This window comes from Pezoporus occidentalis, unplaced genomic scaffold, assembly GCF_034315485.1.
Source record: "Pezoporus occidentalis ecotype Australia unplaced genomic scaffold, CSIRO_AGI_Poc_V1 ctg112, whole genome shotgun sequence".
Lineage (NCBI taxonomy): Eukaryota > Metazoa > Chordata > Aves > Psittaciformes > Psittacidae > Pezoporus > Pezoporus occidentalis.
The window spans coordinates 1,709,206-1,819,506 of NW_026912907.1; the positions used below are offsets into that span (position 1 = coordinate 1,709,206).

Consider the following 110,301-nt stretch of genomic DNA (forward strand, 5'->3'; position numbering starts at 1 on the left):
TTGGTCAGAGTAAACATTACTGAGCAACAACTAAAAACATTGGGGTTATCAGGACTGTTCCCAGGCTACAGTCAAAAACACAGCATTGTACCAGCTACTAAGAAGAAAAATAACTCTACCCCAGCTGAAATCAGGACAGCCTAGACTTTTTCCTGAAAAAATGGGTACACCCAGAACACCTGTACATCTTATGTGTTCTGTCACCAGAGTGACCTGTGATTGAAGTGGTCATATGACAGCCAGAATGGTTCTCAGGTTCCTGGAAGCTGGGAGCCATAAAGGAGTACAAACTGCATATACTATGCTCATTTCATGTCCAGGACCTGCAGAGTCTAGACAGACCTTGGATACCCATGCATATCAGGATTACAGAAAGTAAAAGTGTGCTAGTTAACCTGTGTTCGATAACATACCAAACTCTGTAATGGGGCTAAACACTTCAGAGAACTGTCCTGATCAGTAGGCTGTTCTGCCACCTTTACTTCAATAACTGCTATGAATTACAACAATGTTACTGCTTTTTTGAAATCACTAGCTAAATTACAGCAGCACTAAAACATGTGTTTGTCCTTGGAAAACACTAGACTCCATCACCCTATCATTTCAGAGTACAAAATGCTGTCTGGGTAGAACCAAGTTTTCTCTCATCTGATCTAACTCAGTCACTGCTGCTAAGAAAAAGAGTTCTTATCTTTTCACTTGATTGAAAGGATCTGCTATAAATAGTATTTGAATTAGTTTCCTCTCTTGCCATAGAAGAGAAATGTATTTTGAGCAAATAAAAATGAAGCAAAATTGAACATCTTCCCTGCATTCCTCGATTCCAGAATAACACTTCTCACTGCATCTTGCTTTATTCAAAAATTACATATACAAACAGGTCTAATTTGCTCCTATGAACAGGGAATTCCAGAGCAACTCTGGAGAAACTTTAAAAAAGAAACAACTGAAATGTTCATGTCTGGCAATGTGAACAGTAACTTTGCTGCTTTCACTCTATTTCATCATCTTATTTATATTATGTTATTGTTCATTGACATGGTTCTATTTTAAAATATAAGAAACATTAAATACTTATATAATATCAAAGATATAGGCCTTGAACATCATCCAAGGTACCTGGAGTGAGGCAATACATGGGGTGTGACCATTTTTTAATTCCTCAAGGACAAAAACTAGAAAAAGCAAAGCCATTGTGCAGTATGCCAGCCTTTGACTCTAGTTTTACATGGCTCCCAGAACAATAAATATCAGGAAATTCAGCACATCACATGTAATATGTAAAGTTCTCTGTACATGCTTATGTAATCAGTGAATACTCCATCCCTGGCGGTGTTCAAGGCCAGGTTAAACAAAGCCTTGAGTGACATGGTTTAGCGCCCATGGCAGGGGGGTTGGAACTTGATGATCTTAGGCCCTTTCCAACCCTAACTATTCTATGATTCTATGATTCTATGATCTGATACAGAGTCTATGTACCTGCAGTAAGCCTGTCATATCACATTTGTTGTACCTTCAAGAAATTCTCAAGAAATTGAGATCTTGAAGAGGCTTTCCAAAATTATTTAATTTAAATGCACTTTTTTTTTTATTTATACCTTCACATCTTAGCTTTACAATTACAGCCATAGCACAAATAATAGCAGAATAGTCTCCTGATTCTCATTTGTTTAAGTAGGCCTGAATTTGCCATTCAAGATAGTAAATGTGTTCATCCATGTAGAATCATAGGATAGCTAAATCACAGAATAATTCTGGTTGGAAGGGATCTCAGGAAGTCTACAGTCCAAATTCTCACTCAAAGTAGATGCAGCTTTGCGATCAGACTAGGTTACTCAGAGCCTTAAATCAAGTTTTGGAAACCTCTAAGGATGGAGACTACCACAACCTCTGCAGGCAACCACTGCTTGAGTGTCCTCATGGTAAAATAAATAAATAAATTACCAGGTAGGAATGCCTCTTGTTTTCATTTATTCCCACTGTTTCTTATCCACCCACCATATACCACCATGAAGAGCCTCTTCTTGATACCTTGTAGGCACTGGGCATTTTGTCCAGGCTGAGCCAGCCTTGGTTCTTTAGTGTCTCCTCACATAGCAGGTACTCCAGCCCCAGCCAGCTTGGTGGCCTTCTGCTGAGTTTGCTCAATTGAGTGATGCTTTTCCTGTACTGGGAGACCTGAAACTGAATTAAATATCTAGATGTGGTCTCATGAGTAAAGGGGAATAATCAGTTCCATCAATCTACTGCCTGTGCTCCTGTTAGCACAATCCAGAATGCTGCTGGCCTTCCTTGCAGCTGGGGCACACTGCTGACTCATGCTCAGTCCTTAATTGTTTGATATTGCTACATATGTTTTCCTCTGTCAGCCTGATACATCTTCTCCTATATGCCAGAATGTGTATGCAAATATGAAAACAAGGATGCAAGTATAGGTTTAAAGACACAGGTTTCCACCTTTCTGGTACTTCCAATATTGCCTCTTTTATCTGCATTAATAGTGCCAGTGGAGGCCCATGAGATTACACAAAAGTAATAGGAAACACTTTCTGCTTGCATATCTTACTAGCTGATATAGTTGACAGAGTGGGGCAAATAAATATAATCAATTGTTCTTAGGCATGGAAAAGGAAGAGAACTATGTGCAACAGGAACAGGGCTTCATTATTCCATTGACTAGCAACAGATATCATCAGCCAAGCTACAAGCAATTAAAACAAACATGATTTAATCAAACCATCTTCCCCTGTGATTACAGTTTCAGTTGGAAGATGGTTTTATTAACCTTCAGTGTTGACCATTTAACAACCCAGTCCAGTGATAACCTATAACAGTATTTCTTCATCCCTCTGGATGCATTCTTTAGGCATGAGTGGTCATATTCTCTTTTAGCATAGTCCCAATGAACTCAGCTATTAATCGGGGTTGAGGAATTTATGTTTGCATGTTTCAGGGTTGTAGACACTACTGAATAATTCAAGATGCTGGGAAAAAATAAAAAAGCCAGTATTGGGAACTACAACTTTGCATGAAACTAGTGTTCATTTCTGTCTAGTCCATAAACAATGCTGTTGATGTTAACAGAAAAAATAAACAAGGAAGTGAAGATGAGAATAAGAGGAAGAGAACATTGGGTAAGAATGAGACAAGTATTGAACTACTGTGTTTATACATAGGCCATATGGTGCGGACATAAACAGTGTGAGCTTACTTTACCAGCATTATGCAGGCTGTAACCTCTCTTTCAGATAACTCCTGTCTGCCAAATGTTTTTCTTGTTTTTAATACTGCAGATTCTACAGACATGAAGGCTGCATGATTATAGAGACACCAGAGCTAGATTCAGTAGACAAGCTATCCTAAAGTACATCCAGTTTCTGATAAAACTATCAGTAATAGCTGGATTGACTTTAAGAAAGAAAAAATACAAACAAGCAAACAAATAACCAAACAACTCTTTCACCACTTAAAAAACAAAAAAAAACAACTTTTTTGAACTTTAATGTGTAATGTCTATTAAAGGCATAGATTTTTCAGGCCAAAAAAATGCAATTAGAATATAGTGATTGCCAGACCTGATGTTTGCCATGGAATACAACTGCAGGGACACATTAAGATTTTTATCTGGTATTATTATACCCATTGGTTTGAAAGTCCATGCAGAGCTATTTGGCAGCCTATCTTTGATCTCTAAACTTCTGCTGCTAATTTGCGTTAATGGCTTCTGAAGACCCAAGGACTGTAGGAGAATGCCTTCAGGAGCAAATTACATGCCATCTCAGTCACAATGCTGATAAATGTATAGATGATGATGAAATATCAAGTGTTCTTAATGTAGCAAGCACCTGGTTTTAATTCCATCACTTGATATATCATTTTGTCATTGGCCCATCTTTTACATCTCATTTTAGCAGTATGTATATTGATACTTTGTAAAATTAATGTAATAATCTTCAAAAGTTTGGGTTGTTTGCTTGTTTTTTCCATTGGCCTGCTTGCATTTTTGTCCCAAGAGTTTTAGCAGCAGTACAGACTGCTGCAAGATTTTCCAAGTGACACCTTCTGAATAAATAAGCCTATTTTCATTTCAGTTAATGAATGTTATGACAGTCTGCACTGTATAACACCCTGCTGCAAAAGTGCCCTTTCTGCACTGTCCAAGAGAGGTCTTATGTTCCATTTACTGTGCTTGTCCCTAGTAAGAATGAGAGGATAGTTCTAGTGGAGTGCCATGTTATTATCGTCTCTCTACAGACAGGTTGAATAGATGCCTTCATCTCAAGTCTGGTGGCTGTATAGTTGAAGATGTCATGACAACTGGATAACAAGTCAGCATTTTCCCTGATAGCAAGCAACTTTTAGGGATCTAGTGAGGTTTTGTGCAGCCTAAACCCCCATAAATCAAAGCCAGTATAGAACTGAAGTTCTGATAGACAGGCTCAGCACTTACACACACACAGATTGCTTCTATTCAGCTTCAGAGTACAGCTCTCAGTATTCAGAGAACAACCAACCAAGCTATCAGTGACTGCAATGAGAGTAAGAACAATCTGTGAATACTATTAGGATTTCCACAACAGTGTTTGTGACATTTTGTCCTGTTGCCTCACTTCCATTGCAGCTTCTGCCCCATTTGTTTCTAAATCAACAGCATATTGTTTGAAGGATTACTATATCATCTGTTTCCAGGAAACTCTGAATTTTTCATTACTCCTGCAATATGCCCAGTAGGGAACTGAAGCTGAGTAGCTCCTTCCTCCTCACAGGATATTGTCTTAACGACCAAACTGCCTGCAAGGGACTTTTGCCAGAAAGCATAGGTTCCTCAAAAATTGGAGGACCTTGTCCAGGTCATTCAGGTCTATTTCTATATTATTTATTTTATTCTGTTTTAAAGATAAAGTGTCATGCTTTAGTATAGAGACCTAAGCCTACGCTGCATTTCAAGGGCCAAGCTTCTACATCTGATACTGCTCTTTGTGCCCATTTTCAGGTTGTGAAATGTTTGTAAGTGGAAGCAGCTATATCATGCAAGCTAAGCACATCCAAACCAGGTTAGCTGAAAGTGCAGGTATGCTCCAAAGGTATGGTAACTCTTCACTTTAAATAAGCTCCAAGATACTTACCATATTCAGAGACAGTTCTGCATAGTTTATGTTCTGCGACCACTATCATAGACATCTTTCATCCCCTCTCCACTCAAAAATACAGAGCCAAATCCCATGAATCCCTACTGACATTACAGTAAAATGTAAACATTATTCTCATTTTCAGCATATAGAACTTCACTTGTTATTATTTCAGTCATTCCTTTTCCTTTTTGACCAAACTCATCAGTTGTTCATCAAAACACTAATTGTTATTTAAGTTTCTGTTGATCTACACAACAGCTTCTGGGACTGTACCTAGAAACAACCTCACAAAACACTCCGAGCTGACAATAACATAAATCTATTTACCTTAACAGATATTATATGCTTACAGCCTGTAACCATGCAACCAAATAAGTGTTTTCAGTTTCTAAGTGCAGGTCCTTGCTTATATTTTTAGCTTTTTTTAGAAGACAGGAAAGGTGTGGTCAAAACCGATCAAACAGCATTTCACAGAAAGGAGTTCACACATCTGCAAAATGAATTCTCAGTCAATGCATGTTTTCTCTATTCTCTCTAGCACCAGTGCTGAGGACTAAAGAAATCATTAAAGCTCTTGGATTCTTAGTACTTTGGGGTTTTTTTTTTTTGGTCATGAGCATATACTGTGGTCTTATTTTCATCGTGTTCCTCACACATATATACTCAGCTCCCTTTCCCTCCTCCAGTCTGCACTGGAGAGACCATAACCCACAGACTTTATATCTGATGGTAAAGATCACAGATCTCATTACAATCAAGAAATTCCAGTAGCTTAAATATGACTTACTGTATAGTGTTGTAGACAAAGCCATATTGAACATTAGGAGGCCACTCAAACCCACAATTCTGTATTAGATCAAGTCTCATTTCTATCTTCATTTTATAATGACAGGTAAATCATGGAAGAAAAGCAGAGTGCTCCCCCCGAGTATAGATCAATTAGAGTTTATGCCAGTCAAATGTAACTGCTATAAATACACTTTTCACAATCTCTTGACTCTAGTACCTCTTTCAGACCATCCTTTTCTCTCTAGTCAAAACAAAATTATATGATCTCTTCGGTAATGCACACAATAATCAAAATTCCGATTACCACCACAATACATGGCTTAGAATGCATTTCTGAGAGCAGGGAAATATGCAAACAAAAAACATAATACAGGAAAATGTGTCCTGGCTACAACTTTCAAATTATCATCTGATGTATTTTTTTTTACCTGATATGTTTTATTTTATTTGACAATATCAAGCAGGGTAACCCAGTTTTGTATTGTTGAAGCGTAGTGGTCAAGCTGGCTTTCTAAATGAATTTCTGTACCTTGCTGCTGTCAGGATGGCACAATTCACATGCACATACAGAAAAACGGTTTAATTCACTATTAAAGCTGACCAAAAAATGGTCAGTGTTTTTTTCCACTCAGCTGAAAAGAAACTAGAACTGCATCAATACTGAAACTCTCTTTTCAGGCTGATTCCTGCCCTGTCATTGCACAGATATGAATGCTGCTGTCTGACATTTCAGGAAAGCATGAGAAGAAGAAATGCTGAGCTGCTGAGTCTGCATGTTACATGCAGTCAGAGAGGATTAGCTCGCCACGAAATACTTAAGAAACAGATGCAAGATATCTCCCAGAAGTGTTGAACAAAAAGGGGGGGGGGGGGGAGAGAGAAGGAGGAAAAAAAAAGGCCTAATTAGTGAACCAGGCAAACAAACCATGCGCAAATAGCTCACAGATGAGCCAGATGTCAGCTCCATGCATGATACTCCAGCTCTCACCCTGCTTTCCCTCTCCTCCCATCAGACACACACCAATGAGTAGAAGGGATGGTGGTGGTCTTCAGGGCATTAACTGTATCAGTTATTTAGTCAAGTGGAGTGGAAAGACTGACTCAACAATCTATTCCGTCTTTGTTTGCATGCCCAGATTTCTGTGCACCTTGTGAAGGTTAATTCATTTATTGCCCATTTTTCCTGGCACAGAAGATACAGGCTTCACTCAGCCCATCTTCTTCCTTCCGCTTGCTTTCCCGGTATCTGCTGACTGACACTACTGATATTCAAATGTCAGGCTCCTGTTAACACCAGTTAACAGAATTTGGGCTGGTGATGGGTCCTCAGGCCCATTCTGGAGCTGGGGGAAGGAGGAATCATTGACAGCAGGGTGCCCCAGCACGCCCCCAGCATGGCAGCCAGCACAGCTTAGTCCCGTGCAGCGACAGGTACACCCATTTACCTCTGACCCGAGCCTGCCAGTGGCGTGCAGCTTCAGAAACCGTTTTACAACTCATTGCATCCTTGATTGTTATGTGTGCGCATAAAAGTTACAATGGAAAAACTTACTCATGGAAAATTATGAAATAATTGCCTCGCTCCATAGCCATTCATTATTATGACAAACAAAATTAGCTGGTGATAGCAACTCACCTTTACTCTTTGTTTAAGATACTAATACTCCATACGCCTTCTTTCTTTCTGAAACAGTATTTATGACTTGCTTGTGATTCACTGTGAACCTATGCCAGTTTACATCAGAAGAGTTCTACTGACTTCAGGGATGTTTTTCCAGTCTGTATCTATGTTTAGATTTATTTTCTTTAAATTATGTTGATTCCTTCCTATTCTTTGCAGCTAGATATAAGCAGATTATTGCATGGACTCTGCTTGCAAAACAAATATATTCACAGTGATAATCTAGGTAATAAATTTTAATCCAGCTAATTTCTGCATGAAGCCCACAACTCCTGATTGAACTACAGTACCTCTATGAAAATCAGTCTGTAAGGGTTGAATAGAGTCCACTGTCTGCTTTGACAAATTATTATAATAGTTCATAAGGTTTTCTTAATGTGCATCTGCAGCTCAGAGCTCTCTATCCTGGACACACTTGGTATTGCCCTCTTGAGTAAGTTTATTTTACATTTGTTTTGAGGGTCATCAACACCAGCATAAGGGGAAAGACAAGCAGATCCAGTCCAGCAGAGTGCAGAAAGTGGACAATGTCCTCAGCAAACCAAGGGCTGACCAAAAGGAGGATAGCAGGGAGGCTGTGGTTGTATAATCCAGATTCAGAGTTAACAAGCTTCCTTTTAGCAAGTGGATGATATCTGTTGGGATCTTTCATAGATAAGAGGTGGTTATATGTGATATGACAGTAAGGTAGCGTAGGTGTCTCTGGTGCTGTAGATGACACTACAGAGTAAGTCAAAGGTAATGTGTGCAAAGAATGGAAACAAGAAGAGCTCTGAGCAAATGGCTATGGCAAGATGCAAGATGGAGTTACCCAATGCCTATGCTCTAACATGCTTTTTGGTGTCACCTTACACTACCCTTGTAGTAGGTATTCATGGCACAACTCCATGCTCTCACCTGCTCTCCATGGCAGTCCCACTTAAATCTAGGCTGATGTACCTGCACGCAATCTTTATCACCATGCCACATCCACCACTTCTTGAACTGCTGACTTTGCAGATAACCTGAACTTTCCATTCCCATGAACTCGCAGGGTACTGATATGACTGACAAATGAAAAAGTGCTGATTCAGTTCTCTCCCTTGTGATTTTATTAGAAAAGACATGGGGAAGTAAGATGGACGCAGCCCTTCCCCTTTCCACTGTACCCTGAGTGAACTCTGTTTCCAGTCATGTTACCAGTGACTTTCTGATTGTGCAACCCCTGCACACCCATTCACAAGGCAGCAACAGCCAAAGCAGCCAATTTACCCTGTTGTAACGACCTCAAGGAAGAATCTGACCCTCATTTGGGAACCTAAACACACAAGCAAGGCCTTGCTTATCTCAAAATTTTACTCCTAAGCACCTTTAAATTGTTCTTTCTCAGCCTTCCTTCTGCCTCTCCCTAAAAACCTGAGTCACATGCAAAATAAAAGATAATTTATTAAATCAAACTAAAGGACTACACACACAAGCGATTTTCTTCATTTAAATCACCAGAATATATTTTACTAGAGAGCAAATACAAACAACTGGAACATGATGGCAGATTAAATCAATCTCAAAGGTTGATATCCTTAGTTTACTGTTCATACCCTAGTTTATCGACCAAACCTAGCACGATATTTATGCATATTATTTATTAGACTATGACTGACTAAATAGATGATAGCATTCTCTATGATGACTGGACTGAGGAACCTGCATCACAGAAACCACAGCCTTCAAGCATAGTTCACAATACCCGAGTGTAAACATATTGTTCAATGCACACTGATAAACTCTTATCATGCATCAATAAGCAAAGTTGTTATGAACTCCTGACTTCAACAGTAACTGCAAAACTCCCACCTTGTCTAAAACCTAGAGGAAGCAGCATGCAGTGTAAACAAAGATGATGTTTGAGTATCAATATTTAATGAAAATGTAAAACCTGCCAAGCCAAGTCTCAGATCAATGTATTTTTTTCCAGCGAAAAAGGAGTTGCTATTCAGGTGCCAAGTAGCCAGTCTCAGATCTCAATCTTGTTCATTTTGGCTTCATGAACAGATGGAAAAAAAACGTTTTGAAGTTCTCTTCCACTATCAGAATAGGGAACAGAAGGAGTAGAATTGGTACGGCCCAGTGACTTTAAACATAGACATGTTGAAAGCAGTGTTTAATATATATTTCATTCCAAAAGGAAAGAAAATAAGAGAAAGCCACTAAAAAGTTGGATAAGCAAAAAGATGGAGATTCTGGGGGGGAAGGGGATAAATAAAAAGTCTAATGGGACTGAAAAAATTCAAGTGATCTTTGTGACCCTACAATCAGCTTTGGCTTTTTTCTTCATTTTTATCCTTCTGCCTCTTTTAACTTTTACATTCTTTAATGATACTTCCTATGTTTGGAAGCCTCCCACTCATTGTCAGCTAAGCATCGTCCTTTGCTTTCAAGCCCTGTTTAAAATCTACTACTTCACCTTTACTAACCTACCCAGTTTTTCTTCATGCCTTCATCTTCCTGGTCATTTTTGATGTTCTGTGTTGTCCAAAGCTGACCTTTGAAAGATCGTCATGCTTGGAACCATATTTTTTTGCAAGCATGGAAGAACAAACGAGTTATTCAACCTTATAGGGTGCTTGAGCATATCTTGTGGAAGCTTTCTGCTACTCACAGCGTGTTTCTGAGTTATGCTGGTGTGTCAATAAGGGAGGAAAGGAAGCCAACTGTTGTGCGTTTTTGACAGGTCCAATATTCATTCATCCAGACCAGCTAGTGACATTTTTTCCCACTCTTTTTCCATTGTTTTCCAACAAGTCTATTTCGAGATGGGCAAAATGACAGCAGCTATCCTGTGGTCGTACCAAAACCTTTATATATGCTATAAAAAAGATGCTATTTGCTGCTTCCACATCCTTGTCTGTCTTCTACAACCATGTAAGGGAGAACAAGTTTTGCTTCTTTCTCCTCTTTGTTCCTCCTACCAATATTAAGTATTTTTACTACACAGCTGAGATAATACCTACAATATGTTGCCAGAAATTAAATACTGCTTTAGTATCCCACAAAGCATGCTCAATAGTTTTCTGTTTTCAATCATTCCACTAAATCTAGTCAGAATACAAAAATACATAGAATAAGTGAAACAATTACACCATAAATGGTGGTGGAAACTTAGCAACAAATTAAACTTGAAAAAAAAAAAAAAAGACAAATCTACAATAGTTTGAATTTGGCAGAGTAGCAATAAGAAAGGTCAGTGACAAATATTTTCTGTGTAGACTAAATCTCCATTTTTAGGAATGTTATCCTAAAACTTGAAGGAGAAATGACATTTGAAATGAACAGGGGTCTCCCCAAGAACCTCACTTAACATGAATTCCAATCAAGCCTTTAAAGTTCACACTTTAATAATTCTATGACAAAATATAGTCTGAAATACATACAAGTAACTGAAAGGAAAATAAAGCTTAAAATAGCATCAATAAATATGTGAACATTTAATATTAAATACTCAGTAAAGGCAAGACAAAACTAAGGCAAATATAGCAAACCAGACAGTCAAGATGTCACCAAAATAGACAAGGACCTTCATCAAGCTTTCTGTCCTTATCGACCTATGTTCAGTTATATTTTTATGTCATGAAAGGCACAGTAAAAGGCACTATGAAGTTTTCCAGTTGTGCTTTATATAAACCTTATTTTTTTGCAATCTCTGTCTCTCAAAAAGATGTTTCCTACTTTGCAGTACAATGTATACTGAAAAACATATGTGATTTACAGTGCAAAGCACCATATGTGAGCATTCACAAGATCAGAATCTGATCTATATCACAGAAGCTAAGAATCTGACCCACTGAACACAAAAAGTTTTAACAGAGTCATCTACAGTTTAATATTGTGGAAGTGCACTCTGATCCAACTGAAATCCAAAGGATTATATTGACATCGCCAGCACTACCTGTAGTAGCCATTTACTACCTGTTAACAGCTTTAATTATAATTGAATAATTCATACATAACCAATTTGTGTTCTGATATAACCGATACTGATATATGACAACTGATGGCAATTCTTATCGAACAGCAGCCTCCTTCCTGGACCAAGAGTATGAGCAGATTTTCTTCACGGCCCACCACGTGACACTCCTTGCATTTCTGCAGAACATCCTGTTCTTCTCACAATTACCCCAGCTCTTAGGAAGTAGCTAAAATGTGTTACTACACCTCGAGGCTGCAGAGACAGCTTGCAGAGTGCGGCAAGCCCAGCAGAAGCAGAGTGGACACTCCGCTTTGAGAGCAGACTTCAGTAAACAAAATGAATGACAAGCCTCTACAGCATGGCAACACCTAAAATCTTGACTGATTCACCTCCCCTACTATCAGTAAAGTTGGGAGCAACAGCATAAACAGAGCACAGACGGCCTCTAACATTTTAAGCACTGTTGATTATGCCTGCTCTAAATAGATAACAGTGTTGAAAATGCTGGCAGCTTTAAATGCTGCCAGCACCTGAGGAGCAAACCAACTGTTAGCAGCACCAGGACAGGTCTGCAGCATTTTCCTGTGCCTATGAGAGTTGGATTTCTAGAAACGTTCGACCCATCTCCCTCAAGCAATATCTGCTGCTGAGTTGGAGAAGGTTAAGAGCCTGCAGCCCTTTCCTTTAGATTAGACTGACTCTTCTCTCAGCTTTATTTTGGTTTTGAATGAAATGCTGACAACATATTTATATAAACAGCAAGAAAACAACCAACCTATCCCAAATAGTAGTTATATACTAGAATACTTTAAAGAAATATATTTAAAAATTCTCCTCCTCATTACAAGTACAGAAGAAAGGCAACTCCATTTCTGAAAAACACAGCACAAGGAAAGCCTCACATCCTTTGTGCGAAGAAGGGATGGGTTGAAGAACTGGAGTAGCCCAAGCAGAAGAAGCCCTCCTTTTCATCATGGAAGGAGGGTCACAATGGATTTTCAAGCACCCAACAGAGCTGTTGGCACCCTGGATGTGGCATCACCAAGAAGAGCACTGTGTTTCGACACAATGACTTTCTCTCTCATCTTTCACCAGGAAAGGCTGCAGGAGCCCAAGCCAGAATACCATATACTGGTTGATCTTCACACTTTCACTAGGAAGTGGCAGATTGAAATTTCCTACAGAAAGAAACCAGACTTGTCTGCCCCATCTAACAGGTGAGAGGTTTAACCATCAGATTAGCAGTTAAAGGGGGTTCTTCTAGCATCACATCTGGGGTTTAGAGTAGGTTTTCGTCTGGCATTCTCTGAATACATGCAGTGGATGAGATGAATATCCACACTTCAGAAGCCAGTTCAGTGCATTTTGGTGACTTTTTCAGCCCTATGAGCTTATCAGTGCCCCTGATCATGCTCACGTCAGCCGTATGCCCACGTGTGGAATTCTACTGGTAGAAACAGACCCATCTCAACAAAGTGTCAGCTGATGACAAGTTTGGAGTTCCATATTTTATAGTTACCTAAATTTGCAGCCTATAAACCACATTTCATCATGGATTCACTTCCCAAATTCCACAGGAAGACCGATAGCCTCTGGGGAGAACATTGGGACCTCCCAGCATGATGCTAGACTCTGCTAAGAGTAAAGCTTAGGTATCCCATGTAAATAGCTGCTAGGTCTTGGCTGAAGGTCAATATCAGGGTCAAACGAACTATCAGTGAAAACACATACAGGTACATGCTTTTCTGGATCTAGACACAGGTAATGCAAAGAAAGGGATCTAGTTAAAATAATTGCTACATGAGATGGTTATTACTACAAGCCCATTTCAAATCTGTCATACTGCATACTATTTAATATGCCTTAAAATGTTTCTTTATGTAACAGTTTCTGAAGTTGAAGGTTTTCAAGTTACAGTCTACATATTCTGCATAAACTGTTGCCAGTATCTTCAACAGGTAGTGAAGAATACAGCTTATTGACAGTCAGCTTAAATTGACTGTGCAAGACCTACACTGCAAGTGGAGCCAAGAGCGCAGACAAATAGAGGCTGAAAATATCTCACATGGGTGACTACTCTGGATCACAGGCAGGAGGGTATGTTCAATCTGACATTCCAAAATCCACTTATAAGGAGTTCTCACAGCAAATGCTGACGCTCAGGGTATTTTTTAAATCCATTGCACAGAGAAGGCTGCCTACTTGAAGCCAGTATTTTTAAGCATGATCACAAAACTTCTAAGCACAAAGAAATTGAGGACACTGAATCAAAGCAGAGGTGCCTTATTAGAACATGTTTACATAACAGAAACTGCATATTAAGACTAGCTTTAGAAGAAATTTGCTCTTCCAGAAAAGGCCACTAGTAGACAAAAGGCATTTTTGACAGTTAATATAGGTGTCTCCTAGCCCTATCCATTTGGTCAGCCAAAAAAAAAACTGTGCAGAATGGTCAACAAGGCTTCATGCTGTCCTTACCTAACCTAGAAATTCCATCTAAGGCAGGTTTCATTTTCTTTGCATCTTTATAGTGGCCCTATTCAGTGATCTCAGTTACTGTGTTCACTCTGCCTCAAAGTTGTAAATAAAGAGTATGTCCTCCCCCTCCAATCTGTTCTTCCAGACAAGCCTTCATTTGAGATTTCTGTCTCAACTTTCCTCTTCAGGGTCTTCAGATTTTAGGCTTTTTCTTTCCCACCAGTACATAAATATGCCACAGATGTTTGACTTAAAGTTGTACTGATCTAACTAAAAACAAGTCCCACTACACAGGTGGACAAAACATTGAAGTAAAATATATTGATCTTTAGAATTCTTTTTTAGCAATGTGACAAAGCTTTCATTATTTTATCATTGCATGTCCTATCTTACATATCAAAATATTTTTTTTTTTTTTTCAGAATTTCGTGTTAAGAAGAGTATTAGATTTGTTTTTCTATCATATGACTGGAGGAGGCTATGCAGCCTTGGTGTATTGACCCCGACCTCCTACAGACTTTGTTCACTTTAAAATGTTTACATATTTGAATTGTGATGGTTTCTTTAACTTTCTATAAGTAATTTCTTAAGGCACTTAAGCTGATGACCTACTTCATCTTGGGAGTGGTTCACAAACTGACATAGAGGAGTAGGTCCTTAGAAGAGAAGACACCTCAAGGCCAAAACCTGTATTGTTCACCACTGTAACACCCAGTTGCGGAGACTCTCATGTAACTGTGGAGATTCAGCTACTGACTCCTATTTCGAAACTTCTACCATCCTATCTGTCTGGAATCCAAATGCTACTTTTCAGTTTGAGAACATAGGCCAGCTATCTAACATTTCTCCTAAGAGCCAAATCCACAATCCAGGTATGTCTATGTAGGTTCCAGTTCCAGCTACCACCATAAGCTAGACATACCTTTTCTCAGGAAAAAAAACCCACGCTATAATTATGAGCAACTGAGCTTCTGCATGACCTTTTCAAGCACATAGTCTCATTTACTCAAAGGACAAAACAAAGATAGTCAGAGATTGCTTTATAAGTAGCAGGTCTAAAGACAGGACTTCTAAGCTTATACATCTTGAAAGCCCCAAGGGCCCGTCAGTCAGCAAGAAGACAGGAATATTTCCTCTTCCTGCTCTTGCAGACAATTTCTGCCTAAGTAGGCTGTCAAAAAAGAAAAAGCATGCATATTTACTTTAGCTTCTTCTGTTCTAAACCTTCCAGTCTGTCTATCAAGCAAGACCCACCAGATGACCACAAAACCCTGCTGGACAAATCTGTTGACCAAGTGGTCTGTATAATTCTACTTCATTTCGTAGAATCTAACACCTTCCTCTGTGGCTATGATGTTTTATTTCACTTAACAACCTATACAGATAATTCCACTGAAATTTGAGTTCACAAAAAAAGTGAAACACCATGGGAAAATAATGTATGACCATATAACCATTAAAGCAAAAAACAGAGTTGCACTCTGCAGCCAACTTGCATATACCTTACAACATCAATCAGTATCAATCAACTAGATATAGCTAAATACACAACTCATCACTGATATATTCTTAACCATTTGTACTTGAAAATCAAATGCAGAAAAAAAAAACAAACATGACTATTAGAGATACTAAGATAAAACTGAGATCCCAAAGAGAATTTCATAAGCCTGAAGACAGAAGCAACAATATGTATGTGTCCTGGGTTCAGCAGTAGCAGTCATGTTTCTCCTTCGTGGTATCTGGAGCAGTGCTGTGTTTTGACTTCCAGCCTGGGAACAGTGCTGGTGATACCGATGTTTTCAGTTGTTGCTAAGTGATGTTTACCCTGACCAAGGACTTTGTGAGGCTCATGCTCTGCCAGGGAGGAGGGGAAGCCGGGAGGAAGCAGAGACGGGGCGCCTGACCCGGGCTAGCCAGGGAGGTATTCCATACCACAGCACGTCATGGCCGGGGTGGGGGGTAACTGGGAGTTACCCGGAAGGACACGGGCTTCCGGGTGGGACTCGTTTCTTGGCCGGTGGTATCGTATTCTCTTCCCTTGTTATTTTCTCTTATCATTGTTGTAGTTGGTAGTAGCGGTGGTGATTTGTGTTGTACATTGGTTGCTGGACTGTTCTTGTCTCAACCCGTGGGAGTTGCACCCTTTCAATCCTCCTCCCCGTTCCTACGGGAGAGGGGAAGGGGAGAGCCCTGGGGGGGGGGGGGGCCTCGATTGCTCTCAGCCCGGCACCACTCACTGGGAGTGAGTGAACAAGCTGTCTGGCTAGGGTTTAAACCACAACAGTATGGTACAATGACAGTTCTCACATAGGAGGACTGCTTATCCAATTTAATTGCTCTATTGTACCTTCTAGAGGGACTGCCAGCCAACCCCTCTTTCTTTAAAAATTGCAGGAAAGATAGAAGGAAACACAGCTTTCTTGCAAGAGTGAAGAACATGCAGATCCAAGCTGCTTGCTCTTTTTCTACTGAATTGATCTTAGTATTACTGTGAAATAGCAGCAATGCAGCAGAATTTGGGAAGTGGTAAGCAACCGAGCACAAAATGTAGCCCACTTTCCTTTGTAATCCCTATATCTAGATGAATAAGAATACCCAATGTCAGAATAGGCTTAAAAAAGCAGCTTGGCAAGTGTGAAGTTATCCTATTCAAGAATTAAGGATGCAGAACTTGGAATGAGCCATATTATCCTCCAAATGAAAAATACAATGTTTTTGCCTGCCATGCTATCAATAAAAAAAAAGTCCAAGTTTATGAAGTTATTTATGAAGCTATTTTTAGCACATTGTGGTGAGAAATACTTTTCATTGTTACTGAACTATTGTTTCCATGGAAATTTTCTCACTAAACTCCTGTTTTATTTGCCCTTACACAGAAGAACAATTCTTTTAATGTCTAGTTACATAGTTACAATCAATTCAGAAATCTCACTGAATTCCTTAGTGGCTCTATGAACCAGGAAGGGCCGAAGGAAGAAAAAAAAAGAGAGTAAGGGAGAAAGGATGGGAGGGAAGGGAGAAAGGCAGGAGAAGAAGTAGAAGAAATGAAGAGAGGGAGGAAGCGAGAGAGGCCTGCTTCTGAATACAACTGATTATGCTCCAACACCTTACTCCAATCTCTTCAAAAAATAAACAAAAAAATAAAATAACTGCTATAACTAAGCAGTCTTCTCTGTCCTATACATGGAGAAATATATATATAAAACATATATATACATATATGTGTATACATATATATACACATATGTCCTATACATGTCTGCTATACATGGAGAATAACCCAGTTACAATAAAGCTGCAAGCAAGCAGGCAGTGGCTGGAAGAAAATATTGAACCAAGGAAGAAAAGAGATCCTGAGATTCAAGAAAACACAGAAGCAAAGCCTTAAAGATGGCAAGGTCACATAACTAATGTAAAGTATATCAAGTAGATCTTTACATAAAGGTTTGAACCCTTTCCTCCTTAATCTAGTTTTGTTTACTGAGACTATAAAATTTTGCAGATTGGCAACTTCTTAAGACTGTAGGTTTCAAGTGCCTGCTATGCCTTGAAGTGCTGTGGAGAGCACTCTGAGCAGCCTCATTCTCCTTTCCAAAAGCTGGGAGAGGAGAGCTCCTTATTATGGCCAGAACTATGTGGTAAGCATCCTAAATACAAGTGTGCACCAGCCTAAAAAAGGGGACAAGTTTGCCTCTTGTTAGCTGTGCAGCCAGGCATGAAAGCTTCATGCCTGTATGGTTGTGGTGGGTTAACCCTGCCTAGACACCAGGTGCCCATCAAACCACTGTATCACTGCCTCCTCAGCCAGACAGGGTGGGGAGAAAATACAATGAGGAAAAAATTGTGGTTCAAGATAAAGGCAGTTTAAGAAAGCAAAAGTAAAGGCCATTTGTGGAAGCAAAGGAAGACAGAAGATTTATACTCACCATCAGCAGCTGTCCAGCCACTTCCCAGGATGTAGGGCTTCAGCGTGCATAGTGTTACTCCATAACACAAACATCATAATAGCAAATGCCCTCACATCCCCCGCCTCAGCTCTTACTGCTGGGCAGATGTCCTGAGGTATGTAATATCCCTTGGGTCAGTTGGGTCAGCTGTCCTGACTGTGTCCCCTCCCAACATCTTGCCCTTCTCTCCAGCCTGCTGGTGAGGGGGAATGTTGGAGGAACAAGATTGATGCCATGTGAGCCCTGCCCAGCAGTAGTACTAACACCTTTCTAGCTACCAGTACAAAGCACAGCACTATGAGGGCTGCTAGCAGGAAAATTAACTTCAGCTCAGACAGACCAGTACAATGGTAAAGTCTGATACTTCATACAAACTGATCAGTCAGCCTGTGCCTATGCAACTGAAATGTTGGGCCAAGGGTAGAAACCTTTTCTGGGAACAATTTTAATGCCATACAGCACAGGAATGCTACACAGACAAAACAACCACATCAGGCCAGGGATACATAAGCTATTACAGGATGCATTTGTACATGATACATTTCACTAGCTGCAAGTTCTTAATATTTCCTGTTTGAAAATATTTTATTTGCTCATATGTGCTTCCCATATTTCTTTTTTTTAGCTGAGACCACCCATCACACATGACAATTTAAAAAGTGGTGTAAAAGGGTTTCCAGCAAGCCCTATTAGAACTTGGGCAATTCAGAAAACTGACTGAGAAAGTATGGATTTTTTTTTTTTCAAATTAACAAGGAAATTAAACAAGAAATTAAATAAACCAAAGACAATATATCACAAAACAAGTAACTTGAGAAGTGCTATTTAAGTCAGAAGTTATATTCCACAGGTAAATAGTAACTGGGCTAAATGACATATAATAAAAGTACTAAAGTCTCATGAGTGAGACTTCTTTCTTCTCTATTTTAAATATATGATGAAAAGTGACAGGGCCACTGTTTGTGGGGAAATTGTGAAGTGTGCTGATGAGTTAAGCATGTAATAATGAGGTTATGAATTCCCAACATGCTGACAGAAATTTATGTGCCTGAAAAAAACGTTGCAGAGATGTGTCTATGAGTTTTCCCTTCATCTTCTTTCATTTATTTTTTTCCTATGATAACTGAACATATGGAGATTAATTTAAGTGTGGGAGTGACAGTGTGGATGCCTAATTAATTGCCCTAGAAAAAAAATGTTTCTGCCTTACTCATAGAGGCCATTTGGCTGAAGAGAAGACTTACATTATCAAAATCTGGACGTAATATGCTGTATTTGATGTAAAACTGAACAAAAGGCAGAAGAACTTAGTTATGAGCCTGGTTTAGTCATTAGCCAGGATTTCAAACTGCAATAGGTAAGCTGCAATGTCACGTATGAGTGTTGGTTACTGCTTGTCAGCTACTGAAGAACTGCAAGTATGAACAGGTACAAGTAAAACAGTGACAAATTTATACATAAATTAAGTGTTATGGTCAAATAGACATACAGGTGAGTTTTCCTTCTCGCCTTTGGCAGAAGATGTTTTCAGAAGAGGTAAGGCTGAAGTAGAATGTGTTTTGTTCTCCTTATATGTCTCAGATGCATAGAAACTGAATTTACATTTCTAAGATTTTGGGCTCTGCCTTATTTTTTCCTTCCCAACAGTTTCCCCATAGTATAAACAATCAGGTGGGTAATTTTTGGTAAAGAATTTCCTGAGAGAACTTGGTGCCATGTCTCCTATACTACAGGTTTTTTTTTTCTGAAGAAGAGTTGATAGATGCTGTCATTACACTGTATGTGAGTCCCCTTTTCTAAGGGGAATATACACAAAGGATTTTCAAGTTGTTAGGTGGGAAAGGTGTTTCATAGATAAAGCAGTCCAACAGCAACAAACTAGGAGAGAGTGCCTCTGAAAAAACATATCCATAGTATGCAGCATTTTCTGTCAGATAGATTGCAATGAGGATGTAAAAATTCATTTGTGCCACAGCACCTCATACCATTATACAAGTGCCTAATTACGGATTTGATGAGTAGAAATTGTCCTACAGACAGGGCTCTTGAACCACTATTTAACTTACTAGTGATAGACTACATAACTTAGCAGTAAAAGACCACAAAACTTAAGTCGAGTGCGGTTAAAGGAAGACAACCATCCATCAAAAATAGAAGCTTGAATTCTTCTCCTTTAAAGTGTCTCAATGTTATCCTGCAGAGGCATAGCCCTCTTAGGTTTATACTGGCTATGAAAGACAATTTATATCCCATTCAAGTCTTCAGAGGCAACACTATTTTTTCTCATGTTTTTTTTTTTTCTGTTTCCAAAGGATACCACCTGACAAATCAAATGTTTTGAACCTTGCAAGCCTGACGTCAAACATCCAGAGTTCAGAAGAACATTTAAGCGTGCATTAAATAAGAGAATGAAAGACTGCAATGAAAAGGCAAATAGTTTCACTTAACAACTGGCAGCAATTCAGTGGACAAAAAGAAAAGGATATATCATGGAAACCTTTTGTATGGCTAAATCAAATTGTTTAATTGCAAGGTAGTACTATCATTAAATAGGGACTATCAATTCTATCAAACTGTATTCATAAAAATATATCCCTGTTATTATCTTGTAAAATGAAATTTAATTACTGAACAATATATGAAAACTAAAGTGTACCAGAGGATAACAAATCTCTCTTTGTAGACTAGATTTTATCTTTAAAAATAAGGATTGTAAACTTTATTAAGGAAACTAGGATTTTAAAATGTAGAGAACTAACTGATCTTATACATTGCTGATACATATTTTCTTTCACTATATCATCTGTTTCTTGAAGCAATATTAAACCCATTGTTAAGATAAATATTAACCATGGACAAAAGCAAATATCAGGGAAGACAAGAATAAAATGTGGATACCTTTCCCCCAGCTGTTCTTTAGACTGTTAGAAGCTTGACTCTGCCATGTTCATTCTGGGTGAATAATGTTTTATTTATTTGGCTACTAAACTGGTACTGGCATTTAGTGAACTAGTTTTTTCTAAAAGCTGTTGCATTTATAGTCCATTAGCCCTTTTTAACCCAATAAAAGTTAGCACAAAAACATACACAAACATTTTAGCTCATCTGAATCCTCATAAACCTTTGATAATGTCTTCCACAGTTCACACAAATATCACCTTCTACTCCTTCTTGCATTTGATTTTGGTAATGTGAATCTTCTTCATCAGGGAAACTGATTATATTTTAAGCTTTTTTGGTTTTGTAGTCAGATAAATCATAATTAATGCATAGAATACTATGATAGTATAGGAACACTGTAGAAGAATAAAACGAAGGCACCAAATCCTAAAAATTATTTCTTCAAATACATTTAATATATAGCAAAATATAACTATTCTATTATGGTTATAGTAATTAAATAGATCCTCCATTCATCAGCTAAATGTACATAATTTAGAGATAACAATGGAAAAGCAAGCCAAAAATAGAGAACAAATAAGCATTATCAGGAAGGAAGAAGTATTGTATAAGCAGCATAGAGAAACCTCATGAGTCACATTTAAAAACAAAATGAACCAAAAAATAACTGGTGTGACTAAGGCCAAGTGGAAACAGACCATGCCATTGATGTTTATATAGATAATGGTATAAAAATGCAATACCTTAAGCACTGAAAAACGTATCTTTAGAACATAATTTAGGTAGATTTGAATTTATTACACCTCTTATTTCACTGGTGGTTCAAAATATAGATTAAAGGAACTGGAATACAGGTGAATGTATTTTATATGATTAACTATTTGTATTTTTTCTGCTCAGTTCTTAATTCTTGTAGACTGACAGAGTACCTAGAAAGACAGCACGGAAAAATAGGAGATGGCTAAATTGCATCAGTCCATGAACGAACAGCTAAGATACAATGACTCTGAGGCTTGTCCTTGAGATCCATTATCCCTCTAATTTCTCCTTACTCTGAAGAATTAAGAAATGTCTTTCTACTATAATAGGCCAACATATACAAAGTGGTAGATGACTAGGGTTATGCAAAACCAGGGCTTTGTTGATTTATTTTCTTCCTCCCTCCCTCCTACCACCTCTTGAAAGAGTTGAACTCTCAGGAAAGTCATTCATCCTTTCCTCACAGTGGGCCACAGGTAAAAACTTGGAAAAGTTGAACAACAAAATAAATTGGACCTGCCCACTGATTTCTATTTTTAAAATACTTGCTGATACTTGCAACCCTACTGAAAATGACACATGCTAGGAGGCTTCAGATCGGATACTTCTCAATGTATTTCAGGAGTGCAATAAAGTTGAAATACATTAAGAAAAAAAAACATTCCTTTTTCTCATAACACTGAAAATAAGAGCACGTTTAAACTTTCAGAGGAACAGACCAGAGTTCTAGCAAGTGCTTTTTAATATTGCAAATGGAAAACAATTACTATTCTGAGAGAGATACAGAAGTTCTCTGATACAATGCAAGCAATATATTTTCCTGAGTTCCTTTAGGCAGTTTCTGTCCTAAACCTGCAAAGGCATGCACAAGTCTAACTTGATCTACATTCATGTTTCTGTTTGGAACTTGCAACAGTATAATAAAAGAGACCTCATCTAATCAGGTATGAGCTATACATTATATTCATTGCTTTCTCTCACATCATTTTATTTACTTTTTGTCAAACATAAAACCAAAAATAAAATATGAATACGTTCCAATGTGCACAACACATTAAACATGAAAACAAAAGTGTTGTAGTCTGTTATTAAAAACCTCTACCCCTCAACCTCAACCGCAACCCCAACCCAAAAAATTTTGAGGGAGGAAAAAATTATCTGTGTTCTTGCCTACCTCAGTATTATGTCAACAGTGAGAAACTCCACACACAAAAGTACTGCAGGATGAAGAGCAACGATATAGCTTCATGTCTGAATTCCCTGGCATTAGGGGTTTAAGAGAGGTACTTTATCTTAGGTTTACTTGTCTGCCAATTTAATGCTTCATGTAGTTTTGCATCTAACTTAGAAAAGAGAAAAAGATCAGGTTGAAAGAAGGAAGGAAGGAAAGGAAGGAAAGGAAGGAAAGGAAGGAAAGGAAGGAAAGGAAGGAAAGGAAGGAAAGGAAGGAAAGGAAGGAAAGGAAGAGGAGAGGAGAGGAGAAGAGAGGAGAGGAGAGGAGAGGAGAGGAGAGGAGAGGAGAGGAGAGGAGAGGAGAGGAGAGGAGAGGAGAGGAGAGGAGAGGAGAGGAGAGGAGAGGAGAGGAGAGGAGAGGAGAGGAGAGGAGAGGAGAGGAGAGGAGAGGAGAGGAAGGGAAAGGGAAGGGAAAGGGAAGGGAAGAGAAAGGGAAGGAAAAAAGAAAAAAGAATCAAGAAAAAAAAAGAAAAGAGAAAAAAAGAAAGAAAAGATAGAGAAGAAAAGAAGGGAGGAGAAAGAAAAAGAAAGAAAAAGAAAGAAACAAACACCTCACAAAGTTATCTGTACTATTATCTGTTATCTGTATCTATTTGCTGGCTTTAGAGGTCTTAATTAATTCTTGCTGGTTTCATTTCTCATGGTTAACACCCATACTTTACCATAAGAGTTCTGGTTCCTTTTTAAAAAAAGAATAAAATTTGCATATGGCTCCCATACAGAACCATCAGAACTAACTTTTTTCTGAAATGGATATTTTTACTTGTCTTCTCAGCAAAATTAAAATGGATGGGGATATGCATGAGGAAAAAATCAGTAACAAGGAAAGGAACAATTTTGTTTTATGTAACAAGCTGGATTTTCTACTACCAACAGAATTTATGGACATTTTACTGCTGGATTATAATTTTTAATTTTTTATTACTTTTGCTAAATGTAATACCAGTTTAGAGTTTTAGCTGGGCATATATTTAGATGACACTTCCCTCCTAAAGCTCCTAAAGTTCTCTTTATGTATATTTTTATATTTATTTATACACGCCAACACTATTTTTTTGAGGGGGATTCTCGACAATTTTCTGAGTGCTAACTTGTCCCTGCACTTCAGCAGAGGAACATGGACTTCTACAGAACCACATGAAGGTGGGAGGCAGACAAGCATAGTGATTAGACCGATCAAAGTTTAAGTCTCAGTGTCATTTTCAAAATAGGCTGTGATAGTGCTGGCACTTCCACCCTGCATCTCAAAACTTACTTGGCACTTCCACCCTTCATCTCAAGCCTTAAGAACACCCTGCATCTCAACTCTTAAGAAACTCCATGCACTACATCCAGTATGGGATCCACAGTCATTTTCTTCCCATAGCTGACTAGTCTAGCAACAAAGTATACGCTCTCAGGGGTGTTTAGCCTGAACTGAGTCAGTCTATCAGGACCATGATGCACCAGCCATGTCCTTCTAACCTTCCACATGCCAATTGCCCTTTCACAGAATCCCAAGGGTCGGAAGGGACCTCAAAAGATCATCTAGTCCAACCCCCCTGCAAGAGCAGGGTAACCTAGAGTACATCACACAGGAACTTGTCCAGGCGGGCCTTGAATATCTCCAACGTAGGAGACTCCACAACCCCCCTGGGCAACCCATTCCAGTCATCTGTCACTCTCACAGTAAAGAAATTTTTCCTGATGTTCACATGGAACCTCCTATGCTCCAGTTTACACCCATTGCCCCTTGTCCTATCACTGGACATCACTGAAAAAAAACTAGCTCCATCATCCTGACATTCACCCTTTACATATTTGTAAACATTGATAAGGTCACCCTTCAGTCTCCTCCAAGCTAAAGAGTCCCAGCTCCCTCAGCCTCTCCTCATAAGGGAGATGTTCCATTCCCTTAATCACCTTTGAAGCTCTGCGCTGGACTCTCTCCAGCAGCTCCCTGTCCTTCTTGAACTGTGGGGCCCAGAACTGGACACAATATTCCAGATGCGGCCTCACCAAGGCAGAGTAGAGGGGGAGGAGGACCTCTCTTGACCTACTAACCACATCCTTTCTAATGCATCCTAGGATACCATTGGCCTTCTTGGCCACAAGGGCACATCGCTGGCTCATGGTCATCCTCCTATCCAGCAGGACCCCCAGGTCCCTTTCCCCTTCACTACTGTCCAGCAGGTCAGCCCCCAACCTGTACTGGTACATGGGGTTGTTCTTCCCCAGATGCAAGACTCTACACTTGCTCTTGTTGAATTTCATCAAGTTTCTCCCCGCCCAACTCTCCAGCCTGTCCAGGTCTCGCGGATGGCAGCACAGCCCTCTGGTGTGTCAGCCACTCCTCCCAGTTTGGTATCATCAGCGAACTTGCTGAGGGTACATTCAGTTCCCTCATCCAGGTCGTTGATGAAAATATTAAACAGCACTGGTCCCAGCACCGACCCCTGAGGGACTCCACTAGTCACAGACCTCCAGCTAGATTCTGCCCCATTAACCACAACTCTCTGCCTTCTTCCTTTCAACCAGTTCTTGATCCACCTCACTACCTGATCATCAAGCCCACACTTCCTTAGCTTATCTATGAGGATGCTGTGGGAGACAGTATCAAATGCCTTACTGAAATCAAGAAAAAACACATCTACCGCTCTACCATCATCCAGCCACCTAGTTACTTCCTCATAGAAGGCTATAAGGTTGGTCAAACATGACTTCCCCTTGGTAAAACCATGTTGGCTGCTCTTAATGACCCCCTCATCCTTGATATGTCTAGAGATGGTGTCAAGAGATAGTTCTGCTGGACTCAGACATTCTTCATCTGTGTTGTTACTAAAGACCATGTCATTTAATTCATAAGGATTACCCAACTCATATCAAGTTTCTGTGTTTTAATTACAAAAAGTTGGTAGCAAAAGTTGCACTAATTTAAAAAGCTGCATTCATTAAAAATACCTAGCAAAATATTGTTTTAAAACCTGGTTCTCCTACTGTATTTTTCTCCTTTTGGCTTCTTGGCATACATTCTACAGATCAGTGGCCGCTTAAAAGTAATGGCTGGTAGATTAAGAGAGTCCAGAAAATAATGCAGTCTGAAAGACAAGTTCATATCACACACCCACTGCTAACCTTCTAAAAGTTTCACATTTGAATTTAAACTACTCACCCTTGTTTACCTCCAGAATTAAAGAAGAAATAGAGACAACTACAGAACTACCCTAAACATTAAACTTAGAATGACATACACATACTCCTGGAGGCTGTAGCTTCTCACAGTGCACTGACAATAAAAGAATCCTGGGCTTACTATTACAGGATTGGATGTACTTCTTTTAGATGTCCATGTGAGGACAAATCAACCCTATTTTACTGGCAAGGGGAGGAATACCACAGACCAACAACGCAAACCACCAAATCATCATCTGATGCATTATTGCCACAGGATGTTGGAGTTTGGTTTGGTTTAGTTGGGTTTGGTTTGGTTGGCAGGAAGTGTGGGAAAGGTGTTACTTAGGAAAAAAAAAGCTAAACTGAAGGAAAAGAGAAGCAGAGAGCACATAAAAGAAAAGGAAGCAAAAGCAGTTATGCAAAGGAACCAAGAGGGTGTTAAGAGTGTGGCTTAGCACTTCAGCACAGGGCTGGGCAAATCCGAAAGAAAGATGTTTGGAATATCACAAATGCATACATCAGCTGTTTCTGAAACTACACTATGATGGGACTGAATTCTCTGTTGGTTCACCTCTGCATTTTCCCTCTGCAGCAGAGAAGTATGAACATGTGGGTCATCCCCATTGTAAAATGAAAGTCTCCCTTCTACTATTCTTAGTCCAGAGCAGATGATGGAGAGAGGTGATTCTAGCTGAGCTTGATTGAAACATCCCACACTCTGATGCCATTATAAGTCCTTCTGCTGTGACCTGCAGAGCAAGTGTTCCTGTAAAAACTGATTCATTAACTGTAAAAAAATATATCTTTTAAATGTATATAGCCAAAAAATGCACAAATGCTCTAGTGCTTCTCAGATGCTTTAGACCAGTGGACTATCACTAGCCCTTGACATTTTTAAAGACCATTACAAATGTTGTCAAGGACATGTCATACATTTACTCCCAACTATAGTCCCGCAGACCAGCCGTGGGTCCTTTCTGATATCCTGGGGGAGTGTTCTCAGTGTGTAGCTTGCAGTTCAATAGCCATTGCTGGGGCTTGAGGGCTTGAATATGAAAGGCATGAAGAACTGGCTGAACAGTGAAATGGACCTGGCTGGTTTTAACATCAAGCTGAGTGAAACACAAAAGATAAAGAGATTTAAGATTTACTGTAGATCTAAAATGGAATAGATCTAAAAGCCTTTTATTGGAATTAAAAAAAAAATCTTTTAGTAATCTGAGGTATTTTTAGTAACATAGGTGTCAGTTTTAGTAATTATTAAGCATGTGCAGCTCTCACTGAATCCAGTCAGAACTGAAGATAACAGAACTGTCAATGTTTGGACTGCTGTCATGTACAAAACAGTTTTCTCTTTTAATCCGCTTCCATCCTAAACCAAATTGCCTTTACGGCTGCATAACATGTTGTAGCCTGAAAATAACCTACAGCAGTACTATTACTAGATGTGCCCATAACATGATATATTTAAACTCTAGTGGTTCAATACATGGCTGCCATGTTATCCAATTTACAAAAGGGAATTTATGCAGAGGAAGATCCTATTGATCTTTTCTACCAGTACATAATAGAGGTATAGTAGATGTCACAACAGCTCAGTTCATTTTCCTTGGTTTTATGAGCTAACAAGCTACATTCTAAATTATTTTAAAAGTTTGCTCCTGCTCACCTTAATATTTATAGTTATATAATAGCCTGTTAATAGAGACAACACTGTAGTCAAGACTCTGTTTTTATGACTGCCCATAATCTATGCTTAAGAACTCTAATCATACTTGATTTTCCATGCACACAAGTATAAACATTTTACATAATACTTTTACTACAATTTATACTACTGTGAAGAGCTATTTATTTAAGGCTTTGGCACTAGATATTGTATACCCATAGCTTTTCACAAACATCCAAATTTTGATCTTGATAATCTTCAGATCTCTTATTTGTAATCTGGAAACGATTATTCTTGAATAAGGCTTTCAAGGCTGAGCCCAAAGTTTGAAACCATGAATGTGAAATAGGTTGCTATTAATATTTTTAAATCAATATTAGATAGATGGGATTTTTTTTCTTAGAACCAGCCAAGATGATTTAGAGCTGTATCTGATCAACAAATAAAACAATTTATTCAAGTATGTTCAGCTCATTGTTTATCATTTAAGTGATTAATTCTTGACTAAGGTAGCAGGAATAAGGTAGTGCATTTTTTTTTTCTGATACTCCTCCTTGAAGGAAACGCAGAATGGGAGCTATTAGCTCTAATGACTCTTAAATGTTTCAAAGCCATCATTCAAAGCCCCATCTGCCAAGGGGCAGAAATGTTAATGTTTGCTGAAAGAACCCACGGCTTAACTGAATTATCTATTTTCTTATCCAAAGGACTTTGAAGTAGCATCACTGAGACAATGTGTTATTCTCTTCAAGACAATTATCCAGCACTGATGAGGGACAGGAGGGGCTACATTTACTCTTCCTAAAACTGATTCTTATGAGTCAGAAGCCATGACTCAGACTGGCCAGTTGGCATCAGAGAGAAGATAGCTTGGTTGCCCGTATTGCTTCGTATCTTGGGAAGGGGAGGAAAAATAAACAAACCCCTTCCTTGACACTTGATCACAGAGGAGAGGATCACAACATTACAATTCATGAAGCAGATATTCAGTCAGCATGAATTGGAACAGGTCCACAAAAAGAGTGAAAACAATGAATCTTCACAAACTAACATCAGATGACCACAGGCTCTCAAAGATAAAACCATAATTTTGTCAGACAAGTTCAGCAGAGAAGCCTTAAAAAGCAACACATCTAAAAGCACCCACAGTGCTATAAATCAAATGAACTAACACTTCTCATTTTAATACAGAATTGTACATACCATGTACCCCCAAAGCACTTTTGCACCTTGGGAAGTATAATGGATACTCCCACATTTTGAGTCTTGGGGTGATAGGTCAGCTGCCTGACTGATGCATACCCATACCAAGGACAGACACTGAGAGACGACCACTTAACACCAGCTCCAGGGAGACGGCAACAGCAGTGTTATTTATAACAAACCCTTCTAGTGAACTGGACAGATTTGCTTCCAGGACAGCCTTGCTTTAGTCTTTGGCCTTCCTGCAATTCTTTACGAATTCAGCAATGAAGTGGTAAGGCCATGGTGAGAAAGTATCAGCTCCAAACTGGGGAATTGCTACATAAGAAAAGCCACTGCAGTGGAGGTGATTGGGTGCTCACTGTGTGGATTCTTGAGCTCTACCAGTACATTATTTGCAGAGAAATAGTAGACATTCATCTGCCAGTCATTTCTCACTTTCTAAGAGGCAGCCATGGTCATATAGTCTTATCACATCCATATTTGTTTTTATTTTTTTGTATATTTTACCATTAAAAGCTTCCCAAATATGTTTCTTCCTGCTTTCTCTAGCAGTGTGAACTATGGTTCTCCAACTCTGCTCTTTTTTTTTTTTTCTCTGCCTGATCTAAGTCCTTTAATTAGCCAGATTCTCCATCAGTTCCAGGATTTTATGCTTTGTTATTTTTTTTCTTTGCATGTAGATGTTGCACCTTTGTTCATGAAACATCTTTCCACTCTTTCATCAGGTCTGGGGCTGTAATGCTGTTGTCCTGTGGTGGCACCTGAAAAGAACATGTAAAGAAGAAACAGTGAATATATGAAGTCCAGTGTATTCTTTCCAATGTATTTCAGACATAATATACATGAAAAAGTGGTTTGCGCAATAACTGCTGCTTCTCACAGCCTTTATTTATGTCACTTTCATCTTTCACCTTCCTTATCCTGTAGTGTCACATTGGAAGAACATAACACTGAAAGAAAAAAAAACAACAAAACAAACTAAAACTTTTTTGAGGTAAATGCAAGAGAGTTTAAAAAAAAAAAAAAAAACAAACAAATCTTTTAAATTACCATATGTATTCACAACAGGAAACACATTATGCACAAATCTTGAGCTCTTGAACAGTCAAGAGAAAGACTTCTGAGCTGATAAAAATGCAAATGTTTACAGATAGGCCTCTTTCCTAAGGGGTGGGGGGTTTCAGAGTGAATTGCACAATATCGTTTTGTACCACAAGGTCATTGCTAGGCGGCATGGGCGGATGATAGAACAATTTGATCATTGTGACACCTACAAGATGAGTGAGAGGTCAATGGCTTGCTTATCTAGATGGCTGTCTGGTCTTTCAGTCAATAGACTGATCTGTTAGGACACAGGATGCTGGAACCATCAAAAGATACAGCCTCCCTTGCCCAGCAGGAATGGAACAGAGTCCCAGCCAGGGGGAATCTTTTGTGATCTTCTCCAGGGTGGTCTGTGGAGTGGGGTCAAACAATAATACTACTGGGCTGAGAAAGCCGACTGGGAGAAGTGTAGCTGGTACAGAAAACTTTTGGCTCTGCAAGTGCCATGGAAGCTTTGGGCATTCATCTCTGAATGCTCACAAATAAACTTTCTCCCAACTTTTCATGCTTTCTCTATTCTCTCCAGTTTCATCAAATTTAATTAAGTGACTGAGTTTGAACACGATCAGCAGTAGCAGGGTAGTCAAGAAACGAGTTTCAAATAAAATAAAGTTTAGATCTATGCACAAACTACAAAGAGTCTGTTTTCTATTTTCTCGCGTCAAGCCTCTCATCTGATCTTGCCAAAAGGCCCCTCCTTCATTCAATGTGGGATGGGATGTGAGGTGGTCACTTAGACTTTGGTCGCCTCAAAAGCTGTAATAATCCAAATACTCTGATTCATACTCTTCATGTTAAAAGTCTCATAGTAAGTAGACCAGATTCAGGCAACCCACTTAAATTCTCTGTGACACATTTTCTGGGTCTGTTAAGACTATGATACTTGTGTTGTTAGTGCTGGTCACAGAAAGAGTTGAGCTATTGTCACTGATTTGTCAAGTCTGGCCTTTCCAAATTGTCTTTGAGCCATACGGAATTTTCCTGAAATGGTAATGCTTCCTCAAAAGTTAAATGAAAGATCTCCAGAAATATTCTTTTGTGCATCTTGATTTTGCTTGCTTTATATCACTGGTGACCTACATTACATGGAATGTTTTCTGTTAGTCAGTGACATGCCCTAACCTTTAGAAATAAGAGTGCCTATTTTCTCACAAAAATCATGAAGCTTCATAGCTTGAGGTTTACTTCTAGCTCTTCCTCCAGGAGAAGATTGTGTAGAGTCAGAAGGAATTTCTTCTCACTTTCAGTCCTTGTATTCCATGTTTTTATGCTGTCTTTTGATATCAGTGCAAAAGGAACATTAAAGAACAACTATTTTGTGCCTTGAAAAATGTATGCACTTAGAGAATTCCACCATAACAGTATCACAAAAAAATTAATGTTGATGTGTACCCCTCCCACCTTTGCTTCCTTCCTGCAAAATAAATATGATATTATTCCCATTTCACAGACAAAGAACTGAAGCACAATCTACCTACCTTCCCTAAGACAAAAGGAAGCAGGTACAGACATGTACTCAAACTGCAATACGTTGAACACATCATCTCCTTCTTAGCTGTACCAAAGCTAATTTTGTCTGCCTGAGAGCTGGGAGATACGACAGAACTGTGCAGAACACATCTGCCAGTCTTACAAAGCTGTATCCAGAAATGCAATTTCCAAGTGCCTGGGGAAGCCTTGCTGAGCTACAGCCATCAGTGCAGAGGAGGGTGCTCAGCTGCAAGCAGAAGGTAAGAGAATTTCTTTCATATGCATTCAGATAGTTTTATATTCTCCTTCTGGGAAGAAATGCAAGAAATCTCCTCAACAGAACAGTCTGCAGGGTTGCTGACCTCAGTATTTTGATTTTTCAATTGACCTCTAGATGTAGAGAGGTAAGGTAGTATTTTTAGCAACATCCAGAATGGGCAGGAGCCATTTACTGCTCACAGTCTCATTTGATTGCCTCCCTTGAACAAGCAGAAAAATGTAACAGGCATTCAGGTTAAGAACGAAAGAGACAATGAAGCTCAGGAAAGCCATGATAATAACGTAGTTAGGATGATTTATTTATTTGCCAGTCCTTGTAGGCTGTTTTATGCTGACTTCATCCTGTTGCTTTAACCCCCTAGGCTCTGCACCATCTCGGGTCTGCAACAGTAGGGATACACCAGCTTCTCCTCTTCGTTTCTTCCGCAGCACCGGCTCTGGCAGCGGCGGGATCTGAGCGGTAACAAAGGAGAGGCAGGGTATTTATGGTAGACTCGGGGAACCCGACAGCCTGTGGCACAGCTGGCCAGTCATTCCAGTGAGGTGCCCAGCGGAGGGGCGGGTAGGATGTGAAAACAAGGCTGGAAAAAACACACAAAGTGGTTACAGAATTACATATAGCTTATGGATAGGCATTTTTCACTGCGGGGTGCGTGTGATGTACTACACTGGAAGAACTGAAATCAGGGTCTTTAATTTCCAGTTTAATTCCAAGCCCTGTTACTTCCCCAAACACCTCACTTGGGCTCAGGCCTTCATAACCCCATTTATTTTTCTATCTCCAACCGAAGAGCCTTCAGCTGGAGACGGAGAGCTGCTGAACACCTGTGGCCCCTTTACCTTCCCCGTCCTCCTGCGGGAGCTACCAGGGTCCCCTGACAGGCAGGCAGGCCGGCCTGACGGGCGGGCTGGACTCGCTGCTCCGCGGTGCCCACCACAAGCAGCGACCGCCACGCTCGCTCCCTCCGCTCCGGACCTTCCCAAGGGGACCCCACCCTGAGCTCCTCAGGCAGCCCGGTTCATTCCCGCAACCGCGGCAGAGCCTCTCCCGGGCTCCGCCGTGTCCCCCGCGGCCGCTGCTCCCACAAGCACCGACCCGGCGCTCAGCACCAGCCGGCTGCCCTCCTCGGCACAGGAAGGCCGCAAGGCGCCGGCGCCGCGGGGACAGCGCAGCACAGCGACCCCGCGCCCCCGTGGGGCAGAGGCGAACCGCGCCCCGGCGGACGGTTCGGGCGGCCCCGCACGGTCACGCCCCCCTCAGGCGGTGTCGCCACCGCCCCCGGGACGGCCCCGGCTCCCGCCCACAGGGGCAACCGGCGCGTTCCGGCCCGCCCCTTGCGGGACCGCAGCCTCTCCCGCTGCCGCCGCCGGGGGGATCCCCGCCCCGCCGAGGCAGTCCCCGTCCCGTCTGGCGGCGGCCCCGCTACGCGCGGGAGGAGGGGGGACACACACACAGTCACGCGCCCCGCCCCGTTCGCAGCCCGCCCCGCGGGCGTCGCTCGTGGCAAAGTCACCGACCCCCGAAGCCCGCCGGGCTCCATCAAACGCCGCGGCACCGCCCACCGACGTCATGGAAACAAGCGCGTCAGCAGCCCGCCCGCCAGTGGCGGCCGCGGAGGGGCGGGGCGAGGTGTGGGGCCACGCCCCCGCAGGCGCCGTGCCTATCGGCGCCCCCCCCCGCCACCTCTCCCATTGAAGACGCCGCACGTCAGGACCCCCCCCTTCCCTGGGCTCGCAAGGGGCACCGTCACGTGACCCGCGCTCTACAGGCGGCGAGGGGGGCGGCGGGCACCGGCGGCTGCGGCAGGGGAGAGGAGAGGAGAGGGGGGAGCGGACAAGTGAGTGACCGCGGCGGGCGGAGGAGGGAGGCGGGCGGATCGCTGCGTCCCGCCCCGCCCTGCCCGGTGGCGCCCGGCTCCTGTAGCGGTTGTTCTGCGGCGCGGTCGGCGCTGCCCGGTGCGTGCGGGGGAAAGGAGGCGGGCGGGCCCCGGCGAACGGCGGCGGCAGCGCCCGCCAGGAGGGCGAATCGCTGGTTCCTGCCGGTGAGGCGACGGGGGCGGGGCGGTCTGTCCGCATCCCCCCACCCCCCTTCCTCCCCCGGCTGTCCCCGCACCGGTTCCCCCTCCCTCTTGCCTTCTCCCCCTCCCTCCCCAATTCGGTCGCCGCTTCCCCCCCGCCCCCTCTCCCGCCCTCCTCCCGTGGCCGCAGGGCGGGTCGGCGTGGCGGGGCCGGCCGGCCGTGGGCTGGGCGGAGAGCGTGGGGACCTTGTGCGCTCGGCGAGAGAGCGGGCGGGCGGCGGCAGGTTCACGGGCACCTTTTCCCGGCCCGCGGCGGGGTCGGCCCCGCGGCGCCGAGGTAAGGACGGCGGGGCGGCGTGGAGCAGATCTTCTCCCGGCTGGCTGCCCGCGGCGGGCAGCGGCGCGGCGGCAGGTGCAGCGTTGCTCCGTTCACGCCGTGGGGCTGCGGGCCGTGGCACGGCTCGGCCGGGGAGGCGGCGAGCGGCGCGGCTGCTTGCGGCGGGGCGGTGATGGCAGCGGGACCGCCGGTGGGGCTGGGTTCTGCGTCCAGGGCTGTCGCCGGTTTTCCCCCCAGGTAGCCGGAGCGCGCACCTAGACACCGCCGTGCAGCCGGGGCGCGACGTGACCTTGAGGGCAGCGGATGCGGGGCTAAGCCTCCGCGGGAGCGCAGCCGCCGGGAGCGGCGCCGCCACGGACCGCGCGACCGGGCATGGCCGGCAAGCCGCAGCCCCCGGGGCGGGCGCGCACGCACACGCCCCGGGTTAAGGTGGTGCTCAGCTCCCGCCGCTAGCCGGGTTAAGTAGCCGGGATTAGCCCGCTGCGGCTTTACGACACCCACATCCTGGGCGCTTCTCTGCCGCCCCGCGGGGGCCGGGAGCCCGGCACCCGCACCCGGCAGCCTCCTCCCTCCCTCGCCCGCCCGCCGCGCCCCCGGGGCGGTGTTTTTGGCCGCGGCAGGGTCGTACGCCGCTCTCTGTCGGAGCGGGCGGGCTGTTTTGATTTATCGATTCCTGGCCGGGCTGCTCATCAATCGGCGCGGGCGCCGAAGGGATGCGGCGGCGCTTCGGTAGCCGGGAGAGTGGAGCCGTCGCGGGCGTCATTCCGGGGGTGATCGCGGGGCAGCTCCGCTGAGGGACGCGCCTCACCGAGGCGGCGGTGCCATCCTTGCCCCGGCGGTGCGTGTAACCTTTGAATGCGGCACCACGTGAGTTCGGGAGCGGGCCGGAGCCTCCGCTGGGGTTGGGGGCGGCTGCCCAGTGCGGTAGGAGAGAGCGCTCGATGCTTACTTATGGTGGAGCCGAGTGGCGGGAGGGCGACTGTCCGCGCCGAAGCTTACCCGGGCCTCCCGCCGAGCCCTTCGGGCTGTCGGAAGAGGCTGAGGTCGGAAGGATTTAGGATTTCGGGAGGAAGGTCTTCTGAAAAGCGGTGCGAGCGGTGGTTGCCAGAGGGGTCGGGGTGTCAGCCTGAGCCCCGAGAAGCGTTCGGGGAGCTGCGGGTGAGTGCCGCAGGTTTTGCGACCTGAGGGGCAACCTATTTGCACAGCTGTAATAGGAGTCGATGCGCTGCTATGCATGTTTCACACTCCACATAAATCCTTACTAATATTTAAATGGGTATTTTTTTTTCCACGTTTTACTTTTTAAACTGTATGAGAAGGGAGAAACTAAAGAAAGATGCAGGGGAATAAAATTTCGGAGGCTCTTTTTCGTATCATTTTAAGATCCTTATTACAGAAATCCATCAATATCTATTATATACAGCATTCTTAAACTTTTAACTTAAGGTGCTGAGGCTTTCTTCCCAAGGCTTGTTCCAAAGGAACTGGTGATAATACCTCGTGCCTTGTCTTAAATCGTCATTCTTAGAAGGTGTTTGCGCTGGTGTCTGGCTCCACGACGTCTGAGAGGTGACTATCTAGGTGAATATTAAAATCACATCCCTTAACGTGTCCCTTCTTGGAAGCAGAGTCCCCAGGCAAACGTGCCTGTGAAACATGTCTCGCATCATTACTGGTTGACAGTTTTGGCTTGCTGGGGGAAAAAGTAGAGTGTGCCTTTGGAAAATCTGTCCAGAAGCTGCTGCGTCTTTAAAACACTTTTGGGTCCTAATGAATTTGAGTTGAAATAGTTTTTTTAGGTGCTTGAAAAGACCTTGACTGGGTAACTTGCCAACTCCTTGGTTTGTCATACGGTGTATTCAGAAGATGGTAGCTGTAGCCAGTGCCATTCTCTCTCTCTCTCCCCCCCCCCCCCCCCCCCCCGTTGGAGCTTTTCAAGGATTTGTTCCAAATGCCACAAATCATGAATTCCAACAGAAGTAAACTTGTGTATCTTTAAACTGTTGGCTCTTTTGGCAGGAATAGCTTCCAATGTACTAGAACTTTAATACTTATGGCATAATGAATGGAAAGTCTCTCGGTGTCAGTGGAAAAAGTGGTCACTGAATTCAGTGAGCTAAAAACCCCTTGTACACTTCAATGAGAAATTTTCGGTCTGGAACAGCATTGTTGGGTGGTTCAGTGTATTGCTGCTCTTCTGTACATTTCGGTAACCCACCCACGTTGGGTTATCTCAAGAAACAGGGATCCTGCGTTGTGAATGGACACCTGCAGGTTTTCCCAATCAATGTTGCTATCTCTGTGCCAAATTGCAATATTACTGCTTCATTCAAAGAAAAAAACTGCTTATCATGTTGGTAACTAAAATGATACAAGTTGAAACTAATTTTAAAGGGAATTGTGGCTGTAGTCTATGTATGCACACATACAGTGACTCACTGTTGCATATTAAGCAGATGTGTTTGGGAACTTAAAGCAGAAAACAGACTAGTGCACATTAGCATTGGGTAAAGTGTGTATTGATTTCTTAAAGTTGCATTGCATACAGATTTAGATATAATAAAAGCATCCCCATCCAATTAATATACAACTAGCTAATAATCTGTAAGTCATCCTACCAATTAAAATGCTCTGCAGTCTAATATTAGAATCTTCTTCAAGAAGTGACTCTTTCGTGGACCATGATATAGAGAACTTCTGTCAGCTGGTAAAATTGACAACCTCTAAACCATGGTGTGTGAGCTTAACAGGAAGCTGAGAGGTTTGTAAGTGTCCTGCAGCAATTACTTTTATTACTTTTTTTTAACAATTTGAGCTTAGTCAGAAATGGAGTATTGTAAACCAGAGACAGCCGTAAGGTGAAGATCCTAAGAAGGAAGAATCAGAGGTTGGTTCTGGTGAAGCCACCTCAAAAACAGATGCTTTGGAAGAATTAACTTTGCTAACATGTAAGATTTTAGAACTGGGAACTCGGTATTAATTGACAGTTCAAAATGGAGCTGGCAAAGCAATCAATAACATGCCATAGCAAGCAAGTCTCCCTTGACATAAGGGTGGACAAGATAACCTAAAGTGTCTTCTAACTCAAATTTCTTCCATTAAGGTAGACTAAATATTAATGGCAGTGAGCATTCTTTAATGCTGAAATGTGACCTCAGTGATGTTTTTTCAGCGTTTCAACTGTTTATTTTAATATATGTTCTCTTCTGGTTTGAAAGGGAAAATAGCGCTAGTGCAGCAAGGATCCGCAGTTTGCTCTGAGTTGAAGTTGGATTTCAGTTTGCAAAATTTAATCCAGTGCAGAATAATGAACAGCCATGATTAGCCCAGGGCATTTAAATGTAAATTTCTTCTGAGAAATAAGGAAAACTGCTTGCATCTGTAGCAGATTTTGTTAGAGAAATGCATGCTTACTTGCCTCTAAAAGGATCAATAAAGTAGCAGTAATATTCTTAAATTTGTACTCTTTAGTGTTAACTTGTCTTAAAATGAATAATAATAATAATAGGACTTGTTAAAAGCTGCTGTTCAGGAGATAGTGATCTTTCTCTCTAGAGTATTTTAATTAAAAATGAGATAAAATCTAGGGGTTGCAATATTGTGTCTAAGATTAGCTTTGCCTACTGGCTTGCTATAGTGTGTGCAACAGTCTCAAGTAGGTTTATTTTGTTTTTGTTTTTTTAATTTTTTATTTTTATTCAAACCTGTTGAAATTTTTCTTAAAGCCATTTTTTTCCTTACCAAGTTAACTGATTGAAGTGCAAGGAGGGCAGCAAACACACGATACTGTTGCCTGTTTGAAAAAGAAGAGTGAACCTATGATAATTTCATGTACAGGATGGGTATTTCTCACAAGCATTAAGAATTACTAATCTAACTCAAACTGGCTTGTCTTTAGATTTGGATTTCTTCACTTCTAACAATCACTAGTGTTAGTTTTCCCCTAGCTTTAGCTTCAGTTAGTTCAAGCAACCATGTTCACTAATTGCACAGCAGAATAATAAAAAATACAAAAGGATTTTTTTGTTCATGAAGCCTCCTATATGTTTCTAGCCACATGTGAAAACTAAAATGTGTTCAGAGTCTCTGAAATGGGGCAGTTGCATACAGAAGATGGAAGCAGTGGTCATAAGCAGTACAGAAGATAACCTACAGTGAAACCAGTGGGCAATATATTGGACTAAGCCATTTTGGAACAGTCACACCTTTTCACACTGAATGTAATTTCAACACAAGTACATGGTATTGTCCAGTTAGTATTTTATTTCTAAATTATGAGGCTTTCAGCTGCAGTTTAAAACTGAGTTTCTGGTTTTCATGACAGGTTTCACTTGATATGAGCAGTAAATTTGAGGGATCTGCCTGTTCAGGCTATTCATATTCCAGTAAACATCATGAAAGTGATTTCTGCTGCCACTTATAAATCTTATTCTAACTGACAGATGACAGCAGGAGGTGTTATTAGTTTAAGTTTGGTGAATTGCAAAGTAGGCATGAGACTTTCTCAGCTGGTATTTCAAAGATCTGGTGGGAGAAGAAATGTAAAGAAAATGTAGGAGGCATTTGAAATAAAATAAAAAAAAAAAAAGCCAGAAATAACTGTGAAAATAAATACAAATTCTTTGTGTCCAGTAAGAAATAAGATGTAGCATGCTGTTACAAGACAGAAAATAACATCTGGGGAATGGGTTGAGGAAGGGGGTGTACCCTCCCCTTGCTGCTGCTTCTAGCTGTACTGTGCAGTTAGGGAGTACGTGGGTGCTTTTTGAGGATGACAGAGTTGATAAGCTTTGGTGCTGGCCACTAAGTCTGGCTGGTTTTGTCTCTTAAAACATGACCAGTCTCAGCACTGGGGGTAGTGTTTGCTTAGTGCTGGCTATTTTCTGATAGTGCTTTGGAGGAGAGCTACCTAAGTTCCTTCATGGCCTCCTACTTATGTTGAACTTCATTGGTCTGCGTGTCCCAGTTTTTTTAATATTGCTTATGAGTTGGATGCTGTCTTAATTCCCAGTGAGCACAGGAAACACCATGTTCTTAAAACACACTTCTGTGGAGCCTATCACTTGTAATCTGCTACCCTTACTTGTGCCCTTATATTCACAGGAAGATAAGGTGGCAGCAGGGAATACAACACTGTTGGGTTCTGACCACTTGGTGTACAGTGTCTGGTCTACAAAGAGGAGGCCTGGGATGTACCGTACTCTGCATAGTCAATAGCAACAAACCCCATCTCCCGGCAGAAAAGGTGATTCAGCTGCTATCCAACTTCTTGGGACTCAACCCATGGTTCACAGTGCTGTGCTCTTTTCCTGCTTATGTCTTCATTGAAATCCAAATTTTGGTATTAATTTAAGGTGTTGAATCCAAGATGTTTCTTAATCACCTTTACAATGCATGCACCAGTGGAATTAAAAACAAGAGCTTCTTTGTTTTCCTGGTGTCTTACAATATGCCCTTACATAGAGATCACACAGCATTTTTTGCACTTGTTATTTGACAAGTGATGGCGGCTTGTCCACGTGGGCCTTTCAAGATTGCTTCTGTGTCTATGCAGATACAAGGATGTGTTGCTTGCAGTGTGTATTTTGGCTTCCTGAACTACCACATTTCTAATGAAATCAAGATGTCTTGGGTCTTATGTGATAACAGATTTCTTAAGAAAATAAAATTAAAAAAATTGCAATATGATAGAGTAAGTTCCATCTATGAATCAGATCAGAATATCTGTCTGGATTTAAAACAAGTCAAAGCCAACCGATAGCTCCATATATGGAGAAAGGAGGAAGAAGATACGCTAGCTGTGTTTTGATTTTTTTCCACTATAGAAAGAAATAGCCATAGTGCTATGGTCTATGTTGAAATAAGGAGCCTAGCCACCGCTAGTACAGAAGTCTTGTAGCTACTGCAAACTTTTGTTAAGAATACTTGTAGAATATTTAAGAAAGTTAAGAGGATGGCCACTGACTTCCCAGAAGTTTAGAAAACATTTGTGTGGTAGGTATTTCAAGAGATGGAAGTCTTTTAAGTCCTGATCAGAAGACTTGCTAGGCACTTCTGTTAATAGGAGATGTTTGATTGCTTTTTTAAATATTCCAAAGTTATGTCACACTTTTATAATGTCCTTCTGAAGCTTCTGTGTTGATCAGCATAATTCAAGGGACTGTGAGGACAGCGAGACAGCTTCATTTGTACTTGCCTGCTTGGCTTGTTCCTGTGAGTGGAAATTTTCACAGAGTGGCTGAGGCAGCTTTATAGCTACTTTCATTTTTGCCCAGTTATAGACTGCTCAGTAAATGCCCCTATCTTTGCTCCATGTTTGCCTCTTTGCATCTACCTACTTGCTGCACCAGTGGATGATTTGTGTTACACAAGCCTTGTGCACAGACTGGGATCTCGAGGCAAGAGGGGAGGCTCACACCAGGGGAGCAGTACAAGTGGATTGGTGGTGTGGGAATGTTCCTTCTTGCATGGTCATCATGTGAAACCATTCTCTAGAAAGCACTAACCTTTTCATGCAGAATTTGAAGTTCTGACCGTAGATTGGAGAGCAGATTGAGTGCCAGCATTCAGCTATTGGCTTTCCTGAAAATGTTATTTGGATTGATCCATACAGATCTTTGCACAAAGTAAAAACATTAGAAACTGTTACAACGCATCAGGTAATGCCTAGTGGTTTCTGATACCGCAGTGGAGGAAATGACAAGGTGTTTGTTGTAATGTGTTTCCAGACTTGCTTTCTAAAGTTTTTACTTAGATAAGTAGCAAGAAGTGGGTAGGAAAGATGACAGTTACGGTTAGCCCTTAAATGATCTGAGAAAGGGGTGATATTTTTGAACCTTACATGGCTATCTAAATATAGTAGAGACTAAAGCAAGATCTTAATATGCATATTGTGTAAGGGCTTTTTCACTTCCATCTAGGTGCTACTGTTATCGCTGTTGATATTTCACTTTAAATTACGTCTGCCAGTGGGTCTACCCATTTTTCTTCACTTGGGAATGAAGCTGGTGCCAAACTTCATGAAGCCTATGGAATACAGTGCAAATCAGTACTTAAATTAGAGCAGTGTCTAGCAGCCTCACTCCGGTGAGGTTGTATGAAACATGAAATGATTCAAACTGGCTGGCAGGATCTGTGCCAGATGGCTTTCAAATATACATAGTTGAGACTGACAGCTGGGGAGGGTAGGGAAGGTGCTCTACCACTGCTAGCATGACTGCTTTACTTCTGCTTTATTAGCAACTCAGATAATTTCAGCTTGCCTTCACTTGCTTCAGCTCTGAAATCCATGTAGTTAACAGTGACAGTGATTTTCACAATCTGTAATGAGCTTGCTTCGCATAGGGAACTGTCTTGACACCTTTACAAAGTCTTACTTCAGAGGTGTGTTTTGCTAGTGTGTGGATCTGGCTGTGCTGACTGCAGGTCTAAGGGTTTGTTTTTAAACTGGAGCTATATTTCTAAAGTGAGTTGAAAGAGTTGGTACTAAAGCACTGAATTATCTAGCATTTGAGAAAAGCATGGTCCCTGCTTGCCTTTGAAATTTTTGTGTGTGTATGTTAGTTGATTTCTCTTAAGTGGAGCTATGCTTCAGATGGAGACAGCCACTCAGGGTGCCTATCAGGTTAAAGGAACCTTCTGAAAGAGCTTTAGTGCAAACGTGCACTTCCAAAAATTAAATACCAGCATATAAAGCTGTGGAACATACTAAGGATGTTGTCTGCTTGTGAGTGAACAATTCACCTGTGGCTTTCGTTTTTTTTACTTGTTAATCCTGGTGTTGCTGGGGGGACAGGAGCACCTCAGGTTTGAAGTAATACGTTTGTATTACCAAAATCATTCATAAAAGTTTGTCTTGGTTATGCAAAACACCCTAAAGTTGAGGTGTGAGCTTAAGCTACCTCAGAGCAGAGGAAATCAGTTTAACAAATGGAAGAATACAAGGAGTGGATGCTTGAGGGAAGTATTTCATATTTTATGGGAAGATATTGTAGTAATGCTTTTGATAAGTGGACTACTCACTTCAAAACTGAAATACTGGGTTTGCATAGGCTCAAAGCTTTATGTTCTCATTCTATTGTCAAATCTAAAGCTAGAAAAATGAATATTCAGAATAAAGCTATAACCATGGGCAAAATGCTTTGAACTGCACAAAGTAAATACATGTTACTTTGAGGCAGTGATCATAAAACAGGCCTGTTTCAAGCTCCTTATAGGAGTTGCCAGAGGTCCTTCTTGAGCATTACTGAACTAACAAAGTGAAAACACTACTGAAGGGCTTTCTTCTTTGCCATGACAGTTGGGAGTAGCTGGAAATGGCGATGTGTGTCTGGTGCTGATTGTGGTGGTAGGGCTGCTGGGTAGCCTAGATCCTTGGGGGCAAGGTGAAGAGCAAAACTGGGGCTACCCTGGTGCCTGGTCCCCTGTGGGGGGGCTGGAGGAAGATTGGCCTCTAGGAAGGGTTTTGGCCACCCTGCTGGACCAGGTGGCACAGGGCTCCTGTGCTGGTGAGGACTAGCTCCTGCTGGGCTGCATTAGCAAGAGCATGGCCAGTGGCTATTGCCCTCCCTCTCCTCATGAAAGAAGGCTGGCAGGGTGTCTCCAAGCCTGTTAGGGGCCATCCTGTGGTGTCTGGGGAGAGGTTGAGTGAGGTGGCTTTGCCTGATCTGGAAGGGAGAAGGCTAAGGATGGCCCCTGGTGATGGTCCTAAGTGGGGCGTGGCAGCGAAGGTGCAGCCAGGCACTTTTATTTCCCCAAGAGGAGCACGGGGGGCGAGGAGATGATCGATTTGAGCTGGTGAGGCCTGTGCTGCACTGGGAAGGGGGCAGTCCCCACCGCTTGTGTGACCTTCAGGAGGAGCTGCTGGCATTGCTGCTCTCTTCCTTGCCACCCGTTCCAATCTAGGACTGTCCCCTGACCTTGAGGTCAGGTGAGTGTCAGTGCTGGTGCCTGACTGTACCCGCTGGCAATAGTATAGGCTCGGATATTCCTAAACTAACTGTGAAGCCACATCCTTCCTCTTGCATATGCCTGCTCTGACATGGTAGTGCAGCTGCTTGATATATGAGTTCAGCCCAGCCAGCTGCGCTTCACTTCTGCAAAGCAATCCTGCCCACTTACAGAAACATCTTAAACTGAAACTAGGCACTCTGGGCCTCTTCTGCTGTTGAACAGACACAAGTGCACCTAAGATGACACTCATCTGACTATTTCAGATCTTGTCCGAGGTGGCTAAATTTAATTTTCCATTGGAGAAGTTAAAATTTATCCGTTGCCTGTGTGAAAAACAAAAGCCTGATGTGCCTATTTGAGGTGTAGGTGTTACCATTTGGTTAAGTGAATCTCACATGCGATGATGGGAATGTAAACTTTTAACCTGTGGAATGCGAACAGGCTTCAGAACTTCAGATAGAGAAAAGGGGATGGAGAAGAGCAAACATCAACATTTGCTTCTAAAAACAGGCATTCTGCCTGTTGCTAATTATTGAAGCAGTAAATCTTAAGGAGTGATTAATACTGGAATAAGTAATTGTTCAGCTCTGTACTAAAGGCAAGGTCTTCAGCTGTTTAGGTTAGAAAATGAGATGATAAGCCTCCGCAGATCCTTAAAGGCAGATGTAGTAATCTTAAGGTGTAAAAACTCTGTGGAATTTGCTGTGCAGTAAGAGTGCTCCAGACATACTTGTTTCAAGGGGCTTTTCAGTGTTTCTCTCCACTCTACCTATTACATATAAACAGATCACATATTTTAACTAGCTGATTAGAAGCCTAATATCAGTCTCTCAAATGTGAAGGGTATTACAAACATAATCATTTGGGAGCTTAACAAGGCTCAGTTGCAGGAATAATTGGAGTTATAGTATTGTACTCAACCAATAAATAGCTGTGTGAATTTTTGCATTCATCTTGCTTATCCCAGCTGTTTATATGTGATAAATCCAGTCATCTCTTCTGAAAAAAAATGCATCTTTTCTGCAAGTATGGTTTCACACTTGCTGGTTCAGTGTGCCCTGTTTTGAGTTGGCGCTGGTATTGCCTTATCTGTGTGGTTAATCTGGTTAGATGAACTGTCTGACTGAAAAACAGCATTTTTCACTGTCGTCACAAGAGACAGCAATAACTTGTGGAAGGGCAGGATGATCAGAGTGGTTGGGATGCATCCTGATACTTGAGCATCGCCATGTTTGTGGTGGAAGAGGCGGGGTTTTTCTGGCTGTGGTTGCCCTACATAAAGTATACTGAACAGCCTGGCCAGAGTCCTGGGAACCAGCCAGGCCCAGCACGCCAAAAGGGAGCTCTGAATTTCAACAGCAAAACTGTGAGGTGGTCTTGACCCATGCTAGGGGGAACCTTTACTCAGCTGTACAGTATTCAACCATAAGCTCTGTAAGATGGGAGCCAGTTTTGGCCCACTTTGACTTACACATTTAGTGAATCCAGTACGCGAAAATGCAGGTGAGAAGTGAGCACCACTTCCCTGTAGGAAGTGGAGAGCAGCAGCAGCCATCTAACTTGCTGAAGGGTGGTTCTTCTATTTTCAAAACTTGAAACAAGTGAAGGCTAAATTCCATAGCTATGGGCACATTCTTCTTTGGTAGGTAGTAATCAAAATCTAATGATTCAAATGGTCAAAGCTTTTGAAAGTTCATGTGAAGTTTAAGATGATGGAAATTTATCTTATTTTGGGAGGAGAGTGTTTTGCTGCTCTTCTAGAGGAAACTTTGAGTCAAGGAGCTCATCACATTTGTGTGACTTTTTCATATGTGCACTTCTAAATAGTGACGCTTAGAAATAACCACCCAATGAAATAATTTGGTAAGTGCTTGAGATTGGCAAGAATTTTGCATTGGCTTTGCCTCTTGACAACAAGTTGGGAAATGCTGACTTAATTTAGAAAAAAAAAAAACAAAAAAAAAACAAAAACAAAACCTGTCAATTTTGCAGTCTAAAAAAGCAAGGAGTGTCTGTTTGTGGAATTTTGCCAGGAAGGTGTGTTGTCTTGTTTTGTGTTGGCCTAGAGCTTACTGTTCACCTCCATGAAATGGCAAAAAGCTATCAATCTGTCTGCTTAAAGCCTGTTCCTCACTCAGACTGTTCCCACAGCCGCCACTGTGTCAACACTGCTCAGTCGTAATTGCCAGCTCCAAAGTAGGCTGATCAATGGAAATGCTAAATAAAGCAGCAGAGCTCTTGCCTCTGAGGATGTGTAAAACCAGATCTGCCGGTAGGTGCGTGCCTCTGAACGCCAGCAGAAAGGTTAGCTGTTACCTTCCAGTCTGACACTGCCGTACCCTCCTGGCTCCTTTGCTAGTGGGTTGTATTGAACTCTTGAGTTTCTCAACTTTTCTAGGTGAAGCTGCTTTTTAAGAAATTAACATGTGAAGGTTTTAGTTTTTCTGAAACTGAGAAACAGCAGAATCTATAGAAATAAGAACTGTTGAACTAGCTTGAACTATACCTATATGATTTTAGTTTTTTTTTCCCCCTGACATGTGAAGCATCAGGCTTATGGTTCTTGTTCATACTGTTAATTCTGCCATTTTTGTCAGAAGACTTTGAGATGTGACTGCCAGTTGGGGATTAGAAACAAAACACCAGTTCTGCTGGCCATTGACATACAGGTCTGTGAAAGCCTGAGGAAGTTCTTGGCATGCTTTAAACTAACCGCATTAGGTTTGCAGGCACAGCTCTTTTAGTGCTTTCTTACAAGGTGAATATCTTTTCCATGGCTGATAAGTAAAATGATGTCTGTACTCCCTCTGCTGGCTCTGTAAAAATAGCTTTCGTTAGCCTAAATAGTCGAGTAGCAACTCTTACAAATATGCCTGTGTGAAATTCTGAGTTAAGAACAGTTTAATGAATGGAAGAGGGATTTTCCTGAAAAATGGGTCAACAAATGGTTACCGAAAGCTAATCAGGTGTCTCAGATGCTATCTCCTGCTCTAATGGTAAACACTGGTGTTGTATATACCTTTGTAATTGTAGGCTGCTCTGTTTTTGTGTATCAACGATTGGATGGGACTATCCAAATTAAGATACCAAATACTTCTAGTCATACATATGAGCCCTATTTTTATAGGTATTATGTGCTATATGTACATAAAAAGGTATAATACCTGGAAGCCCTCCACAGGGGAAGAGAACTTGTATCCTTCCATAAATTAACAGTGCTCTGCACATTTATCTGCTTATTGTGAGACTCCTGGTTTCTTGCTATGTGTAGGGATATTGGATATAAAAATTCTAAGCCAGGATGGAAGAAGTTCAGGCCTCAAAGAAAGTCTTGTTACAGTTATTATATCCATAATCAAACAATTGCTTTTCTAAGTTAACAGGCATCTTTACATGCAAATGCAGTTAATTCTGTTGTTGTCTGGTATTATTACTGTGTTATAGTACATTTCTAATTATTTTTGGAGTTTGAAATTTAGGGATGGTTTTAACAGTTTCAGAGGACTCAGAGAATAATATACCCTGTTCCAGCGGTCAGTAACTGGTCTGAAGCTGGGTAAATGGAATATGAAGCCAGACTGTCTTCTTGGCCTTTGCTAGTTCAGGATATACCTGAACAAGAATCCCTGAGCCTTGTGATATTGAGATCCTGGCTTCTGGTTGCCAAGTCCAGGGATGTTTTCTGGCTTTTCATGCTTGCAAGGTACATTTCCTGGAAAGCGCTGTCTTTTGTCCAGACATTTGTTTGTATAATTCATGACTGTCACATATTCTGGAAAGGGAAGACTGCTGTGCAACCCTGATTTAAGAATTCAGTGCAGCCAAAAGCTTTGTGGCTTCTCCTGTTAGGTTTCTCTTTAGGTAACCTATGGCTGTCTGCAGATGGCTTTGAGCATTACTGTACTGAGAGGGGACTGCTTGTCTGTATAAAAACAAGCAGTTGCCCAGGCATTCACACATAGGTTAGAACAAGTCTTCCTCTCACAGAGAGTGTGTTCCCCCTACCAAATATCCTGTTTTTCCAGTTTTTTCCTTTGGGCATGCTATTGTGGATTAAGGTCTTGAAGTTTAGCCTTATGACATGGATATCCCCCACTTGACATCAGAATTTAAAGGTTTACTATCATGCATAATAATTTTAGTATTAATGTCCAAAAATGTGTTCCAATAATGTTTATGTTAGTTGACAAGTAAGCCAGAACTTGTTTACCTACTTAATATAGACCATAAAATTTAGCTTAGCAATGCCTGCCTTGAACCCTAAGCTTGTCAAGTAAGAGCAGCTGAGGATTCTCAGTCCAGAGGGAAATGCTTCCATTTTCTAGGAAAGCCTAGCATATTTTAGAAACCTCCAAGTTAACGAGTCAGAGATTCCTAATCTTAAAATAGCCTAAAATAATAAAGTAGCTTAAAATAGCTTGGGTTAGGCTTTCTTTGAGCAATTTTGAACTGTGAGGCTGTTGTTTAAATACTTGCTAGGTGAAAACTACTTTTGACAGCTAATGGCTTATTTTAATAATTGCTCAACAACAAAGTAATGTTTTAGTAAGTACCTATTTTTTATTTTTTTTTCAGTTTTAAGGAAGAAGCTGTCTCAAAAGCTGTCTAGTCATAATTATGTGCGTAAAGCATTGTGCCTCAAACTAGATTGTTGTTTTGACAGACAACTGTGTAACTGTCTAATATTGTTTTTTCCTTCACACTTAGTTGGATTCTGGATTTTGACTGTATATCGTTTGATTACATTGCTGAGTTCTTCTAGTTAGGTGACTGCTTTAAACTGTGCTCAAATACCAATAAACTAAGAAACTGCTCCCCCTTCAATAAATCCAACTATCACTTTCATGCTGTTTTGGTTAGAGGGAAGGAGTTCTGTAGCAGGAGTATAGCACACCGAGAATCAACTTGCTGTTAATAGTCTAGAGAAAGCTACTGGCTTCTGGTATCGGATTTGCAAGTGCAAAATATAAAACTACACATAATTGTTCAGTGTGAATCCATGTTCTGGAGGTGAACTGGAAGCACTCTGCATTGCTATACTCATGAATGTTAAACATATGAAGGATACTCAGAATTCTGTTGGTATAAATTTGTGTCTTTCTTAAAGCACTCCTTTATTCCAGGAAAGGAGGGAACAGAAAAAAATCATGTCAAATGTCAAAACTGGAATCAAATTAAGAATTTAACTGAACGTAGGTTAGAGACCATAGTAGAAATTGATTGTCAACCTGCTTGACACAGTGTACAGACTGGAATATGCACATTAATAATAACTTAATTGAGTCAAATTCATAAGATTACTTAGAAGTGAGGTATATGGTTGTTTTTCAACATGTAGGACTTAGAGGTTTCACTTTTTTAGCAGTTTTTGGTACCTTGCCTAAAGAGAACTTAGAAAATCTGAAAGTGTGAAAAACAGGTCTGCTACTAGTTACTAGCAGACTTCATACTTGCAGCAGTTTTTTTCTAAGTCTTTCCTACCTTGGGTAGGTTTTTGGAAACGCTACTGAAGTAATCCTTAATTATAAAGGTTATCAGATGGCTTCTTCTTGTGCTTCCCTTGACAACTGAAATAGGTCATTCTTAATGGGACTGAAATAATAAGCAGCTCTTTGGAGAACAGTTCTAGCACAGCTGCTAGAAGAGAAAGTATGCTTTCTCTTCTCCATTAGAAATGGAGACAGACTGCTACTAGTCCTTCAAGCTAAAGAGTCTATTGAAGGTGCTGAGAAACCAGGTGATGCTATCCAGGGATACAGGAGACTGCTTAGGAAACTAGAGCACTAGGAGGCAGAGAGGGAAACTTCCATGCATCTTCCTAAGCTACCTCTAGAAAGTCTGAGTCCATTACTATTGGAGTTTTGGTAGTTCCTGCCGTCTTTTGTTTCACAATGCTGTTGCTCTTATTTCGTGATACTCTGATGTTCTTCACAGCCCTCCAATGGGATAGCAGTAATTTCCCCGAGTCTTGCTAGCCTCAGGCTAGAGGAAGCTTTTGTCTTTACTCCACTTTACCTGTTTGTTGCAGTAATGGACACTTGTGAGCTACAGGTGCTAGATAAAAAATGTAATTAGCTTTTGACTTATCAGGGTTGGTTTGTGAGCGCCTTACTTGGCTCAGCACACCTCATGCTGAACTGAAGTGTGCTACAGTCAGACATGTAATTGCAGTGGCCTTTTGAGAAAGTTCGTTGGAAACCTTAAGCTGGACATAAAAATCTTGTTTGTGCCTTCAGCAGTGACCAGTTGGAGTTAGTCTAACATGCATAAATTCAACAGTTCAGCAGGTTGTTTGAAGTTTATCACCTGAGTGGAGGAGCTGATACTTCCCTTCCCAGTTTCCTTTCTTCAAATACACTGTATGCTATTGCTAAAAACAACCTGATTGCAGAAGTTGCGGAGTGTTACTATGTGCCACTGTAAAATAAACACTTGTGGGAAGTAGCATTATGTAGAAGGAACAAAGTAGGTCTGATTTAGCTGAGTCAGAATAATGATCTGTAGACGGAATGGATTGGAGGGCTCTTGGCCCTGAGGGTGAGGTGCAGTTGGACTAATGACAGTAGGCTCCCAATTCGGGTGTAGTCTTTTGGAAGAAGGAATATTACCTGTATTGAACTAGCCACTAGGAAGTACTGCTGAGGATTCAAGCTGCCTTAGCAGGAGTCTGACACTGCACTATGTGCAGTCATGGTAGTTGTGCTCTAGGCATCTGAGTGCCTGGTGGCTTGCCACATTATTTCTGATAGCCTTGTGCTTTGGTGGGGCAGGGGTGTGAGGAAAGCAAATACCTGATCCTCGGCACTGAATAGGTCCGGCTGGTTGCTCTGAAGTCTTTCAAAGCATGGTCTTGCATACACAGAGGAATAAGCTTTGTGCCAGAACTAAATAGACACCTAGTTCACCTCCAGATTTGAAAGCTTACTGCTCAGAGTGGAAGCACAACCGTCCTCAAATTTATGGGAACGTAGGGGAGGGATTTCCTTTACAGGGTAGGAAAGGATTTTTAAATACTGTCATGGAGCACAGATTCATTTGCAATCTTTGCTGCAGTCACTTTTTTTCTAGGGAATTAATCGTGCAGCTGATGTCCTTGTGCTCTCAGAAACCTAAAGAGTACAGGCCTTGACACCTGAAGACTTTAGAAATGAAGCTGCAGTTGTTAATCATGTATAGCCGGATTGTAAAGCAATTATTAAATAACCTACCAAAGCTAAGAAATTAATTAAATTTACTAAATCTGCTTGAGCTGCAGTTTCATGGTGTGCTGAATTTGCTGTTCAGTTTAAACAGTGTCTGGCCTTACCAGTAAATTGATGTATCATGTGATTTGTTTAGTGGTATATCACTTCACTTGAAATAATAGAGGGAAGATGAACCTTTCCTTGAATGGAAATTAATGTTATGTTAAATAGTGCCAGCAGCCTAGTTCCGTGATGAAGATGCTCCTAGCATTAGCTGGATGTGCGCTCTTTCAGTTGACACATCCACATTGCCTCTATGACTTCAAATAGATCAGCTGTTCTGGCATCTTGTGGGGAAAACTTCTGGGAAATCTGTTGTAGTAATTTGTTCAACCAGTACAAACTCTGATAGGTCTAAATCTTCTAACTTTATCTTGTGGCTTTGGAAGGAGAAATGCTTTTTGGATTATTGCTTTCTGCACCAGGCTGCTGTGAGTAGGCGTGAAATGCAGTCACTACAATTGCAGCTAGTGGGAAGTGGAGACTTGGGAATATGCATGGTGCTTTCTATCTCCTTGGGTCTCTCTGGATGGGCAGATTACATTGTTGTCAGAAAAAACCTTATCTGTTCATAAAGATCTTGGAAGTGCAGGGAGAAGGCAAGAGTAGGGGCAAAAGGATTAGTTAAGGAAGGGGTGCTAAAACTGATTGGAGTGCTGTGTGTCCTAGGAGAGATGGACTTAGAGCACACCCCAGAACAAAGTGTTGTCTTTCAGTGGCTGATGTGATGTAAAAGAAGAGTAAAAAGGCACATAAGAGGTTACTGTTCTGAGCCCTGGGTTTTCTGTGTGACTGTTGCTACAGCAGGCTTTTGCATAGTCTACTACTTCATTAGCGCAGTTGCCAATTAATGTAGGTGGCTTTTCCCAGTGTAAAAGGTTATGGGTGACAGGTGTATGCAGTGTTGTTAGTATCAAATAATGAGAGCTGCTTCAGGACCTCTGTGGGTGTGAGTCTTAAGCATAGGCACTATAGCACAGCCATACCTTTGGTGGCCCGAAGATATGACAGACTTGCTGCTTCCTTTGTTAGATTTATGAAGTGCTATGGGGAGAATCTCAGCTTTGTGCATCCTGTCTACTGATAGTGCTTACACACTCCCTAACTATGCTAAAGAAACAAACTGGCACGTGAAGAATTTATTACTTCATATTGAATGGTGGACCAGCGATTGTCATGTAACTCATGCTGATGGCACAACATTTAATTCAACATCATTCTATGGACAGGTACCAATAGCTATATTGCAGAAATGCTTAAATGTATGAAAATCAAAATTATAAAAAAAATTATAAAAAAAAACCTCAAGAAAAAAAAGCAAGCAGCCAACCAATCCTGCGTAAATGAGAAAGTTCTTTAAAAGGAGTACCTAAAAGAGCAGGACAGGGAAGGCAGCATGATAATTTAGCCTTTAAGTGGGTGTCAGATTTCAGAAAGATCAAAAAGTATAATCACACAGAAGGGCCAGTTTTAAAACTGGAGATGTGCCTGAAGGATAAAACAGTATGTAGCCTCACTAAATGGTAAAACAGAGAAGACCATGAGGCTTAACTTACTGAAGATCCTTCTTACGCTGTACTAGAAATAGGAGGCCCCTAGAACAGGTTACTGAGCTAAGCTCTCAAAATTTATCAAAAAGAGCTAAAGGGATGTTCAGCATAATCATAGTGCAGAAAGTTGTAAGAGATCCCACACCTGTGTTTCTTGAAAAGCCATGAACTGGATTCTCAAATTCAAGTGTTGAGATTAAAAACCAACCAACAAAACCTATTGCCACCACCAGCAAGAGCAGCAAACTGGTGCAGTAGTTCTGAAAGAGCTGCTCCAATGTAGACTAGTTAGGATATTTGCATAAAAAAGAAACACAAACCAACCAACCAAAAAGCTTTGGCTCCTTAGGACCAGAGGATGGCAAATATAATTGCAGGTTTTGAAAGAGTTTTTTTCAGGAGTCCTTAGCTTTTAGTTTACTTGGTGTAGCCAACACTAACTATTCTATGATTCTATGTCTGGTAGACAGAGACAATTACGATGTGCAGGGGAAGCTACCATAGCTTTCAAATTACATATTTTTCAAGAAGTAAGGCTTTTTTAAAGGTTGAGGGTTAAGAATAAACTGTATTCTTGTGTTGCCAGAGGGCTTTTGAATAATCTAAAGATGAAGGCTCTTGAACTGGTGCATTACAACACCAGAGGGAAGCTTCTTAACTTTGGCCGCAAAAGGATGAAACAAATAGAGAATTTAGCAGCATGGTATGTACTTACTGAGATAGCTGACTAGAACTGGGGTTTTTGCTTTACTTCTTAACATTCCAAACCATTGCTTGGCAGGGATGGTGATTCTGAGGATCATAGAGGGTTTACCACGTAAATATTGCTATTTATATATTATGCATTTATAGTTCAATGAGCATATAGAATATTTCATAGTGCCATTTCTACATAGCAGTAAGCTAGTGCAAGGTAGCAAAAAGACCTCTTAGAACTTACTCTACTAAGTTAGTTTTACTGCCCTAATAGAAATGAGTCAGTCATTTGCAGAGTGGTTTTATGCAAATACTTAGGCTTAATCTAATTAGGCATAAATATTTCCTAATAGTTTTAAGAATTTTTCTTGAGGTTTTCTGAATACAAAAAGAATTGGATAGGGGTGGACTTCTGCCCTTTGCCTGAAAGCTTATAGCTCTAAAGAGCTTTTGGCACCTCTTTGATATCAGGAAGTATAGTTAACAGTCAAAAGCATACCACAGAATTACAGAATAATTGAGGTTGGAAGGGACCACCAGGGATTATCCAGTCTATCTTCTCAAGCAGGGTCACCTAGAGCCCATTGCTCAGGATTGTGTCCAGATGGCTCCAGGGAAGAAGACTCCAACCTCTATGGTCAGTCTGTTCCAATGCTCTTGTCACCCTCACAATAAAGAAGTTCTTCCTTATGTTCACGTGGAACTCGCTGTGTTTTACTTTATGCCCATTGGTTCTTGCCCTATTGCCTGGCACCACTGAATAGACTCTGACCCCATCTTGACATCCTCCCTAATACACCGTGATCAGACACGTGTGCACACACGCATACACCCGAGCCTTCTCTAGGCTGAGCAGACCTGGCTCCCTCAGCCTTTCCTTATATCAGAGATGCTCCAGACCCTTAATCATTCTAGTAGCCCTTTGCTGGACTTGCTTCAGGACCTATATGTCCCTCTTGTACTGGGGAGCCCAAAACCAGGCACAGTACTCCAGGTGAGGCCTCACCAGGGTGAGGGAGTAGTAGAAGGATTATGTTCCTCGACCTGCTGGCAGTGCTCTTCCTAATGCAGCCCATGGCTGGCTCAGGGACAGCTTGTTGTCCACCAGTACACCCAGGTCCTTCTCCAGAGAGCTATTTCCCAGCAGGTCAGCCCCCAGCCTGCAGTGGTACATGGGGTTATTCCTTCGCAGGTGCAGGACACTGCACTTGCCTTTTTTGAGTTTCAAAAGGTTCCTCTGTCCATCTCTCCAGCCTGCCTCGATCCTTCTGAATGACAGCACAGCACCGTGGGATGTCAGGCACTCCTCCTAGTTTTATTACTGATCTGCTTACATGGATATTAATATCGAAGAATACTTCCTGAAAGAGAAGGTTGGGGGTCTGTTCAACTCGGGATAATATGGTAAATGCTGGTAACTTGAACATGTTTTAATTTAAATGGGTGCAGCATGTTGTTAAACAAGGTTTCTGGTGTTAAGATCTCCTGAAGTTGACTTGGAGCTTCAGAACAAAAAAAAATAATCCACTAGTCTACTTAGTGTCTGATGACATGGGAAGGGAAGAAACTCATTGCTCAGACTGCTTAGAGCAATTGCAGTGGTGTGCTTGGTATTGTGGGAATTGGAAGTAAAAATAGAAATAACATGAAACGTGTGTTTAGCCCGAAAGGTGTCGGAAGCAGGGCTAAGGAGAGGAGAAGCAGGAAAAATTAGAGGCTTTGTGAAAAAAGGTAAAAGACTTCTCAAAACAAGTAACATACCTGTGGGAATAACTGTTATGAGGAAATCAGCTACTGTTTTGCTCTGAGTCAATAATTATCATCAGAACTGACCAGCTGGATGCATTGCTTAGAGGAATGAACTAAGCTTGAAAAGCTTCAAGTGAGTGAAATCCAGAAATCCATTTTCCATCTCTGTTGGATGGAATTTGGTGCCATCTCACTTTATTTGAAATTTAGCTTCATATAACGATGTCATTATGCCTCATTTAACACATGCCTTTTCAGGTTTTGTGACTAGAGTGCATCTTGTAATTTGGGAATGCAGGTAAATTCTGTTGTAATCCTATGATGTATAATTTTATTAATAAGTAGGATGCCATGCTACCATCTCTCCTATTAAAAAATAATTTCTCTTTTTGTATTATAATTTTGACAAGGTTTTGATGAATGTTGATGAGAAAAGTGTGGTAAGTTGTTCCTGAACTTGTTAATGTGAATATTTGTCAGTGGTTGACTTTACTGCACACACACACAGAAGTATCTACTTTTAAGATTATATGTTAAGTTATTAATAAGACAGACCTGTTAATATAACTTGCTTTACAGCACAATTATTCCAGATATTTTTAGTTTGAACTGTGCAGGATTAAGAGACTATAAATCCTCAGTCATCTTATTTAGGACTCAATGCACCTGAAGTAAAGGAAAATATTGATGGGTTTTGGGCAAATGATGTTCTGCTGGTGGTTTGTTGTTTGTTTGTGTTTGGTTTGGTTGTTTTTTTTTTTCCCCCCTTGCATTTGATGTCTCAGGCTTGCCTTCAGCCATCAGCTGCCTTAGTCCAAATTTTGGCACCTCTACTCAAGTTACCTGAGGCAGCTGACACACACAGTTGGATGCGTTTTAGGTACTTGAACACGCTAGATACAATGTTGAATGGGACAGAGTCATGTCTAGAGGTTAAATCTTTTTTTCTCTGGGATTATAGACTTAACCTGGAATTACCTGGTATTATAAGCAAGCCTGTCAAGTTTGGCTTTTTAGTTTTAGTTTACGATGTCATTGCAGAGCAAAAAGTAGATGAGCCTAGCAAAGGAAGTTGCTAAAAAGGAAGATTCAGGGCCTGCAGGTGGTGAAGGGAAAAGCTGTTTGGGTGTTGATCAGACCTGTGGACTGCATGAAGACCCTTCAAGACATTGCTCTGTTAATGGATACCTGAAATGAGTAACTGCTGCTTCTGGTAAAGTGTTTTTAGTAGTTAAAAACTCAGCTCTTCTGCATGGATTTGTGTCTTGAAGTGTCTGGCTTCTTGTGGACAACTCGGCATTGTAATATGAAATAGGAGAATGTGAAAGCCTAGTATTTTAAATACAGGGGATGCTTGACTCCTTCTGTAATGATGATTGCACTGGTTTTTTATTCTCAAGGGCTTTCTAGTATGTCTCAAAGTCTGATGTTCCTTTATACACAGATTTTTCTAAAGCCCTACTTGTTGGATCAGTCTCTAGTATCTAATTCTGTTATATTCAAGTTAAAATACCTTACATTCAGAAAGCTAATGGTTAGTTTAAGCTTTTGATTAAAATAGTTTTTCTACTCAGACTATTCTATACCGCACTTTTTGGATCTTGTTTCTTAATCCAGCTGTCAGTCAGAGTTGACTGGCTTGTGAGTGTGGAAGGGCCATGGCTTGGACAAAGCAGGGCAGTACAAGCCTGTGCGGTTGGTTGATGGTATAAGACAGTGTCTATTTGCTTGCCAGGCTTCTTGCAGAGGCTGTGAGCAAGCTGCTTCGTAAGAGAAGGTCATGTTCTTCCTGCCCTAATAACTCACCTTCAAGAGTGTTAAAATTTTCCTTTGCTGCTGCCAAGATAGGAGGCAAGTGATGAGGGAATCCTTTGCATGAATGTTGCTAATTTAAACCAACCAGTTGACTTCAGCCTATGGCAGTCCTAATTTGTTAGCCATCATTTCAAAAAGAAATAATTTGGAGTCTTGAAGCAAAGAAACTATCATTGGATGAAACTGCTACTACACAAGTGTCAATCACAGTAGGCAGCAACGATCCTTTAGATTAAGTGGGATAAATACCAGTGTTTGCAGGCACTGCAGAGTCTAGGAACAGCAGCCAGTTTTTATTTCAGTTAAGCAAGTACATCTGCCTCCCAGGAGATTAAGCTTCAGAATGAAGTCAGATTTCTCTTTGAAAACTCAGCAACCTGTCACCTTTGATGAATGTACTGTTTATAGCACAGGAGCTGTAACAAAGGTAACTTATCATTACAACGCTGTTGGGCACATTTAAGGCTGAAGGTGATGTATTAAAAACTTTATGTTGTGGAGTGTCTTCCATGATTGTGCCCCCTCCCTCTAAGCTGTTTGATCTACTTGTATTTGTCTTTTCATAAGCCAGTTTTTTGAGATGCTGCCACTAAGACAACAGCATGCCACTGAAATGATTTAGCTCCTGTTCAGTTAGGTGCATTTTAACATAGGGGATAGTGACCTGTAAATGCATATGGTTCTGTATGAACTTTTGGGTTTTTTTTTAGCATTCATTGATATTTACTGTGAAGCAGCTGGTGAGTTTCTGTAGTATTTCAAGTGGGTTTGAGGGTCTGTCTTTTAAAGTCAGAAAACTGACCCTCTGTAGCAGAAGACGTCAGACTTTTTCAGTGTGATTTCCAGGCCACTTTCCTCAGTTACAGGTACTTTCCATAGTAATATTACAGATAACTTCCTTCTCTTCACCACAAGGAAATGTGATTTGATGGCTTGAAGCAGTGGAACATCGAGTGCTGTGGGTTTCAAACTAAAGTATACAAAGGCATATTTTTCAGTGTCTTGAAAGCTGTTTTGAAACAGGTTAAAATAGCATGGCAGCTGAAACATATGGGGACAGTTTCTATCACTGCAACCTCTTGGTATGCAGATCTGTCTAGTCTTCATTGAACTAATGAGATTAAACGAAGGCTTTCCTGAGATAATCACTTTGCAAGCCTTTTCCTATATTGCAGCAACCAGCTTTAGTGTGTTGTTGAAGGTCAAATGCTAGTACAGCTAATGCTTAATATCTGAATGCATAGTATTCAAGCAGATGTATAAATTAAACTGAATGACACAGGATGCATGATAGCTGGAGCTTTGGCTCTTGATGTCTGAGTTTGGTCAAGTATTTTAAGATTTAATTTTCTTAGTATTAAACCACATTTCCCATAGGTTGGTGAAGCAAGTATTAAGTGCAAGTTTAATAACAGGAAAGGCTTGGATAGGGGTCTAAGATATGCTAGGTTTTGTGGATCTGGGCAGTAGTAATTATGCAACACTTGAGCTCTGCTGTTTGCATTTGATTGTCAGTGCATGGCCACTGCAAGCTGTCACTTCAAGGTTGTCTTAGTTTATAATGAATGTAGAATGCAGATTATCGCTTTCTTTCAAATTGAAGGAATTACTAAATATTAAATTACTAATTAATAAAGAATTTCAGCTGTGAAGGACTATTTCTGGAGTCCTTTTTGATGCATATTTAATGTTCAGGGCTTCTGTTTGGGTGGGGCAGGGGATTAACATGGGTTTATATGTTGAGTGTTGTTTTAAGAACACTTTAAGAAACGTGTTACGGCTGCTTCTGGCTTGATCAACATAGTATGTTCTGGTCGCATTAATAGAATTGTACTCTGTAGTCTCTTCATGCTTTAATAAACATCTCTATATGTAGACTTGTGTTCAGAGCTTGTCCTTTTTCCAGGCCAACTGCAGAGGTTCATGAGGCTGTCAGATTTATGACACTGGCAAAATTACCTAACCTTTATTTCATGGGTTATGGTTTTGAATTATTGTCTTTAGTAACAAAGCATGTTCACTTAGCAGTGAATATTAATATGATTTGAATAAGGAATTTAAGATGCAGTATTCTTCATGGGCAGCCACAATGACATGATGTGTTGGTGAAGTAATTACAGTCATAAAGCAGTGGGGTCTTTTCAGAGAGAATATGCAAGTATCTGAATCCTGTCTATGAGAGTATATGCTGCTACTGTAAGGTGCCTCTGCACTACAGGATTTATAGCCATTTGAGTATGACAGAAAATAGCTTTAAAGTTGTTCCTAGTCTCAATTATATGCAAACAAAGGATTATCCAAAAGTTCTTGTGCCTAATGTAAGACAGACTCTTCTTAATTGTTTTGTGTGCAGGTTTTTTTAATCTGGACACTAACATAACTTCAGCTGAATTAAACTTTAAACTGGAACTTCAGCAATAGTGTATAAGTGACTTGCAGTTTCATAACTGTTTCTTTAATTCAGAAGGTTGAGATATTAGCAGATTGGAAGTTTGAGGTGAGTCGCTTTTAGCTATAGTGCTTCAGAGCTCATGCTACTTGGATGATGTATCTCAAATGACTGCTGTAAGAATTGAGATCTGGAACACTAATCAAAACAAGTAAATATATTCCAATAGTTGAAGAGATAAATATTATTAGATGATCTTTGTAGCTTAAAATGTGCTTTCCCTGGAAGTGTTCAAAAACCATGTAGGTAAGGCCCTTAGTGATATGGTTTAGTGGTGGACTTGGTAGTCCTGGGGTAGAGGTTGGACTTCATCTTGCAGATCTTTTCCAGCCTAAACGATTCTATGATTATTTCATGACACTTTAATTTCACTGTTTATAGTTGCATTATGCATCACCACTTTGTTACAAAAGCAGGCTGTTGGAACTTGCTGTAACAGGAAATGAATGCATGTTGCAAGATTTGACATGTAACCTGCATTAAGGATATTTCTCAATGAAAATTGTAGCAAGGTTTCTCTTTAGGAATCAGGAAAGAAATGATGTTAAGTCCATTCTGTACCCATGTGCTAAGGGGCTTTTGTACTGTCTATTGCAATGCCTGGTAAAAAAATGAGCTACTGGAGCAGATTCTTTCTGGTCTGATTTGCTGTAATAATTGCTAATGTTTAACCAAGTTTTCATAATATGGAGCAAAACTGCTCTTGCTCATTATTCAGAATTTGAAGTGTCCTCACACTGTTTCTCTCTATTTTCCACAGCTATTTCTCGACTGTGATGAAAGACAAAATAGTCTGTAACACTAGTAGACCTGATCTGCAGAACCATGCTGTTTCTGTCGTGTTAATGTAAACTTACTGAACTTGTGTGTGAGCCCTGAAGGCATGAAGTACCACTGAGGTACTTCAGAACATCTGAGAACCCCTTTCAGGATAAACTGTTAATAATAGCTCATTACTGGAGTATTGTGTCTTAACAAAAATGGATCTAGATGGATAGATGATAGAACTCAATATAGAGATTATGGAGCACGAGCACAGCATGAGCTATGATTGAGCAATGTTACTGCTCTTAAAATTACTTGCACATGACAGCAAGGCTTGCCCTGGCTCAATATTCAGTTTCAGAGCTTTTCAGTGCCAGCTAAGCAGTGACTAGAGCTGTAGCTTTTCTTAACCTCACTTCTGTACTTGGTGTATTTGGGCCTCAAGTCCTCAAGTGCAGGGCTTAAGCAGAGCTTTTCTTAATTAAAAATGGATCAAGTTTGATGTAATTAGTTGTAGGGCTTTCTCCTTGGTCTATTTTACCTAATTAGCAGCTGCAGCATCTTCTCTACAGTTACACAAACTCATTTGCCTCATCTGCTTCTTGTTATACTGTCATAGCTATGATCAGATGCCAGCTGAGAAATTCTCCTGGCGTACTAGTTGGCCAAGAGCGTTCAGCCTTCAGGCATTAGATGAAGACATGGTTTGGCCTTAAAGAGAACTCATTTGCGTGAACTTCTTCACTTAGAGGACACTCTAGCAGAACATGTTAGATGAAGAATGTGTATAAATCCAAACTGCATCTTGGCATGCAGGTGAATACCATTGTCATGGATTCTTCAACTGTTGAATTATTTTTTTGCAAATAACAATAAACAATGAAGATTTAAGTTTCAAATTAGGTACGTTGATGATGATACAGGGTGTTGAAGTTTTGTGCATGTAAGGATTGACTGCTTTATTATGACTGCTTTTTGTTTCTTTCCAGAAAACAGCTGTAGACAGTTTTTCTCAGATCCTCCTAGTCATAGGAAGAGTGGTTGTAGTTCTGCTGGAGATGGAACTGTCACTTGTGGTCGGGTGACATCACTTCAGGGTCTTTCAGCATCAGTGGTTGTCTTCAGTGCAAATCCAGTACTGTGGCATGGTGCTTGAAATGGTAGATTTGCTATAGCTGAAGCTGGTTGTTTCCAGAGCGGAGAACGGAGACTTTCCTGGAGCACATACCTTAAATTTCTAGTAATTAGGTGCTTGTAGCTGTACCTCAATATAGACACAGTGGTCCAGCTGAACCAGTCCCCTAACCTGGCAGGGCGATAGCCAGAGATCTTTGCTATTTGACTCTTTACCTTCATAAAGCAGTGCTGCAGTCAGTGGTAACTGTTTGCCTTATCTAAACATGTAACACCCGAGGGTCTTGTTGACCTGGAAGTGTCCAAATTACTGTTCATCTGAGCCTGGCAGTTATAATGTTTCATGGGGGAATATATTGTTACTTGTGCTCACTGTACCCATTAAGTTGCTAAAGGTGACATACATGATCAAGCTTGTCTTTTGCGCACAACAGATGTTTATATAGGCATGAAGTGGTTGTGCATTCACTATTCTGTTGTGTAGATACATGGGTATGTGCAAGATGTGTCAGCCAAGTGGGAATTAAATAGAGAGTGCCTGTGTAGGCCAAGAATCCTGTGGGTAGTTGTTAATTTCTCAGCTACAGTGCTCTGATAATCAGACAGAAGAGCTGCTCTTAATCTTCTTATCCCTTCTGTAGGGAGGTGGTGGTGTGCAATTTTCCCCTCTGTTCAAAGAATTAAATGCAGATACTGTGGGAGGTTTGACTTGTGATGAAATAGGCTGGAGTGGGGCTAAAACTGTTTGGACGCAAAAATACAGTAAGACCTAGTTCTGCTCGAAGGGTATACTGCTACTTACACTACAAAAGTACTTAATGCATGGGCTAACTTAGTGTTGAAACTGTTTTCCTTGAGGTTTGTACAAATGAAATTTACGGAAACACAAAAAGGCTTGTTCATCCCAAACTCTGAGGTGAAAGCTTCGTTGAGAAGTCGTGATTTTTGAGTGTGTTCTTTACCCTATGTGACATCAGTGGTGGATGCTCCAAACTCCATTTCCATGGAAACATATTTAGTTCCAGGTGTTCTTAAAGGTTTCCTTTTGTTACAGATCTTTGGTTTATCATCAAGCAAAATACAAAACAGAAAGGCAACAGCTGTTCTAATAACTTCATGATTTCAGAAAGTGGGAAACATCCATTTTATGCCTTGTCACTCTTCATAGCTGAATGCTAACTAAAAATGTTATAGGAAATACGAAGAAATTGTCTTAGGCAGCAATTTGTTCCATAACTTCAATGTGAAGAGGAGGGTTGTGTTACGATGTATTTCAGAATAGCTGTTCTGTAACTAAATGTATATTTATTCTTTCCCTAGACTGTACATGCCATTTGGCTTGGGGAACAGAATGCGCCATGGGACAACCTCAAAGATATCTCTCCAGACGGGGTCTCTTACTTGGGTGATGTGTCTGCTCTCCTGACTTGTCTTCATACCCAAAGGATTTATTTTCCTTTTGGAAATATTTTAAGTTGAAATCTTGTTCCTTACTGGCAACTGTCTACGTCTACACTAAAGACTGTACGCATCATGGGTGATATGGCAAACAACTCGGTTGCATATAGTGGCGTAAAAAACGCTGTAAAAGAAGCTAATCATGGAGATTTTGGAGTTACTCTTGCAGAGCTCCGTTCTCTCATGGAACTTCGGGCTGCAGATGCACTGCATAAAATACAGGAATGCTATGGAGATGTACATGGCATCTGTACAAAATTGAAAACTTCACCAAATGAAGGTAAGTCAGTTTTAACACTTGCTGAGGAAACTCCATTTAGGAAAAACCTCAGTGAAGCAAACTACTTAATTCTTTAATATAGCAAAGTTTATGATACTGCTTCTTACTCAAGGCAGAGAGGTATTCAATGGTAATAAGCAAGCAGGAGTTTTTTCAGTTAGTCTGAACTGCAGGTGAGATGTTTGATTAGCGATGAAGTTCCACTTTAGAATAAAGTTTATTGATGTAGGCATCCGCATATGAAATATAAATGCAACACAGCAATGTTAAACTTGCTGCAAAAGTGTAAGTTTTATGAATAGCTCATATGACCTATAGTTCATAGTTCGCACCATGCTGTCATAGAACACAGATTTTAATAGTCTAGTTCAGGGCTTATTAATGCTTCTGTGTTGCTACCTAGTTTTTGTATTCCCTAATGCAACAATTTTTAAAACTGATGACATCTCTTTTCTATTTGTACTACACTGGATTCTTGATGACATTTTCTAGTTTTTAAATCTACATTATTCTTTTAGATTTCATTTGATCTGTGCAAAATATTGATGCAACTTTAGGCACTGAGAGGTACTGTCGCTATTACTAGAAAGTTTGCAAAGTGATCACATACTCCTTTTGTCTAGAAATAAGCATCTTTAAGGAAGTCTTTGTCGTGTTAGACTTGATAGCATTCTATGAAGTGTGGCTACCTGATGCTTTTGCTTCTATGCAGTTATTATTCCAAGGTATATGTAGAGAAGGAAATAAACCTATCAAGTCTCCTTCCTGAGAGCTTTACAGAAGTTTGCTTTAAGATGTGTCTCTCTCTCACTACTGTCTTCTAGTGTAAATGGAGGCTATGAGCTTATATTTGTGAAAGATGCAAGTCCTATTGCTTAAAATATCTAAACAGTAGTATCCTGTACAAATGTTTTTAATGTTTCTTAACCTAATAGTAGCTCAGTGTGAAATCCTGCTGTTGGTAGTGAGTGAGAAGTACCAGAATCAGGATTTGGGTAAATTAGGATATCTCAGCATTTAAGGTCTCACATAGCTTTTAACCAGTGTTGGTGGCAGTAAAGTACCTGCTATTGTAATCCTGGAGAGCTGTTGCTTTCTGTTCTTCAGAAATGCTAGGGAAAGCATTTGGAAGGGTTTGTCTCCTTGGATCAAGAACAACCTACTAATCGGTTATCTCTGGGTACCTTTGCATTTAGTATGTTTTGGTTTGAACTGCTTTTGAAGCCAGACTCCAGTAATTATTTCAGTACGTGAACTTGGTTCCTCTTACCAAAACAAAAGTTGCCAGCTCTCATGCCCGACTTGCCAGTGAATGGGAGTAGACCAGTTACAGGCTGAAGAAGTCTGTAAAATGTGAGGTGTGCAAATGTCTGTTCCTCAGTATCAACAGACTTGTGAAATTTAGGGTGTGGGTGTGAAAAAAGCTGTGCACAAGCAGTGTAACACTTCTTAGTTTGGGGCAGCAATCTCTCTTTACCCTGTTAACCTGTTGCATAGCTTTGAAAGACAGTTTCCTTTCAGTGAAGAGGGTCCACAGTTTCTATAGTTGGAAACAGAGAGTTGAATCCTATTTTACAGTCATCTGTAATGATGCACTAAGTACCAAATACCTGGCATATGGCAGGATTCACTTTATATGATGTAACAAGCAGGTTAAAACATGGGAAAATGAGCATCTGCTGACATCTACTAAAACTGGAAAGGGTTAGATGCCCTTTCCTGCAGATTGATTCTGCTGTACAGAGGACCGGGTGATCAAGGCCTTTCCCTTTCAAAAGGATTTGACATTTAGTTTTATTGTACTGCAATCAGTTAAACACAATCACTAACTTGATAAAAGGGTGCCATCATTTTTTTGAAGTTTAAGAGCAGCTCGTATGTGCAGCAGGACCTCAACAGTTGAATGTGATAATTAGCTCAGAAAAGGTTAAGTAAGATAAGTTAGATCAGTGTCCTCTATAAAGGTGTCATTTTGGCTGTAAATCACTACATGAAACTTTAAAGAGCCAGCCTTTCTGTAAAGCTAGCTGCTATAAATTTTTTGGAGGTAGTACAGGAGAGCTCTTGTGAAAGTAGAACTAGGTCTCTTCTTTTGTCAAGTTCAAGTTGTAAGGGTAGGGATGGAGACCTTCTAATGAAGAAGAACTAGGAAAGATTCATGCAGAAAACTGTTAAGAGTAGTTGTAGCTCTCTAAAATCTCATGGGTATACCTACCAAAACCCTATGACACTTCCTCCTATTTAGAAGGGGGATTTTTTGTTATATGAAAATTTGACCTTTGTAGTTATCAGTGATTCACAGTGAAAGTACAGGTAGTTCTAAAATGGTACAGTGAATGAGTTCAGCTTGCATAATTACTTGAAGTAATTGCTTTGAAGTTACTGAACAATGTAAGGCAATGTCTGTTTTCAGGCAAAATGTGGATCAGACCTGCCTGGTTTGAAATGAGGAATGAAATCTGTCCTTTACCTTTTAGTATTACTAAAAACAGACACTGTGAGCAGGCTTAGCTGCTTAGCATTTGATGTTTACTGTGTCCTTATATGTGTGCAAACGTGAATAAATGAATGTCTGACATCTGTAGTAGTAAAAGGCCTTGGGTTCTGGAGAGATGGGCCACAGGTCAACGTAAGTTTGGTTTTCTAGTAACTATTACTTCTAGATTTCTAATAAAATTTGCATATGAATCTTTACTTATTCACTTGACCAATATTTTTCAACTTAATACCAAATAACATAAATTAGCCTAATTCAGATACATAATGAACAATATAATGGCAGTAATGTCAGCCTCAGGAGTATACATGATGAACTACGAAAGTGCCAGCTGTGTGGCAAATGTATCAAGTTTGGTAATGGTGCATGGTGTATTATGGAGAATACTAAAAATACAAAAGCTTCTTGTCTTTGCTGGGCTTATTTGCTAATCTTCACTAAGTGGTTCTTGACAGTAGCTTGGCTTTTTATGTATACATAATAAATATATATATGTACATACATATACCATTGCTGTACACTTCTGGTATTTTGCATCCTTTCACAGGATGCACCCTGTGAAAGCAAGAAGAAAGTGGTGCTGCTGATGTTATGTAAATAATCTTCCAAACTTTGCCATTCTGAAAGGAAGAGAGAAACGATATCTATTGCAAAATAGCAATATGGTCCAGCATTTTGGATTGGCCAAGCTGTTCTGAGTTTCTCTAGATCCTCTTGTATAGCTTGATTTTTGAAAATGGTCTTGCAGCTTTGAATTGAGTGAAAGTAAGCACCTCAAAGCTTGAACTTCAAGAAGTACAGTCTTAGAGATAACAAGTAAAATTACTCCTTTGTGTTAAACCTCCAAAGCAATGAATTCAAGGTAAATCTAAGAGTGTTAGAATAATTTATTATCTACACTAAGTATGTTTAATTTCACTTCTGAAAAGATCTGCATGTAATATTTTGCCTTTCAGTTAAGTGATTCCGTAGCAATTGTTAGCATTTAAAACCGAGCTTTGCAGTTCAGTGTCTTGAAATAACATCTGACAGTTCTAGGAAATGCATGTTAAGAGGTGTTAAATACCCCGCTTATGAAAGGCAGTTGCAATGGTCACTGTTCTTATTGGTTACCTAGCATGTTTGCAGTGTCTTTATCACTAAGCAGATAGGTTAACTACTAAAAAACTGCTACTATAAAAACTGCTGTCTTCAAGGAGGTGCTTATCGTAACCTTGGAGGCATTAAGGTTGAAGCATCCAGACCTTCGCTCTGAACATGGCTGGATGTTTGGCCACTTTGCTTTGAAAAATCAGCTATTGGCTTAAATTCTGAGTGGTGGTTTAGGCAGCAGGAAAATGTTGAAGGAATAAAGAGGAGGTATACTTACAGAAGGTCTTGGGTGCATGACCTTGCACTGAATATACTTTGTATTTCTTTTTTTTTTAAGGACTTTGCTAATTCTTGAAGCTTGCTGTGCCTTTTAGTGAAGGCCACTTGCTCACTCGCTCACTCACTCTTGCCTGCTAATGTACCTTAAAGATGGTACAAGAGTTGAGACAGAAGAGAGGACTCAAATATGCCACATAAGAAATAAGATGGTTATAAAACTGAGGGGACAGACCCTGCACGGTGCTAAATGTGGGCTGACTCTGTGTGAGAGGAGATAGAAAGTGAAGCTTCAGAAAAGCGAACAATTCCTGTCCTGGCAGAAGCAGCATCCTTAAGTGGCTGCTTCTTTCCACATGATGCCTGGAGAGCTTCACCAACTCATAGTTGGTAGAATTTTCTGTAATAATTAAATAATACTTATTTATCATATTTATGGTATTTTTATTAGTTACATTAAATATTTCATTATAATGCTACATTAATTGTAGGATTCTAGGATGTTATCTCTGAATACAGAATCCCTGCAGTGGGAACCAGAGCTGACTTCACAGTTTGTGTTCTTGCTAAAGCTGCATGGTGGTGCTCAGTCTCAGTAGTAGTAACTCTACTAATGATCTTGTCTTGCAAATTTGTTTACTTGCTAGGAAGGTATGTCTGTTAACTATTACCTTGTTGCTATGTCGTAGCAAGTGCAAGTAGGTAGGCTATCAATTTACTTCATATTGGCAAAGTGTGAATTATAAAATATAGCTGGTTTTCTGTAGTGACTCTGATTTAAGGACAATACTGGCATGGCTTTTCAGCACTCTTGCTGAGTTACAGAGTGGGACTTCACCCCATAAATGGGAAACCTCAGTCGCTTCTAATGTGAGGGTGAAATGCAAGTAAACATCACTAACTTTGTCTTGTTATTGAATAGGTTTAAGTGGAAATCCAGCAGATATAGAAAGGAGAGAAGCAGTTTTTGGGAAGAACTTTATACCTCCTAAAAAGCCAAAAACATTTCTTCAGTTAGTATGGGAAGCACTACAGGACGTGACACTAATTATATTAGAAATTGCAGCTGTAGTATCCTTGGGCCTTTCTTTTTACCAGCCTCCAGGAGGAAATGAATCATGTAAGTAAACCTTTTAAAAAGTAGATGTGTACCTGTATTATACTACTCACTTTTCTCATCCAGCATGCCTATACTATAAATCTGGCGGGAGACCGTAAGTCAGGGAAAAAGCAACCTATTGTTCCTTATTGAGAGACTGCTTAGTCTAGCTTACTGTAGAAAGGCAACATGAGATTTCTCTGGTCATGATCTGGTATCATTCTGACCAAAATAATGCCAAGGTGAAGTTCAAGCAGTACAAACAAGGACTTGTCTTAAATCCAGCCATGTTTCTGTGCAAGTGTTTTTTTAGCTTTGCCTCAAATATTTAAGCAATTTGTAATTTGTGGTCATGTGCTTTCTTTGAGGAGTCAGCAAGTCTTAAATTTTCCTTGATTTGCAATATGACACTGGTAACTTTCTAATTTAGGAATTGAAGCTATATTTATACTTCTAAACGGAAAATGTAGGGATCTGGCCTTCATTGAACTGAATTTTTGCAGTGATATCTGGCTTGCTAAGATAAAGGTGAAGGGGGAAATGCAAAAGCAGAGGGTTGTTAACTAATTGACTAGCACAACATTCTCATGCCATCATTTAACAAGATAATAAAGACAAGTAACTTTCTGTATCAACTTCTCTTATATTCAGAGAAGCAGGAATGTAAATTCTAAGCAGTTTAACTTCCTTGAAGTGCTCTAGCTTTCAGGTTATTTAGCTTCTTTGTGTGTTATAAAGGTAAAATTGTGAAGAAGGCTAGCATGGAAAATGTTTAGCAACAAATAGTAGTTTCTTCTTCTAGACAAAACTTTATTGTTGTTGAAATAATTATCTGTGTGAACTTTATTAAATCTAAAACCTGTTTTCTACAGTATGTGGATCAGTAAATGTTGGTGAAGAAGAGGACGAATCTGAAACAGGTTGGATTGAAGGAGCAGCAATCCTCCTATCTGTAGTTTGTGTGGTATTAGTAACAGCTTTCAATGACTGGAGTAAAGAGAAACAATTTCGGGGATTGCAGAGCCGTATTGAACAAGAACAGAAATTCACAGTCATCAGAGGTGGCCAAGTCATCCAAATACCAGTAGCTGACATAATTGTTGGAGATATTGCACAAGTGAAATATGGTAAACATATTTTAAAAGTTGAACTTTCTTTTATTTTCAAAAAAGGAACTGCATTCAACATACCCAGTGATCTCTTGTAGGTGATCTCTTACCGGCTGATGGTGTACTCATTCAAGGAAACGACCTTAAAATTGATGAAAGCTCACTGACTGGAGAATCTGATCATGTTAAGAAATCCCTGGACAGAGATCCTATGCTGCTTTCAGGTGCGTGGCATTTGGCTGTTCTTCAAGAAAGTGATTTGTTTGTGGGGGTAAACTGGTTATTTAAAATGTTGAGGTATACAAAAATAGTGTTTTGTCAGAGTGAGTAGATTCTTAAGCAACTACACAAAATGTTTGTCAGTTTTATGGTTTCCTCTTACAGATAGTTTTGGCAATTAAAGCTCCAGGAGAGCATGGTGTTATATGCGCACATCTTACATTTGTCAACGCGAAGTTTGGGAGCTCATTTCCATTGTGCTTTGCTTCTCCCTGTGGAGAAGGACTTGGGGTGTTGGTCAATGAGAAAATGAACATGAGCCGGCAGTGTGTGCCCGCAGCCCAGAAAGCCAACTGTGTCCTGGGCCGCATCAAAAAGAGCGTGACCAGCAGATCGAAGGATGTGATCCTGCCCCTCTACTCTGCTCTCATGAGACCTCACCTGGAGTACTGTGTGCAGTTCTGGTGTCCTCAACATAAAAAGGACATGGAACTGTTAGAACAAGTCCAGAGGAGGGCCACAATGCTGATCGGGGGCTGGAGCACCTCCCGTATGGAGATAAGCTGAGAAAGTTGGGGCTGTTCAGCCTGGAGAAGAGAAGGCTGCATGGAGACCTCATAGCAGCCTTCCAGTATCTGAAGGGGGGATATAGGGATGCTGGGGAAGGACTCTTTATTAGGGTCTCTAGTGATAGGACAAGGGGTAACAGGTTAAAACTTAAACAGGGGAAGTTTAGATTGGATATAAGGAAAAAATTCTTTACTGTGAGGGTGGTGAGGCACTGGAATGGATTGCCCAGGGAGGTTGTGAACACCCTGGCGGTGTTCAAGGCCAGACTGGACAGAGCCTTGGGTGAGATGGTTTAGTGTGAGGTGTCCCTGCCCATGGCAGGGGGGCTGGAACTAGATGATCTTAAGGTTCTTTCCAACCCTAACTATTCTATGATTCTGTAACTGCTTAAGTCTCAATGGAAAATGTGATTCAATCTTTCAGGCACACACGTGATGGAAGGCTCTGGAAGAATGGTAGTAACTGCTGTAGGTGTGAACTCTCAGACTGGAATCATCTTTACCTTACTTGGGGCTGGAGGAGATGAAGAAGAGAAGGAGAAGGAAAAAGAGAAGAAGGACAAGAAAAGTAGGCATAATCATCTTGGATTCCTGGGGAGGGAGGGATGAACTCCTGAATGCTACTGGACGAAAGCATATTCTGATCATCTGGAGACAGAAATCTTTTTCTAAGCCTTATACTTTCAGTGAGTTTCACTGAAAGAAAACTCGGGTCCCGTGACCTGAGAGTACGCTACTACTAATAGCTTTTGTCGTGGATTTTTAATCAAACTCCAGATCTCATTGAGCAATTAAAGGTTAGAACTCTTGACCAGCCATACCATCTATAAATTGTTAAACTGCCATCTTCCGTAATTTAATGGTATACAATGTGAAGTGCATTCATGTCTAATAATAGCAAATACCTGTTTGTGGCAAACAGGTTATTACCAATAATACCACTGAAGTATCTCATTTTGCTTTTGGCAGATAGAAAATGTCCTTTATAGTGAGCTCTTCTATGATAATCATAGAATCACAAAGTGGTGAAGGGGAAAGTTTGTATCATTGTTATTGATGAGTTTATGGATATCTTAAGTATATATGACTGATTTTGATAAAGATGAGCTGCCTCTGCTGCTCCTTTTCTTCGAGTGCTGAAACTCTGAATGCAACTCAGAGCTCAGGCAAATCTCTAGTTGCACTTTTCTGTAAACTTAATTTTTGGTGGGATGAGGGCCTTCTGTAAAGTGTGAAATGGGCTATCTTCCTTCTTCTGAAGGACGTACTTAGTAGCTGGAATTGTAAGGTCACTTATCTAAACTATAGCCTTTATCCAGAAAATCAAAGGTCTAGAAATGTCAATCAGTCATGTTTTAATACTAGCTTTCATAAGGCATGTTTAGGACTAAGCTGCACCACAACAGAAATTTTCTTAGCTGTTGTGAAATCTACTGGATGGGACTGAACCTGAGGATTTTGGCAAAAAAAATAGACTTTTTCATCAGAAGAATATGAAACAGTAATAAAAAGCAGTACAGAAATGTGGTTAGGAATGTTGATAGCCTTCAAACTAAAAAGGCAATTGTTGAAATGTGTGCTCTGCGCAGAAATTAGGATTGAACTGTGCTTTTTGTTTTGTCCTAATCCACAAACAGTTTACAGTTCTGACCCTTCTTGAAAACTAAGGTAGTAAGCTTCATCAGAAGTAAGTTACAAGAGTTGTTACAAGAATTGGAAGTTCAAAGTTAGTTTGAAGCTCAGGCATGGTAGTGAAGATAAACACTTCCAGGGATTAGTGGGGAACTGTTTCCATCCTTTGCTCTTTCCCTTACAGAGGAAGAAGGAAGCAAGCAACACTACCAGCTGCTACAGGGGATATGCAGAAGATTATAGGTTTTATTATTATTCTGGCAGCATTTCTTATTTAGGAGCAGTATTTTTGACAAGTAGTGTTTTGGTGTAATTTAGGGCCTTAACGTTTAAGGGGCTCTTTTTTGCCTCCCAAGACACACAACTTCCTCCTTCCTTTAAGTTAGGTGCCTAATAAGATTCTCCTTGGTAGAACTCAGGTTAAACTCAATTAGCTTCTCTGCCAATGTTAAGGAGATTAAAGTGGCTATTTTCAGATGGCTGTGTATGTCTTGGTTCAGAATGAAAGCACAAGGAGTTAGAAGTAACTCAAGTGTAGAATTTTGCTCTTATAAGAGGGAGAGGGGAAATAGGAAAGAATAAATACTAAATTAGGATACAATGATGTGTTCTTGAGTCTGAAGTGGCTTCTTTTCTACTTTCTATAGAAAGTGAACGTGCTTTTTTTCCCCTCCTCAGCTGTTCTGAGGATGCTTGAGGGAAGATCTTATGTATAGCAATCAGACTATGTCTAAAGCAATAATACAGTGGAGGTATTAAATGCCATTCCAGACAGGCTGCTTGATATTTTGATTTTCTTCTACCTGAGTGCTCTTACACATTTCAGTCTATGTAACTTAAGGCTGAAGACTTACTGAATTGCCAGTGTTACCAAAAAATTCTGTTGTTTTTTTTTTCCCCAAGTTCCTCAATTCTGTGCTTTCATTTCAGGTTATTACAGATAGTTACTATAGCCCTTGCTTTCTCTATTTAAGAGAAATGTTTGTTGTCACTTGCCAAGGTAGTACCTAAACCTTTTTCCTTCAAAACCCAAATAAAAAAAGGTAGTGTCTGTTCTGTCTTTCCCCTTCTTCCCCCCATAAGATACACACAATGTGTCAGTCTTCTAGTTACTTTTAATGTTTCGTCCATTATTTTCTTCTATTATTTCACTGTCCTTCTTTCTGGTCTCTTGGACAACATGTCTGAAGAGAGTTAGGAGGGATATTATGAATGCGAACTGTTCTCTTAGTGGTGTAATGTTGGTATGTTGCCTATAGATTATGTTCATGCTTGCGTAAATAGGGTTACCATAGATCCAGTAATCCGGTGCTGTGCCTCCATTAAGCTTTGGTGTGGATTTATAAATATTTTATACTACAGTAGCTTCTACAGTGTTGAACAAAGCACTGCTTCTGGAAATGAGATTCTGCAGTTTGTTTACAGCAGTAGTCAGATGAAGTTGCCAAATGTTGGAGGAACAGAGAGCAAGACTGAGGCCACCAGAATCACCTTAGCGTCACCATTTTTTACCCGGGAAAAATGCTTAGGCAAGCCTTTTAAAAGCTTTTCTCACAAGTAATAAATGTCTGTTACAGTAATGTGTGCAAGCTTACCTATGGTAGCATAACTCTGCAGCAGTCTTTTATGGAAAAAGTAAAAAAAAAAGTCCTGATGCAAACTGTTTCTGTGAGTTGACATCTGCTTTTAAAGCTTCAGTTATATGATCCCTCTGTCTCACATAACTGCTTGTTTCAGCATATGGTAATGTATGCATTATATATAAATATAAATACTGAAATGAACTCTGCAGAGCCAGTTTAAGCCGCAGCTTGTTTCCCTCTCCAACAGGTAAAAAGCAAGATGGAGCTGTTGAAAACCGTAACAAAGGTAAATGCAGATTCTCTGATCCTTTCTTGCAAGTCCCTATTTTCTGAGTGTTTGTAATAACGAATACATACTTTCGTAAGCAAATGAATATTTAAATCCAAAGTGCTTATGCTAAAGATGGCACAAGTTAATCTGTCCAAAGCATATGCTTAAATGAACATGGTGGTCTCAACATAGCTAGATACTACAAAACTGAACTTTGCCATTGATTTTCAAGCTATCTTGTTGAGGTGAGTTACCCTTGGCTGGCTACCAGATACCCACCCAGCTGCTCTCTCACTCCTCCCTGCCTCAGCAGGACAAGGCAGAAAATAGGATGAAAATCCTGTGCGTTGATATGAGGACAGAGAGATACTTATTAATTATCTTCACAGGCAAAACATATTCAACTTGGGAGAGATTAATTTACTGCCAATTAAAAATAGAATAGGATGGTGAGAAACAAAAACATCTAAAACAGCTGCCCCTCTCTGCCTCCCCTTCCTTTCAGGCTCAACTTCACTCCTGATTACCCCTGAGGAGTGCAGGGGGATGGGGAATGGGGTTTTTTGGTCACTTCATAGTGCTTGTCTCTGCCCCTTTGTCCTCACACTCTTCCCCTTCTTGATCACAGGGTCCTTCAAAAAGGACTGTATCCTACTGGAACTTTCCCAGTTTGGGTTTTCACAGGCCACAGTTCCTGCCAGGAGCCTGCTCCATCATGGGCCTTTCACAGGCTGCAGCTTCTTTCAAGGCACATCCCCCTGCTCTGGCTTGGGGTCTTCTGTGGGCTGCAAGTGGAGATCTGCTCCACTGTGGTACTTGGTGGGCAGCAGGGGGACAGCCTGCTTCAACATGGTTTTATCTATGGGCTGCAGCTCCCCTGCTGCCAGCACCTGGGCACCTACAACCAATATACTTGTTTAAACATTCATGTGTAGTATGGTGTCTCTGGGTACAAGGTGCTACACAGTACTGGTGTTGGTAAGCTTGTTAAGTATCACTCATTTTGGGGGCTCCCCAAGTGGATAAACTTAATTTGATCTTCTAGCTAAAGCTCAGGATGGTGCAGCCATGGAAATGCAGCCACTGAAGAGTGAGGATGGTGGGGATGGAGACGAGAAAGACAAGAAGAGAGCAAATTTGCCAAAGAAAGAGAAGTCAGTTCTTCAAGGCAAACTTACAAAGCTTGCAGTTCAGATTGGCAAAGCAGGTATGATGTGTCATTAAGCTCCTTATGTTGATACCATGTGTTTGAATAAAACTGGAATGTGTGCAGTTTGTGAGGGGTTAACTGAAGTAGCTAGCCTTGACTGGTTTGATTATTTAAGTGCAAAATTCCAATACGTGCAAGTATGCCACTGAGCGAGGTGGTGGCTTCTCAGATTGTCATATGGATGGCTTTTATTTTTCCTTGATTTAAGTAGATTCAGGCCTTAGAGTGCCTGCTTCTGGAAGAGAAAATTCAAACTTCATAACATTGGACAACTGTTACCAAAGATCATTTTTAGATAAGGCATTTCTTGATGTACCTAGAGAACTATAAATTGAGCGAAGTCTGGAAAATGTAGTAGAGTCAACCAGGTTATCTCTAGTACTTCCAGAAGCTTAGATATTTCCACTTAATATATGCCTTACAGTATGTAACACTTTTGGACTTTCTACTATCCTTTAGTTTATGTTACTCCTCAATCAGCTAGTATTCAGCTGTCTTCATAAACAGTTGCTTCTTGAAAGTAGGCTAAAGCAACAGTGAAGTTCAGTGTAAATTTTAGGCTATGTTATCTAGCATGTAGAGGTTTAATTAAAATATTTCAGGGTTTACTTTGACCCATGTAGAATTGTTGGAAGATTTAGGTTAGGGACTTTAAGAAGTCTTGCAGCCCAGCCCACAGTTCAAAAAGGGCTGACTTCAGCATCTGTGTCATAAGACAGTTACAGTGTGAAAACAAAGCAATTAAGCTTTTAGCTTTAGCACTCTAGTTATGTATAGGAATGTTAATTTTTCAGGAAGACTTGTACTGACAAATGTGGGATAAAGCTTCCATGGTATGTTTAATGTGAAGTGTTGTTCTTATGACACTTTTTCCCCCCCCACTTTTCATAGGGCTTCTGTTTTCCTTTTTTTGCTTTTTCACCCATTGTAACTCTCCACATACCCTTAATGCTCATCTGCTTCATGCATGCCTTTTTCTGTCCTGCACACACTGAAGCACCTTTTTACAAAGAATCGACACTCTTCATACAGTGAATTCTGTTCCTTTATTCCAGCTAGATCCATTTTCCTTCACTGTTTTTATGTGGTGTCTTAAATGTGCTGCTTGGCTTGCTAGTAGCCGTTCTGGTTTGTCTTCCTAGTTATTCCCAGTTCACTGAACACTGCTTAGCTGCCATATTTAATCACAGCTTCAGCAGGAAGCAGGGTGCAGACTGTCAGCAGCTTTCTCTAGTGACTAATTCAGCAGTGCAGTCATTCAAGGTCTGCTGAATTATTTCAGTTCCTGTTCTGCTTAGGCAATTGACATTACATATTTGTCTGTCCTGATCATAATTAGATCTTTCACTTTTCAATTAAATACTAGAAGTTTCTAAGTGAGATGCATGAAGAAGTACTTGCATTGGAAGTTGGAACACCTTTGAGAACTACCTCAGTGTTTCCTGACTTGCCTGTTCAAAAATTACATAAAGTAATTACTTATTTAGCTCCTATAAAGGCAGAAGTATTTGCACTTGACTTATCCACAGTCTGTATTGCCAGATATTTGAGATACTTTCTGACAACTGTTTATTCTCTTTTTAACAAGGTTTATTGATGTCTGCAATTACAGTCATTATCCTTGTGTTATATTTTATAATTGATACCTTCTGGGTTCAGAAGAGACCTTGGCTTGCTGAATGTACACCAATTTATATTCAGTATTTTGTGAAGTTCTTCATTATTGGAGTTACAGTCTTGGTGGTGGCAGTACCAGAAGGTCTTCCACTTGCAGTCACTATATCTCTGGCTTACTCTGTTAAGGTAAGTGCATAGATGTGGAACAGATTTTAAGGGTAGGTGGGTGTATTCATCCGCTGTAAATCTCAGTTTAGGTGTGGTGCACCACATACGTAACAGACTGGGGGAAGCTTTTCATGTTTCCCTGAACTGCATAAGTATTTTACTTAATGTCTGAATACACACTAACATGAACAGTGAGAAGTGGCAGGCTGCTGTTACCATCTAAAGATGAATGGGTTTAACTCACAATGCTGTAGCATTTGCTTATAATATATAATGTGTTAGAATTTGTAAATAACAAACTCTTCTGTAAAGCTGAACTTCTACCTAACTGATGTGTTAAGCGACTGCTACAAAAGTTTTCGGATTGATTTTCCTTGAGGATTGAATATTGTAGAATATGCAGCTTTCTGTTTATTTTGCAACATATTTTTTAATTCATGCTCTTTGTTCTCATTCTTATTGCTTCCTCATGCTGGGACCAGTTATTAATCTGAAAATCTAATTGTAAAGACATGGCTGTTTAGCCTATGTTCTAAAACTTAACTTGCAATACTAACTAGTAGTGGCCTTAGCATTTTATCATTTGAATACTGCCTCTTCAAGGTTAAAATACTATCCAAATCTGTTAAGTAAAGAATTTAAAGAGAGATTTTTGCCTATGAAACTTATGTAGTCCTCACTATCTTAGCTGAAACATTGGGCTCCCAGTTTGTATTTGATTTCAAGTCTGATTTTAGCTTTTTGAAATATGTCACTTGATGTTCAGATAAGTCTGTGGCACAGCTTACTTGATCTTTCTCATAAGCAGAAAGATTATTTATTTATTCATTTTGTTGTGTCTGGTAAAGCTCAGTCTGTACCTCTCCTCTATTTATAAATATCATCATAAGCTATTTGCTCATAACACAGTCTGAAAGGTATCAGTAGTCAGTGAGACATGCAGGTGTAAGGGATTAAGACTATTTATGAACCTTGTTCAAAATGAAGTTTATTGTGACGTAATAGAGTTAAAGGAATCCTGACTGACTGTGGCAGCTACAAATTCTTCTTCTGTAACATGCTAGGTGACTTAAAGGCTCAGTGTCTTTTGAAGCTGCTGTATAAGACTGGACACCCTAAATGAGAATATCTGAAATGTGAAGTAATGGTTATACCTGTTGACTGCTTTTATTTCCTTAGAAAATGATGAAAGATAATAACTTGGTGAGACATCTGGATGCATGTGAAACAATGGGCAATGCAACAGCTATTTGCTCAGATAAAACAGGAACATTGACCATGAACAGAATGACAGTGGTCCAAGCCTACATCAATGAAAAACATTATAAAAAAATTCCAGAACCAGAAGCTATTCCAGAGAAAACCATGGCTTACCTTGTGACAGGAATTTCAGTTAATTGTGCTTATACTTCCAAAATACTGGTAAGTGGATGTCCATTCTAATCAAGGTAAAAAAACTTCCTCAAAATTTCCACATTGTCTGGTGGCCCACATGGTGGTAGTCAGCTAAGTGTGTGTGACAAAATGCAGCATATAGGGTATTTTATACGTGCTGTAGATTGCTCAGGCATTTGAGTGTAAACTGCAAAAATAGCTTATTTCAGTTAGAACTGATAGTTCAAACATACAATCTCAGGAAGACAACTTCAAGATCACAGTTGTATCTAAATTAGTTTTTATAAGTGGGGCTGTTAATTTACTTGAAGAACATCTTGCCTGGGTTTGAGTGCTACTCCAAAGTAAGCGTGTAAGAGGAGCATAACATCAGCTAGAATCAGGGAAAATGCAGGTACAGATAAGGATACTAATGGATTTTTATTCCAAGTACTGTTGTATGTGTTTGTAGGCTTTAGAATTGTAACATCTTTGCTCATACCTTGTTTGAGACTTGCAAAATATTTTGGAATGAAAAGAATAATGGACCATTACACATTTTAAATACTGGACTAGTTAGCACTTAATTGCATCATTTTCTGAAGCTACATAGCTTCCTTGCTGTAGTTATTCCAATGTGTTGCATAACTTGTATTCTTTTAGGCAGGAAAAATAACTAGTAATTAGCTTTAAGGAATAAATTAGCACTTCAAGGTTTAGTAGAAGTCTACACTCTTAGTGCTTTGTGTAAGAATAGCAGTAAAACCCTAGTCCAAAAGCCACTTTTCAGCCAGTCTGGACCTCTGCAAGAATTTCAGTAGCGGTACTTAAGGTGGCACATCAAGATTGCCAGCACTGATTCCTGTGAAAAAAAGACTGTAATACTGCTAATGGTTTATAGCATGTGAGGAGTTTCACAGTCTTAATTTTCTAAAGATTTTTATATAGAAATTAAAAAAATAAATAGCTGCATGTAAACTGACCAGGCCCCTTAATTTTAATCAAATGACACCCAAGGCAGTCATAGTTAGTCTGTTTCACAGAATCACAAACAGCTAAAAGAAATCTCCTGAGATCCTCTGGTCCAACCCCCCTGCACAAAGCAGGGTCAGCCAGAACACATTGCTGAGGGCTGTGTTCAGTCAGGTTTCAAGAATCTCAAAGGATGGAGACTCTGAAACCTCTGGGCAGCCTGGTCATGTGTTTGACCACCCTTAGAGTAAAAAGGTGTTTCCTTATTTTCAAATGGAATTTCAAGAGTTTCACTTTGCAGCTGCTGCCTGTTGTCCTTTCGCTGTGCATCAGTAAGAAACCTGGCTTTGGTAGTCTTTACCATTGCTCCACCTGCTTGCCCCATTCAGGCATTTAATATGTCCTGATAAGTTTCTCCCCCAGAGCCTTCTCCAGGCTGAACAATCCCAGCTGTCTGCCACTCCTCACATGTCAAGTGCTCCAGTCCTTATACGTCTTTGTGGCCCATGGCTGACTTGCTTCTGGATGTCCATGTCTCTTTTACTGGCAAGCTTAGAACTGGACATCTTAAACTGCACATTAAAGTGAACATTTTTAAAGTGTGAGCATTCAGTACAGCCAAATCCAAGATGTTGCAGCTCTGAAAAATGAAAATGGATCACTCACGATTAATACGGTTCAGCTCTAGCTGCTTGAGGCATGTGAGGCTGACTAAGTGTTTCTGCAGGTTTTTGCTACAAACTGCACTGCAATGTTACAGCTATATAGGTTCAGAAATAACTTGAGAGAAATTTTTGCGCATTACTTACAGCAGTAGTATGTGCATATTTCACACTGCTGAGGTAAGAAACTTGTTCTGGCAGTAAAGGGTTGGAAACTTGTTTCTGAACTCTTTCCAGTTAAGTAGGCCATAGCCTGGAGAACAGAACTTGTAGTGAGACTTAAGAAGCTTAAAGACTTAGGTTTTTCGGTGGAAGGCTAACAGGTGAGGTGACTGCAGTCTTAAGTCATTGAGGAAGCGTTATTACGGGACAGGACACTTAATTTAGCAGAAATAATGCTAATTTAAGTAAACTTATATACATTTTTTAAAATGTGAAGTAGTTATTTAGGGACTACACTCAATCAGAATTGGATCATTTCAACTAATAGAAAATACCTTTTAGAAATACCATGTTACAATTTGATACAAACTGAATGAGTGATTTTTAAGCCTTGAGAAAGGGACTGAAAGATCCTAAACAGGTACAGAAGTTACCTATAAAAGCCAGCAGTGTGACTTTGACTCGTGACTCATGAATTTATAGAGTAAGCACTGTGAAAGTGAAACTTCCCCATCCCAGAGTTAAGCTTGGCCTTGACTTCTTTTTTTCTAAATGCTGTACTTCAGTGGTTCATAAGTTAACCTCCTAATCAGTGAAGGTTCTTGTTGTTCTTGCAGCCTCCTGAAAAAGAAGGTGGCCTACCACGTCATGTTGGAAATAAAACTGAATGTGCCTTGCTGGGATTGCTCTTGGATTTAAAGCGTGATTATCAGGATGTAAGAAATGAGATACCAGAAGAGGATTTGTACAAAGTGTACACCTTCAACTCTGTTAGAAAGTCTATGAGTACTGTCTTAAAAAACTCTGATGGCAGTTTCCGGATATTCAGTAAAGGTGCCTCTGAGATAGTTCTTAAAAAGTAAGAACAACTATTGTAATTCAGCACATAAATTTGGCTAAATGTTCTGATAAGTGAGGAGACTGAAGTGCTAAACAACATTGTGCCATAGCCTGTGAAATACTTCTGTTGCCCTGCTTGCAAACAAGTGCAGCAGTCCTGTACCTTTCTGACTGCAGCTGGCTTCTCGGCTTGTCTCCTTCAATTGTTTGACTTTCTACAGCAAGAAAGGCAATTAGCATTTAAGTTACTTTAATTTTAACACCCCAGCCCTGCTCCCCCCAAAATGAGCTGGTTGTGGTTAATTTGTGAACTCTCTTAGAAGAAAGTATCTATGAAGTGATCAGTTCTGTAAGTAAACTATTCAAGTTTTAGGTGTGGTTGGTCAAAATGCTCACTCATCTTCCAGTAAAGTCCCAGCAGCTGCTATGCCTAGATTCCAGGAAGCACTTGTGCCTTTGATTGCTTTTAGCTTCAAAAGACTGTTCAGGTTGATGTCCAAGTTGGTCATTTTAAAAGGTGGCTTAACTTGGCCAATGGAAAAACTTGAGTTTTTTTTTAATGTGACAAAGCAAATTGCTTCTTTATCCATCTGCCCATCTATAGAGGATTTATTAGTATGAGATAAGACTGTTACTGAGAGATTAGTCACCACTGGGACAAACCTTTAGGTGTAAAGAATGCTGTGTTAAGTCCTAATTAGACAAGAAGGGAAGTCAAGCGTGTATGCATCATGTTCTCTAGGAACAGCAGTGGTAGCCAGTCTGGTTTTGGTTCTAAAATCAGATTGTTTCTAGTCCAAGTAGCACATACATGATATCTGTTCAGTTTACCTTTTTGCTTGCTACTAGACCCCCAAATAATTATCTAGGAAAGTACTAATACGCTAAAGGAAAAATCCAAAATCTTCCTTCTCCTCAATTTAGTATTGTCGGTCTGTAAAGGACTCTTGTTCCTTTTGATACAGAACTTAGAAGTAATTTTTTTCATAGCAAGGTTTTAAGTCTCATCAGTGAATAAGTAAGTATGCCTATATTTGCATCTATCTTCAGAAGTATTTTGTACCTTACTATGTTACTGAGCAATTGAAATATAGAAGTTGGTAGAACTCATTCAGCCTCATGTGGTCCGCTTGGCTTCATACCTGAGATAAGAAAATAAGGGCATTTGGCAAAGAACAAGAAAGCTGATTTGGATACTGTTGGAATAGTTGTAATTCCAAAACTATTTCAGAGTATGTACTGACTGGGAGAACTCTTAGCAGCCTAAACCACTTTCTTTACCCGCCACCTATGCAGTGCCAGAAATTAATCTCAAGAGTTTGTAACCTCATTTCTCAGTTGTACTGCTTATTCGTTATTATAACATATATGACTGTTCTTGAGCACTGAAAACTTAAACATGAATATTTATAAGATGCAAATGACTCACAAGTGTAGAAAAACATGCAGCAAACTTTTTCAAGCAGAGCAGCTCCATTAATTATGTTTTTTTCCTTAGTGCTCAAGTCAAATATTTGAAATACATTTCAATGTAATCTTTACATAGACTTTATTGGCTTCCATTTAATAATCTTGGAATGCTTTGAATTTATCATAAGCCCTGTGACTGCGGGTAACACAAGATATCCTTAGTTGGCTGCTGACATTTGAGCAGATAACCAAAATCAGGAAATTTAGGTAAGACTTCAAATTTCAGTTATGATGAATATTATGAAGCTTTAAGGAACTGCTTCATTTCCATTTCCATATCCTGGACAAGGTGGAAACTTCTTTATATGTATTGCACCTGGGAATTCCCTAACCCCTCGGGGCTAAACACTTAAACATAACAGTAGTCCTCTTGAGTGATATGCCAGGTCTGAACTTGATATTTAAAAAAAAAAGTAATAAATTCTTACATTTTTTTCAGTGCCACATTAGTACTAATTTGTAAAACAAGTGCTTATGGCATTGCTTTATGACAAAACTTGACTAAGGATGCAGATGAAAAAGACTAAATTTATTGTTCAAAATAGTTGGTAGAGTTATATTTGTATTAGTGAAGTGTATATATAAGCTGTCTGAAAACAGTGGTTTCTTTGGCATGAAGAAACTAAAGAAACAATTAAAAGCATGTGTTGAAATGCTAGAGTACATAGTGTTGAATCTAATCTCTTGTATAAACATTTAAATCAGATTTAAGTATTTGCTTTTAATTTGATATTTCACATTAAGAACTCTATGCCAGATGCTCTCCGAATTCTATTCACTTAGCTGGGGGGTCAAATCTTACTGCACCAAGATATGAGTACCAGAGTTTGCTTTTAGTGCTGTAAGTTTAGTGCTTACAGCTGTTTAAGCCCCACATGCATGTTCTAGAAGCATACTGCTCTTCTGAGGCTTGTATAACTGTTAACAAGGTGGGATTATTTTGTTGATCTTGAAACTGGATTGACTTGACTCAAACAGTACAGCCACTAGTCTGTTTACATACAGTGGAGAAATGGATACTTCTGGGAGGTAACTAAAGTTTGTGTCCTAAATTTGTTGGGCATTATTTTCATTCTAGGGTGATTGTCTCTGTTAACTTTCTACAGCTAGGATGTTTTGCAACTAGGACAAGATTAAGCACATGTGGAGAAAATTTATTTCTGAGATGTTGCTACTGGCCTTTTTTGTATGTGTTCAAGTCTAGTGAAAACAAAGCTTGTGGAAACTTACTGGAGTTGACTAATAAGCCATTGAATGAGCTGAACTTCTGGTTAAGATGTGCTAACTTTTCAAACATTCCTTTTCAGGTGCTTCAAAATACTGAGTGCTAATGGAGAACCAAAGGTATTTAGACCTAGGGACCGCGATGATATCGTGAAAACTGTAATTGAGCCAATGGCTTCTGAAGGGCTCAGAACCATCTGCTTGGCATTCCGAGACTTCCCAGCAGGGGAACCTGAGCCAGAATGGGACAATGAAAATGATATTGTTACTGGCCTGACATGCATTGCTGTTGTCGGGATTGAAGATCCTGTGAGACCTGAGGTAGGGTCATTGACTAAACTGCAGTGATTGTATTATGGATCTTGTTTCATGTAGTTTGTTATGCAGAGCGTGCATGAAACTGAATTGCTATTGTATGCCTTAAGCATGATTAATAAATGAAAATCCAACTTCTTGTGGGGGAAAGTTAATGGAGCTATAAAAGCAGATTAAAACTTCTTAATGTCATTTATGCTGTGTTACTGAAGCTCTGTACAAACTAAGGTGCTTAATGTGGAGGGTCTCAGTAGTAGATGGAAAAGCTTGTCATTTTTTTTTACCACTTGGAATATTAGGAGCATTGTTTAGGATAATATTAACCATTGTACTTGTTGCCAGCTTCTCATGGGGAATAGAGAGAAGAGTTTGTCACCTGAGAGCTGAGGTATGGAGTCTGGCTTGTGGCTGACATCTAAGGAAGGCAGTGTTTTTTAATAGTGAAAGCTTTTATGACACATGTAAGTGGAACTCCAGTCTGATCTGTATAACCATCACTTTACACGAAAAGTCATGGGTAAAACAGCGGAGAGTTGAGATGTAATTGATTTCACACAATCATAAATGAAAAGCCAGTACTTCGTACCTACAGCCTAATGAGGATTTTTATGTTATTTTTAAATAGTGTGTGTGTGTGTGTGTGTGTGTGTGTGTGTGTGTGTGTGTGTGTGTGTGTGTGTGTGTGTGTGTGTGTGTGTGTGTGTGTGTGTGTGTGTGTGTGTGTGTGTGTGTGTGTGTGTGTGTGTGTGTGTGTGTGTGTGTGTGTGTGTGTGTGTGTGTGTGTGTGTGTGTGTGTGTGTGTGTGTGTGTGTGTGTGTGTGTGTGTGTGTGTGTGTGTGTGTGTGTGTGTGTGTGTGTGTGTGTGTGTGTGTGGTGTGTGTGTGTGTGTGTGTGTGTGTGTGTGTGTGTGTGTGTGTGTGTGTGTGTGTGTGTGTGTGTGTGTGTGTGTGTGTGTGTGTGTGTGTGTGTGTGTGTGTGTGTGTGTGTGTGTGTGTGTGTGTGTGTGTGTGTGTGTGTGTGTGTGTGTGTGTGTGTGTGTGTGTGTGTGTGTGTGTGTGTGTGTGTGTGTGTGTGTGTGTGTGTGTGTGTGTGTGTGTGTGTGTGTGTGTGTGTGTGTGTGTGTGTGTGTGTGTGTGTGTGTGTGTGTGTGTGTGTGTGTGTGTGTGTGTGTGTGTGTGTGTGTGTGTGTGTGTGTGTGTGTGTGTGTGTGTGTGTGTGTGTGTGTGTGTGTGTGTGTGTGTGTGTGTGTGTGTGTGTGTGTGTGTGTGTGTGTGTGTGTGTGTGTGTGTGTGTGTGTGTGTGTGTGTGTGTGTGTGTGTGTGTGTGTGTGTGTGTGTGTGTGTGTGTGTGTGTGTGTGTGTGTGTGGTGTGTGTGTGTGTGTGTGTGTGTGTGTGTGTGTGTGTGTGTGTGTGTGTGTGTGTGTGTGTGTGTGTGTGTGTGTGTGTGTGTGTGTGTGTGTGTGTGTGTGTGTGTGTGTGTGTGTGTGTGTGTGTGTGTGTGTGTGTGTGTGTGTGTGTGTGTGTGTGTGTGTGTGTGTGTGTGTGTGTGTGTGTGTGTGTGTGTGTGTGTGTGTGTGTGTGTGTGTGTGTGTGTGTGTGTGTGTGTGTGTGTGTGTGTGTGTGTCAGTATTTGAAAACTAAGGGGGGGGGGGGGAGGAGGGGGAGGAGGGGAAAATGACAGCAACAAAGCCTCTTTGCCAGAATTGCCATTTCTGTGTTTTTCAGGAAAATAATTGTGGTAAGATACTTAATTTTTTAAATTTTCCATAACAACAGTCTTGATTTTAAAAAAAAGAGCTATCCTGGATTGAGCCAAAAACATTCTTTTCACTCACATGTCTAGATTTATTCAGATAATGTACAGTCTCTGCGCCTGTGTGTTTTCTTACAGGTACCTGATGCAATAAAGAAGTGTCAACGTGCAGGCATAACTGTACGCATGGTCACTGGTGATAACATTAACACTGCTCGTGCTATTGCATTAAAATGTGGTATTCTGAATCCTGGTGAAGATTTCCTGTGTTTAGAGGGCAAAGACTTTAACAGGAGAATACGCAATGAAAAAGGAGAGGTAAGCATACTGATTGTGAAGTAGATCAGCAGATACTCTAAATCACCTAACTGTATAATATAACCAGTGTTCTTTTGCAGATAGAGCAAGAGCGAATAGATAAAATTTGGCCAAAGCTCCGTGTTCTTGCAAGATCTTCTCCCACTGACAAACACACTCTCGTAAAAGGTAATTAAAAACTATCTGTGCTTCTAAGTAAAGCTCCTAGAAAAACATCTAGGACTGAGCAGCAGGAAATGCCTATGAGGGTGTCTTCATTTGCTGAATGATGCGTTTTTTTCCTTTATCCTCTTTGAGAAGTGGAGCCAGTTAGGTCTAGCTGTTCTTGTTCTGGCTTTTTTCTTTTTATTTTTTTATTTTTTTTTAAATTATAACTGAGGAAGACAAAACTGGGTTTCTCTTTCAGGTTTAATCTGTGCTGTGTTGTTAATTTCAAACTCTTAACACCAAGATGTCATTTCATTTTAGGTATAATTGATAGCACTGTCTTTGAACAGAGGCAGGTTGTAGCTGTAACTGGTGATGGTACCAATGATGGTCCAGCTCTGAAGAAGGCAGATGTCGGATTTGCTATGGTATGATATTTTATTTTTAATCTTCAGTATTTTGGAGACCTGTTTTGATACAGTAACTTACCAGACCACTTAAGATTAAACAACCTTGCTTGTATCATTGGTGTATTATACAACTAAGTTAATGTAGACAACATTTCTCAGACTTAATACTAAATACTTTTTCCTCCTTCATTCTAACTTATCCATGTTCCGTGTAGTAACAGAGTTAATGATACTGAAGACTTCTAAAACAAGATCTGTTCAACATAAGGCAAAATGACTTTAGGTGGTAGATAGCATACTGTGTTGACTTTGAGTAAAGCTTATACGCAATATGGAATGAGCTTATTCATCTGTTTTCCATGAAACAATGAACAGGAACAGGGAGACTATAATGTATGAGACTGCTTGTTGATATTTAAAGTGGTTTTGGAGTCTATACTAAGAGACATCTCTAGTATAGCTGAAGTATCAGAGTTTTATGACGGCCCAGGATTTGCATTTGTCTGGATGGTTTCTTAGATTATTTGGCTTTCTCAATCTAAATTCAAAACTGCCCTTTGAAATGGCAGCTAAACCAAGTCTTGGCTTTAAGTGCTAATACTGGGTAGACTCATGCATTAAGTATGAAAGCTTCAGTTTTCTTTTGTCTTTCAAAACAGTGTAAGGTTCCTAAAGCTTCTTTTGCCTCAAGATTTCTCCTCAGTCTTAAAAGCTAGAAAGACGGTTTGGTGCCAGTAAGTCACTTAAGTCTTTAAAACCTCATTATAGAATCATAGAATAGTTAGGGTTGGAAAGGATCTTAAGATCATCTACTTCCAACCCCCCTGCCATGGGCAGGGACACCTCACACTAAACCATGTCACCCAAGGCTCTGTTCAACCTGGACTTGAACACCGCCAGGGACGGAGCATTCACAGCTTCCCTGGGCAACCCATTCCAGTGCCTCACCACCCTCACAGTAAAGAACTTCTTCCTTGTATCCAACCTAAACTTCCCCTGTTTAAGGTTAACCTGTTACCCCTTGTCCTACCACTAGAGACCCTAATGAAGAGTCCTTCCCCAGCATCCCTATAGGCCCCCTTCAGATACTGGAAGGCTGCTATGAGGTCTCCACGCAGCCTTCTCTTCTCCAGGCTGAACAGCCACAACTTTCTCAGCCTGTCTTCATATAGGAGGTGCTCCAGTCCCCTGATCATCCTCGTGGCCTTCCTCTGCACACGCTCCAACAGTTCCATGTCCTTTTTATGGTGAGGACACCAGAACTGCACACAATACTCCAAGTGAGAGTAGAGTAGAGGGGCAGGATCCCCTCCTTCAACCTGCTGGTCATGCTCCTTTTGATTATTAAGCATTTGAAGGCGGGGGAGACAACCACATGCGGTTGCATTGATTTAGATGCTAATCTTGAAGGAAAAAATGGGAAGAGGAAGAGCTTTTGTTCATTCTTGAGGAGTATTTTTCAAAAGCGTAACTTAAAAATTTGACAGCTATGTATGAAATGTTCTAGACTGTAGCAGTCTTGGTTTCTTTTAATGAGTATATGTTTTCTGCTGTTGTATAGCTGCTGTAGTTGGCACTTTCAAGGGCAGATTTATTTTAATCTTCCAGAACTTAAATGTTTCCTGCAGTTGCTATGTTCATCTGTGTAAGAAACTAGTTCCTCTAACTGCTTGTCTAAACATCACTTAAAATATACCATCCTCCATATGATATTTAAAGACACTTCTTAAGGTGTGCATATAGCTGTGCAGGTGGTTCATTTCCTTGGCAAAACAATATATCCAGACTAAGGATCATTAAATTTGCTGTTGAGTTAATGTTTTTGAAAAGATGAAAGAAAAATAAATGCCCTTCAGGTAGTATTACACAGAACTTAGCTTAGCTGTTTACATACTGCAGGTGCTTAAAACTTAAGAATGTCATATGGAATGTCATTGCATATGCTGTTGTTTAATGCCAGTGCTCTTCTGCAACAGGTTTTTGGTAATGTGTATCATTCTGCTGTGTTACCAACACATGGGTTGCCCTACTTCTGAAGTCTGTATAGCAAACTAGTTAGGACATGGACTAAACTGTAGTACTGCACCATCTGGTGGCCTTTAACTTGTACAGGGTTCAGCAACATTTCTTTGGGACAACTTAGTGTCTTTATCATCAACATGAAGATTTTATGTCAAGATCTTTAAAGACAACATTAAGGTTTCTGTTTTGTTTACGTTTCCCCATGCTTGTGTGGAACTTGCAAGCAGAACTTGATTCAATAGAATATTAGATGCTTACATTAAAATAGTCCTTCAGGCTTGGTGCATTCAAAGTGAATTCTGACCAAGGATATAATAGCTTCTATTACGTAAGTTGGTGCATCCTGTTATATTTCATCATGTTTTTCTTTTTCTACTAGGGTATTGCAGGAACAGATGTAGCTAAAGAAGCTTCTGATATTATCCTTACAGACGACAACTTCACGAGTATTGTTAAAGCAGTTATGTGGGGACGAAATGTGTATGACAGCATCTCCAAATTTCTTCAGTTCCAGCTTACTGTCAATGTAGTAGCAGTAATTGTTGCTTTTACAGGAGCATGCATAACACAAGTACGTACTGGTGGTGGATTGTTTAGCTAAAAATGGTTGAAAATGTCATGGCTGATTAATTCTTGAATTCAAGCTTTCAGTTAAACATTAGTCCAAAGATCATAGTATTCCTCAGAACATGCCCCTGTTGTATAATAAATGCCTTTAATAGCTGCAATTTGTTCACTTTTAGTGGAGGGTTTATGTATCTATCTTTATAGGATTCTCCGCTTAAAGCTGTGCAGATGCTGTGGGTAAATCTCATAATGGACACATTAGCTTCTCTTGCCCTGGCAACAGAACCACCTACTGAAGCTCTGCTGTTGCGAAAGCCTTATGGTAGAAACAAACCTTTGATTTCTCGTACAATGATGAAGAACATCTTGGGTCATGCATTCTACCAACTCGTAGTGGTCTTCACACTCCTCTTTGCTGGTAAGAATACTGAGGCTTCACAAAGTTATGCTAAAAGTTATGCAGAGATGTGATCATTAAAATAATTTTTTTGTTGTAGTATGTATGTGTAAAAACACCAATTAAGCGGCTGATAAATGCTTTTTAAACACAGGTGAGAGAATTTTTGATATCGACAGTGGAAGAAATGCACCTCTACACGCTCCTCCTTCAGAGCATTATACTATTGTATTTAACACATTTGTGATGATGCAGCTTTTTAATGAAATTAATGCCCGGAAAATCCATGGTGAAAGAAATGTGTTTGAAGGAATCTTCAACAACGCTATCTTCTGTTCTATTGTTCTGGGGACATTCGTTGTGCAGGTAAGTAAATTCCTGGGGAGTGGGGGGACCAAATTTGTAGCAGTTTAAGCAATACAAGTGTATGCACCTCTGTTTCACATTGTTAGTTCACTTACTCTCCCATGTTTAGGCTTTTCTTAGATGACACTTCGTCAGAAGCTACTCTTATTTTCAGGGTTGCACTCTGCAAGACATGATAGTGATGGTTGGGCAACAAACCTAAATATGTAGAAATGACTCCTGACTGCAACTGTGTTCCCTTTATAAACTTGGTGGGCTGAGTGTCTTCCCAAATAAGTAACTCCTGAGTTGTTGTCTCCTCAGTATTTTATTCTGTGTTAATAAATGAAGATACTCTTGGGATTTTCAGCTGTCAGGTTGTCCTCCTTAATGGTCAATACTGTCTCCTTTTTATGCCTGTCATGCTACTTGAATTGTTGATTCTCCAAGGCACACTTTCATGCATATAATTCCTATGCGGAGGGATACCTTGCTCATTAGGGCCCATACAGCTTTTTCTAATAGTAGGTAAGTCAGTAGGAGCTCTTTATTTTAACTTCTGAGATCTCTCCCCCTTCTCCTAATATTTACTACATAGATGTCACACTGATTATTTAAAGTCTGACATTTACTACTGATGGGATACATAGTAATATTCTGTTGAATTATTTCTGAAGTGTTTTATGCCTTATGGATCTACAACTTGTGTTAATAGAAGCCGATTAATAAACTGGGTTCTTAAATGGGTGATGATCATATGATAAATAACCACTATAAATTTGTAGCATCAAATACATGCTGTAATTGTGAAACAGAACTGCAAACAAAATGAAGTAGTCAACAGGTTTTTATGATTGTGACACTTGAAGAAAAATAGGTAGCTGTCGAAACACTGAAAAGCTGAAGACGATAGGTTTGGAAAGTTGCTCAGACTGCTGAGACAGTGGATGCATAGGCTTAATAAAATGGGAAATCCTGTGCTGTAATGCAGAGTTGTCTCTAGTGATTTTGAAACATTAGGGAATTTTCTGGTAACAGGTCACTGATACGTTTTGTTCAATGGTGTTGCTCTTCACAGATAATTATTGTGCAGTTTGGTGGGAAGCCTTTCAGTTGCTCGGAACTCTCGATTGAACAGTGGCTGTGGTCTATTTTCCTGGGCATGGGAACACTACTTTGGGGCCAGGTAAACTAGCTTTTTCAAAATGCCAAATACCTACTGCATTAAAATACTTTACATGGAAGATGAAAAATACAGTGTCCTTAATATTCAGATCATTCAAGTGGACTGTATGAATATATGGTGATGAACAGTAAATACTGATTAAAATTGACTAGTTCAATAGCCAGAAAGTCTTTAAGTGAATATTCCTTACTCTGAGTTGGTCAATTAGTTATACTTCATAACTAGATGCTGTGGCTGGTTTATGCTTAATAACTTTTAACTAGAAGAATCTGTAGTTACTTTTAAAATATGAAATTATATTTTTAGTCAGATAAGTACTAGAAGTTCTGTAAGAATACAGATGCAGTGAACATGTTAATGTTGAAATATATTTAACTTTGCAATGAATGATTTTCTTGAAAAATCAGATCTGTTAAACTTGACAGTATTTTGTTGATTTAAAAACTTCTGGAGTAGCAAGAAATGCAGCAAAACTGAAAACCAACTTTCTCTGAAGCTTCATTTGCATAATTATGAAATAATTGGAAAGTTCTCTCCCCTATTAAGCTACTGCATTTTGATTTTTACTTCCTTGCTCGCTTAGGGTTTCATTACTATTGCATGCACAACAGTGCTGGTAAGCAGCAAGCTGATTTACATGAAACTTTAGAGCAACAGAGTTTTCCATTATTTAATGACATACTTGTCTAAACTTTTCATACCACATGAAGAGTTTTCCATTACAGTATCTTTCCTTCCATTATGAAAAGGACATTTCAGGTTTCGGTATAAAATTGGTAGGGTGCATTTTAGTTGTAAAATACGTACATACGTATATATATATATATATGCATATTCTGCAAGTGGGTATAAGCTTTTTAATAAGGCTTTCTGGAAAATTAATAATTAAAAAAATAAAATCAAATAGAGTCACTCTGAGGTTCAAAAGTGCCTAGAAAAAAATCAAGATGGTTCAAAATACCTTTGACCCAAAGCATCTTGGAAGGGCAAAGCTTCCCTGCTGCAGTTCATGCTGCTCTAGCATCTCATTAAAGCCAAAGAACTTTTGATTTTCTGGGAATAATAGAAATTGAAGTGTGATCTGGGAGCATTCATAATAGCAATTTCAGCATAAAGGGCTGTTTATCTTGCTTTTGGAGCAGTCTTTTTCCTCTGCAGCTGCTGAAATGGTCGTCTAGGTTTGTGATGGTCAAGGAAAGCAGTCTTGGAACTGGTCTGGATCTGCTAGATGGGACGTATCAAAAGATGACTCCCCTTAACTACATAGTTCACCAGAATATCCCTGAAGGTGGGGATGAAAAGGAAAGCTGGAACGGCCATATGTAGCTTTTGTTTAGTTTAAGATAGTGTATACCAAGTTTCAAAGTAACAGTATGGGACAGGGTTTTGGAAACATCACTTACCTTGCAAATGGATTGCTACCTTCCAGTTCACAAAAGAATGCATGTCTGTTCTATATTTCTGAACTAACTGTGGCTACTTTCATTAAATGATCATAGAATCATAGAATAGTTATGGTCAGAAAGGACCTTAGGATCATCTAGTTCCAAGCCCCCTGCCATGGGCAGGGACACCTCACACTAAACTGTGTCACCCAAGGTTCTGTCCAGCCTGGCCTTCAACAACCACCAGGTTGCTGGGCAACCCATTCCAGTGCCTCACCACCCTAACAGGAAAGAATTTCCTCCTTATGTCCAATCTAAAGTTCCCCTGTTCAAGCTTTAACCCATTACCCCTTGTCCTGTCACTATAGTCCCTAATGAATAGTACCTCCCCAGCATCCCTATAGGCCCCCCTCAGATACTGGAAGGCTGCTGTGAGGTCTCCACGCAGCCTTCTCTTCTCCAGGCTGAACAGCCCCAACTTCCTCAGCCTGTCTTCATAAGGGAGGTGCTCCAGTCCCCTCATCATCCTTGTGGCCCTCCTCTGGACTTGTTCCAATGATGTATTTCATTTGAGGTAGCACATTATGCTCATCAAATGGATGGAGCTCTGAAAGCTGTAGATACAAGCACAGTGCAGAATTAATGGCTTTTGTAGCTCCAGTACTGCTTCTTCTTCCTGGCATAGTCAAGTAATGTGAAAGTGGAATTCTGTGTCCCTAGCAAGGATGATTTGTAGTCCAGGTTTATATTTCACATATCAGTTGAAATGGTAAGGATATTCATAGCTTTGCAGCTATTCAGGGATCCCTCTACATTGATGCATTTATCCCATTTACAGAACTTGTGTTTTTTCAACTTCGCTAATTGTATGTAGGGTATTATGTTAAGCCTCAAGTCTGGTATTTCTTTTTCCTTTTTTTTTCTTTTTTTTTTTTTTTAAAGAATAATCCTGATTCATATTTTTCATTCACCGATAGTTGATTTCAACAATTCCAACCAGCCGCCTGAAATTCCTTAAAGAAGCTGGTCATGGAACACAAAAGGAAGAGATTCCTGAAGAAGAACTAGCAGAAGATGTAGAGGAGATTGATCACGCTGAGAGAGAATTACGTCGTGGTCAGATCTTGTGGTTTAGGGGCCTAAACAGGATACAAACTCAGGTATGGTCTTGAAAAAGGTAGGACAACAGGGGGTGTTATGAGGGAAATCTCTCCATCTCCGGTCCTTTGACTAAGGTGGCAGTTCTAACTCGTGTGACTGAGACTGTCAAAAGGGGGGATGGATGGATGTGTAATCCCTCAGTCCTCTGTTTTCTTCAGCTCTAAATGCAACTCTTGCCTGTGTATCTCCCTATTAAAAAAGTGCCTTTTCTCTTTACTTTTTGTGTGTTATAGATGGGATGGTCCTTTCTCTTGTTCTCTCTCTCTCTTGCTGAGCAAGCTGTCACAATCTCTGATTCCTTGCAGATGGATGTAGTGAATGCTTTCCAGAGTGGAAGTACCATTCAGGGGGCTCTAAGGCGGCAACCCTCCATCGCCAGCCAGCACCATGATGTAACAAATATTTCTACCCCTACACATGTAGTGTTTTCCTCTACTACTGCTTCTACTACTGTGGGGTGTGAGTGTGTGTTCCTAAAGTGCATGAAATTAACATTTCCTAATTCACGTACCTAACGTTTCTCATTTTCTCCTTAGTACTTAAAATCATCGTTCAGGCTTTTATAGAGCTCTTCCACAAAGTGGAGTCCTCAAGACTTTTTTTTCTTAGAGGGCTGAGAACAGGTGGAACAGTTTCAACAAAAGACTTTAATGTGAAAGCTGTGAGCCTGCACATTATGTGCCTTCATCCATTTGTGTACAGGGGGATATGTAAGATAAAATGGGAAAACTGTTGTAAATGTTCGAGTATATGCCTCCTAGTGTGACTTACATTAAGTGAATTAACTTGGACCCAGGTCAACAAAAATAGATGTCTTGCACTGCAGCACAAGTGATGCTTAAGGTAAACAAGCTGATGGGAAAGCAAATGGTATGTTAAAAATATGAATGTAGTTAGAATATGAAACACTAAATACATTTTCTTTGTAGCCTGTAAGGAGCTTCTGAATCCCTGCTTTTGTTGGACCTTTTTAACTGAATAACACAACTTTCTCGACATCAGGATTCAGGTGGTGAAACAAGGCTTCTAAAATGCATGCAAGTCAGAAGAACTTTCCAGTAGCTCATATAAAAGGAAAATAAGGTTTAAGCATTGAATGTTTAAATTGCCATTCAAATCTGAAGGGGTTTTTCTCTCTAGGTTCTTCTGGCAGCAGTTCATAAGCCATCAGTGAAAGTAAAGATTGCCTTAATTCTGCCCTTTTTATATTGTGCTCTAAGTGGCATTTTGGTTACAGGCTTCCTGTCTGTAGAGGCTAGAGATTTAATTACTCGTGTATATGAGTTTAAACTCTGGAGTCTGAAGACACATAACAGTTGTAGTTGAATACTGATAGCTAATATCTATTGCTGAAAGAGTTTTCCATCTTAATTATATATTCCATGTTAACTTCCTTCTTAAATTTCCTAGAGACTGGTTAAAAAATTGTTTCTTAAAACCGAGAGGGTTTTTCTTTCCCCCCTGCTTTTTAAACTTTCAGATTACCAGATGGATGAAGACCCTTAATTTCAGGAGCTGTCTTAAAAGAAATATTCTCTCTTGGTTTTGTTTGTTTGGGTGGGCTGGGATTTTTTTTTGGCTTTGGCCAGAATTCCTGTGTGAGCTTCACCAAGTGTTTACTTCTGTACTTGTTCTCCATTGCTGAGACAGGTATTTCCCTACCTTGCAGTAGTGTTAAGAAGCTCAGCTCACAAATTCACATGCCTCAAGAACATGAAATGTGAAAAGTAGATTTAACAGTAAGGATGCACAGGATTGCATCTCCTAGTTAAAATGCTAATTAGTAACCTGTATCCCTAACTACACTCAAGAACATTAATTAGACATTCAGAACTCTCTAGAGAGCAACTTCATGCCATGCTGCCATTTGATCAGAATCTAAAGGGCAGTGCAGCATCTCATTGCATCAAATGACCAATGCAGATACGGAGCCACAATAGCAGAAAACTAGTTTTTGATCCTTACTAAGTAGTACAGCCTTCTGCTACACCCTCCAGGAGAGCAGCTTTTGATAACTAATAAGTATTAATGGGAAGCAGATGTGTTATTTCGTTATGTCTCTTTTTCAGAGCTGTTTGTTGGAAAATTGTTCAGTTGTTCCTATGAAGTGAGGTTGCAACTCCTGAGCAGCCATCTGGCTAGAAGGATTTGGAGTGTTTACTGCATTCCTTTGCCATTCTGATACTAATATGAGGAAGGTCTGATGACAGTATAAATTACACATAACAGATTGTCTTGTTTGCTCCTCATTCATGCAATTTATTTATAGTTATCCCTCTCATCTAATTATCTTTAGTAGTTGAAAATAAAGCCTTCGAAACACTAGATTTAAGCATAACTTAAAACACTGATAATCTGATTTCTGCCTTCATGGCTGGATTCTTTGAGGATCTTGAGTTCATAGGAGTGTCTAGACCGCTTATTTAGTCTGCATTCTGCATGGGAATCAAAGACTATCGTGGGTATACTTATATATTCCTATGATAATTACATCTGTCCTGTTAAACCAAAAATTGTTTTCCATTCCTGCTTACGTTCTAACTTACCATCTGTAAGCAATGAAAAAGCAGTCCCACGAGGCAGTCATATTTCATTCTGCCACATAAATCAGTGGTGCAGTGGGATGCAACATGCCAAATAAAGGCATTGCAAACTTTTGGTCTGGCATTGTCACTGCTGATTTTTCTTGGTAAGTGCCAAGACAGTTTATGCAGCTTGCTTGACTTGTTTAAAGCCCATATAACACGCCAACTCCTTAACAGCGTGCTCTGTTTTTTCATGTGATGAACAGTTAAGTATTAGCTACTGCTGTAATCTTTTACTTCTCAAGGACATACATCCTGTTCCCTGCCCTCCCTGTATTCATAGTTATGTCCCCTCCTTGTGTGTGTGCCCCCCTGCTCCTGCCCCAGTTTTCATTGGTAATGGGGCTCAGCTCTGTACCTTAGGATAAAATGGGGCCGTGATGCTTTTGAGTAAAATTCTTTGTGTAAGTACTCTGAGAGGCTAGGGGTGGGGAACAGCACTGGATATCAAAGAACATGGTCAGAACCTAAGACTCTCATAATATGCAGTGATTCTGTGGTAACAAATCTGATAATGCATTGCTTTTAGGGAGCACTTCTCTGTTTCCAGTGAGGGTGGCTGGTGTATTTTAGATGCTTTTTGAAGTCTGCTTGACTGTCCACCTTCATTCCTTCACCTGGAAGTCACTTTATTTTTACTACCAAGGAACTCTATGGAAGCAGTAGTCACGACACATTTCTCAGCTTGAAACAAGTCATCTTGGAAGTACTTAAAAATATCTTTTTACTCAGGGTTGCTCTGCTGCTTACTATACAACAGAGGAGCTTTGGGATTGAAACTGCTTTGCTGGGTACACCCAGAGTAGAGATGTTGAGAACTGAACAGGGAGCTAACAGATGAGGGAAACTGTATCTTGATAAAAGGGTTGGACAGAGGGGTTACTGACTGCTGCCTAACCTTTGTTTTATCAGTGCAAGAATGAATTCTGAATTCCTGTAGTTGGTGAGGCAAATGTGTGGGGTGTGGGAGGGAAAAGGGTGGGCGGGCAGGAGGTTTCATCATTCACATCACAATTTGGAAAGCTTAAATTCAAGCCAATCCTGGACATGCACAGTTTGCAAAATAAAGGTGTACTTTATTCTACCTAATTTGAGTCTAAAATGTTATGCATTCTGTAAACCTAGCTTTTTGATTTGAGGAACATTAGTTAAGAAACGAAAGGACTTGAAATAATATTCTCCCTGGGAATTTTGTCCACAAATTCAGTGTAAATTGAAGACTTGAGCAAAGGCTGGTCACCTGGTTTTCTCATACTTGAATAGTCTCTTCAGAGTTACAGCCTGTCGTGGCTACATAGTTGTACAATACGCTATTCAATTTCCTAGTTTTGGTCTTAAGTTTCCAAAGCACTTTTCAGTAAGGAGCTTCCTCTAGTGTCATAAATGGGTATATACTCGAATATTTACAGCTGTTACAGTGGTATTCTTTTTTGCATGACTCTTTGTAAGTGTCCGGTCATTGTGACATTGGCTTACACTTGCTTGGCTTTTTCATAGTCAGTTGACATCCTAATTCCTAGCATGAGAATTAGTAACCCTTTTATCCTCTAACTTATTTCCAGCCTCTTCCCTCTTCCCCCACTCCCACCTCCCCCAAGTATTCAATAAAACACTCACTGAGATTTAATTTGTGAATAAGTAAATAATTGTCAGCCTCACTTCTGAAAAACACTTAGCCCATATTAAATAATTGAACCATTCTAGTGCCATGAATGAATCTTAGGCCCTTCAGCTTTTTGCAGTACTTGTACAATTTTTATTCCTACTGTGTAGATTGGCAGCGCTTACTGAAACGCTCTTCATTTTTTACAGTTTATTGCAAGTTCCACCGCATCATACACAAATTCGATTCACTCATGTCTAGCTGTTTGTGGATTCAAACTCATAAGAACCATGCCATTGCCAGTAGCCTGCAGCATTCTAACAACCTTTTTTCTTTGTTCACAGATCCGAGTGGTGAATGCATTTCGTAGCTCCTTGTATGAGGGGCTAGAGAAACCTGAGACACGAAGTTCAATTCACAATTTTATGACGCATCCTGAGTTTAGAATAGAAGACTCCGAGCCTCATATTCCCCTTATTGATGATACTGATGCTGAAGATGATGCTCCAACAAAACGCAACTCTACTCCCCCACCCTCTCCCAATAAAAATAACAATGCGGTTGACAGTGGAATTCACCTTACAACAGACATGAACAAGTCTGCTACCTCTTCATCCCCAGGGAGCCCGCTACATAGTTTGGAAACATCACTCTGATTGTAAGCTGAATGTTAACACACTAGCTGCATTGTAAAGAAGTTGAAACTGGGTCTCTTCACACATTATGATGGACAAGATGATATTCTTGTCTCGGACTTCAACAGAAGACACACTTGTACGAATGTAGATTTATTTTTTTAAAAAACAAAAGCTTTCTGCCAGACTGGAGGGTGCTTTTCTGGGGTGGGAGTAATAATGAACTCTGACAGATAAACAGTAACTCAGCATAAGTGACCTGTGGATCATCTGTTGTACTTAAGAATGGTCCTGAACAGTGTGTTAGCAGAGCTTTAGTTTATCATGATCCTTTTCTGAGGGAAAGGCTGGGAAGGGCAAGGAGGCCCTGGATCGTTGAATTGATACTTTAATTTCTGCTGTTGGCTGTTAATAATTTGGATTATTTATGTTTATAAATGATACAGATCTGTTTACAAGGTTTGTAGATACTTTTTTGTTCCTGTTCATAGATGGGAAGCTTCCTTATAAATGATGCGGAGAAAAAGTAAAAAAAAAAAAAAAAACCCAAAAAAAATCCAAAACAAAAAACTAGTCCTTCAAATACTGCTGTATTTTCAGGAAAAGGGTGTTTCTATTGAAACTGTACTAAATTTTGCCTGCAATTTACCTTGTTAAATATTGTAGATAAATTGCTACTACTAATAGCCAAATAGGTAACACTAATGCTTTGTAAAAACATGAGCAGTGGTGTTCTAATGAAGTTATGGCCTCTGTCCTAATTAGTTTCTTAAATACATTTACTACTTAATGGTTTTGAAACAATTGTTTAATTTTTAAAAATTTTGAGAAACATACTGAATAACTTTTGTTCAGAACTTAGTAGGATTGTTTAATGCAGGACATCAATCTGATGGAACTTGCTTGAAATATTTCTGTTATCTCGGGCAAAATGGATTAAATCAAAATACATCAGAATCTTAGTCCTTTGTTTTTGTCTAAACATGTTAGTTTAGTGCTGTCTTGGTGAACTGTGAGTGGAACTGTGATTTTTATTTTATTTTTTTTTCTAATCTATAGAATCCTTCATGCAGCATGAGGGCTGTTGGCATTTTGAAAGGTTGTTAGTGGGTAGCATACATGTTCTCCTTTTTGTTTTTGGAACTTGTTTGTAAACATGAATAAATCTGCCCTTTTGTTAAAATAAAATTGCAGCAATGGTTTCTTACAGATTATTTTTTCTTCTCAGCTCCTTCACTGGAAACACTGAAAAAGTACTCTTTTATATTGCTGGTTAACTTTACACTGCAATTTCAAGATGGTAACAGCCCCACTAACAATAGTATTTTGGGTAAATGGAGTCATGGTGGCTGCCTCCAGAATGAATGTAAGCCAAAGTACTCAAAAGTCTTCGCTGAGCCAAAAGGATACTCCTTGGGAATGAATAGGTCTGCCTGAAATTCTGAGACTTTCTGTGAGTACTGCGTGACAAATGTATCCCTGACCACGTAAGTGAGGGGAAACTGAGAACTGACATACAGCACGGGTGAAAATACATTTTTCAGTTGATTAACATCTTGTGCACCAAAACTGACCTGCCTAGCGATTGACTGAAGTTACAATCTGCCTCAAGGATGATGGAACAGTACTTGATCTAGTACCTCCTCATGTTTTCTAGGTCTGATACAGCTTAGAAGAGCAACCGAAGAGATGAATTATGAACTCTATTTCTTCCTTTCTTCTTCTAGTTCTGTGTTCTTTAAAATAGTGAGTGGTTTTGGTTTTTTTGCCAAATAATCCAGAATTTTGGAGAGTTTTAAAGGGGTCTCTTTAAAGGAGTGCAGGAACTAAGTTGATAGGGGAGAAGATAATACTAGAGCAAAGGGCAGAAATGAGCAGGTTAGGAAGCTCAAGAGTGTCTTTTCCTTGTGGTGGGATATATGCATGCTTGGGTTTGTCCTTTAGCGGATGATGCTCAACCTGTAGCACTGTGTCCCACTGTCAACCACTCCTGAATTCAGTCTTTTCTATTGTACTTAAGTAAATACACTGAATTCTAGGCAAGGGGGGTTTGCACTTGACACTTTGTATAGTGATTTCTCCCACATATTTCTAGCACATCATATTTCTTACCTAGAGTGCTTGGTAGGGAGATCAGTTTTTATTGAAGCTGTTTTCTCCCTACTAGAAGAGTCAGATAAGCATTGGCTTAAAATAACGAGAGTTTCTTTACCCATGAAGTACACTGCCATGTGTGAAAGTATCTTCATTTAAGTTCATTAACACATCATAATTTAACTTCATATGATGACAGACTAATTTTTCTCTCTCTTCTAGCTGTGAACATGACTGCATGTTAACTTTTTTGGAATAAAGTCTACACTTAAGCCTTTTGAGTGGGGGATGAGAGGGTGAATGTAGGCTTTGTGAATTGGTGTCCTTGATTCTGTTAACAGGAAACTTCTTTAGAGAAACAAGGAAAAGTTGTTGAAGAGTGGAGTATGCTTTCTTTGTGATCTCAAGAAATCATAACATGTTGCCTAGATTATGAAATGATTTTCACTGAGCTCATGAGGCCTTCATTGCCTTTCTGGTTGTAAGGTTTACTTGTCTTTCTTCCTGTAACTGAAATAAATAAAAGTGCTGTTCATCTCAGTCTGTATGGGGACTGAAATTCTTGAATGTCAGTACAGTACTGATTTCAACCTGAAATGCATGGCAACTCTGTAAAATAGCTCTTGCTACGACTTTAAGCTCATTCCCTTTTGAGAGGTCATGGTGTACGTGGCATCAAGCAATAGTAACTTAAAAATGCAGTTCTAGACCGAAGGCTGTTTGAAGTGGCTTAAAATGCAGTATTCTGGGTAGGATGTCTACTATACATGTGTACAAGACATGTTAGGACATATAATCTTGGCTTTGAGGGAGGGGATGAAAATTGTAGTGTAAGGGACTCATTTTTTCTGTATTGGTCTTTACAGGAAGATGAAAATGCTGCATCACCAAGTAGTCTGGAGAGAACAATGAAAACAAATGCCTTAATGGCATACCAATGGGTAAATGCAGCAAGTGTAAGCAGCCAAAAAAATATGTAATTCTCAGACTTTCTTAGAATAAAAGGAAGTTTTCCGATGTGTTTCGAAGTCAGAAAGCAAATGTAATTTTCATGGAAAGATTAACTCGTGTATGGCTGGCTGTATTGGGAAGTTATTCCAAAGGCCTTGATAAGTTCAGTTTCTCCTGGCAGTGGTGCCAGCCTCTGCAGACCCCAGGAGGAATCCAGATCAAATTAAGCCTTGCATAAATTAAAGTAGAATGCCTGAATGTACTAATGCAAATATTTGGTTCTAAAGAGCTCCTGCTTTTTTTCCACCTTTACCCTCTTCCCCAAGCAGTGCATATCCTCTGAAACTACAGATTTCAAGCCCTCACTGAAATACCTTAGCTTTGTTGGATGAGCCTGGCCAGCATGGAGGGTCCAGCTCCACCCTCTCTCGAGGCTGAACTGATCTGCTTATTCAGGGCCATGTCACAGGAAGTTCTGGGCCAGAATCAAGAGCCTCAGAGCTATTCCTGCTAAACTTCTCCCTTGGACTGTACACTTAACCACCTTCTTCAAGAGACTGCAGTATCCATCAAGGAGGTGCAGCTTACACAGTGTCTAAACCAAAAGCCTCCTAGAGGTACCACTTGTTCAAAGTAAAGTCTCCTTCACTTTAACCGGCTGTCACGCCAGAACAGGTTGCCCAAATAAGTGGTAAATGCTCCATCCCTGGCACTGTCCAAGGCCAGGTTGGACAGGGCTTTGAGCAACCTGGTGTAGTGGAAGGTGTCCCTGCCCATGGCAGGGGATTGGAACTGCATGGTCTTGAGCACCTTTCCAACCTAAGCCATTCTATGATTCTAGGATGAGGATTTGCTTAAAAAGCAGGATGGGCTTAAGCACCTAAAAGACAGCATTAAAAAGCTCACTAGACAGAACATTAGCAATGAAACCGTTCTAGTTGCAAAGCCTAAAGGTAGAGTTGGTGCTTACGCTGCAAATCGCACAAAGAGAGTATTCCTCCATAGGGGAAACAAACTGGATGTGGCTCTTATGCCTTCATAGTAACTCAGAAACATTAATAGGAGATTATGTATAAATGGAGGAGAGATTGACATAGCTTATGTCCAAAACATGAGCAACTACAAGGAAGCAAGCAAGTTTCTCCTGTCCTGTATGGAGCAGGCGGAGGACTTTGTTCCATGTTCGCATACAACTTTATGACCACTTCAGATCTTGTCAGTGTTCTGAGTATATTCCTTTAAAAGACAGATAAGGACACCCGGCATTGCAGAAAATGGGCAGTAACTTGCTTCAGTCATATTTGGTCGTTAAGATTTAATGAATTCCTCTGTAACTCTTTACTACTTCTATGTGAAATCTCATTTTCTAAAAATGTATAAAATTGTTAAGTTGAAAAGCATCCCTTGGCTTACTCTTACTGGAAGATGGTGGGAAAAATGGGGATTTCTGGGAATTAATGGCTTTTGGTTGATGGAAGTGAACGTTCTGGAATATTGGAACATCACCTGGCATCAAATTCTGGTGTAGTGACATGTATGAACCCAACTCTGAAGCAGCAGTTGCTTGCTGAAACAGAAGTATGCAGTCTGTGTAGCTTTGATTCATTGCAAAGCTAGCGGTATCTAATAGTACTCTAAACATCTTAATCTGCTTTCCTAGTCTGTCTCTCTTACAGGGAATGAAGCTGAAGTATGCTGGAAGACTGTAAGTACAATCATACAGAAAGCTATCTGTGGCTTCCTCCTTAGCAAGGACACAGTCTTGGCATTGCTCCATGACAATTGCTGAGGAACAAAGCGAACGCTAGCTTTTCCTGTTTAAAAGCTTTCAGAGTCTCCTGTAGAGAATCTGTACGGTTCAGATGCTTCTACACTTGGAGTGAATAGCCACCCAGAACTTCTGATTTAAGGTACTACAATAGAAACCCCAAACCACTCTACACATAAACCCTAGATGACGCATCTGTTGTCTTTGACAATTTGAGTTTTACAAATATGAGATTTAACTTGACACTTTCCCTCTTGTACAAGTTGGTTGCTCTGATGGCTGTAGGTACAAAGCATCTTCAGTGATGATGACCTAAGCTAGTCTCAAGATCTCCTGAAGGTAAGCCTCTATCTGGCTGGTGTTTGTGGGGGCACACAGAGCTCATTTTGAATACTGTGCTGGCAGCTACTGCGTAGTGGTTTGTGCTCTGTATTTTAGGAGAGAGCAAAATTACCAATTTAGAACATTCAGATTGTTGCCAGAGGACCTGTCAAAAGATACATGGGTCAGACATTACGTGAAATAGGGAGCTCTTGGAACTGCTGTTTTGGTAGGAAGCAATAGCATTTGCTTTCTGACAACACTACTTTTAAAGATTGGAAGGTATGTCTTTACTTGCCATTTATTGGTCATTAATATTCTGATCAGTGTATCAGCCTAATTCATTAAGGACCATCATCAAAAACAACTGTATTAGTGGTCTTAAATTAAAAAAAAAAAAAGAAAAAAATACTCTGGAAAAGGTACTTTGTTGTATTTTAATTTCCCAAAAGATGAGTAATTCGTAGCTTTTTTCCTTGCACAAAATCAATCATGCTCTGTTCTAATAAATCTGGTATTAATATGGACCTAACCAAAAATTTGGTATCTTCTCCCCTTCTCCTCCCTTCCAGCCTGCCAAGGACTACTGTTGGGGAATCAGTGAAGGATAGACAGAGTAAGAGGTGCAACTGTGGATTTGTCTCCTTTATCATCATTCACCTTACAATATTCTGCCTTCTACTTCAAATGTCACTCGCTATCAGTAAACACTGGAAAACTGCTGTGCAGTGTGGCTGTTGGTGTTCCAGTGAAGGGTGTTTAATGTGCTCCTTCCACTTTTTAATTGGTGTGAAGGCTTGAAGAATTAGGTTTTAGGCTAAGAATGAAAGTAAGAATGAGCAGTAGGGAATGAACATTTAAGAGCAAACATTTCTTCCATGTAGTTCATAAAAAAAAACCCTTGATGTTTGTTTGTACCTCTGTGCCTGCTAATATGAAAGCACCTCAGATTATAGACAAGGTTCCACCTCTACGCATAGAGGGACTTGGGACATGTTTGCAGATATGCAGGTGCTGAGAATTAGGATAACATTTTTGAATTTAAGCCTTGGGCAGGAAACTTCAAAAGCATTATGTCTTATAGCAGACATTTGTCAGGTATATTTTCAAGACCTGCCTCAGCAAAAAGTCCTAAGGGCAGGACTTTGAAAATGAGAATAAAAGGCCTATAAGGACTTAATAGGGAAAATACATGCAAAGGCAAGTAGATATATAAATAAACCATCTACTTACTTGAATGAGTGTAGTGATCCTCACCTGCAGACCCCTGTACATGGAGGAGTGATTGATCCACAACACAATTAACATGAGCAGATGCAGGCTGTGCTGTGCTGCACAGATCCCTTTGCTCCAGGTAACAAACACCTGCTTAACAGCCCCTCTTCCTCCCCACCACACAACCCCCCAACAAGCATCAACCTCTTCAGCTGCACAGGGGTCTGATTTGCCACAGTTGTGCATGTGTGATTGGTAGAATCACAGGAGGGAGCCAGACTTTTCTCAGTGGTGCCCACTGACAGGACAGAAGGCAACGGGCACAAGCTACCTGTGAAATTCTGCCTGGACACAAGAAAATGCCTTTTGTACTGTGCTGATGGTCATATGCTCGACCAGATTGCACAAAGAGGTTACCAAGTTTCCATTCTTGTGGACACTCAAAACCCAACTAGGCACAGCCCTGAGCGCTGTGCTATAGCTAACCCTGCTTTGAGCAGGGGGTTTACTAGGTGATCTCCAGAGGTCCCTGCCAGCCTCAGCCATTCTGTGATCCTGAAATTCCTGAGCAGGAGGTATAGTTCTATAGGGGTTTCTCCATTAGCCTCATTATTTCGCCACATAGATGGAATTCAGCAAAGAAATCAGTCACTGGAGTGATCAAACCTGAGCCAAAGCAAGAAAGGACCTTTTCGCCTTGCTGATATTTGCTGTTGTAGGGCTTACTGAGATAGCAGACCTTGGGTTACTTCTGCTATAGTAAACCTTTTTGAATGATGACTGACTGGAAAGTCAAAATTTAATGTCTTGAGGCATCAATGATAACTATGTTTTGTAAAGACATGATGGGCCTTCTGGAATCCTGATGTGCCAAGTAACCAGCTAAGCAATTCTGGTGATAGCTCTTTTGGCCTTCAATACTTTGAAATGAAACTCATACTGTTGTTTCTCTAATGCAGAAGAAAATTTGTCCCTCTGCCTTAAAAATGTATATTTTTCAAAGCTAGTTCTTGCCATACATCTTGTCAAAAGAGCTCCCCTATGAATTGCTCTAGACAACAACACTGAGAGATGCTGCCACTTAAAAAGTACCCCCAAAATTATATGAGTAAGCACAAGTAATTCGTCCTTGCCTCTTTTTTTAACTAAAACACTACAGCTTTCAGGCTTTAAGTTACTGCATGCAAGATGATATCTATGCTTGCTGGCCTCTTAAGTATCCTAGAGCACTTCCTACAACAGAGGAACTCCAGCTGTCTAAAATGTCACCAGTGGCTTCAATCTCTTTTGGAAAGACAGGGTCATCAGCTGCATAAGATAGGGGATAGCATATGTGCACTGAAGAAAACATGCAGTTCCCATTCCTCTGTAGGAGCATCTTCCAGTCAATATAAGCATGCATTTTTCTCTTCTAGCCGCTATTCCTCGTTTGTCCTATGTGAGCAACATGACGTTTGGTGCAAATAATGTTACTTGTTGTTACAGTTGTTCGAGGTGTTCTCTAGTGGGCCGAACTTACACTAACATCGAATCTTGAAGTCTTCAGTGGTGATATTTTTAGATTTCAGGGGTGGTCAGGAATTAAGTCGCTGGTCATGAATTAAAAGCTCCTTGTAGGAAGCTTCAGGTACCTTGTTTTTTTTATTCATTTATTTTTAACTCCTAGTGAATCTTCGTAAAGGTTATTGAAGCTTAAACTGGATTTGAGCTTTTCTCATCTCCTGTTCAGAGAGAAACCTGCAGGAGAGCTTAGTTGTTACTGTTCAGAGCTGAGCTGCAGAGATTTTGTGTGGCTTCTAATCCCTGCCCCCTCTCCTCCTTCCTGATCTTATCCCAGCACCATGCAATGCAGCTCTGCAGACAGCTGTTTGGGAAGATATTCTGAGCTCTGAAGAGGGATACTGGGTTAAATCAGTATTCCAGTGTTCAAAATAACATCGTGTTCAGTTATTCTTTTGTGGAGATGGGAGACTATTTAGCAGCAAATAACTCTTCTGTGAGGAAAATTCACAGCCTTTTTATCTTTGCAGGCATTAAAGGAATGATGCTCCACACACTTCTGTTTTGAGCACAAGTTTGCATTAGATGACTTCCCAAGGCCCCTTCCAACCTGTGCTACCTTGTGATCCTGTTTTTGAACTCTCTTCAGTGGATATCTGTTGAACTTTGCTTATGAACTTTGCTGATGCCTTCCAATATCTGTGTTTTACACTACAAGCCAGGCATGCTTAGCCACTTCAGGGCTGTAATTCACAGGAAAGCTCACACGTTTTAACATGATCTCCAGAAAGCTGCACTGCAGAGCTGTGGAAAGCAGCTGCCCCTCAAGGAAGAAGAGGATTTCTCACTCTGCTTTCTCTTTCAAATCTTTCAGGTGTATGGAGAATAAAAATCATAGCTATTTCTAAGGAAAACTAAAAGCTGACTTGCTTACAGATTCGTGTGGTTTCACTCCCCTTCTTTCTACTTAGGGCTCCTTGCAAGAGCCTGCTCCTTTTTCTCAAAGCTACTGTAGGTTTTTTTTCCCTGGCTTTATATGTTTAAGATCAGTTTATAAGGAAAGAAAGTTCTCTTTCAGGCATATAAAGTTAACAGAATCTATATTATTCTTCTAACTGGTCAAGAATAAAGAGCAGCAAAAAATATATTTTCAGTCACAGAAGCCTGTAATTTAAATGGAATTGAGAAGCTGGTTTTTCTCTTTACCTTGGTTCATAGAGTGCTGGTGTTACAGGCTTTTAACTACAGAGCAAAGTTTTAGTGAAATCAAATTATATTCAATATCAGTTCTGCTGTTACATACAAATCAAATGCTCCCTCTTTTGCCCTGAGTTACAGAAGTACTTTGTTAGACTTGGAGAACTTACTCTTATATCAGATTTGGAGTCTCTTTTTACTGGTTCTCAGATAACTGTATCTAAAACTTCAAATGCTAATGTAGGAAGACTGACATTACAAAACTGTCATTCTGTCCTTAAAAAGGATGTAATAGGAAAAAGCCACTGTCAAATAGTTCACATAGGAGCTGTGTAATAAAACTAGCTGGCTGGCTGGCCAAATGTTAAAGTAATATGAGATGATTCAAATAGAAATTTGATATTCTAACTCTTGAAAAAAATAGCTGGGTTTCTGCAAAAGAGTTGTCATGGCCTTCTTTTTGTTATAAATAACACATTGCTTTTGAAACGAAACCAGATTTAAACAAGTATGTATAGAAGATGTGGGCGAGTTCCCTATACCACTAAATCTTAATATGCTGCATTCTGGATCTCTATCCTAAAGGTGCAGAAATAGCTTGACTTTTCTTCTGTAGGGCCAGTATATTGCAATATGTTTCATTTGAAGTGTATTAATGTTTCATCAGAAGATTAACATTATAGCAGGAGGTTAAATTTATTCTGAACTGTCATTTTGAAGGAGCTTTGGATAGCAGGGGTCCCCAGCCATTCTGCAGGCATGTCAATGCTTCAATACAATTATTACAGCTTCAAACCTCACTGACTTTATTCTTTTTCAAAAGGGCCACAAAGAGTCCAAGTCTGAACATCAACTAAATGATCATGTGTCAGCTCGATACCAATCAACATGATCAGCACTTTAAATGAAGAAGTGCTATGGGCTTTTTGATCACTGGATGACGAGTGTGAGCTGATAAAATACCACTCAAGAATATTACTTTACATCAGCTTTCTTCATTACTGTCCCCAAAGGCAATCAACACAACCAATAGACCCCTCAGTGTTTGTTTTCTGAAGTCATGCTTGATCTCTGATAATCACTGTCAAAAGACTTGAGATGCTGAAGCACAGTCCTGCATGAACCTAGTTTGAAACATTGCATTTGGATTGATTCTCAGTTCAACAGTTAAGCTGTAGATAGTTATTTCAAAACTGACTGATTCTGGGATATTGCCAAATACAAGACAGGTGCTCCTGTGGCTTTCTTGCCTTGCTTCAGTCTTGCAAGGCTTGATGGTTGGTTGTACTGTAACTTGGAAATTAGGCCTTTCAGGAAACTTCATGGAGAAATACCTTTAACCGCTAATCACCCTAATAAAATTACACAGATCAAGAGGTTTGCTTTTCTGGGGTGAAGAGTAATGTTATGAAACAAAAGGGCCTAGCCATTTCAAAGAAGGACATTTGAGAGAGGAGTGTTATTTCTCTGTGAATGCTCATTGCTGCTGATACTTCACCATTTCCAAGCTTTGAACGAGTTTCGACACTTGTCACGGAGGATCGCCTGGGCATCTCTTGCTATCCCAGTGGATATCACAGCCAAGTTGAAACCTGTTAAATATCTGTATAGTCGGCCTTGTCTGTTGTCCAGCAAAACTGTACCTGTTCTGAGCAAACTGCTCTGCCTGTTCATAGGGGTGTGCAATCATATTCAACTGAGCCTTACACACAGCAGGGCTGTAGTCATGATGCTGTTCAGCTTACCTGCTCTGCTGCTGCAGTGTCCCATCAGTTGTGCCATCTTCTGCGACAGTGTGGTGGGTGAACCACACCAGAACAACTTCTGGGTGAACTGCTGCTGCTGCAAGCCGATGCTTGTTGGATGCTGTCAGCTGCAAGGGCTGCTCTCTGGACAGTGTAACTCAAACAGAAAGGTGCTCCCTCCATAGCTCCACCGTAACTAGAGGTAGAGACAGCAACAGCTAAAATAACTGGGTGAAGGAAGTTAAGAGGGGGCTGAAAGGGGAGAGTGGAAAGAAAAACATGAGCAATGAGGAGATGGCTGAAAGCTTCAAAGGAAGCAAAGCAGGATAACAGGACAGGAGTGAGAGGAGCAAAACCAAGGAATATACAAGTTGAAAACTGTGTATTTAAAAGCAGGCTCCTCCACCTCGAGGCACTAATGCCAGGAGTGCTATGAACTATGTATCTGTCAGCTCATACTTTTGCTGAGCATCATCTTCTTGTTTTGGTTTGGAGGAGAATCTGCTATGATCTGTGCTGTGAATCTGAATACCAAAATTTGACAACCACTATGGATCACTGTATGATTTACCATTAGTGATGATTGGTTGGAGAGAGTGCAACAAGCTGGAATACCAGATATTCAAAGTAAACTGATGTAAGAAACTTAACCTAGTGCTTTCTAGTTAAAATAACAAAATTTAATACGGCTAATACAATTAATTGGCATATCACAGTAAAACGTGCCTGTGCGTGCACTGTTCACGTGCTTTTGGTGAAGACGTCAGTTTCACAATCATATTCAATACTATGGCAGGAAAACTTCCTTACAGCAGGACTGATCCTGAGGGACAGCTCTTGTAGCAAGCACATAAGACTCTTCTCTGACAACTGGGAAATTCAAAGCACACCCTGCCTGCTCATGGGTGTTAGATACTAACAGCAGGCTGTGTTGTTCCAAACAAAAGTCTATTTAAGGATGAATCCTCCTAAACTAGAGTGACAGTTGCCAGCAAACAATTTCTAAGAATTAGTGCAAAATAAAAGTAAGCAGTGCACAGAATACGTTGGGTGCTATCATCTCTGAACAGGCTGCCTTGTGATCATTTTAGCATGAATTTAATATTTCATCTCCATTACAGAGAGACTGTATGGTGTGAAAATACTGGTTAGCCTGCAGCCTCAAAGCATACTGAAGGCAGACTGCCTGTGTTAGTTCTGAATGGGCAGAAGCCATCAGAGCACGCTTCTGTGCGATTCCTGCTACCCCATCTGCAAAAGCTGAAGTGCCCAGATATCCCTTCTCACTTTGAAAGGGAAGGGGCTTTGACTTCTGCTTTCCTTTCTGTAGTACATCAGTACAGTGATACTGATGTGCTGCATAGCTTGTCGGCTACAAGGCCCTGCTGAACACCCCCCCACAGCTGGGACCATAGTACTGACTGCCACTGTAAAATGTCCTGTGGAATCCCAACTGGACTGTGATGGGGATTCTGGGTATAGTGTGTCCATATGCAGCAGCCTTGTGTGCAAAATGATAAAAGCAAGTAATGTTTTGTTATACAGAAAATGCTAAGGGAAACTTGAGCAGTGTTCTCACAAACTTGTTTTAACAAGAAAAACAGGGCATTCTTCCCTGATCATTCTGTGATATTAAGCAGTTGCTGCATTCTGCTTTTCTTCACTGTACAGTACATGGGTTGCTCAGCCATTCAGAAGTCATCCCTCTCTGAAACATTATGCTGAAGTCAGCATAACATTTCATAATATTACAGCCCCTGTGAGAAATCATAAAGCAAGCTGTCACACATCCAGCTAGGCATTCATACAGCTGCCTTGCAGGAGAGGAAGTTTAAAAACAGAAGGTGTGGGAAAGATACTTGCAGTTTTGACTTCCCACCCCCCAAAATGACCCACTATACTTGCATGCCTTACCAGTGGAATAGGGCCCATTGGTTAGATTTTTATCATTTCATACGCAGCATCTGACAAGGTGTAACTACACCAGTTACTCTTCGAATAAGACCATCGGCCGGCTGTCTCATTTATGGTGTCAGCTTTTATACTTGATGCAGGCATGCAAACAACAGAGAATTTAATGATAAAACTTCTGCGAGTCTGAAACTACTAGCACCCACTTCATGTTTCTGTGTGCATCAGCCACACAAGTAATAGTCAAGAGGAAATCTAAATGGTAGCAGCAGGAAGCATCTGTGGTACCCTGTCATGTTGTGGGTTTTGCCAACTGTCATGCTGGAAAGCTCTTCCTGCCCAAGCAGCCAGTGCTCCAGCAGAAAATAAAAGAAAGAAATGCATAGATGCAGGCTTTCCTTCTCCAGACAAAGAAGTCCCTACCCTGCTCTGCTACAGCCATGATGAACACAGATCAACAAGCATTTAGGGTTGCCTATGAAGTGGCAAAGATGTAATCTGTAAGGTTTTATCTCATGCAACCCAGT

The 110,301-nt window shown here is 40.3% G+C and overlaps 1 protein-coding gene and 1 long non-coding RNA gene across 15 annotated transcripts; both read left to right on the top strand.

Moving 5' to 3' along the window:
* The first annotated feature begins 18,116 nt into the window (after window positions 1-18,116).
* On the top strand, window positions 18,117-29,698 carry LOC134171453 (uncharacterized). 2 transcript variants are annotated; one of them, XR_009967637.1, is made up of 5 exons: window positions 18,117-18,212; window positions 18,733-18,826; window positions 20,289-20,509; window positions 20,793-20,932; window positions 29,578-29,698. It is a non-coding gene; the product is annotated as an uncharacterized LOC134171453 (long non-coding RNA). The 2 variants fall into 2 exon arrangements; XR_009967638.1 differs by having other exon boundaries at window positions 20,886-20,932.
* Window positions 29,699-31,602: 1,904 nt separating this feature from the next.
* On the top strand, window positions 31,603-98,260 carry ATP2B1 (ATPase plasma membrane Ca2+ transporting 1). 13 transcript variants are annotated; one of them, XM_062633597.1, is made up of 23 exons: window positions 31,603-31,731; window positions 32,113-32,229; window positions 61,780-62,197; window positions 66,985-67,182; window positions 68,034-68,288; window positions 68,369-68,494; window positions 69,483-69,626; window positions 72,521-72,559; window positions 73,590-73,751; window positions 75,343-75,557; window positions 76,719-76,961; window positions 79,327-79,568; window positions 82,327-82,564; window positions 84,450-84,629; window positions 84,710-84,797; window positions 85,098-85,204; window positions 87,588-87,779; window positions 87,980-88,193; window positions 88,327-88,538; window positions 89,596-89,703; window positions 92,066-92,248; window positions 92,483-92,641; window positions 96,782-98,260. In XM_062633597.1, the coding sequence occupies exons 3-23, from the start codon at window positions 61,993-61,995 to the stop codon at window positions 97,091-97,093; spliced, it is 3,822 nt and encodes a 1,273-aa protein (XP_062489581.1). In that variant the 5' UTR covers window positions 31,603-31,731; window positions 32,113-32,229; window positions 61,780-61,992; the 3' UTR covers window positions 97,094-98,260. The 13 variants fall into 13 exon arrangements, with proteins under 13 accessions (XP_062489581.1, XP_062489611.1, XP_062489572.1 ...); XM_062633627.1 differs by having other exon boundaries at window positions 32,113-32,210; XM_062633588.1 differs by lacking the exon at window positions 31,603-31,731 and adding an exon at window positions 31,767-31,984.
* The last annotated feature ends 12,041 nt before the right edge of the window (window positions 98,261-110,301 follow it).

Bases quoted from the DNA above. Each gene is read 5' to 3' on its own strand.
- ATP2B1 (XM_062633597.1), top strand. From the start codon at position 61,993: ATGGGTGATATGGCAAACAACTCGGTTGCATATAGTGGCGTAAAAAAC. The intron at 76,962-79,326 runs GTAAGTGGATGT...TTGTTCTTGCAG, and splicing joins CTTATACTTCCAAAATACTG to CCTCCTGAAAAAGAAGGTGG. The intron at 92,642-96,781 runs GTAACAAATATT...CTTTGTTCACAG, and splicing joins TCGCCAGCCAGCACCATGAT to ATCCGAGTGGTGAATGCATT.